At 44.3% G+C, this 134,378-nt stretch overlaps 1 protein-coding gene across 2 annotated transcripts; it reads right to left on the bottom strand.

The window, feature by feature from the left end:
- Positions 1-51,531: 51,531 nt before the first annotated feature.
- On the bottom strand, positions 51,532-110,703 carry HUNK (hormonally up-regulated Neu-associated kinase). Of its 2 annotated transcripts, none has more exons than XM_049835130.1 (10): positions 110,434-110,703; positions 90,686-90,978; positions 81,654-81,709; positions 76,005-76,140; positions 74,036-74,163; positions 68,351-68,486; positions 63,631-63,799; positions 62,436-62,519; positions 57,004-57,184; positions 51,532-54,647 (listed from the first exon to the last, which is right to left on the bottom strand). In XM_049835130.1, the coding sequence occupies exons 1-10, from the start codon at positions 110,701-110,703 to the stop codon at positions 54,001-54,003; spliced, it is 2,100 nt and encodes a 699-aa protein (XP_049691087.1). In that variant the 3' UTR covers positions 51,532-54,000. The 2 variants fall into 2 exon arrangements, with proteins under 2 accessions (XP_049691087.1, XP_049691088.1); XM_049835131.1 differs by having other exon boundaries at positions 57,004-57,067.
- Positions 110,704-134,378: the final 23,675 nt, after the last annotated feature.

Raw genomic sequence — 134,378 nt, 5'->3', positions numbered from 1 at the left:
GTATACCCCAGCTTTCAGAAAAGGATTTGTGGAAAGGCCATGTTAAAATAAAACCAGCAGATTCTTAGGTAATGCTTTCTGTCACCAAAAAGAAATAAACACAGAGCACATGCCTAAAATCAGAGTCAGAAAAAAGAGCCAAAGTGTTTTTAGATTGTCTGGGTTCCCAGCCTAAGTAAGGGAATGACTTTAATTAAATTTAGTCAAGACTCAGCCATTCTTTCTGTGGTTGACTTCAGTTGTACATCTCACATCTTTGAACAGCTCTTCTCAATTGCACACAGGCAGCTTTGTTTATAGTGTAGGGAAGGATCAAATGGTTTCTATTGGGGGGGAAGGGAGAGCAAAGGAAAGCATTTTTTTCTTAGTGATCCTTGCCTATAGAGGAAGCTTTATAACTTCACAAGAGAGGGTACAATATGCTCAGCATATGTCAGTCTTTCCTCCCAGTAAGAGAGATGAATCACCTGTTTTCTCTAGAAGGGAGATGTTTAAATCCTCTCTGTTCATTAGGAATAGGGAGCAGCTTTCTTATTATAATGCATATTAGTAATAATCCCAGCAAGAATAACAGCATATGCAGTTGAAGCTTCAGATTGGCCACCGATCCTGGCAGAAGGGATCTTGAGGAAAAGCCTGTTTTTCATGAATAATGCCAAGTACAGTGTTTGCAGGTCCAGTAATTCAACGCCCAGGGTAGGAATCCTGGTTCATTCTGCATGGGGTCACACTTCCTCCCCGAGGGCACTTACTATGTGGCTGGGAGCCCACTGCAGATTCTGGAAGAGGAACTGTGTCACCTCAGAGAAACAATTTGGCTCATAAACACATGAAATTAGGGCCCGGAGAGGAGTAAGACAGGCAGCACATCTTCCAGAGAAGTGGGTTTTAAAAAACACGTACAGCAAGACGTGTATGTGCGGACTTCAGTCCACCCCTGTTCAAGTAGGCATTTCAATACAGTGTAATAGCAACAATTTGTGGGCTTAAGTCCTTGCTAAAAGCCAAGTTTCTGTCAGAAACTCCCCAGAATAAGTGTGGTTTGCAGATCAGGCTGCAAAGTTAAGGAAAACATTGCTGCGTAACCTCAAGAAGGGCCATGGAGGCTCCACTGTAAATCTGATATTTGCAATTATTTCTGTGATGACAACACCCACCAGCCTTAGCTGGGACCTATTTGTGCTGGGGATGCTGCAAACAGGGGGTAAGAAGATGCTCCTTGCTCCAGAGAATTTGCAAGATAAGTGAAGGGCAGATGGAGCCCAAGGAAACCGTAATATCATGTCAACCTGAAATGATTTTTCTGGTGGATAGTTTGATTCTTTAGGCAATTTGTTGATTCTAACAAATTGCAAATATTTCAGAAGGCTACATACATCATTCTGTGGTACAGTCAGGATTTCCTCTAATCTTGTTTTACTGTTTGCTTTGAACCAACTTCTTTTAAAGTTGTCATACAACGGGGAACATAATTCTTCTCTTGCCTGGCAAGAGCAGAGAGAAGTACTACTTTGAAAAGGCCAAATGATTTAAACAGTTTTCACAATCAGCCTTTCTTAGTATATGAATTGATCAGTCACATGGGGGCAAATGTCCCACTTGTGCAGACAGTCATGCTTGCACTTAGGTGAAGGAGAACACATAACCAAGGGTGGGTCAGACCCCTCAGAGCATAGGTTTGTCATTCATTTTGGTGTGAACAAGAAATAAAAACTAACCAAAAAGCACCCTCTGTACTCATTATCAGAGTTTGCTTCTGATCATGGGGCAGGGCAAGAAGTGGGGAGTTGAGTGCAAAAGAGAAATTGTTGCTCTAAACTCAGATTGAACTGAAATAGTTCAACAAATGAAAATTAGTAAAGCATCCTGGGAATTAAAGTATGGAAGGATTTATCTGGGAAGCAAGTAGTTAGAGAAAACTTTAAAGAAAGACCCTTGACTTCTTTAAATTTGTGATTTAAAGTGCCTCTTATTGTCTCTAACCCTATGATCCCTGCAAGTAGAGATGGTTTGCTGGGGAAGAACCACATTTTACCAACCCTGTTCTGTGTATGCCTTCCCCAAACACCTGTGAACAGCCACCCCTGGCAAGGTGAGCTAGCAGAGAGCCTATACGTATGGACATACAGCTGCCCTTCTGCCCCATCCCAGAAATGTGAATGCTGTGGGTGTTGGGGCAGTACTTCTGATCACACTGCTTTCATGTATTAAAAGTCTATACACTTGCCCTGATAGCTTTTCTCTTGTTCATTTAATGATCAATTATTCAATGCCTAACTGTTGATTAGACTGAAAACCTTCCTCAACTCTCAAAGTATTTCACTGTACTTAGAAAAAAAGGAAAATAGACACCATTGGTCAATGAGCTCTTTAGAATCAAGCTCCTACTGATACATTTATAACCATCTGTAGCACATACTGTTCATGTCAGCAACTTCTTATAATATCTACTAATCATTTTAATCCTTTGTAAAATATGCAAGGGAGTATCATGTACATAATGTGTGACCTAGATTGTTAAAGTGTTAGGAACTATGTTTCAATAGCTCTAAGATCTTAGGAAATCCGTTTCCTACAAGCAGAAGAAAATAAATCTTTCCCCTGACTAGTACCATCCTGTACCTCTGCCTGTCACTGAAACGCTCCCTGTGCTGCCTTGGCCTGAATATTGTAGGTGGCAAATTTCTCGCAGCACCTTGAATCCTGCTTAAAGTTCTTCAGTGGTATAGAAATATTCCTTATTGATTTATGCAAAGTAAACATTCTAGCTTGTGTTAGAATAATTTGGAGGATTATTCTGGTTTTAAAAAATATTTCTTTTTGAAGTTGAAAAGTTTAATAGTAGCCCCAAGCACAACAGTTGCAGTAAAGCCTGAGGCTGAAACTGTACTGCCTTTGGATCTCAGATAGCCTATTTTATACACATGATGTTTTCCTTTCGCCAAGCTGGAGAGTTAATGTTATGCAAGTCTATTTTGGAATTAAATAAAACATTTTGCTTTTACAGCCTGACAGTTTATGGGCATTTATGTAAATGCATAGGCAGTACTTCAGATTAATACCTTTATTATCAACCCAGATATTTTAGCTTTGAAAAGTCATCTGGCTGAAAGAGCTGGAAGAATCTCTTTTGGTGAGGTCTCTCTGGTCGCTGACTAGACAGTATTTAAAGAAGTTGTGGTGCATTTTTCAGTGAGGACAGGATAACCTCACCCCTCTGACCTGTATTTGTTCCCTCCATAAAACAGACCCTAATGTTCAGGGCCCCGAACACTGCTAAGCACATAATGGCTGCTCTGTTTGCCTACAAAGTCAATGCCCTCTGCACTTCCAATTTGCACTTTATAAAGTGCTGCAGCACAGCGACTCATAAAACCCAGTTTTGGTGAAATTTGGGGTGGGAGGGGGGTAAGCCTCAAGCGCCATCAAGCTATTGCACTGGGGCCATGCCCTGGGGTTTGTTGCAGGGAAGTTGCTCCCCTGCGGAGGTGAGGACACCCGCTGGGCCCTGGGCATTGGGGCCGGCAGCATGCCAGGCTGTGGTGGGAAGCCTGGATGTCTGCACAGTTGCTTGCCTTGCCTGCTGTTTTGGGGGGGATGGTTTGGTCGGTGGTTTCTCCACCACGGTGCCTTCATGGGCAGGACATCAGATTTGGTCCTTTGTGCTGCCGCCTGTGTGGTGACTGCCGCTGCAGCCCACCCCTGTCATGGTGGCTGGGATGGCCCGAAGAGGCCTCCACTGCTGCGCTGTGGCACCTGAGCCTGGCTCCCTTCCTACTAGCCTCCCACTACTGCTGGCTCCATCCAACCCGAACATGCTGCCTTGAAACCAACATGTCTTGTTTTGTCCTCACCTGCAGGAAAACCCAGCTTTGCACCTGGGGTGGATGAGCTTCCCCAGGGGCTGTCCACCCCGTGCAGCCCCAGAGCCAAGCCAGCTCATCAGCCCCATGTTGGTTGCCTGTGGCCCCACTGCCACCCCAACCAGCTTTGAGCCCACGGTGGGCAAGCAGTGCCCACTGTGTGGGGAGGAGCAGGGAAAAGCCCCCTTGGCCCCCTTTCCCAGGGGGAGAAGGATGCGGGGCCAGCAAAGCCACCAGGCCCAGTCTGCCATTGCCTGTCACAGCGGAGGTTACCCGCTGCATTCGGGGAGGGGGACCAGCTTCACGGGCCTGCCCCTTTCTCTCCCCATGGCCAGGCACTCAGCCCCACAGTCTTGGGGGCAGGCACAGAGGAGAGGCAGTGCGGGGGCAAGGCCTTCAGAAGATGGTGCCTTGCCGGGTGCGTTCGTTGTGTGCTGCCTGTGTTCAGATCTTCTGCCTCCCTGAGCTGGAGTCAAGGTACAGCCAGACAGAGCGGCTGGAGAGGCAACTCCATGGTACCCAGGGCCGTGCAGCTGCCTGGCCCACACAGAGTGGTGACCAGCTCATTTCTACCCAGGCAGGGGCACACAACTCCCACAGTCCCTTCAAAGGTGCCCGGTGAGATGGAGGCATCGTTACACACTGCATTGTGTCCCTGAAAGACCTAATAAGAGCAACCAGCAATTACGTAGCTTCCTTGGGGCCGTTTGAAATGAAAAAGTTGGCTTATGCTAGCTGGATTCATAATAGATTGATTTTTTTGTTTAATGAAGCATTTGCATCTCCCCTGCCAGGGCTCTGGAGCCTGATCCAGACACCACCACCCCCACCCCCCCCCCATGTCGGCTTCCGCTCCCTGGGGAAGCCCCTTCCTGGCCGCCCACAGGGACACAGCAGCTGTCAGACTGCCACAGCACCGTGCCATGCACGGCTGGGCTCGCTGGGTGGGCAGAAAAGGATTTGGGGTCAAGAAGAATGTGACAATTCTCGGAAATGCCTCTGCTGAAGCTATCTCTATTTTCCAGGCACTGAACTCATGGACGAAAGGCTGGGAGCAGATCACTGCCGTGTCTGTGCCACAGTCAAAGGCGGCCTGTGTCTGATCTGCTACGACAGTGAATCCAGAGCCACTTTTACACTAACCTGCCAGTCAACTGGCCTTTCTGTTTCACAGAAAACCCTGAGTTTTCATTCCAGATCAGTAATCAACTTAAGAGTTTCGCAACTGTCAGGGAATTTAGGTTGCTTAAAGATCTTTCTCAAGATTAATTTTGAGTTTATCTATGTAGCACAGTCAACATGATTTCCATCTTTTATTACAAGGAGGAATCTCAGAGGTATTAATTTAACGCTGGGTTGTTTGTTTAAAAAGTCACAGTTCAACTTTTTTAGACTTCTTCGATCACATTTCTTCTTCATGCAAAATTCATGGCACAATATTTTAAAACTCTGCATTGTACCCAGGTGTGTGACTCTCTGCAAATGAAAGTTCATGTGTTTCAATGTATAGGTAGTATTTTTGTGTATGGAAAATCAACTGAATTCCCTACAGTTTCCAGATTTAACATCTATACTTACTATCTGTGGAGATAATACATTGGGAACAGAATATTCTGTAAAACAGAGTAGTACAGGGATGTGGTCTTAAGTCCTTAATCAGACAGAACTGCAGAGTCTGGCTCTAGGCAAGCAAAGAGTATAATACACAGAAACCACGTTCTCAAAAATGTGCAAGTAGTTCTACAGGAATTATCAGGATTTACTACATGCATTTGCTCAAGCTGATAAAGGGCTACATTTTCAAACCCGACTTTTAAGTGTCAAAATCTTTTGTGTCTACTAATTCACTTTGTATGTACACACCAACATTTTATAGTGTTGTAGTTTCTCCTGCCTGCTATAAATCTCTTTAGAAGGGATCAAGTTATACACACTGCGAATACACAAAGCATATTGAAATCTTGGCCCAGCTAAAATAAGTAGGAGTTTTGCCTTTGGCTTCTGTAAGTCCAAGATTTTACCCATGAAGTTTAAAGAACAAGAGGATTTCTCTAGGCTTAAAAATGTTTTTCTTCTCCTTACTGGCATTTAGAGTTATACTGAACTTTTGGATTTTTTTTTTTTTAAACATGATATTGCATTGCTTCAATAGAAAGAAAAGGCAGTGCTCTAAAGTGAAAGAGAACAGAGTGCCTAGTCTACTAATGAATTGTAATTATCCTTTTATTCAATAGAAATTGCATTTAGCCCTGAGCCTAATGGGTTGCTGATTCTGAGAAGAAGCAGGTTCTGGGCAAATTTTGTACATTAGTACATGCAGAGTGATACCTATGTGTATACACAGACGCATAAAAAATGGCTTTCTAGTACATATCAACTTATTCATCTGACTTTTAGAGCAGCAGAACAAAACTAAAATGAAAGTTATGGTAAATTAGCTTTCCCACAAATTCCTTTCAGTCTGCTCCTTGTGTATTTTTGTCCATTTTTCCCTGTTTTCCATGCAGATGACCAGACTTGAAAATTCTTTATGTCAGTCCTCACATTGGGAAGATCCTGAGATAAGTCCTCAGTCACTAGATTAGATGTCTTTGTCATCTGTGTACAGCTAAAAAACATTCAGGAAGATCGCTCAACATAACTAATTTCTATGTTATGCTCATCCTGAATTCCTGTTACATGTCTAATTAATTGTATTTACTCTAGGAATACGTCTTCAACAGAAATTCAATTGCATTATTACGTAATTACACTGTCTGCCTGGGTACAAAAGTCTCTGCCTCAAGTCAATCAGACTTGCAGATTGAATTAGCTAGCTTATCTCAGATGAGAGGCTAAACCAAGGTCATATCTAACTTCTGCTGAGCTCAGGAATCCACTGGGTTCACTGTGGTGGTAGAGGCAAGCTCACAAAGTGCTATTCGGTCTCCAGTTCCCTTTTACAGGCCCAGTTTCCCTGATGGGCCCAAGGGAAATGCAACTTCTCCCCTGTCACTAGAGAGCTAGTGTAGAGCCACCCAGCTCAGTGTGGGACCTTGTGGCTGTGCTCCTGGGGTCTGGTAAGACCCAGAAGAACCTCATGTGCTCATATTGTGTTGGAGAGACATAGCCACATGCCAGAGGAAGGCATGGCTTCATTTTGGGGAGTACTTAAAACAAATGGAGTCTTGGCTGGGTAAGACCTCTGCTGCTTACACCAGAGCTGAATCTGACCATTTGTGTTTCAGATGTCCACATTCCACTAAACCCTTTGTTCTGTCACTAAAAATCCCTTGTTGCCAATTCAGATAGGTGCACTGCAGTCATAGCCATATTCATTTTGTTGCTAGTCCATCGGTACCTGTTGTGCTAGACCAAAAGAAGTATTTCTAAGACTGTAAGTGGCCTCAGGAGTAATTTTTCTTGGAGGCAGTGGCACTACTGGCTCCTTTCAAAGAGAACTCTGTAGTCCTCATTCCTCGTAAAACTGTCTGAAAACATTACCAGGGAGGGATGATCTGGCTGGATTTTGGAGAATGTTTTTGTCTACTTCAGACACTTTGCAAGAGTGTTGGCAGGAAGGCCTTGCTGTGCCAGTGAAGATCAGTCCTTTTTCCTCCCTGTGGGAGAATGCTTTCTGTAACAGATAAGACACACATCACACATCAACAAAGTGGTGTGCCTCCTATTTTATTCACTTTGTCCTTGAATTAGCTCTCACAGAGAGGCTGCAACTACTTTAAAGGCTAGCCACTGCAGGACTGTGACTTCCCAAGGCTGCATGCTCTGAAATTGAAGGAACTATTCATTTGCTCGTGATCAGCCCAGCCTAAATGGGAACTTGATTACTTACTGAGTTCTTAAAATAACCTTCTATATTTGCATTCCCTTTGCCTGCAGAGATCATTTGGGCCAATATGCAGCACTGATTGGTTTTAAGTTTCCATTTTGTTTTTAAGAACAAGAGGTCTCACATGCCCCAAACTACCTCTTTCCTCTCCCTTCTTTCATTAAACCAACTGACAATTGACATGTTTAACTTTGTTAATTTTTTAAAAAATATCATAAAGTTCACAGGAGGTTTATATGTGAAAAGACTCTCCTTTCCTCAGAGATCCACCTGCACCAAAGCCATGTCAGAAACTTCCTGTAAGGAAGACATAACTAGAAGGGAGAGAGGAATTTTTCAATCACCCCTTCTGCATTAAAAGCAGCTTCACAGCTCTACTTGGCTCTGCCAGCTTGCTGAGCTGGACTCTGCAAGGTCGCAACTGTAATGGGCTTGAAACGACTTCCACAGGGCCATTTCTATAGGCATATAGAGCCAGATGCAGCTGTTATGTGGATGGAGAGCGGGGGGGCACTCAGGAGTTACGTGGCCGCTACCACATCACACAGCTGAAAGCGTATGTGTGGTAGCAGACATGGCTAATGGGATGGGACGGTTGGGCCCCCCTATTCAGCAAATCTCCCCCTGCTTGACTTTGTACACACCCTTTCTCTCCTGTGACTGTGTGTAGCAATGATCCACTGAACTGAGGATATGAGCCTGGATTTCATCCCTGTTCTGAACATTCTCTGATGTGTGGTTGCATCCTACCATGAGGCATTTATGCTGTGTGCAGGTTTGCTCCAGAGACTGTCAGAGTCAATGGGAGACTTTCTAGCAATGTCTATGAGGTTTTAATCAGCCACAGGGTGAAAAGCAGAACTTGTGACCCAAAGGTTCTGCAGTGCCATTGTCTCTGTTGGCAATGGCTATGGCAGCACAGAAAAACATACCTCGTTGCCTTACTCCAGTGGGTAACTCACTGCAGAACAGTGAAAGAGGAGGCCACAGCTTTGTGCAGGACATCTAAATGGTGCATTTTGTGCTTTGGCTGGGTCTTAAAGCACAGCCATGCCTGAAGTTTAATGCTGGTTTCTAGACAGCTAAGCAAAGGACAATTCCTTCCTCTGAATGACCTCCTCAGACTGGTATTTGAATCACACTGTAAAAAAAAATGCCAGTTAAAATTTGCAGAGGAAAATGAAAATAAAAGTGTGATGTAATGTATGTGCTCACTGGGCTTACTTCTCCTTGAGTTTTCATCACAGCCGTTGGCAGCTCAGTGCAACGCACAGCCTAGCAGGTCCTGGAGAGTCCGCATGCTGCACGTGCTATAGAAGCTAGCTTGGCGAAAGCAGTAGCACATAGAGACTATGATTTTCTTGGCTGCCCCTCCACTGTATTCAGCTCAACACCTGATTATGGTTGTTCTACCTTTAATGTGTTATTGTTTCACAATACTCCCTGTCACACCCTATTTTGGACCTCGATGTATAGGCTCTCTATGTAGCATCTGTGCTCCTCCAGCAGAGAGCACATGCTTAGTCTCCTCTGACTCACTCTCCAAGCCTCATTGCTTGTGAGCAGCAAATGAGGTGGAATCCCAGACTTCTTGGCCGGTTTAAAGGGGCGATGTCCTGCTAGGCAGCAGAATCCTAGCAACTTTGAGATGAAGCAACATGAAGCAAGATACATAGTGTGCTCTTAGCTGTGGCATGTGGTAACAGCTGATATCACCTTCCCCAGGATGGGATTTAGTCACCCACTCTGGGTACAAAGCACTTGGAGAAATCCACTGTAAACAGCCACGGAGGCTCAAAGATAATGAGAACATGGAGCTTTAATACTTGAATGAGGATATGTCCTTGTCTCTCCCATGGTAAAAAAGGGCAGGGCAGAGAGTCAGCTGGCCAGCTTCCCTCCAAGGTACAGGACTGTGGCAACTAGGGAAACCTAGAGGTGTTGAAGGCTCTGGTGGCAGCTACACAGCCCTTGTTGCCAGAAGAAAAGGAGAGAGAGTACTGTGGTGACCAGGAACAGCATGGTGCTGAAAGCTCTGATTTTAGGAAGGCCAGGGTCACCACAGGACTTAAAGGTCCCAGCTGCTTCAAATTGCGTCAGGCTGGAATTTAGCAAACAAATATGACAGAACAAAACATGCACATTTGCAAAGTATTAAGTGGTATGTATCTTCAGTGCAGGACTTGGCTTTGCTTTTACTTGCCATCACAGCTTTGTTTTATAGGGCTCTGAAGCATGGGTGTGGGTTGCTTTTGAGAGTCCAGCTTCCCTTGTGTTTGAAATGTTAAAAATCTTCCAGTCTGCAAGCAGCAGTCCCATTCCTCCAGTTCACGATGCATTCCTTTTTTCTTCATCGTTGTGTAGCTATACATCTGGCTAAGCAGAGGATAAATTTCCACATCAAGACTACGCAAAAGCCTGTCATTACATGCCTGTGGAGATGACACAAGTGCATCGTCGCTATCCCAACACAGTGGCAGTGCAAAAGCAGAGGGACAGTACTGTGGACAGGGGGACTGCTTAAAACACACAGAAAGGTATTTTCAGGGACTAGAAAGTTGAGATGTTTGAGATTCAGGCACTGTTGCATAAAAAAGAGCATGAGAAGAGCTAAAGACTGAGGCAAAAGATCCCGTTACTATTATTTCTAGTCATAGAGGAGCAGGTTTGCCTTGCTCCTACAGAAGCATGCTCAGATCCAGAGCAGAGGAAGGGACTTTGAGGACCCCAAGCAAGAAGCAATGTGGGAGGTGCAGCAAAGGAGATTTCCCTTGCAGGGCTCTGGCCAGGGCCTGCTGAAGCTAATACAAGGTTGTTTGCCCTGGACTTTGGTGGGAGTTTCAGTCACTGAATTGTTAGAAACTAGTGAAGTCTGGTTCAGCCTCAGGTGCTGGCTTTCAACTCACTGATGTTTTGTGGTGTTACCATCTCTTCTCCAGATCAGTTTCCAGGACTGCATTGCTGTTGCTGCTGAAAATGTTATTTTCCTCAAAATTAACAGCAGGGGTCAGAACGGATTTCTTAACATTCAAACCAAGATCCTCATTTAACTCGAGAAAACCCACCCATATAAAAAATCCCAGTTAATCTCATCTTTTCATACACGGAAAGATTTCAAACAAAACTAGTTATTATGGGTGTGAACCTGTTCCTTCATATTAGCTAGAGACAACATTGAGGCAATCTATTGTCTTTGATAGGTAGAAACTAAGTCAAAACTACCCAAAACCTGTTCTCCCTCCATCTGGGAGAACCCGTATGAGAAATCTGTTTAGACGTCTGAATGGTGCATCCCCAGCAATTTCTTTTTTCCGATGGGAGAACAATCCCAATTCAGATTGGAAATTCCTTATGCGAAGAGGAAGGAACTTAACAGGCTTGTTTTGAAAACCACAGCTTCTCTGTATTTCCCACTGCAGCTTGTAACCAGTTTACAACTGGAAAGGCTGAGAGCTAAAACCCAGGTAATTCAACAAGCAATTAAAAACAATTCCATGTGCTAAACGACTTGCAAAAGCGGGTTACTGTAGCTGCACTGAGTAGTGCATGTAGATTTTCATGCCCAGGGGGACATCACTGAGGTAATTGCCTTTCCATTTAGAATAAATATGTTTTATTCTTTGCTGCTTAACTTGGTGTTTTTAAAAGAACTATCGCCATTAGCGTGAGAAAAGAGACGCTGCTCTTCAGGCAAAAAAGCCTGAAAGTACTTGTTAAACGGAAATAGAACATCTGCCACTACATTAACTGTTTTGCAGCTGACTTTTTGTTGGGGTTTTTTTCCAGTCTAAGCAGAGTTCACCTGCGTAATTTCAGGACTCTGTGCACAATCCAGCATCTGCCAGTATTAGACTAAATATCTTATTTTTCATTCACCTAGCTCTGTTAAGCTCCTCTTCACAATTTTCCACCTAAATCATCATTCACAATCATGACTAACACTAAGTCATTTTTGTTGCTGCATATGTTGCCATTTTACAGTTTGTGGGGAGTTTTTAGTCATTCATAATATTGGTTTGATTTGAATTAAATCTTTGTGAATGTGCATGTTTAAGTAACCTCCTTCACATCCAATTATTGAAGGAACAAATTGAAAGAAATACCTATATGTTACCAGGCATCCCCTTCCAAAATGAAAACATATATACAAAGGGATGATGGGGTGCAGGGGGGGAAAAAGAAAGGTGAGTCTTGGATATCTCTAAAAGGGGAATAGCAGAAAGATGGAAAGCATTCAAAGAGAAGGCAGTGAAAAAACACCAGATGCAGCTTGACTTAGCACTGGGAATATACCAGCTAGAAAATCCTCTGGGGATATTTTTGATCTGAGAGTTGGCTGAAAGGAGCCTGAAAACTGTAAGCAAAGAAGTTGGCTTCTGCTGTAGGATTTCTACTGAGTTCAGTGCAAAGGGGTTTTGTCCATCTTTTGTAAACAGGTTTTTGTCACAGATGCCCAATTCCACCATCAGTTTCTCCTCCTAATAGAAACGGCCCTGATTGCAGCTGATGGCTTGGATCAGAAGGGCTAACGATATACTGAGCAAATTCTCATCTTGCTGTGGGAAATTTCATGGGCTTACTGAGGACAGGGCTGGAAGAGACCTCAAGAGGTCAATCTCACAGCTTAAATGCAAGATCAGTTGTACTTAACCCCTCCTGACAGATGTTACTTCAGCTTGTTCTCAAAAACTTTCCCTGCTGGAGCTTCCCCAGCTTCCCAAGGCAAGCTGGTCCAGAGCTTTGTCCAAAGCTCATTAGAAAGCTTTCCTCACAACGAACCTAAATCTTCCCTTGAGGCCATTAATTCTTCCTCTGTGCCCTTAGCCCATGAAAGAGCAGTTTATTCTTTCCTCTGTGCAGCTACCTTTTATGTATTTGGAGTTCCCTGACATCTTTCCCTTCATTTTTCTTTTCTTTAGCCTAAACATTTTCATTCTTCAACATTTCCTCACAGGTCTTGTTTCTTAGAAGAAATTTCAGCTCTCCTCTGAAATATTCTCCACCTCACACCCTGCTTGAAGAATTGTCCCTAAAACAAGAGAGACCAGACCAACCAACATCTTCACAACTAGACTTAACAGAGTGAAAAGTTTATTTTTGTTCATCTTACGCATGGCATTCCTGTCCGTACTGATACCGAAAAGCCAGTCGAAGAAACTCTCTAAGACTTGTTTTGGAGTTTTAGAAAGTAGGCATTCTTTATTGCAGCGCTGGATGCACAGGGGATAGTTCCACCTAGCGTGCATACCACAGCTTTAGCACAAACAGGTTATATAGAATAACTAATTGCATATTCATCAGATTAGTATACATATACATAAAAATTATTATAACTGATTATCATAGTACTGCCGACATCCGATCATGCGCAATGAAGGATCCATTTGAGTTGAAGGGCTGCTTTTACGACCACCGACCTATTTGAAGTTCTTGTTGGCTGTCCTTGAAGTCTTTATTCTTGTCCTTTGATCTTGAACCTTAACGCAGCTTCAATCACATGTGGTCAGTTTCAACATTGTTCTTATCTAGTGTACAGGAACATCTAGTCATAAGAGCAAAGAACTGCAAAACTTATGAGTAACTACCTCTACTAGTTAATTGCTTGGCTATGCTTTTGTCTATTGTTTCAATCATAGTGTTAGTATAAGATTTCTAATAATTATTTACCAAATCTCACTTTTACAGTCACCTAGCAGCAAACCAGTTTCCACGGCTGGTACAAAACATTAAAACCATCAAAATATTTAGACATACCATAGAGGATGTATGGAAATATGCTATCAGTACCTCTCACCATTGGGTGCTTTCTTCTCAGCAGTTTGTCACTGCTGATCCAAGTTCATCCTGTAATCATTAAACCACCCAACCTTTTTCTGCAAAACCACTCCGCAACCTGTTGTTCTGTCCCATATTTGTGTGGATGGTCCCTGTGGACACACAGACCAATATGTTTGCCCCTACTGGATTGCAAGTAACACTTTTCTGGACTGGTCCCCAGCCAGACAAGATTAATCTAAATTCCGTGCCAGTCCTTGAGATGGCTTACAGTCCTATACAGCTTCATAGTATCTGCGTAATTGTTAGGTGTCTTATCTATCTCATGCCATTAATGAAATTAGTGAATAGCATTGGCTCCAGGAGAGATCCCCAGGGAACCCAGCTCAGTACAGTCTCCCAGGTTGATAGTGAATGACTGAGAAATATTATCTCTTTATCTTCCCCTTCCTTCCTCTTTTTTAAAGCAGGTGACAAGGCCACTGTCTGAGTCCTGACCTGAAGTTAAGCTAACTGAACAGGACATGGGAAACTGCTCGAGAGGACATGAGAAATTGCCAGACCTGAGAGATAACAATGTGAGAAGCTGACAAAAGTTACAGATAGTAAGGGGTGGCTGGATTTTGCAGGTGGTTAAGGAGGTGTTAAGTGAGCAGTGGCCAGAAGTCACAGATAACTGGAGGGAAGCACTGGGGAATCTTTTGGGGAGTAAAATCTTGCAAGGCCAACAGAACATAGGTTACCATATCCAGGAACACCGTATAAAGACAATATTACCTAAGTACCAGTATCAGAAATATCAACTTTGGTACAGATGTAGCAAAACTGGGCCAAATGAAGAAAAAGTAGTTACAGGTGGGTTGCTTATTTGGAAAAAGCCTGGGGTGGGGAGGAGAAGGGAGAAACAAAGCACAGCAAAAAGAAGGATTAGTAGATGGGAAAAGGGAGAATAAGATACATGAATCACACAATCAGGATTGCATGCCAAGCAGTCCAGAGCTTGATTAGCGCTCATGCAGGGCGATGTACCAGACCTGTTGCCCTGATCATACCATACAAGCCCAGCCTGTCTCTGTCGTCAGGACAACTGGGAGAAGCAGGGCTGCTTTCCCTGGCAAATCTGGGGAATATCCAAAGACAGATCAAGGATCCTGGTGTCACCAGGTCCATGCCTGTGCCAAGTTTGATGGCATCACCATCTTTCCAACAACTTCTTAACACTCCTGCAGATCTTTTATTTTAAAAATTTATCAGTTACTTGAGCCTGTTTACAGCATGACTCTACAAATAGCTGTGTCAAAGTAGTAAGGGCATGGTGTGCTGATGCTCAGGGGTAGAAATAAGAGGCCAGGAAAGGCACCTATTTAAGGCAGTATTGTCACTAAAGCCTCCATCCCATCAAACCTTGGCCCAAGAATAAAAGAAAATGATTTTACACTATAGCCTTCTCCTAGCCAAGATTCAGACCCTTCTGAGTGAAAAGTTATGTGTTCCTGCCTTTCATTTCCTCTCTTGCCTTTTATTCAGACGTTTATTTATCATCCAAAACCAGAAACCTGGGGATTAACTTATTCCTTACAGTGTGCTTTTCTTCTTCCAGATCTTCTATATGACTAGAAGAGAATATTTGTCAGCTATTAGTTTGTCCCCATTCTATTTATATTTGCATTCTTTCTTTCTGTGATAGCTACTTCACTTCACCCTCTGACATTTTATTAGTCCAAAATGGGAAACTCAGGCCCCACTGACGTCAGAAGGAATTTAGCTATTGATTTCACTGAAAATGCAGTTTCAAACAGTGACCCGACAGACTGCAAAAATCTATGCCCAGGGTCTCTGCATGCAGGGGGGCTGTCACCCTCATCACACATCACTTTCATTTTCCTCTTATCCATCTCTAGATCCAGGTCAGAAATACTCATAAGAATCAGTAACAGACTGGAAAGATGTGAGCCTTGATATTAACTATCTGCTTATACTGTTTCTCTGATGTTGGCTTCAGTTTCCCATAACTGGGGGTCATGCTTTGCTGCCAAGTCACTGAGCAACTTCCTCTGTTTAAATAGAATATATAAGCCTTACTCTTTTCTAGAGTTCATGACTCTTTTGTAAAGTGTTTTATGATACAGTTGTTATAGAATCCACCATCAGAGTAACAGCTACAGACAAGGCTTCACTGTGGGCCTGGCTTCAAGCCCATTTAATTGAATGGAAGTTTTTCCATTGCTATCAGTGGATACATACATCAAACTGCACCACACATCCCACCGTAATAACAATGCTGCAGTGTTTTGAGAGACATGTCTAGTCACTGTTTTTCTAGGGAAAAATCAGAGATCATGAAGCTAACCCTGTGCAGAGGATCCACAAAAGGCTTGTGCACCTCTGAGGCCCTTAAAACACATTTTGAATGTGTTTTCATAGAGTCTTTGCACTGGTACTCAGCACAGGAACCGTGTTTAATCATCATGCGTGAATTCACACAAAAGGCCCAAACTTCTTTTCTTTCCCTCACATCCATCATTTTCAGAGACTCTGTTCGTGTCAGATTTAATATTGACTGTTCCATATTGAAAGGTGGAGCAACATGTGGAGTGTGATACATCCTTTTACCACAGTGTTAGCTCAGGTCAGCTCATTAAGTCATGGCCTTGTGGTAGTAGAGTAAAGCTGGGAAATGGACTCCAAAGGCCTCAAGACTGCAGGCATTTCTGCACTTCAGGGTAAGCACGAGGACATGTGCCCAGCATGTCTGTATCCTAAGTGCGACACAGCTTTAGCAGTTGCCTTTCTGCAGAGAAAACATTTCACTGTACTTCATGATGAAAGAAATACCGTATTTTTGCATGGCGTTGGTTTGCATATGTGCACCGTTTCCTTTGAGATTATGTTGGGTGGCATTTAACTCAGCAAGTGAAGCACCTACTGTGTAAAAGAGCATTTGGGAGATGGTGCCATTGGAGGCAATTAAAGAGAAGGCTAAATCAGCACATTGTATCATATTTAATGTTGTCACATTAAAATCACAGTACCTTGTGAGGGATGTTGGAATTCAGAGCAGCTTTTTGATGTCATATTTTTAAGTGTCACAGAATACATTTATTATTAGAGGAAGGCATAATCTTGGTCTTAGATACTTGAGATGACTTAGCTGTTGGGTGACTGGATGATTCAATAGTGTTCTTGTCCATGGAGTTTAAGCTGAACACCTAGAGGCACTCAGACAAATCTTGTACTGCACTGCAGAGATTGCATTTTACAGAAACAACCTTGGTACGTCCTCATACAAGCAGAGCTATTTTTCCCATTCCTTTCAGTTCAGATTCATCCTTTGCAGCCTGACTCCAAGAAGTGACCAATGCCAGATGCTGCAGAACAAGGAATGGACAATTTTAGAGCATGCTGGACAAGAGGAAAGCTTTTTCCCGGTATTAGTTTGAAGCACCAGTTGGCCTAACTTCTAAAGTATGTGGGGGAAGAAAAGGGGAGAGGCTGCACTTTCATAAATTACCCCTAATGTAGATCTGAAATGGCAATTTTTGTTTCCCATATGAATGCAGAGTTATTTTCTCTCCTATTAAAAATGATCATGAAAAAATCATTGTGAACCAAAGGTTTTAGGTCATTAAAAGGACAGAAAAATCTCTCTGGTGACAGTTAGGGGAAACTGGACTGCAGCTAATGGTGAACGATCAGTGCCCAGTTACCCTGGTCATCTGCTTTCCTAAAGCTTCCCTGAGTGCTTCTCATATGGGAGTATCTGGCTTTTCAGTGGTAAATGTTATTGCCTGGGCCTGAGGGAGTTTAGCAGATTAATTCAATTGCTTTATTTTATTGCTATGTTTCTGTTCTTAAAGCAAAACAGCCTGTATTTCAAAATCCCTTTGTAACGGATAAAAAATTAAAGAGAGTCCCTCGAAGTCTGTATTAACATGCCAATTCAATTACGATGTAATTAGCCAGAACTGTTACTTGTTGAAATCCTGTCAACAAAAATAACTTGCCCTTCCCCTTCATATTACTCCAGCGGCTCCATCTTCTTGTCAAGGATTTTGAAAGAGAGACCACCTTCCCCCTGCCCCTTTCAGACTGAAGGCAGGGAATGAAACACAGATGTGTTAACCTTTATAAACCAAGGAATGGTGGAAAATAGTGGGAAAAAGGACAAAGATGTCCTGACCAACCCACGGTTGCTCTTCCAGGGCAGGATGGGACCCTTGGGTGGGCTGGACCCCGCTTTACCTGTTGTAATGCTTCAGGCTGCTGCTGCCTTCCCTGATTTACGCCAGCCTGGACAGAAGGAGGCCCACTCCTGGCAAGCTTTATCTGCAATTCATTTAGAAAAGAGGCAGGTCCTCTCCTCTGACCTAATTGAAAACAGGCGGCCTCCTCCTAATTGTGCGCTCTAACCGGTTCATGTGCATTAATGGAGGAAATTGGAGAGGAACGGGGTTCTGAGTTGTCATTAATTTCCTGCACTCGAAGGTCCATGCATTGGGAATGCCAGCTGTTTATCTACATATATCATTTGCATTGTTCTGCTCCTCTATGTGGAAACTTGACCTCAGGTAAAATACAAGCATAGGGAAATTTTTTCTGCTCTAATTCTAGGCATGTATGTAGTATGTTTTTCCAAAAGGCACCTCATAACCTGTTTTGGTTTTGTTGATTTTTTAAAAATATAAAACCCTTGTAATGCCAAAAGATGACTGCAGAGTTAATATTGCTCAAAATTTTGCTCCTTTTCCTCAAAAGACCTTTTCCATGTTTGGTTCTGTCCACCTGCAAGGAACCCTGCAAGAAAGTGGTCTGTTTTGGTTAAAATATTGCAAAGCTGAAGCAGAAAGTGGCTGCTTGAGGGCACTGCTTTCCTCTGGGTAGGGTGGCCAGGGACACCTGGAGACCCAGCAATGCAGCGTGGGAAAGCCCTGCGGACAGGGCCAGTCTCTGCTGCAGCAGGGTCTTGAGATCTCGGGGGAAGCAGAACATCTTGCAGAGCCTGGAGAGCATCCGGCAAGTTATGAAAATCAGACGTTGGGAGCAGGAGAGGGCCTTGCCCCACCAGCCGCCACCCCTCATCTGGGGAAGGCGTCAGGCACCAGTAGCTGCCCAAACCTGGGGGTTAACGAGGGGGCTCTCGGCATCTCGCCATGTCCCAGGAAGCAAATATTTCAGTGCTGCTTCTGCCTTTGTATCTGTTGGTGGGGCCACGCCGCCCACTTCTGCCCACCGCCAAGAGCCTCTCAGGCCGGGGCTGTGCCGGCCCCATGGCAGCTGTCTCAGAAGAAGACTCCCTGATGTTTCTGGAAACCCCTTTAAGGAGATGAAGGCTTTATTGTCCTTGCAATGCGAAAATAGCGTCACAACTTCTCTGCTTTTCTCTTGTTCTCTTTTTACAAGAAATTTTGCTATACTGTTACTCCTCTTCTTGTTCATTCAAACTTGGGATGTTTGTACCCACTTGGATATGTATGTAAAATGCTGCTCTTCTTAATTTGTCCTATAGCTCCTTTAAAACTAACCCTCTCTCAACTTAAGCCTGTAAGGGGCCTTAAAAGTTGCTTTGTTTGAACTTGAACTCCACAGCATTGGATAACTGGCTCCATTCAGCCCAAAGCCTTCAGAAATTTCAGGACCGAGACAGTCCTGGTTCAGCCAGTCTGGATACGCTCGGGGTGGAGCCCAGCCCCAGCAGCTCCTGTGCACAGACCCGCATCACAGAGTCTGGTGTATGGGGTCCATACGGGGTCTGCACGTGTCCCTCCCAGCAACCTGCAGGCCCCCCTGCCACATTTCCTGGTTTTCCACCGTGGAAGGCACCAGAGCTGGGTGCAGCATATGGAGCTAAGCTGTGTTTGTTTATATACCTATGCAATAAAAACTGTGATTTGGCACCCAGCTGTGCCTTTATGATTTCCTCACGCTCCTAATGAGAAAGGCTTCCTTAACAGTGTGCTATTAATTGTTATCAAGGCTGAACGAAAAATAAATTCACAGCTTGTAGATAGGCTTTACATGCACCTGATTTAAAGAGATGACAACGTGTCTGGTACTTCAGACTTAACCTCACAGCTGGTTAAAGATACGCGGCTTTACGAAATTCCTCCTAGTCACTGCTAGTGCAGAAAAGAAGGAGAGGTTGGACTGGCAAGGAAAGTTTTCTGCCGTAACTCTAGCCTGAACTTGTATATGCTTATTTCTGTAAGTGAATATCCAGCAGAAAAGTTTATTTTTTCCAAAGTTATTTTTAAATAACTTTGGTCCAGACCTCTTCTATCTACAACTTAAAACCTTCAACAAATAGCCAAACAGGGTGAGGATGAGAAATCCTCTCTTCAGTCAGCAGGTTCAGGAGGTTTACATCCTACAAAGTCATATGTGCTCTGAATAGAGAGCTACATTAAAGTAATACAAAAACAGCAATAAAACTTCTAGACAGTATTTTAAGTTTGTGTTGTATTTTCAATGTTTCTATGTCTATACAGGTCTCAGTCCTGGGAACTCTCATTCAGTCAAATAACTTCCAGTTATTTGAAAGTCACCATAGGATTTGGAATCTTGATTGTATTTATCTGGTCATATATTGAATGGATGTGCTTAAGCAGAAATAGAAACTACTTTTAGTTGCAATCAGGTGACTGTACATACCAAAGTCACTGCAATATGCTAAGGAGTATGCTAATGTCCCCCAGCACATGCTGATGCAGTGACACCAAGATGAACTCTATCCCTGCCGAAACCAGGACACAAAGACAGAGAGAGATTTTTTTAGAGTGGGAGGTAAAACACAGAAGATGAAATTCAGAACTTCACTGAAGGCAACAGAAATTTGAAATCTAGCCTCTTGCCCAGTCTCACCCTGCCCCACCATGTAGCAGCTGGGCCCTGGGAACTGTGGCCCCTCTGAAGCTTTCTCCTGGCTCTCTGCCGTAAGTGGTGTGCACTGGGGCTCCCAGCTACATGGAAGTTCTGCTATAGTGATGGAGGATGTCTCACAGCTTCTCTCACAGCCTTTGCTGTAGTGTCTCATCTAGGATTTTATTCACCAAACAGAGCAGTTTTGCAATGGACGTACCAAGGTAGTCTTTTGGAAAATTGCTGCTTATCAGGTGGCATTTCTGGGAGCCAGCAAACCTGGGGGCCTCCTTTCAAGGTTGGCATGGACCACCAAAACAGGTGATGCTTTAATTATTACCTGTGCTCTTTCCAGGTGCGCTAATGCATGTGAAAAAGGGAACCTGACTTCACTGTTATGGTTAACTGCAGAGTTATTGATTGGAATTTTAAAGCTATTTGTCAGGCGGAGGTTTGGGGAACCAAAAGGGGCAAGAGATTTAAAGCAAGTCTGCTGGGTGCTGGCCAATCATGTAGATCAAGAATTGAAAGAAGTGGGTGGTCTTGGAAAAGAGCCAGTTGAAATAGGGCCAGAAGATGTGTCATCCTTGACTCCAGCACATTCATATTTTGGCTTTCTAGCAAGGGTTATTTCTTCTCTTCATTCTGCAGTTCAGCACAATCATCTCTCTCATTTTCTAAAATCTGTGGGATGACGTGTTCCACCCGCCAGGTGCAACACAGTTGACCAGAAAAATCACAGCAAATTACTAGAAAGAATAGGCCAAGAGCAGGCCCAAGAGAAAGTGTCACATCTGCTGAGTCGTCCACCTAAGAGAAAACTTGGCATTAGACTCTCAGAAAGGTGTGTAAAAGAATCTCGAAAATTACCAAATAAAGCAGCTTGACATCAGTGGGACCTGCCCACACACTGAGCTTTGAAACCTACCTTAAAATGTTTGTGGGACTGGTGTAAGGTGGGTGTGAGGTTTTGGTATCATTCCCTTAGCTGCCACCAAAGTTTTAAGCAGAGCAGCTTGACATTTTCCTAGCAGTAGGAGGGATTTTTTTTATTTAAAATGTTTATTTATTCTGCTTGTTTTCACATGGGTTGGGTAAGTGCATATAGGTTTGTAGCAGTTTTGAACTATTGCCAAAATCTGATTCCAGATGAGTTGAGCTGTGCCCTGCATCACCATGTTGGTACTGCAAGGCCTTTCCCAGGTCATGGAGTCTCAGGTGTGCCTCCCACTACTCAATTTTGCCCTGAGTTACAAACACATTTTAAAGATTTTAAATTATGGAGCCAGGCTAGGCAACACTGTGGTCCTCGTAAGCATGGTCACTTGCTCTGCCTTGCCTGACTTCACTTGCAAATCAGTTTCCCACCTCCGGGCCTACGATTAACTAACCAAAGGGGCAAGCATTTGGCTCTAACCTTGCCTTTATTCCATAAATGGTTTCATTCTTAAGATGTGTCCCCTTGAAAGCCTCAGTGTTTCATTTATGTTTGAGCATGGTGGAAATCTTTATTTGTTCCCATAATTGATGCCACTCCGGTTTCTTGTTACTTTACTACTGTCATATGATGAGGATTTCAGGGTAGACACATAGGTGAAATGTAGTGGTGATTTGGATTCCATATTATCCTTTGCAGGGAAACGTTGCACAGCATGTTAAAAGTTATCTTTATGTTTTTCAGAGGAGTGCAGCTACAGCTGTACCAGCTACAAATAGGCAGAGCTGTCAAAGGCAGTGGATTTGTGATTAAAGTGTAAATACAATTGAAAGGGAAAAATGTTCTTTTTTCCTTTTCAGTTCTTCAAATTCACCATTAAATGACAAGACTAGATACAGAGCATTTCAGAAGAGCTTACTGGATGTTGCTTAGGGCTAAGAAAATAAAAGTAGTTTTTCAGTACATCAGCCAAACAAAGCAAATCAGCTCAAAATCCCTCTGGAGTGAACTAAGTTACGAAAGATTTCACATTCATTTCTTCTGGGAGGAAAAAAAAATCAAAACCAAAAGAAGGCATTCTTTTCTGCACAAAATAACCCCTTCAACCTGAACAAAATGCTGATTTCTGGACTTACAGAAGAAAAGCAAACAAAAAGGAAAGCTAGGGCATTAAAAACTGCAGGAAGAAATGTCCCCTTTTCCTAACCATTTCAGGGCTGAAAAGACTCACTGGGATGTGGGTAAATTTTCCTTCCTCACTGGGATGTGGGTAAATTTTCCTTCCTCTGCTTGAGGAGCATTGACTCCCATCTCCCAACCTCCAGGCAGTTTTACGAATGTCTTCCCCAAATAAATATATTTCCAGCCCAGAGAGTTCTAAAGCCACTGATGATTCCAGAAAGACCAAGGCCACATTTTTTAATGAATATACTACTTGCCAATATATATACATGGCTCTACCCCAGTCTAGCACAGAGTCTTATAAATATCACTCATCAAATGTGTTAAATGTCTATTTTTAAGTTGCTTTAAACAGTGAAAGCAAGTCCAACCAAACTGGTGTCTGTGAAGTTGGGTTTAAAAAGTCTTTCTTTAACCACTGAGGGCTCTCAGTGGGACTGGAGTGGCCAGGTACAGGTAGAGACCTGGCCACCTCAGGAGCTCATCTGAAAGGGACCGAAGGGAGTCAAATGTCCTAAGGCCACAGAGTGTGCAGGCTTCCTCACCGCAGTGCGCTGGGAAAGCGAAAAAGCTTTCCCATTTTCTGTTTTTTTTGCTTGAGGTTTTCATTACACTTGTATAGATTGGAGAGTGAGAGGGAAAGCATTTGGTTGTCACTCTGCTCTGAACACCAAAATGTCTCCCTGTGGCACTGATTTTCAGACAAAACCATCCTGGAATCACTGCTGACGGGGTGGAGCAGTCGCTGCCCAGGCCTGAACCCAGGAACTGGTGCATTCAGCCATGTGGGGCTGGGGCTGGGCAGCACCCCAGGCACTGGGACAAAACCAAACACACCCTGCAACAGCAGCAGGGGATGACCTACCCAGAGAGGATCACTCCTCTTGGCTGCGCTGGCTGGCAAGTTGACCAAGGCAGTGAATCCTAAATGTTTTGCAATCTTTTTAAAAATCTTTTCCAGCATAACAGTGGCTATTTTCCATGTCTGACCATTTTTATACTCATAGTGAATCTTTCACCTCAGTCATACTTGTGGCATCGTGTACATTAATGGACAAGCTAGCTTTAACGCTGTGGGATCCTTGTCCAACGGTCTCTTGTTCTTCCGTGACTGAGAGCAACACTGTCAGGTCGGTGTGTCTTCCTCCAATGTCCTATGGCCTCTTTTCATGTATAGCACCGCGTGTCAGATGGAAGCAATAGGGACTGAAGCCAGGCTCTGCCCTCAGTGAGAACAGAACCAAGCACATGTGGAGGAACATAGGTTGGATGGTGGAAGTCTTCAATCTCCACATTCATGTGCCTTGGAGGACCTTCGTCTGCCACCTTGGAAGAGCAAGATGGAGCCATGGCTATGTCTACAAAGCAAGATATTCAGCCCCTGGTGGCACCCAGCAAACGCCAGCCAAAAAAAGGACCCAACATTTATGGGCTCCTAGATGCAAACCACAGACATAAACAGAATCTCTTTTAGCAGAAGAGAATGCAAAGACCAGTCTGTGTGAAAAGATAGTTTTAGCTATCAGCAGCTAAATTGGTATTTAAATGTTGCTGAGGTATTTATAGAGCTTCTGGAAAGGGATTTGAAAATATGCTATAATTAAGCATTTGAACTGGAATAATGTTATGATAAATGATCATATGGAGGTCCCAAACACCTTAAATAGTCACTCTGTGCTCCTAAAGCAGAATGTTACTGGCTCTGATCTTGATTTAATGTCCTCAAAAGGGGCTTTAAAAACAAACATGGGACAGAGAAGTCAAGCATCAAGTTTTTATTTCAGAATTCAAAAGCCTAATGAGGTAAGGAAGCTACCAAGAGAACTATAAAAAGGAAGGCAAAATGTTGAACAGTCAACAAACTTAAATAGGAGATGGTTGCAGATGTGCATGATATACAACACAGGGCAACTGCTAAACATTTTATTTAAATGTTAATCAAATCCTTTCAAAATAGAAGCAAGAAAAAAGGGATAATTCCTTTTCCTGTACTTCATCAGTTTGCAGTGGGAAAGCCCATCAGCTGTAAAGAGGCTGATGGCTGCAGGGTGCGTGCCTTCTGTTCTGGTAATAAGGTTTTGATGAGGAGTGTGCTTTTTGCCAGAATAATTGTATTACTATAGTCCCTAACACAGATGTAGCTGAACTGGCATAAAGGTATCTTTTACCACCAATACATCAGGCCTTAATGATGATTATAGGGTAGCCGTAAAATACATTTTCATCAACATAGCTTCAGTCATACTAAGGAGATCGTGCCAGCGTCCAGCCATCTCAGGCCTTAGCTAAACTGAGAGGGCTTTACTACCACATAGAAACCTTGCAAAAAGCAGCAAAGATCACTCTGTGAAAACACAGGATAAGAGCTATTTTATGGAAGTTTCTCCCAACTGCATTTGGGTCAACTGGTAAAATAGCTGAAATTTCTGGCACATGTCATGCCCTTGAAAATTTAAAAATGCAGAAAGCAAAGGCAGCCACACTTTTTCATGACAGATGATACGCCAGTGGTAACCTGGTGCATCTTAAAACAGCTTCAACTTTACGTAGATTCTCACATGCATGGTAGAAGCAATTTCTGCATTACATGGCTGTACAAAACAGCAATGTTAGCGAAAATACACCAGTCTGAAGTATGCTGGAGTTACCACTTAAGCCTTGGCCGTTTAGGAAATCCTTTCTATCATAGACATGTGTTAACTTTCAGAATGACTGGGCAAATTTTGGAAGAGCAAAGAATCCAAAATGCAACTGGCAATGGACAGTTAAATCTTTCACATTTTGACACATCCTTACTTGGCGTGGCTGCTCGTCAATGCTGAAGGAACTAGAACAATTTACATCTCCTAAGAGACTTCATAGACGTTCCTTCTTTACTGTACAACTATAAATAAAACAATCTTTTGACTTAAACTGGTTTTAGAGGTAGGATAGCTGGTAGAGCTTTTGGAGTCAAATGCAATAGTGGGAATGAATGCCATGGTGAGAATGCCAGTGAATTTTCCATGGACAGCCTTTTCTCTCGTCTTGTCTGCTGGCTTTTCTGAAAAATTCAAGACACTATTTTTTGAAGTGTCTGTCTAGTTACAGTTTTCCTCTCTCCATAGTGAAGGCTGGGGCTCAGGCGGGTTTTCCTGTCCTCCAAAGAGCCACTCAGAAAGAGCAAACAAATTGGGGAATCCAAACAATTCCATTAGCAAATTATGAGCAATCTGTCTTCCCTCAATACACATGCCAAAAAAATACCCTGACATCATCCTCATTCACCACACAAAATCTATAGCAAGTGCAAACACCCTTTTCCTTCCTTTCAGTTCAGCTTTAATTATGCAGAAACTAGCCCTAACTCGCCATAGGAGAGATGGTCTGTGTATATTCTCCTCTTCCTGTTCTTCTATAAATAAGCTGAGTTTTGCATCATTGTCTATTAAACCAACACTTTTCCTCAACCTCTATGACAGACAAACTAGACGGGATGTAGGATGTGATCATGGGGCGAGTCTGTGGTACTGTTTTTTACAGTAAGTCTCTAACTCTATAAGCAAAGTTTTGTTGACTTCGGTGAGCTGAATCCTGGCATGAAGTCTTGGGCTGAGCAAATGAGGATATCAAAGTGTGGATCCTAAAAAGACCTATACCTTAAGAATATTAACAATGCTGTAAGAGTATTAAATCTGAGTTCTCCTGACTTCTGTGTATAGAGTCAGTCTTTGGTTTAGCATTACATTCATGGCATTTTTATGCTGTCATTCAGATGCATAAACCAAACATGCCAACATGCACATGCAAATGCTAAGAGTATTTTAAGTTCCTCTAAGATTTTGGAAGCATAGGGGATAAAGCTAAATGGAACAATTATTTTAGCATAGTATTATATTCAGTAATGTCCTGAATAATTCCAGATGTGTCGTGTCTCAAAGAAGTGAAATCAATCAGTCAAAGGAATTGCTCCAGTGAAATTATGAACGTGTGTGTGGAAATCATAAGACATGAGGGCCTTTGACCACTTCTGTGATTTTTTAAGAGCTGCTGGAGGTTCTTTGTTTGGGGTGGGTTGTTCAGTTAGCATCCTGGCTTTGCTTAAACAGCGAGGAGACTTTCATATATGAATTAACATGTCTTTTTGCAAGAAGCTGACATGGCATATTTTCATTTCTCCTTAATATGTCTGTGTATATATATGTACATGTATGTATGTACATATATATCTATATCAAATAAATATATATATATGTCAAAATGAATTTCACTGTAAAATGCCTTCTTATACAGAGTCGTGACTAGGTTTCAGAGCCTGGCAGGGTCTTAATCCAATCTTCAGCACAGCAATGACGGGATATGACCTGAGCCGTGGCTCGAAGGAGCTCTGCAGTTCTTCCCCCGGTACAGAGGGACAAAATTAATGATTTGTGTTTCCTAATGGAATCAGTTAAAAGAGAGTTATGTCCAGCTGAGGCCCCCACCTCACCTCGGCTCTCTGATGGATGGAAAAGCTGTGAGCTTGGAAATGGTTTTGAGGTAGCTGCTGCTTTGCTGTTTCTTCTCTTTTCTTTCCCCAAAGCAAAACAGGGTCCAGGTCCACTGGAGGGCTACTCTTCCCTCCACCCCTGAAAGCTGCTGCACAAGTGGTAATTCACCCCAGACCACCTGACTGTGTATTGTCTCTGTGCAGCACCCATCCTCAGGGCACATGAATGCCTCCCTCCCTCCTCTTCCCTTGCATCCCTCCACATGATGGGGCCTTTATCCCACTCCTTGATCTCTGCAAGGGACACCAACCCACTCAACGATGCAGCCAAACACCAGCAATCTCTCAGCACTGCATCACCCCTTGCTCTTCTGCCCTGGTGCTTCATCGAGCGCCTCCCCCCTGAAGAAGCTTACAGCCCCCAGACGCTTGCTTTTTGGAGTTTGAAGTCTCTTTTTTGTGGAGCTGGGCTCACATCCTCAGCCTGAACAGGACAGTGTCTGAGGAGAGCTCGAGTCCAGGTTCAAAATGTCTAGCTCTTGTTTATGTACGGTAAAGGCAAGAGGATGATTGCATCTGTGGATGCAAATGCATTCAGACTCCAGGGAAATTCAGGGTTCAGACTTGCTGCTGGCCCCTTTTTCCTCCTGTGAGCTGAAGGGAAAACCACACGCCCCATGGAGCAGCTCTGGGTCTGGATCTTGCAGCTGGCCTTATTTATAACACACTTAGGAGTAACCAAATCCCATTCTGTGACTAAGATGATTGTGACGATAACAGGAACATGCTCCGCTTTTCCTGAGCAGTCAAGTTCATAGCTCCGTGTGTCATGCAGCAATACAGTTTATGGGCTGCACATTTGTTATCTTTGAGGGTAAGACTTCATAAATAATTTTAATAATTTAAATCAACAGAATCACGAGTTTTCCTTTCTAGAGTGAGTAGCTACTCCTTCAGATGGCAATAAACACTCTCTGCACAGTAGATCTTAGTAATTAGACAAAGGAGACCCTCAGAGCGTGTCACCAGTGTTGGGAAACTCCTCTTGGGTTTAACCACCAAGTTCTCAGTTTTATGGATAACCCTAATGTCAGGCATTAAAAATTAGCTGGTGAATGAAAGCTTCAACCAAGACTGGCTATAAGCATAATATGAAAAATAATATTAATCAGGACCATGTTCAGCTTCCTGCTGCTCTTGGTGGCTTCCCAGCAGGCCTGTTTAATGTCCTTACCTGCAGTGGGCACGGAGCAACTGGAGGGCAGTGAGCCGGCCACTGAAGTCAGCTGGAGCTTTCCTCCGGCCTTCGGTAGAGAAAGGCACTTGGGAATTCACCTGGACTTCTCAATAAAAAAACACAGAGCTACAGAAAGGACCTTGGTATAAAATGTTGAAGTGCTTTTGGTAAACAAGGGAGCATAATGCCACATTGCAAATTCAGCAGGTTTGCTCCGTGTACTTCTAGGGCTCTCTGAGGATAATGCCAACATGATCTTTTCGAAGTCATGCAATAGCCATGGGCAAATCTGAACTGCCAGCTTGCTGTAGGAAAGCTGGGGGAGCGCCTCACCAGCACTCACGCTCGCTTCCCCACTTCACATGTGAGAGCTGCCCAGCCAAGCTGGCCAGCCCTGTGCAACGTGCAGTGCAGCTCCAGGCCTGTACGCTGTGTCGTGGCTGTATCTCATGCTGCCAAAAGGCACGGGAAAGGGTCCAGCCGCCTCGCAAGCTCTCTTCCCTGCAAATTACCGCAGCGTGAGGTTCACGACGATGCAGCCAGGTGGACAGTATGTTGCTTCTCATTTTTGGAAGACGAGCAAAGGACTTGACTGACTTCCAGCTAGCGCTGCAGCACATAAATTATGTTAGTGTGTGGAGTATTTGGCAGGAGGAATCCCCCATGGGACGAGTACAAATGCACTGGCCCGAAGCCCCAGTATTTATCAGAACCAGAGGAGCCGTTCAGCACACGCAGGAGCGCCTGCAAGAACATCCTCGCTGGAGGAAGCTCAACCTCCAGCCCCGGTGGAGGGGCAGCCCGGAGGGGGGCTGGGGGGAGGCTAATCCTGCCTGATGGTTTCTAGAAAGACTTGTGCAATTGCAGTAGCCTTTAGTCACGGGGGATTATGGTGGACGGGAACAGCACGGGAATGCTACTTCAGCTGTTTAATAAGGAAGGAGATTTTGCTGTGCTTATAAAATTAATCAGAGTGTGTTTGTTTCTAGTTTCTGTAACACTGGTGGGGGAGCTGGGCTCCCGGGTGAGGAAACAGGGACTTAGTGGAATTGTGCTTGTATCTGCAGTGCTTGGGATGTTTTCTGAGCAAGAGTCATGTCCTGCCAGAAGGGGATAAGACGACAGGGAAAAGGCTGGTGGCAACTTTGGCAGTCACTGTACCATTCATCAGAGAGATAAGTGGATTTTAGATGCACTGAAAGCTTTCTCTGTATTACCCATCCTGCGACATAGCATCCTGTGCCAGTGAGATGATAACGAACAGCTTTGCGTATTCACTGCGTTAGATACCCTCACCTGGGGGTAACTTATCCATCCCCTTCAGTGACAAAGTTGGAAAAGTGGAAGCACGTAAGTGAATGAACAGAAGGGAAGGAAAAATGAAAAGCTGAAAGCCATCTCTCCCAACAAGATTTTCAATATACAAATCATGAAAAAATGTGAAATTGTTCTCTTTGTCCACCCAGGGAGCTCAGTGAGTAAGCCAGGACTGGGGGAGCAGGACTGGGCACAGGTGACCCGCAAGGCAGCATGAGATAGGCCTTGGGGGCTGCAGTGGGTCTCTTGTGGGCAGAGGTGTGCATGGGGGTCCTGAGTGAGGCTGCTCAGAGCCATCTGGGACATGATTATGGCTGAGTGGGTTTTTGTAGCAAGGAGAGTCAAAGGTGAGGAGACCAGGGAAGACAGATTGCAAACAGGCAACCTGGGCCTCCAAAGGGAGGTCTGCATGCCCAGGGAGGCTGAAGCACTCGGACTGGACCTGGGGATGGAGATGGACAGCACATCTTGTAGCTCAAGCACGTGCTACAGAAGTCCAAAGGCAGAGATTTTTCTGTCTTGTGCTTAGTCTCTGGTGGCACTGGGCATGCCTCCATGAAGGCTTCAGCAGCTGCCTCTTCACCAGCAGCCCAGGAAGCAGCATTGGCAGGTCGTGGGGTCAGTGGGGTAGCTGTGGTGGCCAGGGAAAGGCAGCCCACCTTTCCTTATGGCAAGGTCTGCTCCCATTGGGGTGCAGGGACCGACCTCTGCGTAGGCATGCTCTGCAGCTGCTTATTTTGATGTGACTGTCACCATCACCCTGTCTTCATGACAAGATTAAGTTGGTTTTAAGGCATTTTCAAAGCAGTAACCACAGGATATTTTTAACTGACTTGTGCTTGCAGGAAAAATATAGTCACTTTTATTTATATACAACCTGAAATTACTCAGCCCACGTTCATAGGGCATGTCAAGTGGGATGTGTAATGCCAACATGTCCTACAATCGTCATGACATAGCTATATATGGTGGAGCACCCATTTTGTATAAAAATGCCTGTGCTAAGCACAAAGTGAATGGCTTTTCCACACCTGATGCTTAGAGGAGGGGACACCATAAAATCAGCTGCTAAACAGGCTTCTGTCCATTTTGCTGCCATACCGTGCTGTCCAAAATAACACTCTCCCTCTGTGTGCAGCAGTTTAACATCCCCTTGTCATGAAGGTGATGCCTTGCACAACACAGAGGCCCTTCTGCATGGAGGCTTTGGGAAAGAAACTTTTAAGAGTGGTAACTATTAATAAACAGGGCTGCCTCTGGCCAGGCCCTGCTCATCTGCGCTGGGGTCATCTCAAAGTTTATCACTCTTGGTCCGGCTGTTGCTGGAAGTTGTTGTCCCCATTGGAAGGGTAACCAAGGAGGTGGTGTGCCATTGGGTCTGATGGCAAGCTGCATCATTGGTGGCCAAGGGGTGGCACACCACCCAGCCCACTACCCTTGTTCTGAGGGGTTTGGCAGGCAAACAGGGCTGTGAGCTGGGGCAGTAAATTAATTCAGCCTGGCTTACAGGAGCTCAGCCAGACACATCTCTGTGACTAGACCCCTTCACGGCAATTCATTCCTTATGCTTGTACAGGGAAACCCACTCTCGTGGGCCAGACTGGAAGAGCGGAGCCTCCGTAGGCTCAACAGGTAAGCACCTTGCAGACTGAGGTTCATCCTAGGACCACCTGGCACTCAGGCCATGTTCCTACTCAATGCCAACCATGCTGACTCTGCTGAGGTGGTTTATATCAGTCTTGGGTCTGGCCCTCAGTCTTTACACAAGTCTCCCGGTGATTTTAACCAGATCACGGCATGTGGCATGTGGCATGTGGCACATTGCAGGTTTCTCCATCGAGATTTCGCATTATCCACCGTTTCCAAATCAGGAAGGCTCTATCCAGTTTAATCATTCCATTGGCGCTGAGCTGCTCCACAGACAAAACTTCAAATTAATAGGAACTTGGCTTCTAAAAGTAGGACAGTGCAGTATCAGAACCTCCCGCCTTCATTTATGATTTAAAAAAACCAACCTAATGAATTGTAACAAGCCTTTGGAATTGCCATCCTTCTTCTTCCAAGGAAAAAGTTACCATCATAAATAACAAAAAAACACCCAACACAGAGGAATATTGCATGCTCTTGTCAAGTGCAGAATTAACAGAAGATATCATTATGCCTGTATTATACCTATCAAACTCAGGAAAACATGAGGATCTGAAACAGAAATAATAAACAGATAGGTGAAATCAGCCAGAGGCACATACAGACATGATGTACCATGGAGGCATTTTTCAGGCTTTGGTGACAGAAGACATTTGGATTCAGAAACATTTGCCGGGGGCCATCACTTGCTGGGAAAGCTGAGACCATAAGGCCTTTCAGTTCTCTTTCAAGGCAGCCTAGCGTGCGTATGGCCGTGCAAGGCTAACACAAGTTAATGAAACAAGTGGCAGCATTTTTTAATCCATGCAATCACTGAAATGATTTTTCTAGCGTATCCTTTGTTGCTCTACTATGGCTATGGACTCTTTTATACTAGGGTGGATCTGGACCAACTGCATCATCATTTATGAAGCCAGTACATTCAGCTGATCATAGGAATTTTTAGTGTATGAATTTCAGTTTAATAAATGAACATTGATTGATAAAGAAAAAAACCAAGGAGATGGGGAGGGAGAATGGCTCAGTCTTTTATCTGCTGTGAAGGTTATTGTGGGACAGCGGAGGAGCCATGAGTGCCGAGCTGTGTGACGTGACAGCCTGCAGAGCTTCTGACAAATGGGCTTTGACAAGAGGAATTGACAAAAACAAGAGCCAGTGCCTGAATTTTAAGCACTCTCTGCTTTTTTTTTCCCTTGCTTTCAGGAAGGCTGTTGTCAGACAGCTGTTTGATGCAAAGCAGACTGATACATTACACAGTCCCTGTGGGGATCTGAGGGAGATGAACGTATAATCTAGCCCACCCTCTGGCTGCCCATCTTCACCATGTCACAGGCAAGGTGCCTGATGGCCCATACCCAGCCTCCCACCTTGCTTCAGTGCTGGTGGGTCATCTCCCACCTCTGAGGGGCCCCTGAGGAGACCTACATGCACTGCATTAACAAACAGGCCCTGCCTGATTTCCCCATGGTACCTGAGGGGAAATTCCCTCTAAGCATCTGTAGAACTAATTTAGACTTTTCCTCCTAACCCCCACATAAATGCTCCTTTTTGCAGGGCCTGCAAAAAATAGACAAAACTTCTGGATGTGGAAAAGACACATTTATCACACTAACCAAACTTAACTCCTTGTTACACTGTCCTTCTCCATTTGTTTGCTGCAGGCTGCAGTATCCCTGGGAGAGGAACCATCTTCACTGTGGGTATTTGCACAGCACTTAGCATAAATTCCTTGCTGGTCCTTGATGAAGTCTTCCAGGCATTCCAGCTACCCACATAATATATTAAAGCAACAAGTGGCTCTCTCACAGGGCTTTAGCTGGGACAGGCATGCATTGTTCATTCCTCTAAAATCCTGTTCTCTTTGTTTCCTTCCAAGTATTTAAACAAACAGTATTTTCATTTCAGGGTCTTTAACTCTTTCCCGCACCTTGTGGGATCTTCCCAAAGAAAAGTGCCAGAATTCCCAAATACCAATGATCTTCGTTAGCACGTATGTGCATGTGGAGGACACACCCCCAGAGCTTCATCTGTGCCTCAAGAGCTCTGTAAAATCCTACCTCTGCCTCTGTTTGCCCAGCAGATACTTATCCCCTCTCCCTGTTTTCACAGCAGATGCAAGCAACGAGCTTGGGAGGTCATCAACACTTGTGGGCTATGCCAGCTTCAGGGTAGCCTTACACACATGGAGCTGCATAGAGGAAAAAAACTAGCCCTATCCTTTCAGTTCAGTGGTTTCACCTTAAAATAGAATTTATAGCTTTGCCGTGAGAAATTAGCAGCATAAAACTTCAGAGCCAGCTGGTGATTGATACACATTTCAGTCAAAATACTGGAAATGCAGGATGGGAAGGGATGGACTGGGCCAAGGTGCCCAGACCCTCAGTGGTATGGACAACCAAACCTTACCTGAGAGTTCAGAAAGGCAGGCAGAGAGTTTAACCCTCACGTGAGACTGTGCTTAGCATCTATGAAAAAAAATGAACATCAGGAGTTAAAGTTCCCAAAGCCATCACTGCAGTGTGCCACAGGGAGGACACAAGAGGGGTCAGGGAGAAAACCAAGCTTAGTTGGAGACACAAAGAAAGCCTGGAGGTGCAGTTGGTGAGAAAGGAAGGGAATTGTGGGCTGCAAAGAGAGCTCGGCTGTGTGGCATCTAGGCTGTGCCTGGAGGGCGTCGTACAAAGCCTGTCCATCAATTAGCGTTAGAGTTAGGGTAAGGTTTTGGGTTTAGAAAGGCTGACAGAAAAGACTGGACGTGCAAGTAGCACACGGATGGAAAGAGAAGTATGGGTTGACAAGAGAGGTTGGTGGTGAGATATTTTTAAACTTGGGCAAAGCCCTTGTCTAAGATCAGCTTGTTCGGCCTCCCTTCTGCTACACCCCATCCCTGCCTCTAGCCCTTTTGCAGGGCTCTTTGGCCCTGTCCCCTCTGACAGCTGATGGGAGAGCTCAGGGGCTCTCATGATCAGGGGGTCCCAGCATAGCACTGCTGCTAGGGACAAGCGTTTCTGGAGAGAGTGCTCGGGGAACCTTGCAAGAAGGTATTTTCCCAGCCGCAGCTTGAGAGATGGCCTCTTCCCCATCACACTCCCTGGGCTGTGTGGAGTGTGAGGTGCACTGATGTGCAACAAAAGTGGAGGCTTGAGAGTCAGGAGAGCTGCTGGGAGAAGTGACTGCTGTATCTCACCAAATTCATTGATTAAAATACTATGTCCTTAAGCCTTGCTGCCAGCATCCTCTCAATGGGGACAAGTCCCTGAAGCTTAGGGGAGAAAGAGAGGATGCGGCTCACCAGAGACACCACATCTGTTTGCAGCTGCTTTCTGCAGAACTTACTTACAGCTGTAGAGGAGCGGTACAAGGGATGTTTGAGTGCTAGCTTTACCCATCCATCTGGCATGTCCACCATTTGGAAGGAGTTCGTCATGTGCAGAGCCTCCAGGCTCCCCTGCAAGCCAGGCTCAAGCATAACATGAAGTCTAAGAGCAGAACTTACACTGTAAGTGCTGTGAGGCTGCCAGTAGGGTTTTCCTTAGCTGGCGTTACCCTGCTCCACCACTCCTAATATCCCTGCTTGCCCAGGGTGTGCATTCACCGAAAGAAGTGCCGGTTCACATTTTTTGGGGCTTTGGGGTTTTTTCCCCATGGAAAGGGAAAACAGTCCCAATCCAGTAAAGCACATGCTATGCTTAAATTCATGTCTATAACGTGTTTTGCTGGACGGGGGCTAATGTAGACATTTTCTTAGCTAGTCAGTGGCAGCCTTACATCAATTAGGAGGATATAGCGGTCCAGGAGGACCTATTTTACAGACACGCCCTGAGGTTTTAAATTGTCTTGGTCTTTTACATAATTTGAACAAAACCCACAAAGCTGCTGTATGGCCCCTATACTTCAGTTATTTCGGGGCTGTGTCCTCCTGTGCTGAAATACATGAGACTGAGGAAACTTGCCAAGACTCTGAGAGGTAGGAAAAACAGGAGAGAAGACTCATTAAAATGCTTAGCACCTACTGCGAATGCAATTTGTGTCTCTGTTGTATTGTAGAAAGACTAGCTAAATTTTCACAGTGGCAGTCAGATATAAATGAGGTGCGTCCCCATTTTACACATAAAGAAAAGAAAATAAACATTGTAAAAGCCCAGTTCTCATGCCTACGAGGGGCCCAGTACTTCTCTTAGAGATAGTAGGAGCTGCTGGGTTTGTGCCTTTGGAAGCACAATAGGAAACACCTGGTGGGATATACGTCCCGCCCAGACCCCCAAGGGAACGATGACTCAGAGTAAAACCTCTCATGTAGGCATCCCCACTGTGTTCCCACCCTGCTGTCCTCGCTAGACTACACCAGCTCATCAAGAAATTGCAGGCTGCTCCCTGTCATCATGGAAACTCTGTTCTTCAAGCGGAAATCAGAAATGCTATTTTCCTACAAACGCTAGAATTTAGGCTCGCTTGTGTTTCCCTCACGATCTCTAATGGGAAACAATGACAGAAAAAATTATGCCTGAGTCATGCCTTTACTGATTCATGTCTGAGGAGCCCCAGTATTGGGAAGAGCCATGCAGATAGTCAGGGAGAGCTGTTATTCAGTGGCTTTGAGGAACATTTGCATTTATCTTCACACAGCCTCTTGGCATTTTGCAGGCTGTGGTGCAGGTAAGCGTCTAAGACGAAGTCATGTGTGGGCAACGTAGAAGCCCTTCACCCTGAAGTCACACAGCTGCTCTCAGTGAGAAGCCCCTTGGATTTTTCCTGGCCAGAGTATCTGGCAGAAATGGCTGCTTAGCACAATTTGTTGTCATAAGCTGGCAAGCAAGCAAGGGCCAGTAAGATAGTTCCATCTTACATGAAGCTTTCAGGCCTATCATGTTTCTGCTCCCAAGCACAAGAGGACAGGAAAGTGTCGGGTGCATATGAGTCCTCGCCCTACATCCCAAGCAAAAGCAACCCTGTTCTTGGGGCAGCTCTAGAGCTTGGCAGATACCAGACCTGCCACCAGCAGATACCAACTCATGCATTGCAAAGAGAGGTTGGACCAGACTAGGGGCTCAGGGAGCCTGTGCCCCAGGCTGCTGCTGCAGGAGCAGCCCACCCAGGGCCACTGTAGGGCTCATAATGCAGTCCCATCCTATATTGCACACTGTGGTGAGTTAACCCTGGCTGGACACCAGGTGCCCACCAAAGCCATTCTGTCACTCCCCCTGCCTCAGCTGGACAGGGGAAAGAAAATATAACAAAGGGCTCATGGGTCGAGATAAGGACAGGGAGACATCACTCAACCAATTACTATCATGGGCAAAACAGACTCAACTTGGGGAAAATTAACCTAATTTATTGCCAATCAACCAGAGTAGGGTAATGAGAAATAAAACTAAATCTCAAAACACCTTCCCTCCACCCCTCCCTTCTTCCAGGGCACAACTTCACTCCTGGATTCTCTATCTACACCCCCCAGCGGCACAGGGAGGGGGGAACAGGGGTTGTGGTAAATTCATCACACCTTGTCTCTGCCGCTCCTTCCTCCTTGGGGGAGGACTCATCACACTCTTCCCCTGCTCTAGCGTGGGGTGCCACCCACAGGAGACAGTCCTCCACGAACTTCTCCAACGTGGGTCCTTCCCAGAGGCTGCAGTTCTTCACAAACTGCTCCAGCGTGGGTCCCTTCCACAGGCTGCAGTCCTTCAGGTACAGACTGCTCCAGCATGGGTCCCCCGCGGGGTCACAAGTCCTGCCAGAAAACCTGCTCCAGCGTGGGCTCCTCTCTCCATGGGGCCACAGGTCCTGCCAGGAGCCTGCTCCAGCACAGGCTTCCCATGGGGTCACAGCCTCCTTCTGGGAACCCACCTGCTCCGGCGTGGGGTCCTCCCTGGGCTGCAGGTGGAGATCTGCTCCACCGTGGACCTCCCTGGGCTGCAGGGGGACAGCCTGCCTCACCAGGGTCTTCATCACGGGCTGCAGGGGAATCTCTGCTCCGGTGCCTGGAGCATCTCCTCCCCCTCCTTCTTCACTGACCTCGGAGTCTGCAGCGTTGTTTCTTTTACATGTTCTCACCCCTCTCTCTGGCTGCTGTTTCTGTCTGCCCTGCAACTTTTTCTTCCTTCTTAAATCTGTTCTCCCAGAGGCATTACCACCATTGCTGATGGACTCAGCCTTGGCTGGTGGCAGGTCCGTCTTGGAGCTGGCTGGTATTGGCTCTTTTGACATAGGGGAAGCTTCCAGCAGCCTCTCACAGAAGCCAGCCCTGTAATCCCCCTGCTACCAAAACCTTGCCATGCAAACTCAATACACACACCTGCTATGTCCAGCCGGGCCCCATACTTCTTTCTTGTTCGCACAGCCCCAGAACAGCACAGCATGGCCCATGCATTTGCTCTGCCCTTCACAATCCCTGGTAAACTGTGCTGCAGGGCCAGGCTACCTTGTAATCTAAACAGGATGAGAAATACAAACAAGACAGGAGGATGTCCCCTCAGGAGAGAAGGACATGGTGGTGATTGATGAGGGCAGGGGGAAGGGATTGATAGCAAAGAAAGGTTTTATGGCAATCATTGGCCTAATAGAACTAAAATAGGACAATTTCTTATTCTGAAATCTGTCAGTGCTTCTTTGGGTGACCTTTGGCAAATCAATTCATCTCTGTCTGTGCCTCTGGTAAATGGGAATAATACAGCTTTGCTGTCTGGAGAATCTTTGGTAATTCTCAGATGAAAGATGCTTTATTGGTACCAGTATCATCCTTCATTGTCATTAGCATGATAGCAGATCTATCACCTAGCAACAGAGCAGCAACTCTCCCTGCTCTGGTTGTCCATGTATTTTTCTTGACTTTTGGCTCTCTAGCAGTCTGCTTTTCATTTAGACAGACTTTACAGCCTGTGTCTGTTCTTCTTCCCTTAGCATTGCCTGCTACAGACAAGCACAGCTGCTATGTCCCATGTCCCCCCTGTCCCCTTTCACTCCCCCCTTTTACCTCTTCTCGGGCCCTGCTGTACATGCAAGTGGTGAGTGAGTATCACCATCAGCTGACACAACAAACATTTGCTTCTCCTAGCTAAGGCACCTAAGCAGAAGTCTTGCACTTTAAAATATAAGTATAAACTTTATGTAACCCTTAAAATATAGTTATTTATCAGATTTGCATGAATTACAGGGGGGGAAATGGTAATCAGGAAATGTTCTAAAATTTTGCGGAAGCAACCATTTTCACAGATGTTCCAGGCAGCAGTTCTAAGGACAAAGATGCACGTACATAAATAACAGCAACCACTGAGGATCAGGAGTCCTGCCAAGTCCTGTGATGCTTTTAGATGTCTGATAGGAGCAGTCCTTCCACCCTCAAGTGGTACATAGACCAACCTAAACCACTAAAACCATTAGCATCAGCAACAAATTGGAGAGAGGATCAAAGGGAAAGACAAGGATAGAAAAAGTATTGTCTATCCTTATTCAAGAAGAGCCATTCCTAATACTTATTATTCATATAAGCTAGTATTTATATCATTATGTAAGGGAAGCAGTTTTAAAAAAAACACAACCAAAATCTCCAATGCTTGAGTCTGGGTCAGAACCTGAATCCAAGGTCAGATCTGTCAGTTCATTACTGTGGTGAGCCATTAAGTTACCTTACCTCCACTGAGTTCAGTGAAGCATCACCAACGTCCTTCAGCTGGGGATTTTGGCTAAAAATACTTTTAGTTATTTTGCTACTTTCTCTCTTTTTTTTTTGAAGTGCCCATCTCTCTGATTTGAGGGAGGATGATCCTGTAGCCTAAAACATGAAGACGCATCAGTTCTGCTTGTACTGCAAGATACTTCAGGGACTGGTATCCTACTGCCCTTTGGGGGGTGAGGGATTTGGTAGATTTGGCTTCTCTCCTTGGGAATGACTGCTATAAAACAGCACTCTCCCTGGGTCATCAGTCTGACACTTCACAGGAGGATAATGTGCCAGCGGGATGTTTATTGCCCAGTAAACCCCATGCTGTTCCCTTTGGTAGTTGCTGTAAGGCAGAGTGATTTCTGGCATTCAATGCATATGCAGCTCCTTTCTAGGGGAAGGGACAGGAGGGAGTCTGGATTTCAGATGTTTCTGGGTGCCAGTGCCGTGGAAGAAACCCCCCCCTTTCTGCCTCAGAAGACGGCTATCAGGAGGAGCACAGGTGTTCGCTCATGGAGCTGATGCATCCATCATCGTTAAGTTTCCTTTTAGAGAAAACTCTGTTAGGACCATTTCTTTTTTGAGTGAGTTTTTTTGTGTGTGTTGCTTTCTTAAATGTACTCTGGTCTCATGTGTGAAAAGAAATGATGGTTTTGGTGTCTTAGCTGGCTGTCAGGATCCATCTCCCCAACCTCAGCTTCCACCAGTCTCTGCAGGTTGCTGCTCATAGGAGCTGTTCTGAGTCCTGGCAACCATCTCCCCTTTCTCCACTCCCAAAGAAGTGAGAAAAAACCCCAACACTGGAAGACAAGTAAATGTGGAATAAACAAAAACTTTTTCCCTCTGCCCCTTCCCATTGCCCTCTGTTCAAGCATGGCAGCTTGGAAAGGCTCCTCACTGGAAGACAGGCTATTTTTGTACTGCTTATGCAGCAGCTCATTGAGGAGTAAAGGAGGAATACGGCCGGTTGAATGGGAGCCTGAGTGCACTTGACTCAACGTTGCTAAAGCAGCAGATTTTACTAGAAGCTGCAACTTCTCCAAAGATATATGCAGAGGTACTTAGTTGCCTCCCTCAGTCAGGAGAGATAGGCCAGCTCCTTCCCAGGGCAAAGGCAGACCATTCCGTTGTGCTCCTCCATCGCTGACTCAGAGCAGGAGCCTGCCTCTCCCCATTGACTGGGAAGGAAGCTTCACTGCCCGGCTTAATGAGCTTAGTGCAGCGCAGGAGTGCCTTAGCGCAGGAGTTATGAATGTCTCCTGCGGCCTGCGCTGTCAGCATCAGCACATGCATCTGAGTTACTGGGCCTGATGAGCAACAGGGAAGGCATTAGTTAGATTTGATCTTATCTCCCTTTCCACGGCTGTCAGAAGCGTGGCTTGCTCTCACTGGAAAAAACACCTCCCTAGGATGCGTTTTATAGCCCCACAGCTACTTGCTCCCCAAGGAATAGCTTATACAATAAATGCAGACTAGGGAGAAATGTGGAGAAGTTGTGCACGAGGATTTTTAGAACCTGAATTTAAAAAAAGTAGAAAAAGAAAGGATTTTTAGAACCTGAATTAAAAAAAAGTAGAAAAAGAAAAGCCCGTGGTGCTTGCTGGGGAATTGAGAAGGATTGAGATGACAAACTTAACAGCCAGTTGGAAGTAGCTGGTTGCATTTTAAAGGGGAAGGGAGGGGAGCATCACTGCATGACAAAAAGACTAGTTGCATGAGCAGAGAAAGTAATTCAGCTAAGCCTCCCGTGGATCAGTCCCACGGCTGGGGCTGTGGAGCCCGTGGAGGACATGGGCTTTGACTGAAGCTTTCCCACAGCTGTGGTGGTCACAGCAGCTACATCCTTTTGTGTGAGCTGCATGCAACCTGAAGCCCATCTTCTGTGGGGAGACAAGCAACGGGTCCCTCCTCTACCTCCCTGTGTATTTTCATGAAACTTGTAGGAACAATATGATATCTGCAACTGCTGCATTCCTGTGAACTGCAGCTGAGCTTGGCCAACAGTGTAGAAATCACCAGGAAAGACAGACATACACACTGAGGAACAGAAAACAAATACTGTTGCAAGCCTGCCTGCTCCCACTCACTTTGTTTGTGAATCAGGTAACAGACACTTGCTCATGAGTTGTATATTCACGTACAACAATATTAATGTATAGTAAAAATGCATGAATAGATGACTGTAACCCTCAGTTTACATCACTAGTTACTAAAAAATATTGTATAGTCAGTAGCTCTTTAAAACTCTGAAGGCACAGCAGCCACTCCAATGCATCAATTACTTTTTCTTTCAAAGATGAAAAAAACCCCGCACATAGCCCTATCGTGTTTCCAGGTCAGTACCTGGGCCTAAGCAGTGCTGTCACCATGGTGCTGCCTGGGACTTGATACCGAGAATGACAAGGGTAATTGCCAGCAGCTTGCTTTTCTTGTCTCTAATCACCTGAGCACAAAATACAAACCACAATGGTTTTAAGAAACTGACTTTTAAGATTTCATTTAACATGCCTGAAAGGATTTGAGGTAAGGATGCTCAGTGTAAAATGCTTGTAAAAATTGTTTCCAAGATGTCAGCATCCCTTTAAATAGGCTGAGTCTGATCTTCTATAATTGCCATATAATCCCACCCTTGTAACATGGGATGCACAGGTAACTAATGGGTTTTCTAATCTGGCTGTGGGCTAGGGATTTGGTGTCTTCATTCAAAGAGGATTGCAGGTAACTGAATAAAGATGAGACAGGACTCTCTGAAGATGACACTGTCCATGCAAGCTGCTCTCTTGGCAATCACAATTTGAGAAGCAGAAAATATCCAGAGAGAAGGATGGGTGGGAAAGAGGAGCAGTTGCCTGAGTACACAGATGCTAGGCTCTCCCAGAATGCATCTGCAAAGACAGAAAAAGTGGAGGATATTTGTTTTATGACAACCTTTCTTCCTTGTAATGTTTGACCATCCTTAAATCATTCTCATAAGAAGTTTGCCCAAGTATTGCATAGAACAGGCGGTGAGTGGGCTCAGGTGGATGTCACATCCCCGTTTCCTGGAAGGATCGTTCAGCACACGCGTCAGTGAACACTGCAAGGATTTTCATCCTCCAGTGCTGTCAGCCTGTGCCTTCTCAACACTTATGCATTTGGATCAGGTGTGGTAGGTGCGAAAGTCTCATCTTCCATGAAATCACTCGTCTGGGCTACAGGGGGGATGCTCCGTCTCTACCTCAGCCCCACTCTGCTGCCTGAATACCTTCCACAGACCTGGAGAGACTGAGGAGCAGCAGCGGTTACACAGAGCAGGTCTGCTGAATCAAATGTGTCTCTTCCCAGTAAATTACAAGCAAGGAGGCCTTCTGCTTCTGCATCCGATTTCCCCTGCCAAGTCTCAATGCCCTGCCTCTGAAGGTACAATTAATCACTATGGAGACTGTTGCAAAGTCACCAATTTGGGCTTAGTGTTTCAGCTAAGCACTAAGCAACAGGTGCTGGGGGGCTTTTTGGAAGGAGCCTTTTTTTTTTTTCACACTGGTGTGCAGTGCCTGAAGGCAAAGAGAGGTCTTTCCCTCCCAGCTAACAGTAAGTGCACAGGCCAGGTGCTTAGGTGGGACTTCCCAAAGCAGAAGAGTCCATATGACGTGGATCAGGCCCCTGTCACTGGTGGAGGTGGTGGGAGTCAGGGCTCGTTCATCAGAGGAACAGCAGGATTCAGATTCATTTGAAGGGTCTTTCATTCTTCATGCTAATGGAGGGTTTTAACCTCATGGAAAACTCTGCACTGTGTGTAAAGCCTTGCAATGTCTCGCTCAGGGAGTCATCTCAGAAGGCAGAGAGATAGTGGAAGCTGCAGGTACGCAGGGTCCCAAGGTAGGTCTATGGGGGTGAATGCAGGCAGACCTCAAGTTTCCATGCCAGGGCTCCCAGTCGTGTCTGGACCAGAGGCCAGACAGCCATAATAGCCCAGGAACACAAAACCTGCCGAGTGAAACTGTGCCTTTCAGCAGCTACACCATGTCTGGGTGTGCAGCTCCTGGGGAGCGACATGTCCTCCCTGGTTCTGGCACGCAATCTGAAATGCAAAAAACCTGGGGTGGGGGCAGGGAAGGGACCATTTAGCTGTCATTTACAGACATAGTAAGTGTGTTACACACTCTAATCTCAGCCCTAGGCCATCTGCAAGCCCAGCTACTCACTCAGAGGCTGGAGCACAAGCATCTCTCATCACTCTACCTATGGCTGCGGGCGTGAGTGGTGCGGTGGTCAGACGCTGCTCTGCCAAGCCCTGCACGAACACGTCTTGGACCTGAGACTAGCACATACTTTAGACATGTGAGTCCTTTCCTGGTGCCTCGGCACAGGCAAACTGGGGGACTGCACTCAGCTGTAGGTAGTTTAAAGTGTCCTTCTGGAGAGCAGACCTAAATATGTCATCTTTTCCATTTGGAAAAGAGAGCGCAGCTCTGTGAAAAAAAGAAAATTCGGAGCATCCGTGGGATTTGCCAGATTAGAGACAAACTGCACTAAAGCACTGGCAGCTCCTTGCTGAATTTGCACAGATGGCTCTGCCCCATCCCTGCCCCCTCAGCAAGACAGCATGACATCGGACCCAGAGGAGAAGGGGAACAACAACCGTGGCTAACAACTGCACGGATTTATGCATTGAATGCTCTGCGCATTTCAGCAGCCTTGGAGGAGCTGAATCTACAACCTGACAGGCACTCTGTGAACAGCAGTGATGAATAACTGCATCCAGAGGCACCCCAGGATAGCAAGGCAAGCATTTTTTAACCAGGTGCTGCTGATGCAAAGCCATCAGCGCTACTCCATGCAAAACTCTCAGCACAGTTGAAGGTTCACATCCTCATTCAGTCACCGGGAAAGGACAGACGGGTCACATCCAGATGCATCTGTGGATGAAATATTTAAATGAAATGCTGTGAAAGGGGCCCTTGGGGCATGGTAATATATTGTCCTTGTAATGCACGAGACAACTCGCCCTATACTGGGGGTCTGCTTTGCCCCCATTCCCTCACTGTAGACCCTGAATAATTGCCCCTCTTCCCTTTCCCTGTGGTTTCTTGACAGGACAGACACACTGAAATACATGTCCACAGTGCAGTTTTGGCTATAAGAGGTACTGAATACCTCCCAAATGAAGTGTGACAGAGCTTACCCGCTCCTGCTTGCATCCAGAGGCACCTAAGCCCTTAGGGACACACATGTCTACATGTGATTTACAGCAGCTCTGCAACTGCTCTGCCTGGGCTAGGCCTGAGCCAGTCTCCAGGCAGTCCTGCCTAGTGGGGACCTGCTGTTTCAGTTCCCTGTTTAGCCTTCAGATGTTGCACCAGCCCCCAAAACTGCAATGGAGATACTCAACCTGAACTGAGCATTGTGGAGCAAGTTCTGAAAGGTTTGCTGGCTCAGCAGAGAAACCCAAAACACAGCTGCTGCAAAGGATAAGGCATGCTTTTAAAAGCATCAGCTCCAGCTATTTTCCAAGATCAGGAAGAGGAAAGCTTAGAACTAGTTTCAGTTTTGGGAAAAGTACCAGATGCATTCTCATTTTATCTAAATCTGTGTTCTCAGACTTGGGCCATATGTCACTGGTGTTTTGGTAGTCCCAGAAGACCACGGGTTTTTTGCCTTGTTACATGTCCCTTGAAAATAAAGGAGTTATGCACTCATCAAAACTGGCCTAACAGAGGTCTGGGACAGCAAGAGCCACTGGTGAGGCAGGAATTGTCTTTCTTTAATGCTGCAATAAACCCCTGTGGTTTCCTCTATCTCTGTGCAGTTTCTACTCATTTTTAAAACATTTATTTTCTGAGGTTGCACTGCTTCATTATGAGGAATAAATAAATAAACTATAATTATTTAGCCCTATTTCTGCACATGAAATTCTCTTAGCTACAGAGCATCATCCAGGACACGTTGTTTTGGCAGCTTTATATTCCTAAACACTTTCATCAATGTCTTTTTACCTGCAGCTTTGCACCCAGCCGTCTAGCCTAGCTGCAGCATAGCCTCTGCTAGAGTCTTGAGGCTGCAGAAATTTTAACAGCAGATTAAAACCATTCAGAGTCACGTGCAAGAGATTCGGGCCAGAAGTGTTGGTGACCTGTTACAGTTATCACTGCACGCTGACGGAGCATGGCCCCATTCCTGGCAACTGCAATGATACCTTTGCACAAGCTTGCCATGTCCTCCTCTGCCCACGCAGGAAAAACAGAGATTCTTCTGCCTCTGGGGCTGTGGACATGAAAAGTTGAGCAGGTTTTGCTATGAAGGCTGAGGCAGACCTATTGTTGAAGCCAGCACGTGCAGATTGATGCTCTTTCACATCTGAAATTTGCCTTCACATATAAATGAAGAGATAGGCCTTTGATTTCTGTTTATGAGCCGTCGGGAAAGGTCCTGCCTGGGAGCAGAGCACCTGAGGGTGCAGTTCTGCAGGACCTTGGACTGGTCACAGGGGCTGTCCTGGCCAGTCGGGTGACGGTCACCCCCACACCATCCATGTGCTCCTGTCCCCTCGCTGATGCAAGACAGCATGTGGGCTCAGGGGAAAACCTCCCCAGCAAGTAAGTTCAGCAGGGTCACCTCCTGAAGTTGCTCCTTGTGAAGTGTCAGAAAACCAGCCCCAGGGTGGGAGAGGCCAGAAACAGGTCAGCTGAGCTGGAGGAGGGTGGTGGGCACGAGAAGAAAGGGATATATGGTCCTGCTGCAGCCTTGGTTTTGCAAGGTTCGAGCTGCGGGACAGCTGCCCCTCATCTACTTTTTGTCTTCCCTCTGCCTGCCCTCTGGTTTCATCTGTCTGAGTTAATGATTAGTGTGTTGACTCTTGGAGAAAGCAAAACATGGCTGTCTTTGCTGAGGTGATTTCTGCCATGCCATTGCTGCATGTAACCATGAACATAGTCGTGGGACTTCCCCGTGACCACCAGTATGTAGCAAAGTACAGACTAAAGTTAGATTTCCCCACTTAACATACAAAATAAGCCCCAGTGAAGGACCTCTACCCTGCTCTGTGCTAATAAAGCAAGCATCCAGCAGTGCTTTCAGAGCCACAGATTTTATCCCAAGGTCATTTGTGCTCAGCTGTAAAAGAAATCTTTCCTCCTTCCCCTTCAGGATGCGGGTCTCTGAGGGAGGTGTCACTTATTAACTTTTCCTTTGACGTTTCCTGGGCTCCATTTGCCTCCAATTCCCCCGAGGCAGCACCGATCAGCTCCACGTCCCAGTTAAGCTCTGCTGAGCTCCTCGCATGCCCCATGCATACCCCGGCCAGCCGCCATGCACCACACGCTGCTCTTGACATCAGCTGGCAGCAGCACCTTCCCACCGAGGAGATAGATACCCTCCTTTGCGCATCCCAAGTCATCCCAACATTGGTGGCCTAAGTTGCTGCTGTGTTTTATTCCCATTAAACCTGCCAATCGCACTCGCTGAAGCGTATCACACGTCTCACCTCGCTTGTGGGCTCAAGTCAGTCACTGGGAGGAGGAAACCCTCTATGGGTAAGGCATGAGGTGCACGGAGGGAAGAAGAAGCCCCATGCAGCTCTCATTAACTGCTCCACAGGAATGATGTGGTTTGGCACCCTCTCCCAAGGCTGAGCTGCAAGCCCAGGGCTGGGCAGGGGGGGAATGGGAACTAACTGCCCCATGGAAGCTGCCGAAAAGCATGCAGGAAACCTGCATGCTCCGAGAACTATTTTAGCTGTGGCAAAGAGCGGGAGAGTCCCATCGGGCAGTTGCCCCCCTGGGCTCCTGCCATCAGCCCACTCCCCCCGGCTGGGTCTCCTCCATCTTCCCCCTTGAACCTCAGCTGGTTCCCAGAGCCGACACCTGAAGGACCCAGCCCAAAGGCCACCTTCTTCTGCAGTGACCGCCTGCTGAGCGGCAGGACAGAGGCTTGTTCTCTTTCCCTTCTCTCCTCTTCAAACGTGCTTGACGAAACAGCTGTGTGCATTAAAATGTTAGCTGCAACACCCACTATGCCGTTGTTTTCATAAATAAAGGCTGGTTTTGTAACTTGCAATTTTGTCATGTGGTTAAGTAACTAAATAAGGTTTGCATTGTGTGTCGCTGTTAAGAAGGTAAGCCTTAAACCCATCAGTAAAAAGCCTGAAGTTTTTATCAATAGCCCTGGGGTTCAAAGTAAAATCTAATTAATCCATAAACCATCACAAATTGGTGGCCTCTGGAGGGACTGGAGAGTTAAGCACTGATTTAAGACATTTTCTGTTGCGATAGCTAACTCCTCCATTTAGAAGGCATGCTGTCAAAAAGGACTTTTTCATCCCTCTAAAACTGTTTTGCACTAACATTTTACCTAATTGTTCTTCAGGAAGTGATAATCAATAAATGTGAGAGAGGAACTTTTGCTGGGGGAGTTACAGCCAGTGCCCTGAATAAAATGTTAGGGCAGAAGATCCTCCCAGTTTTACAGACGTCGTTGTGGGAGCAGCTCAGAACACCCGGCATTTGTTTTCAAGAGTGAACCCTTAGAATTTGTTGTGCTGCATGTTTGCCAAGCCTTCGAAGAACTAGTTTTACAAGGTCAGGTTGGAGGATGGCCTTGTGTATGCCTGGGAAGATGTGGCTAAAGACAGTCACGAATATGTGTAAGGAACGTTTTTACCTTTAACCGTTCTGAGGACTGGCAAACATCCCAGCTGAGCCAGATATGCACCCCTGTATTAGTAATATTGGCTGTATGCTGTTAGCTCTTTCTAGATCTTTGTTGAAACATATATGTTTGATCCTTTTGTGAAATAAACAGAACCTTGTACAGATAGCTTGAGTGCTTAATTCAGTCACCGCACTTCATCTCTGGAGAGGCTTCTGCTCCGCCTTACCTTCAAGGGTGGCTTCCCATTTCCCCACTCCCAAACTGCAATGGTGACCTTTTGCAGGATGAGCTCCAAGGCCTGCGGAAGCTACTTGGAGGACTTCCCACCGATGCTGTTGGGTCCTGATCACACACAGCAAGATCATGTCAGAAACTTGTCTCATCCCTCAAAACCTTCAGCAGCTCCATATCCCACCTCCAGCTTTCACTTAGCTGTTGGGGGGGAGGGGGGGAGTAGCTTTGCCACCTGCCCCCGAAAATCCTTTGCTCCTGCTCCTGCAGTGCCAGGATCTTCAGGGCAAGGTCTTTGGGGAATCCAGCTGCTAAAACAACCCAGCCTCCTCTCAAAAATCTGCCCACTGCCATTTTTCAAAGACTTACAGTCTGGTCCAATGTGGGTGGCTCTGCCGGGGAAGGACAGACCACTTTCCAGCACAAAGGCCACCCACAGGCGCTTTGAAGGCTTTCTGGGGAAGGGTTTGTACTCAGAGAGCTGCTCAAAGACAAGCTGGAAGAACTTGTGAACCTGGCAATTGCAAATCTGCATTCCCTCCCCCCAGCCAATGCCCTGTCCTCAGAAGTGACAGAAACACTTTAGCTGAATTAAAAAAGTGTTTTAAAAGTGGAGCCCGGCAACAGGCACCGAAAACCCCATGTAATTTCCAATGGCTAATGCGTTGGTGTGGAAGGCTGAGAGATCTCAGTGTCAGGCCTGCCCGATAGCCTGGAACGTGGACGTGAGCTTTGCTGCACGAGCACCCAAGTGATTTCTGCTATCAGGTAAATGCCTCACAGATTGGATATCAGTACCTGTTGGATACCCCCTGCAATAACACTCAGGACCTGGGATGAAAAAGACATTTCTGTCACGGATCCCAGATCAGTCTGTTCATCCATCCATCAGCCTCCTGAACAATGTCTGAGCCTTCCTGGCTGCTTTCAAGCAAAGGAGGTCTCCAAAATCTGAATTTTTCACATATTTTATGAGGATTGGTGAGCAGGTAGAGGAAACTCAGATCAGCTCAGTGGGGTGTACAGGAAACATGGGTCCAAGTCCACACACGGGCAAGTCAGAAACAAATTGTCTGGGGGCAGGTAGAGTTGGGAGGAAAAAAACCCATTTTATCTAACAGTCATCCCTATGCTATAAGCACAGGACAATACTTCTGTTTCCTTCTGTGAAATAGAAGGAGGGAAGCTATTTTGAAATAAAGCCTCTGGTGGCCTTTCTTTTCTTTGTTTTAGATTGAGTCTGTCTTTTCTGGTTGTAGGAGATACAAAGAATTGGGGGATTTTTACATTTGGGTAGAAGAGTGCTATTCATACAAACAATAAATATATTTCTTTATGATCTGTATCTCAAAAATGCAGTAGTCCTGTTTTTAGATATTAACCAAAATTTTAAAACGAGTTTAGCACTTCACCCTTAATCAATCAACCTCTTCTTATTTCTTCTCTCTCGGGCTTTTCAGTGCCCTGGCATCAGCAGGCAGACGGTAGATATGCTCAGGTGAACTCCAAACCCTACTCTAGGCTCTGTCCTGATGCCCTTTGTTTCTAACAACAGCTAATTGCCCGTACCTCAGTAACAGAAAGCATCATATTACAGGCTTCTTTTGATATCAAACATTGAAGAGACTCAAAATGATTTTGCCTCTCATCCCCCTAAATATATCTGCAAGCCATCTTTGTGAAAGATGATTACAGGCAATGCAAACATGCCCCGGGAAACACATGAATCAATGCTCAAGCAGCTCCCTTGATGGAAAACCTGCTGCAAATAGGACACTTGCTCACTTCTGAGGGAGCACGTTTCCCTCAATGAGAAGGGATGACATAAAGTCTAACCCTCTCCTGGTATTTCCCAATGCTATTCCTGCTTGAGACCGCCTCCAATGCAAACAAGTCTTATAACCAGGATGCAGGGAGCTTGCTGAAAGACCGTAGGAATCACACCTATTCATGAATTTGCCACATGGCTGTATTTCTGCACGTGAGTGATTTGTAGCTCTCAGTCCACAGAGCTATGATAACTTTTTAATAGGAAAAACAGGCCCTGGTGCTGTACCCAGCAGTTTTGTTATGCTCTAGGGAAGCTAAATGGAGGAGGAAATAAAAGAGAAAATTGACCATTTGTGACCACCAAGTATTAAAGAAGCAGGGAAGAGGCGGGCAAAATCCAAACTACTGCACACAGCAATAGCATCCCTGAAATTTCTGCTCATTTCTTGATAAGCAAGGCCCTTACGAGCTTGGGGTGCTTCAAACAGTAAAGTTTAAAGCTGAATTACAAATGAGCAAATAAAGGGGCAGCTTCCTCTTGGGTGGGAGGTTTCCCTCACACCAGGTGCCGAGGGGCTGTATCTGTGCCACCCTACAACTCCCTTACCACAAGCAGAAGCCCTTGACCCAGCAACGCGCCGAGAGTTTACCTGCCAGCCTCATGCTCTGCCATTGACACACAGCCTGCCCGGCAGGCTGTACTGACCGTTGAGTCTTTTTTCCCCCTCCCTTCCCTTCTTCCATACATTAACCACAGCCGCATTGCTGGCCTGGGCAGAGTTGTGCTGGCTGTCTCCAGGGAGTCGCTGCCAAACCATCTTACTGGTGCACTGGAGACATAAAAGTCTCCTGCAAACCCGGCCCTACCTTTTTGTAGCTACCCACTAAGGGATTTTGTTGCAAAGATCGAGTGATGTCAAGTGCAAAAGTACAAAAGTAACTGTTATTTAGTTTTAGCATTTGTAAACCTCAATACTCAGGAATTTAGATATTTATCAGCCCATTTACAGGAGAAGTAAGAAGACCAACACCTGTAGCAACAGATGCTGATTTGTGTTCTTTGTCTTGCTGAATAACTTCGACACCTATTTTTCCAGGCAGAAGAACCTGAACAAAATCACCTTTATCACGATGGATCCCAAACTGCTGTCCAGTGACCAGTTAGTTTGCAAAACCCTCTTTAAGTGCTTCACAGCTGCTCCACTGACTCCATTGGGTTCTGCACGGAAACAGCACCTCAGAAAGGCCCCATAAAGCCGTGGTGCTTCCGTCTTGCATCCAAAGCTCAGCAGTGCTCTTTTCCCCAATGCATGACCAGAAGTGTAAGTCATATTTTCAGATCTTTCAAACAGATTCATTATGGGCTCAGTGCCAAGCCTATTGCAAACACCATAAAAAGACCTCAGCTGATTTTGGAGGTCTTCGGATCAGTTGTTCTAGGAAACAGATTTGTACGAAGGCAGGAGGAGGAAGAAACAGTACTTACAAGAACGGTGGGATCAACACAACAAAAATGCTCCAACTGAAGCTGCAACACTGATTGCCAGTTTGCATGGCTGTGCTAAGCTTAGCAAAGGTAGGACTGGTCCCTACAATCTGAGTTTAACTCCAGAGGTGCAGAAAGCTGGTCAGCAAATGCTTTTGTTTATAGCGCTGTGACTTCCTATGGCTGTTTAAAAGCTGGGTTCTCATCTGAACTCGTATCTGGGTACAGCTACGTGTTGCTGAGGAGCAATTCATTCCCATCATTTTGGACCTCTGTTTTAAGGTGGGAAGAACTGGAGACACCTGTCAGGCTTCACCAGTGACAAACAGAGCTTGGATAATGACCAGAGACTAGATGCACAACTTGCAGAGGGCTAATATTAAGCAAGGGAATCCCACCTTGTGCCTTTTAGCTCACTCAGGGTTTATAGGCAAGTCAGCAGCCAGATTCAAAGGGATAGTCTTTGATGGGGGAACATAAAGGTGCTGGTCATCCTCTTGTCACCTCACCATTTTGCTGGTTGTTTTTGTACTTAGATTATTCTTGCTACATAGTGACCTGACAAACAAAGTCAGAAGTCCATCGTAATCTTGTTCAAAAAGTACATATATTTAATAATGATAACAAATACAATTTTTTTCCCCTGGAATTTCCACTACTGTATTTCAGTAAGTCCCTTCTATGGTCACTGCAGTTTGACTGTACATAGCTACTGTCTAAGCTGGATACATATGGTTATGTTTTAGCAGTGTAGTACTCAAATATTCTCTATAAATATAATAAAAGATTTAACATTTCTGTTTTCATTCTGATTCTTACACATATTTACTGGATTTTCACAAAAAATACATGTCTCTTTCCTGCCTCCCCCAACCTTTTACTGGGTTCCAAATAAACCTGAGTTTGTAATTCAAGTCAGTATCTGCCATCTGTTCAGGTACGCAAGTCCGACGCACACAAAAGATGGGATTTCAGTGGTCCCTGCTCACTAGCTTTGCAGCACAAACATCTTCTTAGCATGAAGAAAAAGAAAATGCTTTGATGTTTTTAAACAAAAGGAAGAGCTAAAACGGACCCCTGGGATGCACAGGTGCTCTGCACAAACAAAAGACGACATTTTTCAATCTGAAAATGAGTAACATTATTTCAGAGCTGTCTTTCTTATACTGGGATTTTTACGTATATTATTTTGCAGGTAGCTTAACTACCCCAGAGGCGGGTGTCCTCACTACACTGAAGAGTCCAAGATGTGTATGGACTCCCCCGTACCGAACTGATGGGCGGCTTCAGTGCAAAGGTGAAGGTCCCATCTGCAGGGATGAGAAGGGCGCTCTGGGCATTCACACTCTGCTCATTTTGCCAGCGAGCATTCCAATATTGAACAGTCCAGTCACCTGTTCTGTCAGTATTTGGATTAATGTCCAATTTTTTTCTTGCAGATTTTGGTGTAAGGCCTGAGCTATGCTGAGAATCTGGAGCATGCACTCAACTATGGGCTCTGCTGGAGACCTTCTCCCCTGCCTCTGCTGGCCCTCCTCCCCCATCCCTGTGTATCTCTCTCATGCAACTAGAAGGAAAGCTTCTCAAACAGGGGTAATTCTCAGCATTTGCACAGACACAAAACCAATGGGGCCACAAAATTGTTTGCAAAAGTATTGATGAAAACAGGACTCAGATTCCTACCAATGGTCTCAATGCAAAATCCCTATCTTCCAACAACAACTCCAAGAAGATGACGATGCCTCTGCTGCCTGGGTTTTGAAATGACATTAAGTGGGTGGGCAGCAGTGGGCCTTACGCGGGCCAGGGCTGCCTGCTTGGGAACCAGACTGGAACAAGCTTTGTTGAGACATCCTGTACACACAAACATATACGCAAGCGCGGTACAGACGAAAGAAAAGAGTAGTCTTTGGCTAAACCTTCTGATTTATAGGAAATGGTTTGAAGACAAAAACAGAACCAAAAAAATGTTGCCAACCTCTCAGGTGTATCATTTACTTAGAAAAACAAGACCAGTATGCAGAACATGGTGCATTTTAAGAAAGTTAATCTTCATTGCTCATAACAATACCAAATTTTTGGTAACCACTGCATTACCAATCTTGCAGTATAAAACGGCATTGGTACAGGTTCATGTGTCCTTTATTAGTCTTTTTAGTTCACTGCAGTCTCTCAGAAAAGCCTTCAGGTGTGTCCAGTGCTGCCTTGCTGTAACAGGGGCTAACAGTCCTGCACACAGGTGTACCATGGAGCTAGTATGGCTGCAAAAATCAGAGGTGACTGGATTGTTTAAACACAGCATGTTGCAATCTGGATTGTTGTTGAAGCATCTGCTTGCAGACCCACCATATGAAAAGAACAGGCATCTAGTGATCTAGTGTGGTGAATTTCCACATGATGAAATTTGTTTTTAAATAGTCATGTTTCTTCCGAGTGACATCCTTAAATCATCATTTTCTCTAGGAAAAAGATGATTCCGCTATCAGCTACTTTATGTAATTAACAGTAAAATCTGCTTTGACTTCCAATACTCCCACTTTTTCGGAATGTTTAGATCACTTGTGTCTTTATTCAAGCTTCTACCAACTTCATCTTCTTGGCAGTGCTTGTTAGCAAGTTGACTTTGGACATAGTACCTTGAGTTTGTCCACTTGTCTAGCCATGTGAACAACGCCTGTAGCAGTACCATGTACTGTGTGGCACAGGCAGATGGAGCGTGGACAGCCTTACCACAGATCCTGGATGGGACCAGCATTCATAGCACCACGCAGGTTACCTCGATGAATCAAACCATTAATGTTTGCTGTTCTTCCAATCAACCTTACTACAGTTCTAGATGAGAGCAGTGAAAATACATATTCATGTAGCTCTTTCGAGACATGTTTTACTGTACAGTTAGATGCCAAATGTTACTATTTAACAGCACAAGCAGAGCCCTTTTCTTTCAGCTTCAATATGTAGGACAATGCCTTCCTTAGAAGCAGACCTCTGATGTTCTATGTTGGACCACTGTGGTGTATTACGTAGTGACAGCAACATGCCTGTGGCTTTCCCTTCTTGTTAAAAGTAAAAAAGGTTAGGTCCCAGAGAACAGCAGTGCAAATCCCAGGATGTCAGACTAACACTGGCCGCTGACAGCATCTGCTGCATTGAAGGAAATCTGCGTGGGGCTCATCTGCTGCAGCTGAGGCATCCTCGCTTCCAGCGGCTTGTCGCTCGCCGACTGCATTGTCTGGTTCCTCTTCCGCAGCATCTGTCCGATCCCCATCATGGGGAATCTGCCTCTGCTTTTAACACAGTTGGGGCTACCCAAGGGGTTGTTGGAAACCAGCTGAGTAGGGGACACTGATTCTTCCTTTGCCGGATACGCTTTTTCTTCATATGTGAAAGAGACCTGGGTGGGGTGGATGGGGGACGTACTCCCTGGCTGAAAAAGCGGAGACAGTGTCCTTTCACTTGAGCTTTTGTAAGGGAAATTCATTGGCGAGCCTAAAATCCTGTACTGATGAGAGGGGGAAACCTGGTCTATTTGGTCCTCTCTGTCAACCGACTCGAAGGAGTGCACAATATTCAGGATGAGAGGAGAGTCCTTTGCCCGGCCCCCGATTCGGGCCGGCTCCTGCTGCGGAGACTCCTGCCTCTTGAGGAGCCGAGGGGTTCTGGGGGGCGGCTGCTGGACTTCGAGGTACTCCAGGGAGCTGGAAGTGACGCAGCCCGTCTTGGTTGCCAGGGGTTCGTGGAAGGGGCTTACCGCACTGCTGGAGTCTGCAAAGCAATCAGAAAAGGAACCAGAAGAGCAGATTGTATTTAATAGCACTGCCTTCTCTGCCTTACGGCAGACAGCGTCCAACATCACCTTTAACAATTTTAGGAGAGTGTGGCAAATGCACTAGCTAGAACAAATAGTCTTAGGGATATACTCAGAACCTAATTCCCTGACTCTCATTTGATACTTACGTTGTTGTTTCATGGGTAATTTATCTGCCACTTTCCTCAAAGGCAAGAAGAGTGCTTAAACTGAGTAAGACAAGGACATGAAATGGAAAACCACAGATGTCTTCAGCTGTTTGTATTAATTATATCCTCTAAGGCCATGTCTGAGAGATCTCGCATTTCTCCTTTCTTAGTGCAACTTTGCATGGTTTTAACTGGGTCTGTGTACTGTATTCACTGACTTACCTAGAGACACAGGGGACAACAGTGAGTTAATCCCTAATGTCTTTACTTGCATTTTGGAACAAAATCTGTTCTTGGTTTCACACATGTAAATATGGAGTAGCTGCACTGGCCAGATTCAGGCCGTTACAGTTTGAACAGATTTGCTGCGTCGACTTCAGTGAGAATCTTCTCCCAGCAAGGACTGAATATAAATGGAACAATCTTTGTAGGATTTGGCCCAGTAAAACAAAACAGCTCATGGAGAAGATCTGCTCGGTTTCTACAGGATGCTGGCACTCGTTTTTGCCAAGCTAGTCACAAGAAAACATGCTTTGCTGCCTTTATGGAAAGCTATCCAAGGAGCCTGCTTTGCTAGGTTTCTCCTAACTGAAAGAATAGTGGACTGGCAGTTAATCACTGTCCATGAGTTCCCTCAGTCTCAAACCATCTAAAAGGGGTATAAAATGATTTAGGTCTGCCAGCCCTCAGGTCACAACCACAAATCTCACATGTATTTCTTTTGAAAGTGATGGTCTTGGCAGGGTTTGAGACCTGAATGGATGTATGGGATGAAATCACTCACATTAAGAGTTGTTTGGGAAAAGCAGACCAGGTTTAATCTGACTAGTTTCTTCCCCAAACTGGTCAAAATTATTTGACCACTTCATTTAGGAAGTGTCAAAACATGGTTTCCATAAGCAGGGAAATGCTTTAGTTGAGATATGAGTGATTTTCAGGTTTCAGTTCAAAAAAGCAGGGAGACACATAAAGAGGAAAAAAAATGAACTACGTTCACTTCCTCCTGTGCCTCCCCCGCAAAAGGAATGACAAAATCTGAACAAAATGAGCCTTTTTTAATGTTTTTTTATATTTTTCACAAAAAGTACGTCCCATTTCTGACCAGCTCTGCGGACTACTGCTACCTTGCAGCAGAGGTGCCTGTGCTGCCAGACAAATACCACTTTGACATTTTTTTAGGTATAAAACATCAAATGATAAATCATCAAATCACAAGAAAGAGCAAAAAACCACCATAAGCCACCACTCTAAATAACTCCCTGACACCATATTAAACATTCTACATCACCGTATTTCCCCCCACTGCTCTGTAATGACCTCCCCTCACTTAGTTCCTTCATTTAACAGCTGGCTACGTCACCTTCCTGCTCCTCAATGTCTCCCATCCACATCTTCACTACCAACACCCCATTTTCCCCGCTGACTCCTCTTTCCCTCCACTCCTTTCTTCCACCTCCTTTTGCGAGCAGCTCTCAGCCCTTCCTCCCGGGCTGCTTCCTACCCTGCGTGATTAATGCTCTGCTCTCCTCTAGCTGTCTCGTCTTTTCCCTTCTCTGTTAATGCTTTCCCCTCTCCTTTTGCTGCCTGAAATTTGCTGGGGTTGGCAGTCCCACCTGCATTTCCTCTTGGCTGCCTATTTCCCCTTCCTTCACCATCAGCTGCCGCGCACTGCTTCTCCCAGGGATGCCACTGTTACCGGCACTCTCCTCAGGGTCAGGGATTTCTTCCCGTGCTGCCCTTTAGTACCCCTTAGCAATACTGGTAGGAAGAAGCTTGTGTACCGGCTTTGGTTTGTCAGTGATCTGGGGTGGGTGTTGATGCTTTCAAAGCACCAGTATGAAGAGCAGATGATTTTGTATAAGTATGTATAAATAGTGAAAGAAAGCTTTTTTTTTAAAACACTGTGGGAATTCTGTCAAATAAAAGAGAAGGAGAAGGAGGATTCATGACTGCTGAACATCGTCATGGTTTCCTCAGGATGTTTCCTTCAATGTTGGGCTACGTTAACCAGTCCTCTTTCACATACCACCTCCAGAGCAGACAAGTGAATGCAAGCACACGACTAGTTACTAACAAACACACAACAAGACGCTCTCACTAACACACGCGTGCCCACGCATGCACATGCACACAGGGACACACCACTGGTATTTCTCCCACTGACCTTTCTCCGGACCTGCAGTCTTGGTGACTTTCCGGTCCTTCAGCAGAGCCTTGGTGTTCTGTATCTGTGAGATAAGACAGGAAGAAGGCTGTCTATATGAAACTGGACTTTTCTCAGTTTTCTTTGGGAGCTGACGGTGAAGAATCTCCCCTTTCTTTTCTTGTTCTTTGAGTTTTTTGTCCTTTAAGTTGTAAAACAAACAAGAACAATTTGGTTTACTTAAGGGAAATTTAAATGACCCCCAGACTTATAAGCACAGCACTTACTGAAGCCAACTTAAAAACTATACATTTACAAGGAACTTATTCTGGCTACTCAAGATAACTAAATCTTTCATGTCTCATTTTCCTCTGATCTGTTTGACATGATTTCATGGCTCCCATCTGCTCTGAGACTCATACAGTGTGAAAGTTGGTTTTGGAAAATTAAAGGAAAGCTTTCTCTTCAGAGGCCATTTGTCCTAGGACACCTCATTGGAGCAAGCAGATGAAGGTTCCTGCTACTTCATACCTGAAATTTGCCTCCCCATTTAAACACTGAAAAAAAGGTCTTTGATTTCTCTTTATTGCACTTCCTCTGACATTTGAAAAGGTGAGCTGCAAAGCTTTAAAGACATTTAAACTCTTTGAGTCATTTATCTTCTGTCCAAAACAGATCAGGAGGAATACGGCCCTTGCTTTTACAGCATCTCTGCAACTGCACAAGACATGGAGGGGGAGAAAATTACCGACCCAACCTTTCACTGAACCCGAACTCCTTTTCGTTACGGGGAAGGCAGCTGAAGGTGGGATTGCAAGCGCATACATCCTAAAAGATAGGTTTGATCTTCAGTGATGACAGAGGGAAAACAGAAGTTGGGAATGGGATCTGAAGAGGAATCCAATTTTTAAAGCACTGTTTTACAGTGAAAATTAATTTTATCTTTTTTCAACATGAATCACTAGATTCTGCAAGCTGCATAACACTCTTTACCTGCCACTGATTACAGGGGGAGCTAAAAGTCTTATTTCACTTCTAAAAACCAGGCATCAGATAGATCTGTGGCCCACATTTTGCCATTCCTCAAAGACTTCAAGAATCTCTCACCTTTCTGGAACAAATCTGTGTGGTCTGGTTTTAGATGTCAATCTCAAAAAAGTGGGGCTTTTGTTCTGGTTGCTTTGGGGTTGTTTCTTTAGAGGGGCTTCTACGTCACATTCTTTGTGTGACTGTAATTCTCATTTAAGCAATGTGTTTCACTGAGTCTTATTGAAAAGTCACTGTAACTACAAGTCGTTTTTTAAAAATGCGGGGAAATTCCTTCACCCAGTCATGTGCTGAGGCCTGTATTTTGTCTGATAATTATGCACTGCCAAAGGGCTGGCTCTCTTGATGATTTTCTATCGAAAGTTCATTGACATGAAGTCTATCGAAACCTTCAAATGCAAAGTAACATGCATCATGCGAGAGAGGGAAAGAAAGATGCAGAAGACAACTTGGGTTCTGTTGGGCCACTACACAGCTCTGGAAACGTATTAAGACACCTAAGAGGAAAATAACTGGATTGCACTTGTTATGATCATTCCCAGCTCAGACAGAGTTCAGCCCCCCACATAGAGGGTGTCTGGGCATTGCTGGGGTCAATAACCTTTGAGTTTTCAGAAGTTACGGAGTCAGAAGGAAGAGCTTCAGTGAATCATGAATTGGGGTTTTTAGTTTTATTACAGAAGTGGTTAGGTGACTTGGGAGAGTGAGAACCGGAGACCTTCTGAGTTCCTCGTTGTCTTCACATCTGTCTCCCTTCACACATGTGTTTTTTGTCTCCAGCCTCCCCTCCATCTGTCCCTTACCCCCTCCAATTTCTTTCCCTTTAGCTAGCTAAAGCTGGCTAATCCTTCCACGGAAACAAACCAATGCATTATGGAGCCATCATCACTTTGCTTGCATGATATCTCTTCGTCCACCTGACGTCTTTCCCCTTGCCTTTAGAGGCTGTAAACACCTCTGTCACTGAGCATTTATTCCTCCCTGCCTGTGCTGTGCTTGGAACAAAACAATGTCTGATCAGTCCCAGGCACTATCTGGGCGACCACAGTCACTACTGATGATGATGAAGTAATAAAACCAGTAATAACAACAATAGCAATAATAATAATAACACCACTGTGTGAATAACACCCTGCGACAATAGAGTCAGTGGGAGCTGTACAGTTAATTTTGAGCCTACCACACTATTTTTCCTTTCAGGGCTCTCAAACTCTGCTGCGAAGTTCAGTAAAGACTGGGCTCTACTGAATATCTTTTTTTAAAGGTACTTGTGAGGATGAGACCAAGTGGTGACTGTATTAAGCCTAAAGGAGACTATCAAGATTGTTAGCGGCTTTCTGCTATTTTGGATAGGTGAAGAAAGAATTTGCATGTCAGTTGCTGCAGCATCTGTCAGAATGCAGGACGTTTCAATGCTGCAATATTTTTAGCCTAATGGTACAAGAGCCAAGCTGCAGCTCCTCACCCGCCAAGTGCCCCTGACTTTGCCTTCACACTGCTATGTTTTCTAAGCAGCAGTAATACAGTCATACCATACAATTAAAAGCACTCACAAAAAGAAAATTCACATATCTGGTGTTAGCAATTGATTAGTTTACCCTGGGTGAACGTTGTAAATAGTCTTGTAAGTATTTTTAAAACTTACTAACGTTATTTCTCTTAGGTGATGGTTGTGAGAGGGGAAACGACCAAAATCCTAAACTCAGAAGGTGCCACATTACTATTATATTTTAAAAGGAAAGGAAGATTTCCTTCAGGGGAGTTATAAAAGTTCGCTCTTCACTGTACCATGCACAGCTATGTAATGGCATGCTGTCGCACAATGCAGGAGTTGTACCGGTATGTTATACTTGAATAGGTTTGGCATTACATCATCCTCTGCTATTTCCTGTCCTGACCTCGACCCGAAAATCTACCCTTAGTCCCAGCAACGGATCTGAAAGGAAGATAAAGGGTATTTGCCTTGGCCATGTCTGAAATGGTGATAGGACAATGACACAAGTTCTTAAAAGTTGCAAATTTCCTGAGTCTGAGCCCACCAGCTACCCTGCGGGAGGCAGGTATCCCCAGCACTGGTCCCCTGGATTTGCTGGAGGCTCGGCCGCTCGTCACCTGAGGCCTCTCCAAGAAAAAGAGAGCTGGAGAGAGACAGACTGCTGCCTCCTTCCTCCCTGTGCTGCCCAGCTGCCCCGAGCACCAAAATGAAATCAGCCTGCAAAACAGCCTGGTTACTTAGCACCGACAGCAGCTCTCAGCACCCTCAGCCCTGGCGCACTGATCCCACCACCCCAGGTTCGGAAACCTAATGGAGAAGAGGGGCTGGGCACGACCGCCGCCTGTGTGCCCTGCTGCCTGCCCCAGCAGGCAGCCCCTCGATCGAGGCAAAGTCCTTATTTCACATTGCTGGAGCGAGGTGGAAGAAATTCAGTCAGCTGCTGAAACCGAAGCTGACCAGCTCTCCTCTCCCTGCTATTCCCATGGCAACACACGGCTACGCTCTCTGTGCAGTGTCTGCCTCGGGACCAGTGCCTCCTAGCTCCCCTCTGGAAATGGGGGATAAGAAGGCTCTACGTGCAGTTCATGAACATGCCTAAGATTGTGAAATCTGTATCCCTGGGTCCAAGTGGTACCCGCTGATCCCAGTGGCACAAGCTAGACGCTACCAGGGCTATGTTCCCATCCATATGAAGGCATTTTAGGAGAGATGTCTGCCAGTTATAAAGGGCAGTAGCACCCCAGGGTCTGTATTCACCCACGTGTGCTGCTGCGACTGTCCTGGTACAGTAAGTGTAACGCAATCCCCTTGTGTGAATACAGCTAAAGCACTATAAACCATGCTTTATACTCAGCGATGCCCATGCAGAACAAGAATATACTGTATTATTGTTGCAGCATCTGCACTGTGATTGCATCGAGGCAACTATTTCAAGAAAGAAATGACACCCCCTCATCCTCTAAATAGCTCCACTGGGACCAGCTCCGAGTGCAGGAGAGGCTTTGGAGGGAGCCTTTATCCCTGCAAACCAAACTGGGGTCATACAGTGGCACTACCGTTAGTTTTCAATTATCCTTACAGAAGTCAAACACCAGTTCCCCTCTAGGGGCGTGGGGATTTCAGGACCACCACCAAACCAGACCATGCATTTCTCTCGGCTACGTGCAGGTACACGGGCAGGCCTTGCTGCAGGCTCCCCTGCACAGGGTAGATACACAGAAGCTGTAAGCTGGATGGCAGGCAGAGCACGCCCATGGCTCTCTGTCGCTGCACACAGAAGTGACACCAGCAGCTGGAAGAAGCTGGCCCAGAGAGCATCAGGATGCACCATGCGACATCTGCAGTGTTCACCTCCAGGTACCTGCCTGTGTTTCCAGAGGAAGGCTGCCCTGCAACAGCTTGAAATAAGCTGTCAAAGAGCATTTTGAAATATTATATTCATTGAGTCTACCCACTGCTGATACATTTTAAGTAAGGTGGGTTTTGATTTATGTAAGAAAAGAATTATAAGTACTTTGCCCTGCTATTTCCATCTGGCTTGCTGTTCAGCTTGTCTTGCAAGCAGTCTTTAAAATAAACAAAACCAGCCATGATACAAAACTGCCCTGCGATTAGACCATCAGTCCAGCGCTGAAGAGTAGCTTTTGAAATAGGTAGACTCTTCGAGAATACTGCTCTTTGTCTTGGTAGGTAAGACTTGCACAGCTCATATTACTCCCGTAATTTTAGTGCTTCGCAAAGAATCAGCTGGGGAAGAAAAACTCCAGCTATGGGAAGACTCCTATTATCTCATATGTATTCTTTTAATATAGACTACCTTCTCTATTTGCAGGCAAAAAGACTGGAGACTGACAGAGCAAAAGATAACCTGGTTAAATCTTTTCTCTGGCCAAGGGAAGTTCCCTCATGATGCGGTGGGCTAGTTCTGCATCACTTCTCCTAACCTGAGCAGAGTTTTGTGCTAATACAGTTTCATTGTTTCTGGTAGTCAAGCCAGCGTTGGCCCAGGACACCAGGAATGCCAGGTGACCAGGGACGGTCACCCTGGCTGTCGCTCAGCTCTCTGCCCTACATCACCAAGGTCTTGAGACTCAAGGCAACACAACTTCTTACAACACCAGCAACTTGCACCCCAGAATGAAACTACAGAGCCCCCTGAAGAAGTTTGCATTATTTTGCTAAACAGAGCGTTTAGAACTTTTATTTTCTTCATAAAAGTCACCTTTACACTTCCACCCTAGGGGGTTGCTATTTGTTCCTTTGAAAAGAAATTGAAGGAATTACTTGTCCTGCACAGAGAAGATCACAGGCCTTTTTTTTTCTGCACAGGTCCAGAAATCCATCGCCTTAATCACATTCACCAGGGATCCTCAAATTCAGTCTGCTTTCAAAGTACCTTAATGAGCTTTACCTCATAGGAGTCTTTATTTGCCTTGTATTTTTCTATCTGGTATAGTTGGTTCTTGTGGCAAATATTGTCCTGGCCTTCAGACTTCTGTGGAGAGAGAAACACAGAAAAGTAAAGTATGTAAGATAATTAGAGAAAACTAACATTCAACTACTGCTTAATGGACCATATCCACTCTTGGCATTCAGTGGAGGTGTGTCCACTTACAGAGATGGTGAATTTGGGCCATTACATTTTAAATATCATTGATGGCATCATCATTAGAACAAGCTTGCTAAAAGAACCGAGAAAAGAAAAAAAAAACTAAGAAGCTGTTGTCAGATAGGAGGGCCATTGGGGATAATTTCTCTAAGAAGCAAACACATTAAGAAGAAAATTCCATACAGCCCACCCTCCTGCCCATGCAGTCTGTAGGACCCTACAGACCTTCAACTAGTTAAGACTGCTCGCCAGACCACAGGCAGCTGAGTGGAGAGGCCAAGGGAAGAGAGTGTGCAGCTTGTCTTTGTGCGCTGTGCCCATCCTAGCACTCCAGCAAGTACCACGCAAAACGTGGCCTGAGAGTTCCGCTCCTTAGGATGTACAAGGAAGGATGACATGTGGCAGCAGACTCCTGCCCTAGAGAAAGCTGCTGTGCAAACCCACCAGCAGTGTTTCTGACCCCCAAGCCATACTCAGGGGCCAGGAAGGGCAGCAGGAGATTAGGAGACTTTATATTCATGTTATTTCTCATGTAAAACTTTCAGCTAAGTTTTCACTTAAAAACTAAATAAAATCTTAACAGCTCTTAAGCTTCATCTTGATTTCCTGAATCAAATTACATTGTGTTATTGATATTTCAAGTGGCAGAATTATCTCAACATACAGACACAGTACACACAAGTAAGGCTCTTCATGGCAACAGTTTGCATTCTATAGGGTAACTGCCTAGCCAGAAGGAATCTCCTACGGAAACAGGGACTTGTGAGACATAAAGCCTGTCAGCAATGCTCTCTGCAACCTGGGGAATTCTTATCTGAAATAATGTTATTAGTTTGCAAGGAATACCTTCCCTTCACGGTTACTGTTACAAAATTATAAAAAAAACCACCCTCGCGTAAAGCCTTGAGATCAAATGCCAGCAAGCTGGGAAACTTTCAGCACTTTTTTTATTCCCCTCACCCACTTGTCCAAAGAATTGGCATCAAGCAGTACTTACCCTAAGGCTTGCCAAGTAGCGCTCCAGCTTCTTATTAAGTAGAAAGTAGATGGCAAGTGTGTGACTTGCCCTGTTTGAGAGCACAGTGTTGATGACATCGCTGTTCTTGTAGCCGAGCTTCTCGGTCATATGGAGCAGCACGCTTTGGCTAAGGTCCTCAAGGTGAATCCTGTACAGAGAGAGAGGCAGAGCATGATGTTCGTACCATTCTGCCAGCAGCAGAGTCTTGCCAGCCACAGGGGATGTGTCAGAGTGTAAAGAAAAGGCCTGAAAGGCTCAGTAACATTGGAGCGATTAGCTCTCTCCTCCCGTGAGCAGGCATGAAAAGGGCAGACTATTTGGGAACCACAGGCACCGCATGAAGCCATGATAGCAGAACGAACAGCAGTCTCCCCACCATGTCCTACCCTCATGTGAAATGGCACCGTGATGCTCAGGATGCCGCCATTTGTTACCCTACAGCTGACTAGTGAAGACCGTCAAGATCATCTGCCTGGCTTTCAAGGAAAAGAAGTAAAATCCAACTCAGGTAGCTACTTTTGGCTTTCTGAAATGACCCCTTCCTTGTAAATCAAACACCACTGCATTCAGCTTTGCTCCTTACCTGTTGCACAATATTCATGCACTAAGTAGCTAGGGAATTTCATGCCAAAGAAAGGGGATGTACAGGGAGGGTTATTACAGCAGCTCTCAAAATGGTAAAACTGCTGCTATACTCCTGTCAGTTAAAAGCACAATTACAATACATGTTTATGTATGTGCTCTTCTCTAAAGTCTGTAACAGACTCAGCCAAGGCGAGAAATGGGAGTACAGCAGCCTTGTGGAAATGGCAAAGCATCTTCTCAGTCTAAGTTAAAACCAGATTTTCCACAGAACTCTGCTCCTAATTAGACCTCTAAATGTGCTGGCCAGCTTCCTAGATGTACCCGTCAACTCCCATCCATCTCCAAAGAAATGCTGGGTTTCACTGGTTTCTAAAGAATATTCCTTGCTCCTAATAGCTGGCTAAGGCAACTTAGGGGAGTGTGGGTTGTGGGCTTTTTACAACCTGCCTTCCCCCTTCAAAAGCACCTTTCTCCACCTTTCCCACTCTTGCCCTGCTGTCCCCCTGTCCTGTGCATCTGTGATGCAAGGAATGCCCGAACAGCAGTCTGGGTCTGATGTAGAGGACTTAGACAAGATGTAAAACACAGTGTGGAAAATCTCAAATAATTCTTCTCCTTTATTCACCGTGCTTACTAACATTTGTTCTGCAGCTAAGGAATGCTTGGGGTTGGGTTTTTTTTAAAGTTTTTTAAGTTCAAAAGCAAAACTTATCTTGGCCATTGCACGTTAAAGCATCTGGACAGCAAAAGAAATTCAAGCAATTGCTACTTGAAGCAAAATGGGAAAATTTTGCTTGCCTTCAGGGAATTTCGTTAATAAAAGCAAGCTCATAAAAAGCCTGGGAGAATGTTCTCCTGAAAATGCAGTTTCTGATGTTCTTCCACCTAATATCCATGCTCTCCCCTTTCCTACCATGTTCCCATCTTGGGAACAACAGGTGTTACCCCCCAAATGGTGGAAAAGCAGTGCAAGAATGTAACACAGCCTCTTTCTTGTGTTGACTAAGAGAGGAAGTGATTCTCTGCAAATTCAGTAGTGCGTTTTTCTGAACTATTTCAACACATCTTACCCACATCTGCACACTAACAAAAACTTGGGAGACACTCTGTTGAAGCTGACTCTAGTGGTACTTTCTGAGGCAAGCTCAACAGGAGACAGGCCATGTCTTTAAATATTTCAAACCTTATAGAGTATTTTCCCTATAAGGCTCCAGTATGACAAAGTCTAGGTGGGTCAAGCTTGGGACATCAACTAATTAACTAAAGAAATATTATCCAAAAAATGAAGTGAAAGAAAGAATCTGTATGGCTTTTATCCTTTACAGCTTCACATAAAGTCTATGTTCAGATAGAAGGAGTATCCACTTTTTTTTTGTTTTCAGACCAAATGATGAGAAAAGCAGTGCAATGAGAGAGAAAGAAAGAAAGAAAGGAACTGGGGTTTTTTTATAGCAAAGCATTGCATTCCACATTGATGTCCCCTTTAAAAATGCTTATAATAGGAAAGGATTATTATCATCACCGTATTCACATATTTGCATGAGCAAACATATGCCCCCTCTATAGTTCGGCACTGCGTTTTCTTCTGTTCTTCCATTTGATTTGCTTCCCTTTAGGAGGGAATGATTAATGGGCACTCCATAAATAGAGCGCATTGCACAGCTATTCTATCTAATAGAGGCCAGCCCCTTCTGTAAGTCACCTACCTAGGTGCACCAATGAGCAAACTCTAGAAGGGATGCTTCCACCACAACCTGACTAGAGCCTGACAACTGCAAGGAATTAAAAAATAGAGGCATGAAAATGTACCTATAAATGCAAAAGAATTGTGAAAGCACATTCAAGCGTATTTCTGTCTTTTTTCCTCTTTTCTGCAGATAAGACACACACAGCAAGAGAATTAAATTACCCATACAGCTCTCAGTTACACTTACATTCACTTAACAGATGCCACATTTAGTAGATTGATTAGACTCATTATGACAGTGATTTCATTAGCTTAACGACTCATTCAGTTTACACTTGTTTTCCCTTTCTTTACCATACAATGTTCAAATGTACCATACTTCAGTACGGTCCAATGCACCATAGGAACTCAGATTTCCTTTTGTTGGACAGCATACTATGCAAATTAACTCAACTGCCCTTAAATTTGGGGCAGTAATGTTGAGATAATGGGTCTGCCTGCTCTCATTCTTATTACTTGCAAAATAATTGTTCATTCATAGGGGCCATCTTTATATTCTGTCCACGTCGGTCTGGCGATTGCAGGCAGCTGGCCTCACATTTGCCCTCCCTGTTTCAGTGGATGGCTCTAGTGATACCTCCAGGCATCCAAGCTGCTCAACATCCATCCAACCGTATTTTGAGAGCAGGAGACCTGTTATTCTCCTCAGGTCAGAGAACGGCATATTCACAGTGATTCTCCACGATGCAGTACTTGAAAGTTAAGACCCTACCTATGGAAGGGAAATGCTTGCCGCTAAATTAGGGCACCTCTGTTCCCTGTCAATGCAAAGAGAAAGGGAGGTGACTCAGGTAGGAGCCCAGACTGTGCAGGCTGTGACCCGCAGGCCAGTCAACAGCAACGTCAGAGGGAAAGGTCTCCAAAAATTCCTAAAGGCTTTCCTGAGATTCAGGGCTCAAACTGATTTCCTGTGCCCAGGTCTAAGCATGATCAAGCAGCGGCAGCGCTCACCACCTGCTTCAGCAGTAAGAGAGAGGTGCTGCAGGTGCCTCTCGGCCCCACGGGGGTTGGATCCACAGCTCTGAAACATACCCTGTTCACCTGGCTAGCGGTGGAGCAGGGGGGAAAACAGGTGGGAGGCACTCTTACCAGCAAAGCTGTGACCTGGGCTGAATGCTGAAGGCTGGCTGTATGTATGGCTTGAGCATTCCTATGGGACCGAGTTCTTCAGGGCACCGACACAAAAAGATGGCCTGGCTGGTGAACACCAAATCATTTCTGGGTGGAGGACAGTGGTTCAGACGTTCAGACAAAAGTAAGTTATCACGTCCCTAGGCACACGCTACATCTGGTATCTGGCAACTGAATAAACTGTAGGGGGGAAGTTAGGATCTCCACTTTGGGACTCTCCTCTTAGCAAGTTGGGACAGAAATTTTGGGGCACTATCAAATTTTAAGCACCAAAATTAGGCTTTAAGCTGCTGTCTCTGCCTCAGTGTTACTTCGGATCTTGACCTGCAAGCTAGTAACTCCTCCAGTGAATCCTCTGCAGGTACTAGATAGCGTATGAGACACAGCTGGAGGGCTTTGATACAGGAAGGAGGTTTTATCTGATCAAATATAGATATATATTTCTAAGTGAGTTGCCTGAGGCTCCATTTACGGTCACTGCAGAGGAACTCGGATCTCCTGAGCACAAAGTCATCCTACTGCAGAATCAAAAAGAAGTCAGATTAATCATTCTGTAAAAAGTGCCCTTATTTCTCTCCATTGACTGTAAGGGGAGCCCAGACTGGCTGGCTCATGTGTCAGCTCTACACTGCAGATGTTTAAAGTCAAGCAAGATTATATCTAACCAAAGTGGACCACAAGTATCTGTTTTTCCCTAGATGGATGTTTGACTGGCCATGAGATTTGTTCTCTGCATTTAGTCATGCATTTAGCACCGTGCAGGTATTCAAGATCAACATCCAACAAAGCCAGATCATTTAACTCTGACCTTTCCCACTACAGTTTGCGTATTTACTTAATCCACAGAACCTCATGTATGTATCACAAATAGGCATAGCCTCTACTGCAAAAGTAGCTTAGCTTTTACTGACAAACAAGAAAATCAGAACTACCTGTCACACATACCCATTCCAAGGTCTGGAGCAAATTAATCACATGATCTGCACCCCAGACCACCCTGCAAATAATGCACTGTATGGCAGCTTTTAATTTAAGGTATTGTTTTTGACCATCTCAAGCAACACACATTCAGTGGCCAATCCTAACAACTTTTAGGATGGAGTCACAAAAGCAATCCCAGAAAATGCACTGGGATGCTGTCACACAAATGGAACTGAAACACCAGAGCCGTTCACATTTTAACATACATAATGTATACAGACCCTGACAGGCTTTCTCCCCTCTTTTGCACAGTACCTGTTTGGATATGTGACATTAGGTGGTGCTCTTCCAGGGTAATTCTCATTAAGCCATCGATTTGCAAGTGCCTGCTGGATGTTTGGTCTCTTTGCAGGATCTGGCTCTAGTAGAGATCGTAGAAAGTTTATGGCCGCTGTGAAGAAATCAAGCAAAAAACCCAACAGCTATGTCATCTGCTTTATGACTTAACACAGTAGTTGAGTTACTACAGGTGTGTAGCCTGACCAAGAGTATACTAAAAAGGAATGTTTTCCTTATGGTATGCTCTAATGTCCTTGAGAAAAAGGAAAAACTGATAAGGCATTAGTAAGTGAAAGAAACATGATTTATAATCACAATGATTTATAGAGTCATAAAGGAGAGGAGAAAAAGTGCCTTTTGTTTCAGAGCCTGTTTAAAGTTTCTGAGCAGGTTAGCCAAAATTTAATTTTTGTATGAGGACAAGAGGCCTGAGTAAGGTCAGAGGCAAATCACTCAATCTGTGTTTAAAGTAGAAAGAGATGGACTGGGGGTGAGTGGAGAGGAGGGGAGGGATGCAGAGCTGGGCGGGAAGACATGGAGAATTGGGCTCCCTTTGACATTATAAGGACAAATTCTCTCCTGGCTTCTATCCAACCTACAATCAGTTGCAGGAGGGTTTAGCCAAATTAAAAGAGTACAGTAAATTAACAGGCTTCATTCTGTTTTCAGATACTGAACCTTCAATTTTCAGTGACATTCAATCATCCTTTGGGATTTTCTTGCAAAAACTCTCTAAAGTACTTTTCTGATATTTTTAAGTCATGTGCTTCTTTCATGTTTAGGAGCAATGAAATCAAGTGATTTGCTTAAAGACTCACAAGAAGTGTCTATCTGAGCTGAAAATAAATTCTGTTTTAACTAGCTCTGGTCTTTATTCCTCAAATTATCAAAGTTAGATTCCGTTTATCGGCTACAAGATAGTAAAGAGTTAACTATGTCCTCTACAATTTCCTGCATGAAAGATAAAGAAACCTAATTCTGGGTAAACCAAGATCAGAATGATTTTGTAGAGGAGACACAGTCAAGTGAGACGATGCTAGATGAGTCCTGAATGAAGTCAACAGCAAGCAAGAGGCAGAAGTGATGGCTGTGGCAGTTTTCTCCCGGTCAGATGGACAGGACCTTGGGGGCTTTTTTCCACCTTCTTCCACAGCAGATCTGCAGTTCCCCTCCTACGCTCTCCTGAGCGTGTCGTGTCTACTCATCTCCTTACTAGCGGAGGTGCCCTGGGCAGTGGCAGCACAGGACCACTGTGGCACGGGACGTTGTCCTCTGGGATGTGCCTTCTGAGTAAGCTGCAGTACAGCCTTGCCAACACAGCTACTTCAGCTCAGCACAGGCAAACCAAAGCCCTCGATGTCTTGTGTTACAAAGTAGATCGAATGGGATGTGCTAATGCCTCAATGCTGGAAAACTGCGGAACTATGAGCCAGTCTTCCCATTCAGGTTTACAGGCATTTGATCCCACCGTCACAGCACGCTCACTCGGCACCATGCCATCCCCTACTCTAAAGCAGAGCAGCCATGACATGTCTTCTCCACCAGCAATACAGCAGAACCCTCATGAATCCCTGTTCCCACATGCAGTTTAAGGAGAATAATATGCCTGCTCATGAGGCCACAATGTCCTCATCTAAAAAAGGCATAAACGTTAACCTAGGCACAGCACCTCTGCCCTTCACTGGTTCTCCTCTGTGAGAATGCTGCCCTCCTCCGTGTTTGCCTGGCTGGCTTCCCGAGCATTTTCATCTCCCCAAGCCCACCCAAATCACCCCTCACCTGCAGTATGGGACAGGATCTCTGGGCTGATGCATCAGGGCAAGACAGTGGACGGGGAAGGGAGGGTTTCTCCTCAAATAAATCAGAGTTAGACCCAATAGGTGCCAACTCCTAACAGCCTGGGTAACCTTGGCATTCAACATCCTGCAGAAATCAGGTATCAGCTGGAGAGGGCCCTGAAAGGCTACCCGTTTCAAAACCGGCCTACTATCAAGAAGCTTGTATGTGGAAGAGAGAGAGTTACCATTATGTATTTACCGGTTCAGCTAGGCATCAGCTGCATTTTTTCTAAGTCCTTTCCTCACAAATTGTTGACGTATGGGAGATACTTTACTTAAATCTTTCCCAACATTTTTGTTATTTTCCTACCACAGCAATATTGCAGAAGCAGCAGGAAAAGCCTACATCCAAGTTCATAAGCCTGCTGGAAGCTGATGCTACAGCTGCTCTCCGCATGCCCCCAGCGCCCTCCCATCACGCCTCTCGGGCACGGAACCCCCTCATTATGGCAAACAACAAACCCCTTGTTCTTCCATTTCACCTTCTCTCTCTCCAGTACTTTCACCATCTCTGTGTTAGAAACCACATGTATCCCATGGGTTCAAAGCAAAATAAATAACCCCTCCCCAAACCAACACCCTCCCCCTCCATCACCACCACCCTCAGTCCACAAATCAGCTAATGTCTCCTTAAAAATCTTATTTATTTTCCCCCTTGGCAAAAGTCAGACTAATTAAATGAGGCTTGTGAAGCACCACAGGGGTAAACAGATCCAGATCAGGAAAAACTAATTCTGGAGAGAACATCCCCCCTGGGACGCTCCCTGGCCGGCCAGACCTGGGCAACATGGAGGAGATGAGTAACAGCACTTTGGCTGACTTCAGCTCTCAGGTGGTACAAGGAGGAGAGAAGCCTTTTCCAGTTAGCTGCACGGCTGTGGGACAGCAAAATGAGTCCCCCAGGGAGCAAACACAAAGTTGCCCCACCAATTTTTGGACCCACTGTGTATGAAGCCATTTTTCCTGCTGCACCAAGTAGGCTGGCGAACAACGGGCACTGTGAAACACCCTGCTAGGGCCTCGTTACGTGAAGCCTCGTTTATGACGAGCTTGAGGACAGCACTAATCTGATTAGCCAGTGACCTGCACTTGGTGAAATTTTGTTCCCATGGTGTAATTTTGGGGCAAACTTTGCTCTTTTGACAAATGAGAGACCAGCATAATGAGAAACGACATTTCTCTCTTAACTTGCTTGAACGTACCGAGGTCAGTGATGACCAGAAACAGAGTGCGCTTCAGGTGGGGATTTCAAGATCTCTGCTGTCTTCATGTTCCTTGTCATGAATGAAACCAACTTAGTGTCTTGTTCACACTGTCAGGGTATGCCTGGTTATAGGTATACAGGTATTGCTTACAAAACTGGCCAGAGAAAATGCAATGAGGTCATTTCACAAGCCATGAGCGAGCTCCACCTAATAAAATCCTTCCTCCAAAGTACAGGCATGGATAGACGATGCCTTTTCTTCTCGTCTCTACTTCATTTCTCTGTTCCAGAAGGAAGACCATGAGCATACAGAAGCAGTAAATTGAGGAATAAATGAAAGTGTGCAGGGTGAATACCAACTTCCTGAGCAACTGAACTCTGCTCACCTAAAATCAATAATCAGATAGCTGTGTTGTTTAAGAAGCTTAACAAAAAACAGTTTCCCAAATGAGAAAATTAAACACTAACTCCAAATTTTCCCTGTTGCTACACACTTGCTTTGGGTGCTGATGGTCACCCAACATTTTAACTAACACAAATAAAATATACTCTTACTTAGTGATAAGACTGGCTTCTTTTACGATGGGACTGTCTGTTCAGTAACTGTGAAATTCAATATTGAAAGACAACGTACTGAACAAGCAAAACAGACTCCTGCAAAAAATCTTTATGTGAATTTACAGAAGAAGAAAGCCTGATTAAAGAAAAAGATCCATAAACCTAAGAAGTTAACAAACACAACAATTCGCAGAGCAGAGGAGTTTCTACCTACTGACCCAAAGCCTAACCGTGGCCAGAACAAATGTCATCTTAAATCACAGTTTGCCATGTCAGTGAACGCATGAGGCTGCTGACTTAGATCAAGAACCGATGCGTACCTTTGTTCACAGTGAGTAAAGGTTAACACGTTTAAATCTATTCCATTAATTTGCCATCATCTCTGAAAGTTCAAGCTGCTATAGCTCTCACAAGACAAACAAAATACCATTTTCACTGGAGACCATACTGTCAGTGAGCTACAAATACTACAGAGACGCATTTGTCAGAAAATTTGATCTCCCCTATAAAATGGTAGGATGAATGAAACAGTAAAATGAAATCTGTCAAAAGTACTGTTATCTTTTTTGATACCAAGGTCTGGTCTTCTACAGGCCTTTTGCGGGTGATTCAGCATTTAATACATGAGTTGTCCCAGGGAAGTCAGTGAAATCTCCCACTTAAAGACAATTGAAAGAAAACAACAATTAGGGAAACAGTCCATTGGTTCAAAGACACTACACAGCCATCATATAACTGCTCTTTATTGGTAAAAGCCTCACTCTGGAAGGTAAGTTTGGTAAATTTTTTGCCAAACTTGGAAAATGTTTACTATGATGTGCAAGACCCTGAATTCAAGAGTAACTTTGCAATTGATGCAGGATTTGGCATCTAGATCAGTACAGCATGAAGCAGTCAGTATAATCTTTCTTTTAATTTACTCAGTGGGGCTTTAGACCGTGTGCTAGAACATTAAAATAGCCATTTTGTGCAACTGAATCCTAACAGGAAGTCTCCAGAATGGAAATACCAAACAGTATAATTGCGTCAAATGACAGCAAGACTTGCAGCATCCCAGCTCACTTGTAAAACTACCACTTTACAACATGCCAGCAGCATGAACTGCTGGCAGGGAAAGTGTACTTCGTACAGATGCTGAGTGAACAAGGAACAACATACTCTGCTTGATCCACGGATAACCTGTGTGAGAAAACCTTTAACCACCTACTTCTTCTGTATGCAGGTAAATTTGTACTTGGAGAATTCATCTTATGACACAACTTCCAAGGGCTTTTTCTTATACCCCATAACAATGGTTGCCATCCTTAGTGTACCGAGTGAAAATGTATGTGCTGTTACCCTTTTTCTATTTGCAATCTTTTAATTTTATTGACTGTCCCTTGTAAACGGGCTGCCAGATAAGGAGAACAGAAGCTCTCCATGAACAAGTTTAGCACACAAAAATAAAACCCAACTACAAAACAGAGTTTGTTCCAAATGCTGACAACGGTCTTGCTATAAGCTGAAAAATGATTCTGTTGCCTAGTGACATGGCTTTGAAGCAGGAATTAATATTTCTAATACTAATACATCAACATTTTCTGAACACACAAAGGTTATCAAAGGTCACTGTCCCAATATAACCTTCTGTGTGCATGTCATTATTCCACAATAAATGTGAGGAGGTCATTCAAGGTAGCTTATCAATCGACCCTAGTCATAATGCCCAGGAATCTGTTATTCCAAAATAATGTGTACATGCACCCATACCCTATGCTACAATCATCTGAACGTGCAAAACTGGCCAACTACTCTATAAAAGCAATTTCACAGAATTTCACAGGTTTCTTCTCCTCTCATATTCAGCACAACTTGACACTTCTCCAGCTTACATACAGAAGTCAAAGCAAAAGGAGTTATACTACAGCAACTGCTGGAGATCTTTTGGATGCTAAAATGAAAAAAAAGAGTATTTTTCACAATTAGCATGCCATGGCGGTAGCATAACTCACAGTCCAGAATTCCACACAATGGTTCTGACCAACTAGATCTGAACAGGTCCCAGCACGCCCCCTTGATTACCTGTAGAGAGCTGGGTGGGAAAAGGGTTCATTTCTTTGTCCACCATTTTCTGGTATAAAGCTCTCAAGCTGAACGGCTCCACAGTAAAAGGTAATGTTCCAGTCAACATTGCGTACATGTTTACCCCACTAAAAGAAAACATAGAGAAAATGAAACCAAAATGATCAGGAACAAGGAAAAACTTAGGCTTACGTTTTAGTGACTGTACTTCCTCTTTAATGTCTGACAGCTATTAAAAAAAAACCCTCAAAAGCTCTCTCTTCTGTTGCATACAATGATTTGGGCAAGAATTCCCAGAGGTTTGCTCATGGAGGGTCACACAATGTGTAGGACACAAGCTGGGAGCTACAGAACTGAGCTCAGCTCTTGGGCAACTCCTCGGCTAAATGCCACGCCACAATTAAGTTTGTCCTCAGGCTGCATAAACATGCTGCTTTTGGAGGCCTTGTCCTGGTGCTGCCCTGGGTGTGGAATGACTGCCTGCACCAATGGGGACATCGCAGGTCATGGTTCAGCACCCAAAGGTGACCTCCGTGGCCTCTGGTACAGCCCAAAAGTCAGGTGTGAACAATTACAAGTAAGAAAACTTCCTGCTTGTTTATGCCCAGCAAAGTCAGTGATGAAGAGTGGGTTGGGCATTCTTGTTCTTTTTCCTCTTAAAAAGGCTTTAAATTCAATTTGAGTGGAATTCCTCCCTTTTGGAAATTTGTTTCCCCAGTCTGCTGAATACATGTATGTGAACAGAAAGAAACTAAACCGGTGTGCTATCACAAACTTTGACAGCACCATTTGTTCAGCTATGAGGAAGGGTAGGAGTTAACCATATTTTCTTTATTTAAAAAAAAAAAAAAAGCAGGACATTATTATTGGAGAAGTTTAAATGGTTTACAAGAACGACTGTGCTCTGATTGCCTGTGTTCCTCAGGGCTGGTACTCTCAACCTTGATGTGGACAGATGGCCCACTGCTGGAGTGAAAAATTCAGTAGCCATACAATGATTTAGATATGGGTCTCCTTGGAGGACAGACTGCAAATTAGGCTTCAGCAGGGGAAGTTCTAAACAGCCTTGAGGAGCAGCAGGGTATCCACCGTATAAAACCAAGAGAAGAACGTGACCCAGGTCCTAGTCTCACGTATAAACTATGGCCAGTCTTTCTTAGCACTAGTAGTACTTACACTGTACTTCACAATTTCCAAGCACTCCAAATACTTCAACTTGGGAATTGTCATAATTCTGTTATTTCATTGACATTTATTCAGGTGTTATTATCCCCACTTGGTAAGGGAAAATCTGTTGATACTAAAACAAAACTGAAACTCAACTGACTTCAGCTAATTCCTCTCCAGGACTGATAAGGATAACCGACATCATGTCCATGGCCAACAGGAGGGTAGTGCGAGTTGCACAGTCTAAAACAGTACTGCAGACAAATTTATTTACTCCAAAACATCTTTCTGGCTTCCTCTACCTCTGGCACTGGGGACTTCTGTCTGTTCTTTTGCCTGAACAGTAGTAAGCTCACAAAGGCTCACAAGTGTTCTGGCCATTTTTATTCCCCCTTTAATGACCGTGCTTTCAAAGTGATGACCTGACGATTTCACATTTCTTGTTGGACTTGACTGTGGATAGTGCACGGAGCCCATGCGAGTGCTTGAGGATCCTTTGGGAAAAAATAAAAAAGCTGTTGGTCCTCTTGTGCCAGAGCCATGTCTTCTACTAAGTCTGAACATCACTGATCAACAGCTGTGCTTTACTGTGATCTCGCCATGCTATATGTTCTAGTGACCTATATACAGGTATGTAAAGATCTATTTTGAAACATGGTATCTGCGCAATTTAGTTCACAGAGCCATATTAATTAAACAGATTTTCTTGCTCAGAGTAGCCGAACACATGAATAACATTTCTCATTTGAGCAACGGGTAACGATGACAGTAATAACTATTATAAACTAGAGAAGTAACTCACATGGACCAAACGTCTATTTTGGGCCCATATTTTTTCCTTGCCAGAAGTTCAGGGGCTGCATATGCTGGGCTCCCACACTGGGTGCTGAATGGATCAGAATAACCCAAGATGCCTGCACAGTTGCTCAATCCAAAGTCTGTGAAAGGCACAGAGACAGAGTTATGAAAGAGAGAGATACAGTAAAACCACGCTAGAACACAAGGAAAAAAAAAGCAGCACATTTTTTTCCAAAATCTATGCAATGAACTGCCTAAGAAAAAAAAATCATTTACATGCAAAAATTTTATATTTGTTTCTCTGATGTGCTAAATAACTAGAGACTTCCACAAACAATAACAAAGTCTTAGAACATGCACAATTATCAATTTCATACACAAAACAACTACATTTCACTGGGAACTGGGCGGCAACAACTGGAGTTGAGCATGTCCCAGGCACTACGTGATGTGCATGGGGCAGAAAGACACCTCAGGCTGTCATGGATTCCATACTGCTCCAGTATGTTATATAAAGGCTAAGTTTAAGTGGGACTTCTTCAACATTTTCCTCTAAATCGTGTAAATGAGCCATCAGATTCAAGGCAGGAGGGGGTGGGGGGTGTTGCTTTCTGGGACTACCGTGGCGATGCACAAATGCACAGGGTTGCAGAGTCAGCATTTCAGCTCTGAAATAACCCAGGGAGATCTTGGAGCAAGAAGGGGAATGTGTTGATTTGGCTCTCTCCTCCTCAGCTTCTGCCTTGAATTATTGTATTTCTGGCCCCTGGGTGTATCTGACACTCTTTTGCCGGCAATAATAAGGTACTGGCAAAGGCTGGCACCACGAACTGATCGCAAGAGGCAGCCTCTCCGCACCAAAGGAGTTTGCAGTTTCCCAAGTGCTCTCAGGCAACTCAAGCCCAGGCTGGCGCCGAGAAGGGTGTTCCTGCAATCTCTCCCTTGTCTGCTCCAGTGCTGGTATGGCTGCAGGCTGAGCTGCGTTTAAGAAAGGATCTTAACAATTAAACCACTAAGCAAGGAAAGAAATGCAGACAGTCACACCAGCAGCAGAAGAGGCTGAGGGCAACGTGCAAGCCCACCCTGTCTAGTGGTAGCCCATGCTTGGCTTGGGAGAAAGCAATTATGAAACTACAGCCTGACAGACAAGATGAGAAGGTGAGGAGAGGTTGCAAAGGGTCTTGAAAGTGAAGTCAAACAACTTGATGTGATAAAGGGAAGAAGCAAGACAAGCTTGCAAGGAGGATGATGACATGGGCAAAGCTGACAGGCTGGGAGAACAGCCTGTGCTGCAGGGCAACATATCCAGGAGCAGCGGATCTAGAGAGGTCACAAAGATGTTTGTATTTATTAATAACTTGTTATTGATGACAGCTGCAACAACAAAAATACTGCTAAGAACAATGACATCTGGTTTGCTCCTTTTTTTTTATCTAGTCTTCTTAAAAATTCCCAGAATGCATGCATGTTTAAAAGGAAAACTGTCTTATACATAAATGAGGCAGTCAGGAGAAGCAGACTGCTGAATCCTCTTCCTATAGACTTGTGTCTTGCATCCATGTGTCTTGTAAAACAGCATATTTCTGGGTGTGCTACCCACCTGCCTGGATGAGCTAAAAGCATCACACCTTGCAGGCCAAATATAGCATGCAACTGTTGAGCCCATGCAATATTCTCTCTCCACAGCCATTAATTTGGGTCTCTCTCCCTTATCTGCCTACTTATTTGCATAACACTTGAAGTAATGGCCTGTCCTTTAGCTTTTACCCCACCTTAAATTTTGGTGAAATCAGACAGGAGTTCCTCAAGGTATTAGAAGCATCGTGACAGGGCAGTCACATAAGCCTGGTTCCCTTACAAAACCAGGAAAAAAATAATAATGCTTACAAAAAAATAGAATTATAAAGATGACTATGTGAGCCAGAGTGCCCAACTGACTGTACGGGGCTTTCCACTCAACTGGCTGCATCTCTGAGAGCAAGACAAGCACAAGAGAGACAAGAAGCACCATATTCAACATCCAAAGAAGCTGAAAGGGGGTTTGCTGGAGAACACTGTCAAAACTGAATGAGGATCAAGACAATTTCCTTGCCTCTGATGGAAAACAATTGTCTCTGGACACTGCTTAATCATCTCTGCTAGATACGTATTATCCCTGGGGCTTATACAAATAATTCTGAGGATCCATTTACTTAATTAACCTATTTATTAGCTATACCCCGAGATGAGTTATGTCAATGGCAAAATACTTTTTAAAACTCCTAGAAATAATATCTCCACACAGTATTATTCATGGTCTTTACCCTACTGTGTCATACCACCTCAAAATTACTTGACTGTAATATAATGCTTTACAAACAAAATATATTAGGGTTACATTCTGTGATAGTGTAAATCAGTATCCTTTTATCACTATCAATGGAGGTATATTCTAGCGGAGGTTTTAATTATCTTATTTGCTTAAACTATAAACATCTTATTCATGTTTTTCAGCTCATTCATTTAATCTAGGCAGGTATAGCCTTTTTTTTTCTAGTGCCTGTTGAAATGCAGAATGTGTGCAAACACATGCATATTGGGGACAGGGGTTTTATCGCAAAAGAAATGGGAATATTGTTATTAACGTTGTGGCAGCACATTGTGATCACAGTGTCATTTTTATTAAGGATGCACTGCTGATCTTGATAAGAACGGCATTACCACCAGCACTGATAATTTCACTGCCATTTCTGCCGCTGTCTTGGGCTTCCTTTCAATAAGCTGAGCTAATTACAGAATTCAGATCAAAGGCCACACTTGGTTTTCCAAAGTAAATATTATGACATGGAAACTCCACCACCCCCACTGTTCGTACTATCGAAGTATCGCATTACGCTACTACTCTTTAACGCCTCCAGGAAATCAACATTAAGCTATGGATATATGGCTATCTCCAAAGCTGTGACAGTTGGAAATAACAAAAGCCTTAGCACAAAGCTCGTGGACCAGTTTGACCAGCAGAGCTCCACAGAGCTCGGCAGAGCTACGTATCGGCAGGGGCCTTTGGGTGCCACAGGTCCTTGAGCAGGACGCCAAGGACTTTGCATGGCTTGTGAGTGGCTTTTCAAAGCATCTTTATCAGACGCCTACCACCGTGGGCTGGCAGGTGAAGAGAAGTGAATTATTTCCAGCATTTCCAATCCTGATGTCCTTGAGATTTAACAGACAGCTACGAAAAAGTCCACATAACACAGCAAAGGGAATTTTTCTAATAATACTACCTAAGAACATATTATAAACCACCTTAGCACATGCCTAAAAAGAGTAACAAAAGCAAGGTGTCATTAAGCAGCTGGGTGAAGAAAGGGGCTCAAGGGATTCAGTTCTTGCTGAAATGCATGAACAAGCAGGGACTTGCAATGCCACTTCCTCGTATGTTTTTAATCTTCATTTCACCTTTTCTTTTTCCTTTATGGTGGGTTTTCTTCATTTCACAGTTATATTACAAGAGCAACATTTTTTATTAGGTACTAGTGTTTGCTGCTGCACAAGACACAGAGACCAAACTCCCACCCCAAAGCAGTTAACGTGAGCTGGTTTTGTAGCTTAGAGTCTCATCTCCTAAGCGTCGAAAGCAGCATGTAATTCCTCAAAACATGCTCTTTGCTATTGAAGAGCCTTCTTGGTCACGACTATGCAATGATGCAACTGATCCATCACATTTCTAGAAAGACAGGCTACGTAAAATATTGTACTAAGCACTGAATAAACTGAGTGAAGGAACCGGCAGGGAGGAGGAAGAGGAGTAAATCATTTGGTCTATGCCACCAGCCACAGACGGGTGCTGGAAAATTTTCCTTGTCCTGTGAAACCGTGGTGGCAACAGAAAGCTGCACAGCAGCTGAAGCACTACTTCTGCTACCACCTGGAAAAGAGGTGTTGGTGAGGAAAGGTTGCCCAGGGACCCGAGGCTGGTTTCTGCAGCCCCTGCTCCAGCTTTCCCCACAAGCGCAGCAGACAGAGCATTAAGAACAGAGGCACTGCTTCTTCAGGGTGAAAAAACAGAGATCACCAGCATCACTAGCGAGATATGGCATGAGCTGACTGTGATATTAAATCTGTTTTTACTTACAGCAAAATTACTACTAATAAAGCAACCTTTATTTTTCTACAATATACCCAGTTGGACAGTGGGATTTAATTGCTTTGTTTTAAAATACATACTGTGAACAATCTGCTTTGCTTAAAACATCAGGCTGCAGACCTGAGGACAATTTATTTCAACACTAGTAAGGCTATGGAAGATCAAACTGTCTCTTTTCTCTGTTCTTCCCACACCACCCACTGCGAGGAGACCCTTCCATACAACCGAAGCAAATGAAACTGCAGGAACAGTTCTGAAGTATTTTTTTGGCATGTGAATTTTAATTGTACACATATCATCCGATTAGGTCTGGGTTTGGATGTCGAGTTCACATACTGTTGTGTAATCAAACACCCAATAACGGGGAAGTTATAGAAATTCTTTAAATCTATCAGATGTTCATATAGCACTGTTGCACACCATCTGGTCTCACTTATCCGGCTAAATCAAGATAATGGGTGGTATCCATCATTACTGATGAATGATTCATGGTAACATATCGGTATCCTCTTGACCCATAGCTGAGGTAATGCAGAGTTCTCTTTTGCTGTTATTTTCCCAGAGCTGGTTGATTCGCTACAGAGTGATGACTAAAAGTCAGAGTAATATTTCCAAAGACTGAATTCCCTAAGTAAATTTTGAATATTTCAGATTTCATTAAGCATCACCCTCTTGTTTGTTTGGAGATGCATGTGCTTTATATGTTACATTGAGTGTCCATTTGACCTGAATGTTAAGTGGTTTTCATCACTTTTCAGATCATGAAACCTTTTGAAGAAAGAAAGTCAGTGGAGTTTTTAAGTCTGCAACCACAGACACTGCTGTTGGCAAAAGTGTAGGCATGGAGATAAATATAAACAGATGTTTGGGGTTTTTTTTGTGAAGGGAATATTTTCTTTTCAATGCCCACATTAACATTAATGGGAGTTACGCAAAGGCAGTGAGAGACTATACCCACCGATGATTAATCTAAAATGTCTGCACAACTTGAATGAATCAAGCGCTCTGTGCAACTGATACCCAAATACAATCAAGACTATTGCTGATCTTTTTTATTTTTTAAGAGCCCTCTAAACCAATTTTGCATTGGGTGCTGGAAGCAAATTTAATGAATATAAATATAGGACCAAATTTTGCCAGCTGCTAAAAATGTGTGCAACTCCCACTGACTTCAGTGGAAGCATATGCATATGGGGGCAGAATCCAACCCTTAGTAAATATGAAATTATCAAGATAATAAAATAAATTACTTCTGTGGTGTCAATTCTTTAATTCTTTACAAAGTTCCCAATTTGAATATGAAAGCTGTTGGTTAAAAGATGTAGGATTATTCCCATACCCAGTTAAAGCTGAATTATTTGGAACATTTTTTTCACAAGATGCTCTCAGGAACAGCTTGATTGCTATCTATACTCTCTCAGCTCCTCTCTGCAGCAACATTAGCAGTTGTCACATGGAGGATTATGAAGTCTCAAAAACTCTATAAAACTACCAGTTTTAATTACTGGAATTGCCAAACTGGTTTCATACCGATAAGCTTGATATTGTTGTCTTCATCTAGCAACAGATTTTCTATCTTCAAGTCTCTGAAAGAAATAAAATATTTTGAGTGAGCCTCCAAAACAATGAAGCAGCTTCCCATCACTCTCATCAGTGTATTTACAAGATTCATATATAACAACAACAAATATAATGAAAGCAGCACACACAGTTCCACATTCAAAGCAGAAAGCCCCATGCATTGTCTCCTCTACAAAATTACCAATGCTTTCACACAGAGTTTCACACCTATTCTTCAGGCACAAAATGACTTTATAAACATTTGTCAGTACATCCTGTAATTAATCAGGTTCTTCAGATTTCTCACATACTTAAAAGTTTGCAGAAATCTTATACACTGGAAACATTTCAGATATATGGTTTTGGAATTAGAGGTCACTTTCTCATTACTCTTCACAACCAAAGGCTCTTCACTGGCCACTGCTGAAGGATACACCATCTTCTGCAGAGATCTGTCAAGTCAAATGTCTGTCTGCAAGGGAGACCAGACTCAACCTTCCCTGGGGATGAAGCATCGAAACTCCTTATAGAGGTGGTCGGCATTGGTACTCCCATATTGTAGAGGTGAAAACTGAGGCTGAGGGATTGAAATTACTTGCTCAATGCCATCCCAAATGCCAGTAACAAAGCCAAGAGAAGAAGCCACACAGGTTTTCTGAGTGCCATGTTAGCGCTTTCTCCACCATGCCGCCCTGCCTGACCCCACAGATCCACTGCACAGATCAGGCCCTGGACCAGTTTTGGGAGAGAGAGGATAAAATGAAAGCAGTCCCCTTCTACAAGACAGCCAACCATTCTTCACATATCTACGTCAGCACATCGTTCACTTTACATGTGCCCTTCCATCACTCAAGAACATGGTTGTGCTTTCCTAAGCCATGTTCTACATAAGAAAAATATCCCAGAGATCACACACACATACAAAACCATCCCAAAAGCCCAAACTGTACAGACTAAGCATTAAGTATAATATGAACAAATCATTTAGGTTGCTAAACAACTTGTCCATGACTTCTAGCAGTTGCTGTGTCTTTATCACAAGAATTTTTCCCCCATCCAAACATAAAATATTTCTAACAATCAGCATGCTGGGATATCAATAGCTCAGACAGGCAGTGATGCTTCTCCCAGCACTCTTTGGAAAAATCTGGATAATAAAGCCATCAGCTATAATTATGGGAAGGCAGTGACATCCACAGTATTTTGCCTTTGTAAGGCAAAGGAAGTAATGAAGGATGCCTCTATTACTGATGAAGATATAAGGCTTAATAAAATAAGACAAGTAAACCAACCAAACCAGACAAAGTACTTCCACAAGAAAGGATCTGGGAAAGAAAGAAAAATAGCTGTGACCAACTCCAAGCCTTTTTTAAAACGTTCCTCTCCATTTCATTTTATGCTCACGCTGTGTATCAAGTAAACCTGAGGCAGAAGAGTACTTGCAGGTAGGATGCCACTCACTTCATCAATATGACCATAAGGATCTTCTCCAAACAGATGTTTCTACTCCCCAGTGAGCATTTCTTGCAGATTTTCCTTGCTTCGTGTGTGAAAAGAAGCAGAGGAAATACTGTATAAATCTACCAAAAGAGAGTATTTTGCAAATTTCAGGTATTCAGGGGCAATATCCAGGCTTTCCTATGGCATCCAGCCAAACATTTCCTGAGGAGAGGACTGCCTTCTGCACCAGCCCTCTTTTCTCAGAGAAGCAACGGAACTCAGTCAATAAAGCACCAGCCTGAGAGACAGGAGGAGGGGATTACGTTCCCTCCTCTGGCAACAACCCAGTATGTTAACTTGAGGAAAACAGCCACGTTAAAAGTGACGGCTAATTTCAAATACTGTGGCAGAGATGTAACCACATTTGGCCATGTCTTGACCAAGACACAGCCTACAAAGAGCTCACTCTCCAGCCCTGCTCCCACTCCAAGGGTGAGCACCAGCTCCGGGCTGTGCATGCCATCAGCCCGGCTAGCATCCATGGCATCCCCCTCCTCATCCGCAGGAGACTCCACATGCCGTGACGGCACTGCAGACCCACCACCCCCATGTCCTCCAAAAGCAGCTTCCCTCATAGGGCAACCGCTGCCGCTGAGAAATAGCTTGCTACAAGGAGGACATGCCCTGCCAGATGGATCCGGATCAACTCGACTTCCCTTTACTGCCAAAAAAGGACTTATTTCTTCACGTCTTTATTGCTTGCAGGTGGAGGTTTTCACAGACAGGGCCATTAGCCTCTAGAAAGATATCAGGGCCGGGAATTTAACAGGGGAGACTGCCAAAAAAAACAGTATGGGAAAGAGGAAAAAGACAAAAAACCCACCCCCAAACCAAAACTAAACTGAAATCAACAGAAGCACATAGAGCTTCGGGTCATACACTGCAGTGCTTAGTACAACGTCCCAAAGGAAGGAGAAAGACCATTTGGAAGCTCTGAGTATATTAAACATTAGCTAAGAAGAGGTAAGACTTTTAAAAATAAAGGCAAGGGAATGGAAAGATGAAAGCTCTAAGGCTGAGGAGAAAAGACACAGAGGCAATTAGAATAATAAATAAGTGATGAGAGGGGTAAACATAAACACAAGAAAAGATATTTAAAAGGATTCAAGGTTAAAAAAATAAAACTAAAGGTAAATATTACAGGGCATTTTAAAGCTATCAGAGGGAAAAAAAAATTAAATATACCCTCAGTATAGAATGCAATCAGACCTGGTTAAAGATGTTTACCTATATGTCTATTCTCAGCAGATTTGCTGGCAAGTGGTAACTGATCTAATAGTTGATATGCACCACATTTTTGTCAACCCATATCAATACGAAAGCACTTTTCTTCGGTGTGACGCTGCAAGCTAGGACAACAAGTTTTTACTCCTTGATACAACCTAACGAGAAGATTCCACACGAACCAGCCTTAGAAATGCGAAGCAAAAGCCATACGAAACCAAACAAAAAATCCCCAGACTAAGCCATACTTGGAGAGCTGCTGCTACGCAGATGTGGACCCATGGGTGGGCACCGGGCAGGACCCCCAGGCAGCCTGATCCCCTGCAGCAGGCTGGCAGCAGGGCATAGAGATGGCAGGTACCCGCAGCCAGGACAGCAGAAGTGCAAATAGAGGCTGCGTGTCTGGACAAGATCCGTAGCCATCAGGACAGAAGGGTTATTCAGTGAGTACTTTCGGTAACTTTAACAACGCACCAGATTATCCACTATTTCTTTCTGACAAAAAGTGCAGTGGTACAAGCCAATTACATATCTGCCTTAGGCTCATCGTGCAGACAGAACCGATTTCCCCAAACTTCTTAAATGCTTTATTACGTCAGTTCTGTCCAATTCAAACTGTAATTATTTTTTACAAAGAGAGGCTTATCTGAGTTGCTGCTTTGTTTGAATGTTGACATTAATTCATTGCAATGGAAAAAGTAGCACCATTGCACCCAAAAGTGTTAGGGAACCCTGAATTTCATGCACTATATTATAAATGGTTTAACAAATAAAAGTAAACATACCACCTTATTTATTTTAGTCAGTGGAGGTTTTTGCATGTTTTTAATAGCTGCATACTGCAAGGGAGAATGCGAGTTAGAAGCTACAACACACACAGCAATTGAAGTCCTTGCTGAAGTCATTGGAGGACCCAGAGCACTGAACATCAGGTACACATGCTGGTCCCTGCAGACTCAAAGGTCCTCATAGTTTCACACATGGCTTGCGCTTCTTGGTGGGTTCCTAGAGCTGGACACAGCTGCTTTGTGACTAGAAGGGCTGGGCAAGCACTCCTTTATGCCAGCAGCATGTGCCACGCTGCATGTGATTGAGGCGGGGAGAAGAAACCCAGTTGCTGGAGACCTTCAGTTTCCCTCCTTGAAGTAAATCTGATCTTGTTCCTCACTGTCGCAAAAAAAATGGGACTAAAGGATTTATTTTTTTTTTCCCCTTAAGCATATTTTCGGCATTCATTGCTGAAAAACTTCAAAATACCCTCAGTAATTAAATATTAAAGAAAAAATAAAAATTACCTTTTCCTGAGGGGTTAGTTCCATGATGCTGAGAGTGCCTAACTATGGTACGAGTCAGTCAAATCTATGACTAATGACGACACTCAAGAAAGACCAAGCTGCACTACCACAATGTGGAGAATCAGCATATATTTATGCCTTGTCAGCTTACGAAGCTAGCAGCATACAGTCAGCGTTCCCCGTATTTGAAAATACGCCTTCTTCATCAGATGGTTTGTTTGGGAGTTTGTTCTGCTGTTGATGGGGCTGATATGTCTCTGGCTTTGCTCAGACCTTCACAGACCACTTTGGAAATCCCAATTCCAGCCAGTGACTCTACCGAGCAAGACGTGAGCCTGCTTCCCTGAGTGAGCTACCCCAGGCTTCAGCTGTCAGCTCAGTGTGCTTTTGAAAGAAGCTTATTCAGTGCCATTGCAGGCATCAGACAGCAAAATTGAAGTTTTTGCATTTCACACTTTATTTCTTGTCTGGGGGAGGAGGGATGAGAAGGAAGGTTTTACCAGCAAGCAGCTGCAAAGCAGCAGCGGTTGCTGCTGTCTCCTGCATCTTATTTTTAATCAGTACAGCACCATGAAAAATCGCTCCCTAACTCCCACCCCCCAAGCCCACTTTCTAGCCCTATGCAAGAGCAGGAGGTGAGCTGGAAAGGTTGCAGAGATTTGAGTCCATCATCACATCAATATACATTTCACAGGCTTTGTTATCAAAATACTACTTATTGAGCCTGATTCTTCTATCAGTCACAATGTCACTGAATTCAATGCGGTTGCCTCTGTAAAAGAGGAATTCAGTCTATTGTCTTCACTAAAATGATGTTTACTTTGTTTACAGCAGAGTACTCCAAAAGAGAATGCCCAAAGGTAATTTTGAAGTCTGACATAAAATAGAAAGACAAACCAGCTTTGCACTTCAAAAGGAGACTTTGTTCTGTAGTGCAGAATCTGTCATAAATATTGCATCAGCAACCAGACTACTGGCACTTAAAATTAATAGGATGGAAATTATCAAAGCCAACACGTAAAAGTAGCAGGTACCAAAGCAGGAATCCTGTAGCACCCTGAGCAACTTGATTGTATGGCACCAACTTAGTCTGCTAGGGAAAGAGATCATGGAAAAATATATAAATCCCGCTCAAAACCTCAGGGTTTTTGTGTGTCTTTCAAACTCCTGATCTGCTTTTAATTACAAAATGGCAGTGGAAGGTACGAATATGTTGCCACGAAGACAGAAAAAGGGGAATACAGAAAACTATCTTTGCTACCAATACATTATTAAATTCTTTTCTTTGACATCCTGACAGTAATTGCACTGAATGGGATTGAATTTTGTTAAAATTACTTTAAAAGGGTTGTTGAGAATTTCCTGTGGGATGCAGTGGCAAGCACCGAGGCTTTCACTTCATTTTCTCTGTTGTCCTTACAGTCCCAAGGGGCTTATTGTTCATCCTACTTTTTGACAGCATGAAGGCCTATGTAAACACCCTCTGAAAAGAGAAAGCTTCACCAGATACTGCCATTTGGGTTTGTTTTCCTGTCAGAGGGAAAGATAAATATTCCTACCTGATTCACAGCTGAGCTTGTCACAAGTATATTTTTAGCAACCAACCAGCTCTACTGATAGAAGGAATGAAACACAAATGATTACATGAAATTATAAATAGCTTAGCAGCTTTTTTTTTTTTTTTTTTTTTTTTTGTTGTTGTTTTTTTAGTGAGCAGCCAAGGAGTTCTGAGCCCTGGACACCCCTCACTGAAGATGTAGCTCCTGCTACTCAGGAACTTGGAGTCTTCATCCATCATAGCAGATGAAATATTTATAATTTAAAATACATCTATACAGTCAAAGATGAGTTTTGGGTTTTTTCACCTCTCTAAATAAAATAAGGTTTCTTGAAGTATTTAAATTTTAGGCTGTTCACACATCAATGCCTCTTAACAGAAGCATTTCCATTGAGTTCTGGGTCCCAGCTCTTGTCCAAAGATCAGAGTGCTTTTCTGCCATGCCAGGTCTTGATTGTAAGTAATGAAGCTTACCAAGTAATATTCATCAAATAATGTAAGCAAATTTCATGCAACTTATTTCATCTGGCTTTTTTTTCATCCCGAGTTATAGAACAGGGCAAGTCATCTATATTATTCCCTGAATAATGCAGACAAAACAAATGATTTTTTTGTAATAAAATAGTCAGCGAACACTTTTCAATGTCCTGCCCCATTCAATGTGAATGATGAAAGCATTTGGAGAGAGGCAAACAGTAGACCGCTTTCTGGCCTAGGATGCCATGTTTTGTTTCACACGCAGTGCATGCGAACACCCACAGATCACCATGTAGATGAAAGTGCTGTTATTTTTATCTGCTTTAAAAATAACAACAATAACAACAACAGAACATTGTCATTTCATCCAGGGTGAGAACGAATCAGACTTCTGCACTATTTTTTCCCCCTCTTCAGTTGCCGATTGAGTAGTCTGTTTCTAGAGTTGCCATGGCCAAAAGCCCAAGATGCTGAAGGACAACTCCTGGGGTAACTATTATTCTTTCTCCCTCTCTTGCTCCCAGAGAGCCAGAAGAATAAATCTGGATCACACCACCAGTGTTTTTCCTGCATCTCTACACTGCTCTACGTACTTTTTTTTGCAGAATAAGTCAAGACATTGAGTGGTTAAGCTAGAGAAAATACTTGCAGATACACTGCTTGTGATTCTGTCAAATTTTATCAGTTTAAGCAGAACCGGACCTGCTCATTACCCAGACAGAAGACTCCCAAGAACAAGCTCTGTGCCATGCTGTGATTTGAGAAATAGAGTGGATAGAGTATGCTGCCTTTGGGGTAAGGATTAATCCAATGCCACAGGGCTGGACAGACAGAGCTCAGCTGCCAGATGCAGCAGAGCATGTCAGTATTTCCAGGGCTGCTTCCTCTCTCTGCTCACAAAGGTCCCTCACGCCTCAGTCTCTGTGAGCCGTGCTTATGTTCACAGAGACAGCAGAGAGAAAGAAGGGGTGAGGGCCAAAACTGCTGCGAGTGTGCAGCATCCAAACAGCAACTCGGGCTCCTCAGGCTCATGTCCTCTCTGGACTGCAAAGCCTTGCCTTCTTGCCACCACAGTAGCCTGTTGATTCTAGCTTGTACCTAGTGGACAAGATATTTTTGTACAAAATATGGGTTTGAATCCTCTCTGAAAAAGAAGGGAATCAAAGCCAAGCCTACCAACACCCCGTAAGCACTTCAGCCGCTACACAGAGGGTAAATTTTTCAGGGAGAGGAACTGCTGCTGCTGAACTCAATACTGCTGTTAAAAGCTAAACATGTTCATCTGTTCTTGCCGGGTTTCCCTCTGCCCATCTCAGAAACCTTGACCTTTTTCCTTCCTCTCTCTCTGTACATACTGGATATCAATTGATCCCTTAAAGCAACGAGTAGACTTCATCTTTGTCCGTGCTCCAAACTGTGGGGTTAATAATTTAAGGAGGTCAGCAGTTTAGCTGCTGATAGAGAACCTGCAGAACAGACCTGGTGGCTGCTCAAATATTTGTTGGCAATACCAGAAATTTAGCTTAAGATGAGACCTCAGTACACCCGAGGTTGTATGTGCACATAGCACATATCCCTAATGGATCACAGGGAACACGCAGAGAGCCTCAAACAAAAAAAGCAGTTTTCAGAGCGCATGGAGTTCCACCAAGACAGATGCACCCAATGGCGTTGCACAGTGGTAGGCAGCTCAGCCCACAGCTGGGCACAGCTGGAGGAGCTGGCTGTGGGCTGCCTTCAGGCAGTTTGCCAGCTGCCTGCACAGCAGCCCTGTGGACAGGTATGTACAACAGCTCTCCATCTTCTACAGATTGAGTGCAGCCAAGGAAATTAAGACCCAGATCCTCAAAACTATTCAGGCGTCTAGCTCCTAAGACGTGCCTATATAACCTAAGAGGATGGGGCCTACACAGCTTGCTCAGCGTCATTTGGGAAGTATGTGGGAGTCCAGACTTAACACCAGTTGGCCCAAAACTAGAACGTGGAGTCTACTTCTTAGACAATACCCTATAAATACACCTAAGAACAGAAGAGGAGACATACCAAAGGTCCACCCAGCCCACTGTCCTCCTGTCTCCATAGCAGCCAAAAGCACATAAGTGGAGAAAGGTCCAGGGACAGGCAATCTTGTGTGATACCTCCACCTGCACTCTCCCAGCCTCTACCGCTTGCTGCTCAGGGACTTCAGGCAGAGGTAGCTACTCCTTATTCAGACTCCCTCTGCAGACTCCTCTCTGATGAACTTGTCCCATTTCCCCTGGAGCCCAGGTACACTTTTAACTGTAGCATATTCTTGCTTATAAACCGATTGAGCAAAGGTCCTAAACAAAGAAAGGGACATATTGCAACAGCTCTGGATCTCTCCTGAGAAGACACTGTTAGATGAACGGAACAGTTGCATACTCTGCATTGTACTTCACCGTCTTCAAACTTGTGAGGTCGTGTTGAGGCAATACAACAAACTGAAAGAGCAGAGAAGCAGAAAGGGACTTCTGTGGTCCCATTCAGGCTTCGTCCCAGCTGTGTCACTGCGAGGCTTTGGGCAAATCAGTTCGTCTCCCTATACCGCTGTATAGTAAAAAAAAAAAAACAGACACAACCACCTCCTCAAAGAAATAGTGAAATGATTCATCGGTTAATGTTGGTACAGAGATTTGAAAAGGCAAAATAGTGCTTGCCTACTTTTCCAAAGCACAGGCTTATCTTTAAGGACATGGAGTCAGCATGGTTCCCCTATGCTCACCTGAAGCTACACACTTACTTAAGGCTTTCTGCAGATACTTTCTAATGGGTAAAATATGAGCACCTAAACAATGTAACGAAGATTAGCCAAAAAAGCAGTTAGGAATATGTTTTCGTAACAAAGTCTCCTTACTATACAAATAAATGCCAGAATACCACTTAGAAGCTCTGAGATAAAATTTATCAGAGAGGGTTTTTAAGATTACCTGTGAACTACTCCTGCCCGGTGAAGATGTTCAACTGCCAGGATAAGCTGCCGGATGTATTTGCGTGCTTCATGCTCCTCAAGTCTTTTTTTCTCATAGATCTTGTGCATCAAGTTGCCACCAGGGCACAGCTCCATGACAAGGTAGTAGCTGTTTTCAGTTTCCAGTATATCCAGCAGCTGAGCAATATTTGGGTGGCGGATCATTTGCTGGATCTGCCCTTCCCGTCGCAGATTCTTAGTGACATAGGTGTCCTTTTTGGCTCTTTTCTTGTCAATTACTTTCACTGCCACCTAATGAAAAAACAGAGGAGAGGGGGTTGTTAGTAGTCACACCAATGATTTATTGCCTTAACCTTGTATAAACAACCTCAAAAAAAAAAAAAAAAAAAAATCAAAAGAATGTCAGTCTCAACTGATACACCATGGTTTCAGGCACAGCTGCCCAGGTCAGAGGAATAGCTGTCTTTCTAAACCCACTGACAATTTCTTTCTTTATTCCCTTGTACGATGACAGACAAAAGTTATTGCAAGGAAATGGGTAACAAAGGAGAAGAGACGATCTCATTAACCATACCCAAAAACTTAGCACACTTCATGCTGGGCATTTATTTTATCTGTTTTCCCAGAAACGCTTCAGGCTTGTGTTCACAAGCTTTAGGTGTCATTTTTGGCTTTTCCTGGCTTGGATATATGACTTGAGATGATAAGCTTCCGTGACAAGTTTCTTAAACTATAGACAAGTGTTAGTTTTGCATGATTAAACAGAATAAAAACATACTATGAAAACCAAAATAATTTTGGTACCACTCTCTTGGCACATTTCTTTTTCATCTTTGAAAACGTACATGAAAGATGATCCCCTTGTGACTTCTAGAACCGAGCAACTCTGCAAAATCCAAGAAGGCAAAACTTTTTTTAATGCAAGTTCTCAGTGGCACACCTGCTTGCAGCTGTCCAAAGCAACTGAAGCCCATCATGAAAGTACATAGTAAAACTAAGGAGACTGTACCACAATCTATGACACAGCACATGCTAGCGGCTATCCAAGTGCTTTTCCTCTCATTGCTGGTGCAGAACACCACATGAGAACAAAAGGATGGGAACGACTAGGATATCGTTCCGTTCTATGCCTAAAGAATCTGGTTCCTTTTATTGTTTTAATGGATTCACTAAATAGCCGCAATAAAAGTATCTGCCTTTTTCTACCTCAAATTTATAGACACTTACTTATTTATTGAGATTTCTTATTTAGATTGGGTGCTGCAGACTTCCAGGTCACCTGCACCAGACAAAGATTTAACAGCTTGTGCCAGGCTGAGCAACAAAAGGCACTGCAAAATCCTCCTCCCGGGCTCATTTCTTCAGATCTCTGCCACATAGGAAGTCCTTCACGCACCTGGACCCCGCAGCTCGCCCATCATTACCCAAGTGACAGCTGCTTGTTTGTCAGGATGAGAGGGAGGGAAACACGGTGCTTGGTATTGCTGTGTGACACTGAATTTTACATGATGCGAAAGAGTCTTGTTTGCATGGGTACAGGTCCGACAAAACACACACAAAATGCCACATCTGCCCCCCACCCCCCCAGACAGAGGCACAAAGAAGCTGCATCCGCACCTTTGCTGTCTGCCTTGATTTGGCCTTGGAGGATCTCCTGCACTACCTTACTCCTACAATGAGAAGGAATAACAAATGTGGGGAAAACCTCAGAGTTTTATTTACCCTAGACTTAATACCCAGACAACAGCACAAGCTCAAGAGCCTTCCGTCCATCTCCAGCTCGTACAACATCCCTCCTCACGGCCGACAAACTAACTACTCACAGCAAACTCACTTTCAGCCAGGGCCAACTACATCGTGACAACCCACAGCACTGCGGGCTGATGGGCTTCGCCAACAGGGAGACAAACTTATTCAAAACATATCTGGCCGCCTTCCTAGATTGAGAAAGTGCCAAGCACACATCAAGCACATGACAGCTTCCAGTCTGACTAGCCGCACCTCTATTTTTTCTGCAAGCAAAGGAAAAATTAAATTAGGGAACATTTTGGTTTTCCTTTAAAGAACAAAAGCCACAAAAAATATGGTCTGGAAATATGACAACAAAAATAGATCCATACCATTTGACATGAATGCCTTGAATCAAAGTCAAGTTTTATCAGCAGAGGAATTGAAGAATAAAACTACAGGAGTTGGGGCTTCATAGTCTGTCCTAAGAGCCAGAAGTCAGTATCGCTGAGTATGTTATTAGCTGCATACATTTCTGCTGCTAAAAGAGCATTCTGATGAAATACAGTTGATAAAGAGATAAGGCTGAACACCACACACGAGACAGCTGCCTGGGTGAAGCCCAGCAACATCAGGACCATAAACACCTGGAAGCTACATTCCTGACTAGTCACATTAAAGAAAGATCATTTAGTGGTAAGATAAAACAGCAGGTAAATCAGAGCTTAACTTGACCATTTTTTAAGGCCTCAGGTGATTCACCAAGGAAACAGTCTTAAATTAGTACGTTCCTCCATCTAACGAGATAGAACTGAGAACACAGAGGCTTGCATGGATTATGTAGACAGCAAACCACAGAAGTTATTCTGGTGAGGACAAACAAATTCATGGGTTACAGAAACACGAGATGCCAGATCGTTTGCTGGCAGCACAATACAATCTCTGAAAAAAAGAAAAAAAAAAAAAAAAAAAGTGCTGATATTTTCCACAGCTGCAGGATACAAAACATGGGAGTATTACAGTACGGAGCAGTAATCTGTTACTCATTTCAGTAAGTCATCCACAATTAATTGGCCAAAAAAAAGCACGTTACTACACATGTGTGTATCTGCTGCCCAAGCTGAGCATGGCTGTGGAGACAGGGGCAACCACCTGAACCCAGGAGACAGAGCCAACTATGTGACTACTTGATGACTTTTTCACTACCACAAAGATTTAGCTTTCTGTGCCTTATGGACAAATTTTGTCCCCGATTTTGACAGATACTTGGTCAGGCACCCTACCTATCCCAGCAGACAAGCAAAGCTGCTTTCTGAGCCACCCTTGACTCCAAGCTACCGTTCCCCCTTTAAGGCCCCTTGCATCAGGTCTGAGAGATCCACCAGCAGAGCTGACAAAGGTGGAAACAACAGTTATATTTTGGCAACAGCTTTGCACCGGGGAAAGAGAAGAGTAGAACACCAGGTAAGGCTATGGCAGGCTTGCATCTTCGACACCAGGCAGGAAACTAGCTTTGGTGTGATACTGCTTGCTCCTGGGACAGATATGCATGGGACCTCATGACCTCTCCTAGGTCTGTGCTGCAGCACAGGGCACCCCAGAAATACCTCAGACAGATGCCCCCCCCCCCCCCCGCCTTCCATCTCAGGGACTATTCAAAAGTCAGGGTCTTTAGAGAAACCTCTATATATCTAAAGCAAATATTGTAGTTGACCCAAACACACAAGCAGCCTATCAATTTTCATATCGATGTTCTCCATAATAGCTTCTAGTTTTTGCTCCTCCTGGGTCTTCTTCCTTACTACTCCTTTCACATATTCTCCTGTCCTCCCCGTCAATGTCCTTTCCCTTGCACTGCAGTTCTTTTTGCTTTTGCTTTCTTGTAGGACCACTTTGCTTTCCTAAATGAAATGCATCCCATGGTACAATGGTTGTGCAAAGGGGTCAGCACTCTCAGGCAGAGCTCCAGTGGGGTTTTTTCAGTTGTTTGGGTTTCTTGGATTTTCCTCTGATTTACAATTTCCTTTGAAGCATATACAGGAAACCTAGGGATCAAACTCTGCACTCAGTTACTCCAGGGTTGACTTACTAAAAAATATCCCTGATCTTGAGTTCATCCAGCGTTAGACCAAGGTAAGTGAAGACCGAATGTGCCCCAACACATTTAATACACACAGCTTCCCATACAGTGTAGATGAGTGTGCCTACACCTGAAAATTTCATTCATGCAGAAGGAAAAAACATTCAGTAGAGAAAATACTGTAGATGTTAGATAACCATAAAATAAACACATTCGAGCCTTCATAGCCTACTCAAGACATGGCAATTATTCAGTTTTGCTCTCCCAAGTTTCAAGTAGGGGCTCTTTGTCTCTGCATCATGCCTATCTCCTGACTTAAATTCTTGGCCAATACTGGCACGGAAGTAAGAAAATAAATGATAAAGCAAGTAATTACTCCGAATATGTAGCAACAGTGGCTCTTGACATTCAACACTTTGCTTTTGGCTAAACCTTTGCTATGTAAATAAATAAATGGTTTAGGTTATTCTGTATTATGAGATACAAAGATGAGTAATAGGCCATATTTTTGGTTCCCAAGTCCTAGAATTACACTGTTGGAATGAATTACTTTCCTGAAGTTTATGGTGTGACACATCATATGAGCAATTGCTGCTTCTCTTGATCGTTGCACTAAAATAGTTCAGGTTGGGCTAAAGCGTACTGAAGCGGAGGTGAGGGGGAAGTGCAACCACCACTCTTCTCCACAGATCCTTGGAGAAGACGGTGACACGGCTTACAGAACCAAGCAGCTAAAGCACCATCAGCAAATACAGGCACGTGTCACCACCCAAACAAAGGCACACGTTTGACACACACGGGTGGAGGATTTTTGCCAGCTAGTGTTTTAGGAGGGTTTGTGAATCTGCAAGAGGGAGGCGGGGGGGTGGAGCTGACTGGCACCAAACTGCACAAAAACAGTCACAGCAAGGTGCTGAGAAAAAGCAAGAGACAGTTTAAAGGACTAAATCTTGCCTGGAGAAATCCGGGAGACAGGGCCTCAGTTGCTATATTGCTGCTGCATCCAGAGAAAACACATTTTGCATCCTCTTTGTAAACAGTCATGCCTTGACATATGAAATTGCAACAAAGCATGGAAGGTGGCTCTCACACATCCCAAGCATGCCCCAGCGCAGCGTCCATATGTCCATGCAAGAGGCACATTTCGTGTCGGGCAGCTCCCCAGATCTGTGCCTCGACAGCACACTGAGCCCGTGGAGCCGGTGATGGGTCTGCTGCGCCAGGCAGGAGGAACCTCCAGGTGCTCAGTGTGCAGAAGTCAAAGTCATCTTTTCACCCTCCCTTTCTGCTGGCTATTTATAACCCCACCAGTGACACTTGGAAAAATCACGGGTCAAGAAGTAGTGCCTTTGTTAGCGAGGGAAAGATGTTTGCTTACCCAGCGGACATGCAAAGGTCTATTTAGATCATAGCCCGACTGCTCTGCAGCAGTGTCATTTTGCCAGACTGCAGCTCAGTCTTACTGAGAGATTTTTTTTCTTTGGACCAACCCTCCATAAATACTCCTTGGTGTTGGAAGTCTGCTTTGAAAACTCGTATTTTTCAGCTTCTGTTGTGCTTCAATAAGAAATTCAAGGCATTGTATGCCTGCAGTGTACTGCTGATGGGAAACCAAAGGTTAGATACCAGGATGAAGCTGAACACAGAAACATAATAATATTGGGGGGGAGGGGGAATCCAAGCCTGCTGTAAAACCTGTTTTCAACTACATACAAAACTGATGGAAGGCAGTCAGGTTTCTGGGGGTTTTTGGGTGGTTGTTCCCCCCCATCCCAAAGCTGCAAAGAGCTTTATTCAAGCCATGCTTTTACAGTAAAAATTTCTATCCCTCTACCTAGCTTTCCCGGGTGAATCTCAAACTTCAAAGACATATCACGATCCCACCAGAATAAAAACCAAGTAACAACCATATGACCAGCAGTGACTTCAGTCACACAATATGTTAGCACTCAGGGAACCCAGGTCTGAGTTGAGCCTTGGGTTTCTTGCTTGCCAGATCGATGTCTTTGCACAGGCTGTCTCTTGGCAGAAGGATGCACCTCAATGGCAGCAAGCCTTCCTGTTTGCCAGAAAACGGGTTTTCTCAATGGCCTGTTTGCTGAGTCAAAGTCAAGAGGTCTTGAACAATACTCATGTCAGACACTTGCAATAATATCTAGAACAGTTTCATAGCACTGGCCCCAACTTGGCAAATAATGTTATAACATGTTTAACTTCACAGAGAACAGAAGATTGCATGTGACCTTGCAAAATCAGGGTATGACATTTTGAGGACTTTGAGTTTTCCCCACTTACCCACACACTTGAATTGTTTCCTTCTGCAAATTCTCTCCTAACTTTAAATAAGAGGAAGGCAGTTCCTGCAGACCTCTGCCAAACAGAGCTCCAGCTGAATTGAGAGGAAACTGGTTTGAATAAGAATCCAGCAAGCACTGTGGGATTTGGCCAGGAGACCAACATAGCACAAGAGCAGCAACTTCAACTATCGGAGGGGCTATTCAACTACTGGACGGACAACCCCCCCTGCCTTTTTTTTTTTTTTTTTTTTTTTTTTTTCCTTCTTTCCCCCACTCTTTTTTTGCCAGAGTCTACTCCTGGCAGACCTGCTGGAGATGATGCCAAGCCAGGCAGCAGGGCTGACTCTCAGCACCATCCTGGACCATGGGCCGTGAAAGGCTTAGTGCACCCTGACCATTCAGATGAAGTTCAGAGCCGCAGGCTACGGGGTGCAGCTGGGGGACAGTCAATGGGACAGCCGGAGACTTGGACTTCTGCATCTAAACCCACAAACCTTTAGTGCCTGGTTTAAGTTTAGCTAGGAGAATGAGACAAAGAGCCAGACCAGGTAGATATTTTACAGCCATCGTTAGTGCAAACCCATCTCCAGCTCTTTTTGAAGTGCCCAAGAAGGCTCATGCAATGAATTAATCTTCTTTTCTTTCTTCCTTTCAGCGATAGCTGTCTGGCATGACTTGTAGCTTGCTTTGTATTTACCACTGTTCTCACCACAAAAATCTGAGCTTAAGTTTTCAAAACCGACTGGTGATTTTGGGTGGCCAATTCAAATCATATTAAACAGACCTAACTTTGAAGCCTGCACAGTTGTCAGCACAGTCCTGAAAGCAATCCCTTCAAGGGTATCTCAGTTTGGGCAACCAACCAGCTTTTCACAACTGAATTCAAGGATTAGAAAATGCCTACTTCATTCATTGGGTAGAGTTTATTCTTTCTTTTAGCAGTTACAGCTTAGCAAATTTTACAGTACAGCAAAGGAATAATTTTTTTATATAGCAAGTTCTAGTATCTTAAGAAATAAAGCATTAAAGAAAAGGATTATCCAAGCAAATGCATACCAGAAATCAATAAACTGCACACCTTCAGGAAGGACCACACATGTCCCACTCAGGACAGACAGAAATCACAGCTCTTCCGTTAGGACTGTCAGACACAGATGAGTCTAGACACCATCACACAAACGCAAACTTACCTTTCACCATGGAACTAAACACAACAAAACTGTAAGAAAGGTAACATGCTTGATGTTAGGCTTTTGCCAAATTACCTTGCAGCCCATACCACCCAATTCAGAAAACCTGTCTGAAGAGGCTCCCAAGGGTGGCATTTTTGGTGGGACTCCCTTCAGCTATCCTGCTTGGCTTCCCAGTCCCCTAACAAATGTTAGCATCTATTCACTTTTCAAAAACTGCTTTCAAAGAAAACCACAGAGCATTTCTGAAAGTATCACAAGAAGGTAACCGCTTGTTAATCATTCTGCTTACAGCTTAGCCATTCACTCCAAGGAAGCCAGCAATCGTCCAAACCCACAGCAATCTGTAAAGGCAGACTCTTCCACAAGAGTAAGGCCTGTCCCATTTATCAAGGATAGAAAAGGACAACCATTCAGTGATGGCCATCTGATACCTTTTGTATTTGCCCTGTATGCTTGCTACAAATGCAACAGGGGGGACAGAGGTCGAGTTAAACACGTGCACGCAGGTGCACATATATGCACTGTGAAAAGGCTGCTCAGTAGCTCTACTATTAGAGATGCATTGAGGTTTTACATTAAACAAGCAGTATCATCTCTTTGCTTCATATTTGAGTGGTGATGTTTGGTCTTCGATACTTTTTGTATCTGCTCTTTGTAGGACAGCTGAATATAGCTTTTCTTCTGTATTTGCTCTGACATTAGTAAAATCAGCAATCAAAAGAGGTAGAGAGAAGTCACTTCTGTCAAAGTATTCTCTTCTCTTCTGAGTCTCTGGCAGCATAAGCCAAGAGTTTTGAGCTTAGCAATACATAAAACCAGCTGCTGTAGAGACGAGCACAGGATAAATGTCTCAGTAGGCAGGAGGCCACTCTCTCTGTTGGCAGACCAGATACAGTTAGGAAAGCTTGAAATCAGCCCCTGAAGAAATATAAACTCTTCTAAATAAGAAAGTAGTTCCAAGTATGTTCACTCGTATATTTCAAATTCAAGGTAGCTTGAACAGAAAGAATCAAATCGCCAGGGGAAGAAAAGAAAATCTTACCATTACCTACAACCCAAAGACAACAGTATCCAGCAATGCAGAAAAGGATTCAGGAGTACTTTAGATAAGCGAATGAAAATAAGCCCCCTTGATGCCACGGCCAACTTAAATATAATCCCTAAAAGCATAAGCAGCATGTATTTGTTAAAATAAGAAAAGTATTAATTACAGCTGTCCAAGGCACTGGGGACTATTATTAGATTACTATATCCAGTTCTGGTGCCAGTAATTAAAAAATTATTATTAAAATGATTAAAAATTTGGAAAGAGTTCTGAAAAGCACTTCAGGAACAGTCTGAGGTCCAAGAACTGTTTATTGTAGTAACTGACTGAAGCTCAAAATATTTAATTAGGAGAATGTTACGCACTGACTTGATGATTTTCTACAAGTACCTACATGAGGAAAAGATTTCTGATAATAGAAAGCTCTTAAATCTAATAAAATAAAAATTAACTTCCCAAAAGGTAAATTGGGCAAACTCAGGCTATAAACATGATCCGTGTTTCTTTAGGTGCGGTGAAGTACTGATAGAAACATCTTATCTTACAGAGATGAACGTAGATCTTGAATTTCCCCCCCCTCTCTTAAAAGTATGCAATAGCTCAACAAAACATTGATACAGATACTCCTGAAAAGAATACTGGGGCTTGTCTTCTAGTCAGGCTGTATGAATCCTGTGATCCCTTTGGGCTTCAGTGCCTGTACATATGCGAAGAGTCTCTCATCCCTGCAGAGAGTGGCGGGGGACAAGGCGCGACACAGAAGATGGGGGTTGATCTAGGCAAGACGCTCTGGGAGCCGTCAGCAGTCACATCAAGGGATGTAAATTTTGCAAGCTCTTTCTGACATCCTTGCTGGAGCTCCCCAGCGCAGAAGACACGAAGTGTCACGAGGAGTCATGCAAACATTGCTGCTGCTGCAGACAGCCCAACTCACCCACGGCTCTGCTGCTGACTGTATCGGCACAGTCAAATTAGTGTTTCCATGGGGAGACAGGGTTTTGATGTGTTGAGGCACTGGTGTTTGTAAGGTTATACTACGGGGTTGCTCCAACTATGCTAAGAGCAAGGGCAGACCACACAAAAGTTTTAAGACTGTCAATATTACAAAGCTGCGCGCACAGACTCCTCAGGGCTTCCTCACGTTCTACCTTAGTGCCCTTCCACATGGTACGGCATCCCCCATATTTCTGCAGCTCTTCTTCCCTTTTCTTCTTACTTCAGTCAGGAAGGAAGGAAACAGAGTGGAGGCAATTACTGACTTAACACACAACTAACGCCTTGTCTGATGTGGTCCATTTCCACAGAGCAGCTCACCTTCACTGGAGGAGAGCCGCCCTCGGCCATATTTCTCTTCAACGTGCTTTTTACTTCACATCATATTTATGGGTAACTTCAAGCCATACTTCACGGGCAACTATAGCTATCCACTCCTGGGCATGCTTCTGCACCACTGTTTCCATAAAGCCAGCTGGCCCCTTCCCTCTCATCTTCTGCTTCACTCCCTTTTCAAATGACTGAGACAGACAGACATACTCCTACCTGCTAGCAACTCTGCCACCTGAAATAGCCAGGCTTTCAGAGCACGGGGACCAGCAGGAGATGGTTTTGAGGCAAGGAGGATGCCATAATTCTGCCCGTGCCCAGCCGCTCTGAACAGAAACCCCCACGAACTACATTTTTCCTTGGTGCTATATGTCCAAAGCAGCAGAATTTGTACAACACATGGATGCCACAGCGTCAGAGCACAGCCTGGGAAGCAGGAACCCGTGTGGCTACAGCACAGCCCCATCAATGGGAAGGAACGCATGGCTTGTCTTGAGTGGGTCATAGAAGGGATCTATCTCCCTTCTGGCAGAAGGAAACCAATTCCAGTGACCTTTCACTGCTCTCCTAGTCAACTAATTAACAGGGTAGCCATAACTGCACCCCCCAAGGGAGAGAAGCACATTTTTACCTCCCTGGCCTCTAAAGATATTTACACAAGTCAAGAGAAATTACAGAGACTGATGGAAGTAGTGGTGGCATAAAGCCAGACACGGAGATACATGAGGATGCACTAAAGAAGTTCCAAAAGAAATCCTTACGAGCTTGTCAAAAACGGCCTCCGGGCCGGAGACACCCCCTGCAAGGAGAAAGCGCGTCTCTGAATGCCTGGGACAGCTGGGTTTGCCTTGCCATTGACAGGTGAAATATTCATCAAGTATCACTTTCCAAGCATTAGCTGTTTTTCAGAAAAGGGCTTTCTGACTCCCATTCATAAGGTAAGACTGACATGCTGAAACACCACCCAGCACTTAACGAGAAAACTCTTTGAGCTCAAGGTATGACGAGCTAGCGGAAAAGACATTTTTCAGGGCCTGTCATACAAGCGCACGGGAAGCCTGACGTGCAGTCACTGCGGCAGATGGAAAACCCATTCAGACCAGCAAGGTCCTTATTTCACATCGACGGGAGTGGATGGCCACTCACAGCCCCTCACGGAGGAAGCCAACCTGACAACTGCTGCGAAACAGAGGTCCTCTCCACCCAGGCCCGGCCTGAAAAGCCTGTCAGGACGAGAAGCAGCCACCAGAGCTGAGGCACGGCAAGGCACAGCTGATGCCTCGGGCCGCAAGCGAAGCGCGCCCAATCCAGCTGTTTCTGATAAACCGTAACTTGCCTTCCTAATGCTGAAAACTCCTGCCACAGTGAGATGGATGAAGATCTCGGGTTACGTGTGGGGAAGCAAAAGGAGAGGAGCAATACCAAATGACGTTCCTTCAACGCCGATCCCTGCAGGAGAAACCTGGTGGCTCATGCCACTTCCCATTTTCCTGATCATGGACTCGTAACGTGTTTCAGATTAAACAGTCCCTGTTTCACATTTTAGTGATCAAATGCATAACCGGACTTACGGAAGACTAAGTGTCCCTGACTTAAAGCACTTTAATACCGATATAGCTTTACGGCTTTAAGGAAATAAAAAAAAACAAACAAACAACAAACCACACAAAACCCCATGAGCCACTGCTTTTGAGGCTCAGGTAATACCCTCCTTTGTAGTGATTTAAAACACAGCAGATAAAATATTTACAATTGTTGGGAGCCAAGAAAAAGGTGTCTCCAATAAAGTTTTTATATATAAATAATATGTTCTCTCCCTTAGCTCGATGGACATTATTCACAGAAAAGAAATTTATTCTGTTAAAAAAAATGTTTCCATGACAATCTTCCACAACAGGCAGAGAGCAAAGGAACTTTATTATATATAACTTATCTTTTTTTAGTTCTCTTTGTTGCAATGATTTTTCTCATAGCACTAGTAGCACTGCAACTGAGAAGAGCCCTGGTGGGCCTAGCATTAAAGGTGTTGGACCTAGAGCTCAGCAGCAGTGCAATAGCAGAGCAAAGCATTGACAGAAAAGGAAAATTCGGTCAGGGCAGCACCAGCTTTCTGTTCATTTTTTTTGCAACTGTTCTCCCTGGAGGACCACAGTAAATCCTCCCAGGCTCTTTCCATGAGGATGAGGTTTGATCCTGCTCCCTGCAAGCACCAATGCTAAGTGGAGGTCAACACACAGGTTTTGCAGGGATTCACCTTATCAGCTTCGAAACAGGTACCTCCGTCCTAGCGTGGGGAGGGCCCCAGAGCTGTGCTTGTGATGGTGGCTTCTCTCTTACTCCAGTAAAGCTTACTGGAAAGACCTAGCCTGTTCTCTTCATCAGCACGACCTCCGTCACGACATTGGCACTGCTAGATTCGCACCTTCCAGGAGATCAGCCACCAGACAACCCATCAGAGAATCACAGCAGAAGTAGTTTCACAGAGCCACAGAATCAAAAGGTTCAGGTTTTTGGTTCTTCAGCTTATCTGAAAATAACAGCTAAGCCAATCTGGGGCTGAAGTAATGCAAAGTGTGGCTACGTGGCAAGCAGAAGAGTACTCGAGATGGTCTGAATCTAGCCAGTACTGGCTTGCTTTGGTTTGGTTGTATCCCATGCTGCTAGGCGAGCACCAACACAGCAATCCACCTAATTCTTCTGGCTGGTATCTACCCAATCATCCCAACTTTAGACAGTTTTAGATGCTTCTCCATAACCTTGAAGAGTAGCGTAGTCAGCATGTAAACTCTCAGCTAATTTTATATTATTGTTCAGTTCAGTTTATATTATTGTTCATACAACACAACAGCTTAGACTGTTACAATTCATTTGCCAGAAGATTTGTCGCACCATCTCATGACTGCTTTCCTTCTGGGGTTATATCCTTGTGAAGAGTAAGTGCTGCCCATTAATAACCTCCATTTTCCTGACTGCAGGCAAACAAATAACTCATGAGGGCAAAGATGCCTAATGTGTCACATCCACTGAAATATATCAAGCTACGGTAGCATTCTCCAGCTCACTGGTATAAAAGGAGATATGGCAACTGCAAGATGTAGAAAGCAAGAGGTGTTTTAATTACCAAGACATTTAAGGTAACACATGCCTACAAAAACAGGCACACAGCTTTACGCATCATTAAGTATGTTAAAAATATAAAACTTTGAAGAACAAATACAAGGATCCAGATGTGAGCATCACATAAGAACTACACCTGGTGTCAATTCAACCTAAACAATCGGCTTCCCTCAATCCTGCATATGCCACTAAAAGTATAACAGTCTATACGAAAAGCAGCACATTGCTGACATGCACTGTTAGTGACGTCCTTAAAACTGCTGAATGTAAACTTGAAAGCAGATTATCTCAAGAGGATAAGCACCTGCCACATATGTGCATGAATTCAGCTCATTGCAGAACAAGTTGCAAGCTACAGCTGAAAAATATTAAAGCAATCTTCCTGGAAGACAGACTGCATTAATGAACAGGCTGTTAAAAGCCTATTCCCACTTATGCCAAGTATGCAACATAGAAAAGGGTTAGAGGGAACAGCGTGGCTTTATAACAAGTGCCTGATGCAACTGGTTGTTCTCCAGGTGAACAAACTGTTAGCAGGTAATCATATAGCAAACCGAGCAGGTAGGTGCACATCAGCAGTTTCTGATTAAGGCATTTATTCTGCCTTATGCTCAAATTCTTGCATGCTCCATAACACTTATCAGGGAATGCTATGCTGACACAGCAACTTATCTTCTGGTCCTACTTCCAGCCAAGTTCTCACTGATGCCACTGCAACCATGACACTGTCCTTCAAATAATTTTCTGAAGTATCATCTGTCAACAAAACCGTATGTTTAGTAGCTTCAATACAAATTATGCATCTGCACACATACACACAAGCCTCTGTAGAAAAATTAGTGTCAATGCTGTGAAAAAAAAAAACACTTAAAAGCAAGGAAATGTAAAAAATCAGGCTGCAGAAACACCCTCATTTCATTCCCTTGGTGCATATAATTAAGAACAGCATATCATCGAGATACAACAGGTGGCAGCTGTTAATAAGAGTGAACAGCATCCTAGGAGAAAGCCACTGTGCAGATTTGCAGTAAGCACTTTTGAAAATAACTTTTTTCTGGATAGAGAAAAAAATTAAAAATATGTAGAGAAACAGGTAAGAAGAGAACTACTAATTAAATACTTACAGTGAGAGAACAAACACATCTAGGAAACTGGTATACAAGTATCACTGGAGGACAAACATAAAATTTTCAAATATATATATTTCAAATATATATACTTTTCAAAAGTTTCAAATTAAGATCCTGTGGCTTTACCCTCTGAGCCACTGAAATAAATGAAAACATTCGAAGTTTCACAGTTTTACCCACAACCTCATGATATTTGGGGGACAAAAACGGAAAGGATTGTACTGAAAGACCAGTGACCACCTTAAAAACTCAACTTTTGTTTGCAATGAAGTAACTTGCTGGCCTATTTAGTGGGCAAGACGGTTTTGCAAGTGCAAGTGACCCACACAGACACAGTCATGATCCCCAAACCTCAGAAATTAGACAAAGGTAAAGATCCTAGAACTATATATGAGCATATACCAAATTTCCCAGGTTTTAAAAGCCAGTACTACTACTTGGATGACCCTGGATCTTGAGATGCAGACAAGATTGACAATGGCAAGTCCTGGCACAGAAGCCCTCAATAGGAAGCCTCCATCAGTGTTGGTTTCCCTGATGAAGAGCAGCGATGTCGCAGGGGGAGACACAGTTACCAAGGGCATTAACGGGGCAATATCTCACCTGCCAACACACCCAAAGGCCTCTGGCCACCAAGCCTCCAGTCCCTGGAGTCTATGGTGGAAGACACAGGGGAAAGGTGAATTTACTCAAGGCAAAATTAATACTGTGACATGTGAAAGTGTATATAGCATCATTAGCCCCTGCTGTTGTCTACGGGAACCACTTCTGTCCATATTTACCTGCATCCACCTGCCTATATTCTCTTAAACAGACAGAAATTGTGTGAAATGAGGCACTCCAGCCTTTGCTTCAGGTAAGAGGTCCTGACGGGCTCAGATGAGAGCTGTCTCCTCCGTCCTACCCAAGAAGAGGACAGAGGGGTCTGCAGTAGGAGGGGGCTTGCAACGGGAAAGGTGGGGCACAGGGCCAGGGACTGATGCCACCGCAATACGGACTTCTCCATACTCTCACGTAAACGCTGCTTAAACTGACAGCCGGTGCCTAGTCACAGGAAGCATTTTAGGAGACGGCTGCCTCAGCTGGTGTAGAGCAGGCACATAACTTGCACGACCTGCATCTCACACAGACTCCATGGCAGGCAGCCCCAGCCCCAAGTCGCTCCACACCTACCGAAAAGGCTGGGAGCTGCACCGTTCCCCCTGTGTTCATCGAAAAGCGCTTCAGAAGGCGAAGGCAGGGCATGGAGTTCGCAGAGAAACACTCCTGCTATGCCAGTGTATAATTTCGCATAATACACGCAGTGCAATGTGCCCCTAGCAGGCAACAGCCGTGCAGGTGCCCTTTGGAAACACTTCGCTCCTCCGAGGAGGGCCTGCCAGAGCAAAAGACGCATTTCCAGCTCTCTGCAGGGAGGCTGCTCTGCCCACCTACCCACCCCAGCACCTCCTGGGTGCCCAAATACATCTCTTCTCTTATTTTTTTTTACCTCTTTAATACAGAAATACATCCTGAACACGAACTCTTCTGTGAAAAGGCCACTTTTAATATTAATTGCTTTGCCTCCATAGAAGAAACTGGTAAATTATATTTTTAGCTGCTGCTTCCCACTGTTGCAGAAAGCCACTTGACTAACTGCAACTAAAAATGTACCTTTTCGAGCTTAACAATAGTGCTAAAGGAAATGATAAACAAATCTTTTGGTGGATGAGAAATCAAATGATTCAATTTGCCTCAATGACTTTTTTGTAGTGCTAAAGGTTATACCTAAAAGTAGGTAAATGTAATCCCAGTTCAAGTTTGTTTGTAAGAACTTTGGCTCAATATATTGTCAATACACTGTCACTCCGCAATGCTATATGGCGTTATTCAGACATTTCATCAGGGTCCACAGCAGATAACACAGTCTATTAGGTCTATTAACAGAGCCTCATACCACCCTCACCGCAGTGATGGCAACATAATCTCAGCTGTCTAAAAATGCAAAAAATCATTATCTTGCAATGTCTGCCTTTGCCCGATTCCCGTTGCCCAGCAATTGACCCTTCAGAGCCCCAAGCAGAAGGCTTGAAACAATCCAAGAGTATATTGTGCACAGGCTCGCAAAGTTAGCTGAATACAGCTAACTCAGCAGGGTTTCAGAGCCACAATTTAAAGCTAAATTGGCTTGCTCTTCATAGAGGAACTATGTTTCCTTAGGATTAGCAATAAAGACTGCCTGAGCTGATCTGACGAATCAGCCTTTTACCCAAAAATGTCAGATTATAGGCTGCGATAATTTTATTCAACAGCAATGGAAAGAATAATCTGTTCGACATTCTCCTGCGCTCAGCTAAAATACACTTAATTGCATCAGGCACTACCAAACATTTTTCAAGCCCAGAAAATAATAACATGCCTGACACTATGGCAACATAAACCGCAAGAAGTACCATAAAAGATTTGATTTAAAGTTCAATGCTAAAGACATTCACAGGGAAGGTTTAAAAAATCTCACCTTAGCTCACCCTCTCGTGCTTAGGCGCCAGTAGGGGCTGCTGATTCCTGTCCCACACAGGTCACTCAAAAGGCATTGTCTATCAAGCTGTCCTCGAAGCAGCTGGTAAAATAACTAGAGTTTGGCCCACAATATATAAGATCTCATGCTCTCTTGAAGACCTCTCTAGCTTCTAGCAATTTCAGGGTGAGGTAATGGCAGACTTTTGGCATCCATTCTGTATTGCCTTGATTCTGTACAACGCATTGTGTCAGTGCGATGGATCTGAGCCTAGCTGGGGACTCGTTAATCCACAGATTTCATTTCTAAACACACAATTTTCTGAAACAATAATGCGCATTAACTCCTCTGGAGTTGCTGAAGTCTGGTGCAAATCAAAACCTGTTTGGTCCCCCCTTACTGAAGTTAGATGTTTCAGTGACCATAAGGGCCCAGGCTCTGCCAAAACAGCTACCAGACATTAGTAGCAAGACTTCTACTTTACACTATCATGGCAATTTTATTGAAATTTAAGCAATGCCCTTGCTCAACAACAGCTTTACAAGACAAAAATCAGATGTATTTTGAAAGCAAAAAAAAAAATAAAATTGACATGCAGGCACTAATGCTGGAATAATAGGGTCATAAAACATCAGCTTAGAAAAATGCAGCAATTACACTGATCCAGTGAGCTGTCCACGGGAGACAGCTTTGTTTCCACATTTTGTTTCGCTGAACTCCGCTTGTGAGCGTATTAAGTGTACACTGCTGCAGATTAACTTTTCTTCTGCAAGCGTGCGGACTAGAAGACTATACACGTCCAATTCCTGGCTCACACCACGGACGGAGGGACAGCATCAGGCCCTTACGGAGCTATCTTCTCTTCCAGCCTCTGGAGAAGCATGGTGTTGCTCTTGGGGGGATTTTCTCCCCGAGACAAGGCAAGTTTAGGGATGGAGGTGGGTAGGGAGGGACAACAGGAGGTAACTGCCACATGCGGCTACTGATGCCATGTCTCAGACAGCTCCATTAACTCCAGCCTGACTTTGGCCGTCTGATGTCTGGAGAAGGAGGTCTGTGAGGTCTGAGCATCGGTGTCACCCAGGCCCAGATGTGGCACTGCTGTACCTAACTCTCCAGCACCTGGTCTGCTGTTCACTGAGATTTCTCAGAAGGCACAAATATAGCTTAATCAATGGATCTGGCCCTTCATGTATCAGAATGCTTTTGCAGAAGTACTTCGCCATGGGCATAAACCATTTCTTATGTAAAATGTCCTCTTCCCACAGAACCTCCTCCCATGACCTGCTGCCGCTGGTCCCCACTCTCACGTGGCCTCGCACTTTCACTCCCAGTCCCATTCCCACCCTTGCCAGCCTCAGCCTCCTCTCCGACACAGCCTTGCACTCCAAAAGAAAGGAGTCTGGGTAAGCAGATGTTTTTCTTCTCCTCCTCATATCACAGGCAGAGCTCAGTCACCCATGGTGGGCTCCATGTAGGCAGAGCTGCCAGCAGCTGTGAGGCAGAGCCAGTTTGGGCACGTTTCAGCTGCCTTTGGCTGGAGGCCATGCGAAAGCTTGGCAGAGGAATATGCCCAGAAGAGCTGAGTGTCCATCAGCTCTCTACTCGGGGTGAAATTCTCCCATGGGGTCACGCGTGGGACGGAAAGCATTCACCCCTCCGGTTAGAGGGAGGAACCTCAACTGAGATAGGACCTCACCTGAAGCAAATAATTAATTACTCCTATCTCCTATCCATTAACTCAAATGGCTTATCCATAAATACCTGGAATTAAATAGGTGGATTTTCTGGGAAGATGGACCTTTGATTAGTCAATTTGAAACTATGCAACTGATCTTTCACCAGCTGAAGTTGAAAGCAAGAGCTTCCTTTGATCCCATGGTACAAGATCAGGTAAGACAGAGCTCAGAGATCATCATGCCTGTCCACAAAGGCAGACACGGCAGCTCAGCAGGAAGGAAGCGTGATTCTCCTAGAGTTTCTGCTTGTCACTTTGTCACAGTGCAAGTTATTCAAAACATGGGGGGGGGGGGGGGGGGAAAGCAGCAGGCCTGGGAGCTGAGACAGAGGGGCGTGTGGTGTATCTTTTTATTTTTTCCCCTCTTAACAGACTGAGATAAATGTAGCAATCCAAAAAGGTGGAGGTGGGAAGGACGTGTGTGTGCATGTGCCTTTTTATCAACTGGAGGATCATTGGATGTATCTGTTACCAAGGAGAAGCACATGCTTGGTAACAGAAGAGAGCAAAATTATTTTTTTTTGCATTCCTATATGATAACAATCACTAACCTTATCATTTTTCTCATGACGAAATTCAGAGCCCTATATTAAATTTCACTCCGTGACAAATTTACTGGAATGAAAAAAAAAAAAGAAAAAAATTATATCCAAGAGTGCAGGAATGCAAGCTACCAAGATGCAATCTTAACAGCAGCACACTTCCAGTGCTGCTGGAGCTGGAGGAAATTACACTCTGCTTAGCCCCACTGGTCCAAGGAGCTCTCGGTAACAATGAGGCATCCTGCTTTGGGTAGCCCTCTGTTAAGCACCTGATAAAACAGAGGCAGAAGTCAGATAGCTCCAACAACTCTTCATCGGGGGGCCCTAGCAGGCTTCTCCTTGCTCTGTTTACCGCCCAGCCAAGCCCCTATTAGTCTTTATAAGGTTGTGACATACCCTGATTAATGGCTAAAAGCCTCCACTGAAGGGTTCTGGATAATAAACAAAAAGCAGAGAGACCCACCACGGACTTTTCTTCCCAGCACCCTAGGAAAAAAACCCCAAAACATCCAGGGTGCAGCTCGCATCTTTTGCCGCGCCGCGATATCAACAACTTCTAATCGCTGAACTGTACCCCCTCCTGCAGGCACACGCAGCATCTCCCATCGCTTTGATAAGCAAGAAGTACCTGCATGTACCTACACGTGAAATGTCACGGCACACAGTGGTGACTGCTCATCCGCAATACAAGTCTCACCATTGAAAACACATTGCTGACCAAAAAAATAAGCAAACAAATAGAAGAGAAAAAAAAAGAGACAGGTCGAGGCGACCGAAGTATTTCAAGAGGAAAGCAACATTACAGCCACGGAAATCTCAGTACGCGAGGGAGAAGCGCCGTTTCCACGCCCGCAGCGTGCGGCAGCGCGGCGGGGAAGTTGGGAGGGAGCCCCGCGCCCCCCGGCTCGGCACCCCCCCGCGGGGGGGGGTTCCCCCCCGGGGGGCTCATCCTCCCGGCCGGCCGAGACCCAGCACACTCATCTCACACACCGCCGCCCCCCACTCCCCCCCCCCCCCCCCGAGGGGCGCCCGGCGGCCCCGGCCCGGGCGCGGTACCTTCTCTCCGGTGAGCACATGCAGCCCCTCCCGGACCTTGGCGAAGGAGCCCTCTCCCAGCTTCCTGCCGATCAGGTAGTTGCCGACCCGCTTGGTGTGCTGGAAGTCGCGGAGCCGCTCCCGCGGCGCCGCCGCCGCCGCGCTCAGCCAGGCGGCCAGGAAACTGCCCTCCGCGCCCGCCGCCGCCTTCCGCGCCTCCCCGCCGCCGCCGCCGCTGCCCGCCACCGCCGGCGGCTCGCTCAGGAGCCCGTCGCCCGCCGCCGCCGGCATGCCCGGCCCTGCAACTGCCGCTGCCGCTGCCCCTGCCGCGCCGCCTGCCCCCGGCCCGCGGGGCGGTCACCGGGCGGGCAGGAAAGTTGCTCGGGGGAGAGCGCCGCCGGCCAGGCTGGGGCGGAGGGGCCGGGGGGCGGAGCGGGGCTGGCGGGGGGCCGGGGCTGGGGCGAGCCGGCGGCGCGGTGCCCCGGGCTGCCGCCCCTCATTGGATCCGGCGCCTCCCCTCCTCCTCCTCCTCCTCCTCCTCCTCCTCCTCCTCCTCCTCCCGCCCGCCGCTGCTCTCTCTGCCCCGCGCCGGCTGCGGCTGCAGGCGTGAGGCTGCCGCGCCGAGCGGGGAGGAGGGAACCGGGGGAGGGGAGGAGGGACCGGCGGAGGGAGGGGGAAAGGGCTCATTCAGTTTGAATTTGCGGTAATTTAATCCGCTCGCACGCGGCGGGAGCAGATGCGACCCAAGCCCGGCAGCCTGGGTGTTTGCAAATCCGGCTGGCCCCTTCTTCCCCTCCCCTCGCCCCGGCACCCCAAACCGGGGGTGGCAGCGCAACCCCTCTCTGGGCTTGCACCAGGGGACCCGGCTGCCGGGCAGCGCCGTGACTCTGTCTGCCTGTGGCTCTGCTTTATTGCTGCCCGAGAGTATCTTTTTGTGCCGCTTTTCCCCACCTTCCTTCCCGAGCGCGCCTGAGCCCTCCTCGCTCCCGCGGCGGGGAAACGCGCTACCGCGACGCGATCGCTGCTGCTCCGGCGGGCTCCGGTCCCGCTCCCCGCCTCGTTCACCACCCGCTTCTCCATCTTACGCCTCCCGGCCCTCTGCGCTCCTCTGCCTGCGGCGCCTCCTCCTCCTCTTTTGCAGCGCGGGGGTCCTGGCCGAGCACCCCCCCTCTCCCCGCAGCCTGCATCCCCCGAACGCTCTCCGGGGCTTGGTGGACCGGGAGAAAGGAGGCGACCCGGGCGGCCATCTGCCGCAGGCTGCTGCGTCCAGGGGACTGTCGTTTCCCTACCCATCTTCCCCGCCTCGCGGAGAGGGAGAAGAAGCGGGTTTATTGCCATTTTCACTGCCCAGCCCCCCTCCACCTAGCTGGAGGCTGCACTGGCAAACGGGAGGGAGAGGGAGAGCAGGGACGGGGGATGAGACAGAGCTGGCAGAGCTACCCTGCTGTGAGCTTCTGATGGTCAGTGATGCTAGCAACCTTCGGCTCGTGCTGTGGACGATCTAATAAAACAGTTAATTCATCAAAATGCTTCACGGCATGGAGGATTTTTAACTTAAGACCTGTCTTTAGCATGGTATCAGCAAGGAAGTCATCAAGGACCCCTGTTTACACTTAGGCTTAATCTACGTTTTCAAGTTTTGCCCGCGTGGTTGTGTTAGTTAATGCTTTGAAAAAAAGAAATCACGCACACCCTAACAGATGCGAGCTATGTCAGCAAAACCTCCCATTAAGATGCAGCTGTACCTGGTAAAAACCAGTTTCGAGCTTTGCTGCAATCACACTCCCGCCCCATGTGAAGCTGTTTTTCCCACCAGAGGGCTGGCGAGCACAGCTCTCCCCGCGCACACGCTGCCACCTCTTTTTAAACTCTTCTTTTACTCCTTAAAAATGTCAAGCCAATTTTACACCACGCTGCTGTCCATTGGCCTTTGCTTCTGTCTCGACTCCGCTTCTATCACTTTGCTGGGAGAACTGTACCCCTCTGGCCCCTTCCTCTGGAGCAGTCCAGCTGAATCACTAACCGGATTTGGGCTGGCATGGGTGTTGATTAGCCACGTCCTCCTTCCACACCACCTTGCTTTGGTAAAACTTCCTAATTTAAGCCAGAGCTGAGCAATGTCATGATTTTACCGTGCCGACCATAACGGATAACAATTTGTAGTCTCCCCTGTGTCGGTCCAGGCTTCCCAAGCCATAGTTAATCAGATTAAAACATACCCAGGTCTGGCTTTAGGCAAAAGGTGGGCAGCTGCCCAGGGAGGCCTGGAGGCAAGGAGCTCTGGGCTGGCTGTGCGGGACGAGGCACCGCTGCCGGAGGTGCTGAGCCCTGCCACCTCCTGATGACCCCACGGCTGGGGCTCATGAGGGTGCAGCTGGGGTACGAGCCTTCTCCACGCACCATGCAAGCAGCAAGCTAAGCACTCTTTGTCAGCCCTCTTGGCCCAGTCATGTCGGGAGTCGTGCCAGTCTCTTCCCCCACTTAGGAGCAGTCCTTATCCAGACCCCTTCTCTTTCCTTGCAGGGGTAAGAAAGCATCTAGTCTGCTGGGAAAAGAAGAAGAGAAGATGGAGGGAGCAGGTGCCCCTGCTGCGTGGAGCTGGTGGCTGATAGCTGTGTGGGATGAAGGCCCTTACTGCAAGGCAGAATATGGGGAAAGAGAACTGGGGAAGCAGACTCGCACTCCCGATTTTTGGAGCTCAGCTGGCCACCTTCCACTATCTGACTTTGGGTTCCCTGAAACTTTTACTGACCCCTCCAAAATGTATTCCCAATGGCTAAATACAGCACGGTTCTAGTGCTGAGAACCCTGGAGCTGGCTCCACACCACCACACTCAATGAAATATATGTTTTCAGATGAAAATTCAAACAAAACAGAAATCCAGCACTGTCACTGTAGGCAGAAACTGGAGAAGGCAAAGCTCCAAAGCCAATAAATAACATTTTGGGTTTAAAATATACACTCATCCCATGCTCTGGATACATTTGCAAATATTACAGCACACAGGCACCTAAAACAAAAGTCTGCACATTCTCTGACCTACCACTGTCCTGGGAGCAGTTTGGTCCCCTGTGGGAAGGTGTAGGGACACAGGACCACGACACGCTGTTTGAACTGATGGCTGCTGTGCTGAAGGTGTGCTCCTCGTGGCTGGGGTGCACTTTGACATGACACAACCCTAACAGCAGAACTGGTTCTGCCCTCGTTCTCCCCCCCCCCCCCCCCCAGTGCAATGCTCTGGCAGCATGTTTTTGCTGCTGTGCTATAAACAGGGTTGGTGAGGTGATCCAGGCTTTTTAAAAGTGCCCAGAAGTTTAAGACAAAACTCCTCTACTGACCTGACCACCAGAGAAATAGAAGTGAAAGTGCACAGTGAGGCAGTGCAGGTAACCTTGTACCACACTCTGCCATGCCAATGTCATCCTCAGACAAAAAGAAGGTCTGTTATCAGACCTTCGTCACCCTTCTGAATCAACAGGGATTGATAAATCTGGTTCCCAACAAAGCTGAATTGTCCAGGAGAGAACTTCATTGGTGCTTCCTAAATCAAAGCCGGAAGTGGGAAGGTGCCAGGAGCATCCCTCTGTTTGCGGGGAAGGTGACCCAATCCTTGCGCGGGTCAGGACAGCGGCAAGGCGAGATTGTTCAGTGGTGAGTCTGGGTCTACATCACAGACCTCTCTGGTCGGCATGATATATGTGAGGTTTATAACAACATTGTTGTATGGGGAAAAAAAAAGGAAAAAGCTGTACTGAAGACAGTTACATTGGAGGAATAAAAAGTACCAATTGCTTGCTAGTTGTGGAGAGGCTATATTCTATACTATTTAAAGATATTACTATGCTAAGAGGGTTTGCAACTATATTTGCTATATAGCTGTTCTTGTAATGGACCGATACATGTTTCAGACAGACAATGCAAGAATTCCCAAGTGTCTCCTATGCAGAGAATTTGAACAAGGAAATAGGAAACATGGCTGCCCAAGAAAATGCTGGAAGACACGCCTGGATGCAGCTTCTGGCTAATCCGTATATACGCAGCGATGGAGCACAGAGGAAAGGCGTAGCCCTGTTTGAACAGTGACAGCATGCCCTTGGGCAGGAAGAGCTGTAAGGTAAAGAATGCATTAGCTAGCAGCAGGAGACCAGCTCATAGTTTAAACGGCAGTAAGCGCTACGCAGCAAGAGATGCTTAACGTGCACAGGCCTGCATCCTCCGCTCCCTGGCTTTAGAGCTCGGCTCAGCCACCCCATGCCGGCCTCAGCATCTGTAAGAATGGATTCCCGAAAAGGGATGCACATCAGGGTTAGTAAACCCTTACTGGCATCGGAGAGGTGAGCTGAGACCACGTGCCTTCATCCTCTGCTTCCCTGCTGGTGTCACCTGGGGAAGGGGGAACCACACACACTGCAAAACAAACCGGACCCTTCCCTTGCCCAAAGGAATATGCTTTCGGACAGACAGACAGAGGTATGTGCTTTTGTTTAGGCTCACGGCTCCCACTCAGCTAACAGAAACATGGTTTTGGCCACTGTGATGATTAAACAGATGTTGACAGTATGTTTTTCAGTCAAACACCTGAAAATCAACTTCTTTTAAAAATAAAAGTGGCAAGAAATGGCCATTGCAGCAAACATTAGGAGAGCTCTGAAAGAACCCAGTGAATATTTTTTTTTTAATTGACTCAACTTGAGGACTTAATGAGTTAACAGTATCCTTTTAAAGAGGCAAGACTGCTGCCTTCTCACGATTTCTATCCTGTCCAGCTGTGCCCATCAGGGTGCAGTCTGGATGGAAAGGGGATCAAAGGCTGCATTCATTTCTGTCCATGCTTTAATTTAAATTTAACTCCAGTGTGCTTTATTTTGAACTGCAGTCTTTCTAGGTAATGACATTTTCTGATTAACTGTTGAAATTACTGATGAATTAAAGGCAGTGTCTGTTTTCAGGTTGCAAAAGCTGTAATAACAAGCTACTAAAAATAACTTAGAGCTTGATTTAAACCCATGAAAGCAAAGAAATTCAGAGTTACCCTGACGGTATTGTCCTTTGCCATCTTCAACATTTTAAAATATCGTAGTAAAATGTATTATTGGCTTGCAGACTGGGAGTTTTGCAGCCACGAGAAAGACTTGAGGCACCTGGGACCAGTCCCCAGTGTCAAGGTCTACCTGGGCTGAATCCTTCAAGGGGTCAAACACTACAGCCGAATTCCCAGGCTGCAGTACCATGTCCAAGGAGGATGTGGCTGAGGACAGAACTGGAAAACTCTGGTCCAGAACCAGAACATGGCACTGCAAAGGATACATTTGTGAGCCTGAGAGCCTGTCAGCAAGATGTTTTGCCTTACCGTGCTGTTGCCTCTTCTGGTGCAGCTGGTGGTGGCAGCTTTCCAAGCACTTCTCGTGGAAGCACGGGGCTGTCGCCTGGGATGCTCGAATTTTCCTTACACCTCACCTGCGTATGTGATTCACGCTAATTGCTCTCACTTGTCCTTCTGAAGAGATCTGAGGTCCTTGAGTGAAGGAATGATGAAATCTCAGCTCTTTTCAATAGTATGATGGTAAATGAGGAAGCAGGTAAACTCATAATTATGCTGCACAAGAGCAACGAGTAAATTCTGTTCTGGTCAAATTAAAAGTGGGTAATTTACCATTTACCTGCCACATCACCAGGCCTTTTGATGTCAGTGGTTAACTGCTGACTTCAGTCAGGTTGTAGGAGAAACCCTGACTTAGTACTGATGTCTGAGGTTAAAAAAAAAGTCAAGTCATCTTGTTATTGCTTACTCTCCCTTTGGTATTTTGTTCTGCTTTAAAATAACTTGGGGTTTTTGTGGTTTGTTTTTCTTTTTTTTTTTTTTTTTTTTTTGACAGCTGTCTAGTTTTATAATATTTGGGCTTCAGATATTACAGGGATATTAATTTAAACCAGTTGCCTTTATTACACTTTTTGAAGTAAGAATGTATTCTTATTTGTTCTTAAAGAATTTATAAGACGTGTTTTTTTAGTGTTTAAATCCCTGTCTGAGTTCAGACTGACAAGAACCTAAGTTTACTGGCACTTCCACAATAACAGATGATGTACCCTGTACAACAAGGGTGCCCTTTCTCCCCTATCGTGCAACATGGATAGCAGTGAAGAAGACAACTCTTTCAGTATGACAGTGATGACCAGCTGATAATGTTATGACTTAATGTGCCTGCATATGGGTATGCAGATACCATTCAGCTGACAGTGACAGTGGTATTTCTAAACGCATGTAGTCTTGTAATCATAGGGAATGAATATACTTCACCTTTCAATGGCTGCAGGAAGAGGACTTCATGAGCTTAAAAATCGTATTTGAAAAATATTGAACAAATTTTGTCCTAAAAAATATTCAGAATATATATATGCAAAAGTACCTAAGTAAGCATTGAAACTATTTGATGAGTTGTATAGAAATATGTTGGCAATGGGGCTATCTGTCACAGTCTCTTCGAGCACCAAAAGCTCTACTTTTCCTGTGCTCCCACCAAAATCTCCAGTATGCTCTCTGCCCTGCCGTTTCTGTAATATAGTTCTCTGCAGCCAACATAAAAATTGAGAGCGTCCAATGACTTGGAGATATCATAAACCAAATTGAATTTAATATCAAAGTAAACAGCAGGGGTGTGCTGTATTGATGTTGTTACTCTTTTTCACATTTCATTAATTAAGAAGTTCAATTTTTGAATTTAAACCACTGTGAAACCCTCCTTGTAGTGAGTGCATGGTGTCATAAAATTTAGGACCTTGAATTTAAGTTTCATTTACATATGGGAGAACACAAGAGTATTGTATAATTATGCCCATGTGAAATACTTCATATTTGCAAAAACCTTTAGATATCAGTAATGGATGACACATAAAGAAAAAGGAAATCAAGACTTTTTTGAATATCTGGGATTAGTGTTTCATGCAGAAAGTATAAGTATTACAAATTCTGACAAAGCCCCTTCAGTGGACTTCTTGGGTCACTCCATGGTGTCATGCTGGCACACTGTCATTGTACTCTAAGAGTGATTTAAATGCATAACAAGAATGAAGATGAGTGTGTATTTGAAACACAGCTTTACATTCCAGCAGGGACTGATGCTAGTCCAAACAATCATGCCAATGTCATGCCAGACAACATTCAAGCAGGTAACCTGCCACAATGGAAATTCAGAATAAAGATGCCCTCAAGTAGTGTTCCTTCCAGCTGCTACCTGACAACCTGGGGGCCTTCCTTTAAGGTACGTGAAGACTGCTGCACAGAGGTGTACAGCAGGAGCGGACATGCAGCGTGCAGTGAGCAGCACTGTGTCAAATACCTGCTTACAGTTCAGCTCAGGCCGGCTTCAGCTTGAGTTACCTGGATGTTACGTAGAGGAGCTCTGCACATCTCAGCTCTGCCCCAGGCTTCCATGGTTCTTAACAAATGCAGAGTAACAGCTCCTCTCCATACTGTCAATAAACAGCTTTCCATAGGCTCATAAAATACTAGATATGTAGCCTGTTAACTTGGGTAACACTTCACCCATGAAAAATATAAAAGGAATGTTACCTCTTCTTGATTGTATAGTGTGTCAAGGAAAAACAATAAAAAAGTTCAGCCAGCCATCATTCTGACCGTTGCACACAAATCCCATCATAAAACTGCTACAAATACAAATTGTGTTAGTATATTTAGTGTTAATTAGAATTTGGGAATCCTTATACATTTAATCAGATCTTGAATTGAATGCAGTCCTCTGTACTAAGCTACAAAAATTCAACTTGGTGCTTTGCAACTGAAAGCATTAGTTTTCCAAGTGTCTTCCTTTGCATACGGATAGACTTGCTGCATGATTATTGCAAATCTCATTTGCAAATCATGGTTAACTTGCTGCAGTCATGTCTCTGTATGCAATTTCCCTAACTATTGAAACCACATCAAAAATTCAGAGCTGGGAAATCCAATTATCAGGTGCACAATTTTTTACAGGTGAATACTTTGGCATACATTCAGGACCTGGCATAGCCCTGAAACATTTCCAAAGTTATATTAGCTTAATCATAAATGAATTAAATAATAAATTATGAACCCTGTTTGTGTGATTTTACCTAATGGGACTTCGTATCCGAAATATCTAACAATTCACAATTAGCATAAAAATCTATACAGGAGTATTCTTAACTCACAAAAAGAAAGGGGTGCACAGTGTTCTGCAAACATGAAAATAAGTATGGGACCAATTCCCAGTTTCTTTATTCATAAGATTCATGTTTTAATAGGACAGGTCATGCAAGTAAAAAGGCAGAGATCTGGCTCTTGATCCTTGCTTCTAGAGCTTTGCAAACACTGAAAGACTGAAGCAGGTGTAGAGGATGAGCGGTGGAAGCAGAAACAACCTACGGAAGGATGTGATGCTGCTGCAGAGGAAGCAGGCGGCCATGCTGAGCATAGGTGAACGGAGGGGTGACTTGGAGAAACGCATCCGATTTCAAGTGGAAACAGATGATTATGCAGAGTCAGAGCTTTTCAGCTGGAACATAGTACGATCCCTTTGTGATCTAGGGTACTTTCTAACAGGTTTTTGACATCTGCTTCCCACCAGGCTTTATACCTATGGCAAAAGCCTCTGTGAGTTAATTAGTACCTGTTTACTCTACCACCCTCCATTTAGTCCATAGATATTTCAACCAACAGGTATCTCAGCTTGATGCCAGACTTACAATTTTTTCCTTTGCATGCTTAAAAGGAGGACTGACTGGACTGAATTCAAAAAAGAAGAGAAATGTGTTTCTTTGTTACCTTGAAATTCTTTTGGTGTTAATAAGGGCTTCCTCTTACATGGGCTTCTTCTATTTAATGATTCAGTGTTGGTTTAATCCTGAGCATATAATATGTGCCAGGCTATTGTCATGGAGGTAGTTGGGATATACTTTCTTTGCAGGATGAAGAATGGACAGCCTGGGAGAGATCACCTTCTCGCCTAAGCGTGAAGAACCCTCATAGCACAGTTACCAAAATCTGAGGTGTTTATTTATTTCAATAAATTTATTTATTGTAAAATGCCTGTAAGGTAAAATGATTTTGTTTAATGTCCCTATAAAAGTCTGGACACATATACATTGTTTAAAAAACCAGATACATACCAGGCTGGCCACTGTTCATCTCCTGCACACTCCCCCAGGACAAGTTAACTGTGAGCCTCCCAGCCAGACCCTCAGGCAAAAATTTGAGAAAACAGATGGGCCTTACATTGTGCCCTGAAGGTCAATGGATGCTGGCTCTGCTAGGCCACTGGGAGAAGTAAATTCCTGAGCTGAGGATGTTTCACAAAGAAAGCAGAGCTTACACTCTCCAGATGTTCAAATTCAGGGTGTGTCAGCAAAAACTCTCTGGCTGGTCTCAGCTGTCAAGATAGCACTTAGAGGAGGACAAGAGGAAATTCTTGGGCAGCCGCAGTCCAAGCTACACCGTTTCACTGGTCCAAACTGGTGGTGTTGGATTCACATCATCGGAATCGACACAGGAACCGATGCCTGGAAACAAACACAGTATGCAGGGACTGTGTATTTTGTAAGGAACCTCTCTCTCGATAGCGTAGCTCATACGTGATATTCTTGTGTAATTATTTTGTAAATTACCTGAAAATTTCCTGCGGTATGAATTTTTTTTTTTCTGGACAACTATATTGTTTTGGCTTTCGTTCCAAAAGCTTGGGGACACACTGTGCCAAGCCTTCCTTCCAAGGCTGATTTGCCTCCCACCTGTGTTTTAGTCCACAACCAAATCTCTCAATGTTGCACGGTTCCCTTTCCACACAGCTACACATCGCCCTCAAATCCTGGTTTCTGGCTTGGGCATCTGCGACTGCGATGCCGTGGCAGCAAGCAGCAGCTCCTCTGGAAGCCGCTCCCAACTCCCTCACAAGGAACTTGGCCAAAACCAGCCTATCTGAATGATGCTTCCTGCATGCTCAAAGGAATGTTTGCTCTCATTTATTTTCTGGTTCTCCCCAGGTTATTTCTTCTTTCTTGCTTATTTTTCAGTCTCAGAAGTATTAGCAACAAGCCCAAGTCTGCTATCATGTTGATTCAAAGAACACAAACCAGTAGGAGCTCTGGGACAACTGATGGTTTAGACCATTTGCTCATGTCTCTAATTTTCCCCTCAACAGAAAAACAAAACAAAACAAAACAGAGATGTTGGTGAATTAGTCTTTCCCACGAGATTTTCTTGCCCTTTCTCTCACTGGTGTCCTCAGTAGAGAGGCAGGTTACTTGCCCCCAGCTCCCAGTTTGGCTGCTGCTGCGGCCACTCAGGCTCTGGTCCTGCTGATGCCAGGGGAGGATTTGCTTCAAACGCTTAGGGAGAGAGGATAGGAGCTGGCCAGTGTCAGCAGAAGTTGCACAGACTGTTAAAGTGGCTGGCAAACTACCAAGAAACAGCAGTTTCTTCAAGAGCGGCCTGCCTGGCAGCCGGTTCAGCAGGACATGGTGCTCAGCAGCGGGCACTGCACAATGCTCCCCTGCTACAGCTATGGTGTCTGGATAAAGCGTCCAAAATGCCCTAGATCTGGCACCACCACCAGATGCGTCTTTTCAAACCCCTCAACAGCGGGCAGCTGGCTCCACCACCAGACGGGGGCTGCCCAAAACATCTTCATAGTCCTGGGCACCCCTGCCGCAGGCCTGAACTCCTGAACTTCGAGTGTACTGAGATGAAACTCCCGAACCTCAAGGGTACTGAGATAACAGTTTTGGAGAGGGTTTTGCTTGGCTCCAGCCTTGTCTCCACATGAAGATCCTGAAGCTGCAGAGGGCTGGCTTTTGCATTCCTACCCCATTCCTCAGCCAGCTCACCTGCAGAGCCGACGCTGAAGCAGCCCTCACTCTGATGCTAATCTGAGCATCTAAAAATCATTACTCACGCCTCAAAAAAATCATGAAGCTGGCTTGAAAATAAGTCTTAGCTTTTTTTGTCTTTCTGTTCTGGTTTATGTTTTTTTTAGGTTAGTATCATTTAGACTAGCTCTGAGCATATGTGATCTCTCAAACATTTCTTTTCATAGGTAATCCGTGCCCAAATGAGCACTCTTGTTTAACAAAATCAGACTAGTCCTAGTGAGGAAGTTTTACAAATTAAGCCCTAAATATGTGTGGAATGACCAAACCCATTTTGGGTACAGAAAGTGCTACTTACAAATTTTCTGCAGAGAGCTTCCAGTCAACACATCGTTGTAAATCCTTCAGTGGAAAACTGGAAGCTAGTTCCCGCTGGGTCCAAATAAAGATTTTACATTTTTTACTGGTAGACTTTCTAGAGAAATAGAGGAAAAAAACCACAGAGAAAAAAAAAATAGTTCTGGGCTTTTATATTTACATGATTACAGAATCACTCAAAGATGTGTTTGAATATGTCAGGATATCAGGTTGATTATTACAAAACCCAGTAGGTTATTCATTTCTGCACCTGTTTCATTAGCAAACACATACTTTCTCCCTTCAATCAGCACTGATTTATCCACCTGGCTGATGAACACTAAGTATCATGAAATATTTGGCAGGGAAGAGGAATTACTCATGAAAACTTTGGCTTTGATATCACTTTCAGACCCTGCTACTCCCTGTCTGCTCTTAACTTAAACGGACGAAAGAGATAATGTGACTCAGGCACTAGGTGGGTATTTCTGCCTATCAAAAATAACATCTTAGTCCATTTAAAACAAGGCCCATAAATGCATACACAAAGGAAAAATAAGAAGGAGTAAAGAAAAAAGCTGCTAAATGATCAGAGTATTTTGCACTCCTGTAACTCCATCTGAAAAACTGCATCTGGTTCTGTTCATAATTCAAGGAGTAAGTTGGTAAACTGAAGAAAGTTCAGAAAAGAGCTATGAGAGTGAAGAAAGACCTAAGTAATACACTTTACAGTGGAACAACTTGGTCCTTTTAAGCCCAGCAAAGGGAGAGGTGATTGCTCATAGTCTGTAGGTCTAAGTATGAACACAGGCTCACAGACAAAGCTATAATGAGATCCAGTGTTTGGGAGCTGAATCTAGACAAATTCAAGCTATAAAATAAGACACATATTTTTAACAGTGAGGGTAATTAACCACCACAGCAACCCAGTGAGGCATTATGGCAAAGTCTCCTGCTTTGGAATTCTTTAAATCAAAATCAGATGTTTTTCTAAAAGACATCATATTTCAAACAGGAAGAAGCCTGATGCTGTGTGTCAAACAGGAAGGCGGGCTAGAGCATCGCAGTAGCCCATCTGGCATTACAAACCATAAACTAGAATTATTGTTTTGTAATGAACCAGATTCTCCGTGGAGAATCGAAAGTTTCTCCATTGGAGTTGGAAGTTACATTGCTGCAACAGGGAGAGTGGAAAGGTGAAGCAAAGCATCATTTATAAAGAGAGACACTATCTTTCATTCAATCAACTGATATAGTTTGATCAGCTTTCACTAGCTTATCTGGAGTTTTTTCCAGCTATATCCATTAATCTAATAAAATATTTTATCTCCTGACAAACCCAGCTTCATTTATTGTGGAAGGTGATTGAAGGACTAGTCACAAGCTTGTCATTAGGAAAAGCGAAGGGAGAGAGAAGCAGACTTACAATGAAAATGAGAAGAAGCTGCAAAACATGGAAAGGTGAAGGACAAATGGAACAAAGTTGTGTTTATGTGATGAATCCAGGGATATATTTAAATACCTAGTGATTATGTACACAGACAAAATGCAGAAATTCTTGGTTTACTCATTACAAAAGTGCTGAGCTCTAGAGTGAGTGTGTAATTTGGCACAAAATATTAGAAAAGTGACAATGGCTCAATTGCTTCACCTACCTTTCAATTAGCGGTATCTATCTCATTTATGGAAAAGAAGAGATCGAACCTCTGATGACCTTGTGCCCTTCTTCTCTTTACTTATATATATTTTGTATGGCACTGGGAGGGTCCTGGCAAATTGGCTACTCACCCTCTTGGTCATGGAATTGAAATTTCACAAATCCTTCAATGTAGTGACTTCTGCAAAACAAACCATCAGAGCATGGAAAAGTGTTAGCTGAGTGGGCAGCAAAGAGATAAATGATTTACAAAGACAGAACTATGGATGGCTCTGTTCAACATAAGACAGATCCTATTTTTCCAAGGCAGACCATTCCCATACTTGCGTTACACTGTGTAAAATTCCTAACCCTTCAGAATGGAGACTACCACTGCTTAAAACTGCTGCTCTGGTACAAGCCATCAGTAACAAGCTTGATTTTGCAGGAATGTTCAGTTGCAGGACTTGGGGCACTTCCAGCTGCTTCCTGGCCCCTGAAGGAGCGGAGTTGGGGCAAGAAAAGCGAGTGTGATGAGTGTCCAGTCATACTTCTCATCCTCAGCTTGCTTCTGATGCCAATAATGCTGCAAGCCCCTCACATAAATAGCAGTGTTTTACTGTCCCAGACAGTCCAAGTGGGTATGAAAAACCAATCAACTGACTGACAGACAGTGAAGATTATGTAGCAAGAAGATTGTAATGAAATACCTAGTTAAGTGCACTGCGGCATTCTGAATCACTTACAGTTATAAGTACTCCTTTAGTCTGTCCCCTAAAATACAATAATACAGGATAAGAAATGACAGATGAAAACCCCAGATCTTTATCTTGAAACAAATAGAATAAGCAGTTTTAAGTGGATCAAAGCCATACATAAATATATTTAAAGCATAATATTAAAAATGAGTCCATTCTTACAAAAGTTTATTTTTAGAAGTAAGCCTATTGATATAACAGGATGGTTTTTATATATAAGGATTACTACTTGAGGGATTTAAAGGTTTTGACTCTCAATAGCCAAGGTTTTACCCTATCGGTTAAGCAATAACAAGAAATACAAATACGTCATCCCATGACAGATTAAAGCCAGGTTTCTCAAAAACCCCAAAATGTGTACTAAAAGCACAATTACATGAGCTTCATTTTCTTAGTACTCTAAATAAAGTGTTAACAAACTTCACGGTCTAAGCATAATGCACATATCTTCATTGTACATGCCAAACATATTTAATTTCCAGTTGGTTGATTTCCAAATAGTGTAATATCAAAAATACAGAACAGTTCAAACAATCTTTCCAAAGTGTCAGAAATAATTACTTCTGAAGTAGTCTCAGTCACTACATTCGAGTAAAATATTTCCAACTATACCTGTATGCTTATGACAAGATATTTTTTCAGAATCCACTATAAACTTACTTATATTTTTACAACATATCTTGTATTTGTGGATATAGATTAATTACAGGAGAACAGAATAAAGTAATGAATGTATCAGAAAATACCTTCACAATGTATGTTTCTCATCACACATAAATCTCCAGGCATGTAAACATTAGTAAAATTAAACACATGCATAGATAGGCGCAGGACAAGGATCACGCTAATGAAGGCACTGAGGCTGCAGCTAACTTATCAGTAGAGACCTTGCAAATGTATTAAAATTAAAAGACAGAATTATCAATTTATTCTGGTTTAACTTTAGGATAACATGTTTAACGTATTATGCTTCTATTTATATACCCACTTACATGGTACATCGATGGAAAACAATGCACTGATCTCAAATAAATAATTCACTTCAGCTAATACATTAAGAACACATTCTCCTCACAGAAACCCCTTAGTGGTACAAATGGAACCTCTAGAAGTACAAAGGGTATTGAGAATGGTCTGAAAAAAGATGCCACAAGCCAGAGCCCACTTGGAAGTGCCAGGCAAAACACTTTGCTCATGGAGGTGTGCGGCAGTGCCGGGGAGGGAAGGTAGCTGGCCCACAGGGCACTCAGTGGTGCCCGTCCCTACAATGCCAACCAGTGCTTTCCAACAACACTGTTCTGGTTTGGAAAAAAAATACCAACACAAAAACAAACAAAAAATCCCCCTGCTATGAAAGAGACTTTTCAGAGGCAGGTACAGCCATCAGGTGCTAAATTGTCATTGACAGTAAATAGGAATCAACTGCCTAAGTGCTACTTCTACCTCTGAAAATCCACCCTGAGGATTGTGCTACCACTCAAAGGATGGCCAGAGAGTTTAACCTTTCCCAGGAAAGGTTTCCTTATATGCCACAAAAATACACTTAGTTTTCACAAGCGTTTGAATTGTCCACCTACTGTCTCAAAGATAATTTTTTTTTATGAGGCCTTCTAACTTTCAGTTGTGTATAAGGGCTTGTTGCACAAACCTTTGGCCACATTCTTATTTTCTATCCTTGAGTGTTTTTATGTTTTCAGTAAGTGAGGATGACCTCACGGCATTCATGTCCCGTTTCTGTCAATATTCAATTCTTACATGCTACCCAATACCAAACAACATAGAGTAATTCACTTCCAGCAATACCAGAGGCAAGAGGTAGGCAAAGAGGAGAAGGCTGGTTGCAAATGGTCTCATCACCAACTACAGCTGGCACTAATTCCTGCATATTAATATCATCCGAAGAAAGGGTCAGGCAAATTGCTGTTGGTGGTTGGTCGCATAGCAACAGCAGAGCAAGTGCAGAAACCCAAATATTGTCAGACTATAGAGCCATGGCAGCTCTCAGAAGGCAAGATAGTACAAATATATATTGAGTCTGCAGAGCAACAGGACAAAATAGAGGAACACTGCTCTGCTTAACAGGAAATTAAAAAAGAAAATACTGAAAAACCCAAATGACTTCTCTCCTTCCATGAGATGCAGGAAGGTTTGGGGCTAAACACCATGTGCACCCAAAACCATGGGATGAATCGGGCTGCACCCAGCCAGGAGAGTGATGGAGGGACTCTGCAGCTGCTCTCCCACTTCCACACTGCACATGGAGCTGCTGGTGGTATTAGCAGGTGGGTGGCATTGGGACCTCTGACAAGGGTCCCTCCTCTGGATGCCCATCTCGCTTTCCCATGCACAAACCTGGGCACAGATGCTTGGACATCTAGTTCCTGTGGACTTCTGTGGGGGACAGTCTTCTGAGTGCTTTCGCAGCTTTGGGAAATGCTTTTGCATTTCTAAGTCTCTGTTGCTTTCTGACGAGAGCTTTGAGACTGCCCTCGAAAGTGAAGTTTGCCAACCCCGTGAATAGCAAGCACAGCGGAAGGACATCCTCCAATGTTTCTAGCACCCTGCAGGAATTATCATGTTTGAGAGCTTAATGTGCTACCACTCAGGCCCGGGATGGCTGCCTGTAGTACCTCCACAAAGTAACCAAGGATCACTCTACATTCACAGTAGGATTTCAAGAGTGTTCTTCAACTATTTTAGGAGCTTCAGCAACCAGAAAACCACCTCCCTAACTAGAACCTTCTGGTTGTCCCAGTGAAGTACATAGGCTGAATTTCCCCCTCAGACATGGTGACAGGACACCTAGGTGTGCTATGTGACAGACTGGAAGGAATTTATGCTGACGCCAAACAGTCTACTGCTTTTCTGCAGAAAAATACAGGTCTTCCATCTGCAGACCTGATTGATGAGCACCCAGCAGGAGCAAGCGCTAACTTCACATGCACACCACAGGATTTTTTTTTTGTGCGTGTAAGTTAAAACAACCTACATCTGCTTTGTAGGAGGCTATACAATTAGCTGAAAATTTCACCTCAATAGTATATTGCTATTTTGATAGACTTAATTTGAGTTAATGGGTTCAGAAGCTGGTTTTCTCTACCCAATTAAATGTAAACATATCTCATGACATATTAAGCAGAGTCAAATACAAACTGATACATGTTGATGTTTCATGTCCTCTTGTTTTGCAATGGACTGTGTAAAATCCTTTACTTGCTTCATAATTGCTAAGCCACCTGGGACCTCGAAGCGAGCAATGACTTCTCCTGAGGGGCACCATCGCCCACGTCCGACAGAAGGGGTGCCACAGCCAAGTGGCTGAGCAGCAGCACAAGGATGCTGTAGGATGACTACAAAAAGATACCAGGTCTCACAACTCTCAGCAGCAACACAAGGATGCTGTAAGACAGCTACAAAAAGAAGCCGGGTCTCCCAACTCTCACAGTATATTATATCCAGATCTCACTTAACATGCAACTCAGGCTCTTAAAACACCGCTCTCTTGGTATTTCTGGGTTTTTTTTAGAGTAGCATGTGAAACAACATAACCATCACATAACTTGTTTTCTCTCTTTACGCAGGGGAAGATTCACACACATAGAGTAATGTTATCTTGGCGGGGTCTGTTTTGCTAATTATTTATATTTGAAATGACTGTATTTCTTCTTTCCTGACCCCCCCCCAGTGAATTTTGCAAATGAAGCATGTAACAGCTTGGCTAACAGTTCATGGTTAAAGAAGGCATGGTGTTACCCGTGCATTTAGTAGCGGGTACGCTTACACTGCCAAGAGCTGCTTGAAGCCTGACGCGTGCAGTCAGACAGTGCAAAACAGCAGCAGCAGGCTTACATCTCACTGCCAAGCACCTACAGCCACCCAGTAAAAGACGTACTCAGACCTGGTTTACACACACACACAAAAAAAAAAAAAAAAAAAAAAAAAAAAAAAAGAGAGAGAGAGGAAAAAAATAGAAAGCATGCAGTCTGGATAACGACTGTGCCTCATTCTAGCTAAGACCCTGTTCTGGACCATCGGCAAGCCAGGACTCCAGCACTTCGACCACAGCCTCCTCACGGCCGGTTCGGATGCAGCCAGCCAGCCCACCCCTAGTGCTCCTTGCAGCCCTTCCTGCTTTCACAGCTCATAGTCTTTTATCTCCTGCCAGTGGTCAAGTATTTGATGTTGGCATACAATTAGACACCAGAGATATTTTCTAACTGCTTTCCCTTCCCAGACTGTTGATTGCAGTCTTCAGACTTCACAAGGCCCAGGAGCCCTTTGGATTGTTTAGGGGCTTAGCACTTGGATGTGGATCTTCAAAGACTGGGCTGGGGTTTGATATGGCTTAATTTGGTCTTGAATCACAAAAACTACCACCAGAGCCAGGGGAGGAACTGTTTGTTAGTGGCCATGGTGCAGCATGCATGTGTGGGGGTATATATATATATATATATTTATATATTTGATTTTCTTACCAAAAGACATTTGATGAGAACATGAAACAGGTTTTCAGGTTGTTCTCACACTTAGTTTTCTGACTGAAACAGGACTCACAGGCTGGGGAAGTTTGGATGCCAGCCAGCACTCTCCACTAAAATGCTTACTGCTTTTATGGAGAGCAAAGCAAAAGGTCTGGAAGTGGATCCTGAAAATAAATCAGTGGTAAAAAATGGTAATGGGAAGAAGGCTGCAGGTAATGGCAGGTGAAAGGGACAGAAGGTCATGAGGGGTTAGCGACTGTGTCTCTTGGTGTAATGAACCAACAACATCATCAAGCCCCTGGCAAACCCTGGTAAAAGGTTTATTCAAAGAGCAGGACTAGAGGGAGGCTGGATCCTGACCCTGTGAGAGTGCCACATGCACAAGGCCAGGGATTTTAGGCAGCACTACCCCATGCACAGCAGGCCAGACAAACCACTCCAGTTTCTGCTCCAATTTAGATGGGCCCTGTGATCTGCACAAAAATATGCTGACAGCCTTGGGAAACTGCCTAGATGAATTGCAGCCACTTTATATCCTTCCCCCACAATCTCTTACCTACAAGTTCAGAGCTCCATCCCTTCAAACTTGGCTACACAGAAGAGCTGTATTGTTTTAACAAGACTAGTTAAGAGCAATGTCCCTGACGTTTGACAAAGTTATACTGGGTTAAAAAGGTTCATGTTGGGATGGCTTATGACAAATGGGTATGGGAAGTTAGTTACGCTGAAGAACAGCACAACTCAGTTTCCATGGATATAAATACCATAATCTGGGGAGGAAGGGCAAGTAGAAGTACAAAAACCATAGGTGATAAAGCTATTTCAGTAGAAAATCATCTTTAGACCAGGCCTTAGTGTGTAGCACAAAATCTCAGCTGGAATAAAAAAAAAAAAAAAAAAGAGCTAGAAATTGCTTTTAGATTATTCTCCTTAAAAAAACGCAAACCAAACCAAAAAAAACCCAACCACAACACACAGGATTTTTGTTTGATGGTTGCCTTCTGAATTCAGGGGCATATGAGATCCTTATTACTGATTAAGGAAATAAAGAGCTTCTATGTGGAGTAACAAGTTCCTGGACTTTGTTCTTGAATCTGTGCCCCTCATGTGCTATGAGATCAAAGTGATCTTTTATCCCGTGAGTTATCATTTGCCCAAGATATTTACTGCCATTCCACAAACACAATTTCAGCAAAGATAAACTGTATTAGCCTCATTTACCCTTTCTTAGTGCGTACATAAGTGCCATCTTCTGGCCATAACAGGGACTGTAAGAGAAGTGGTACACCACCCCCCCCCCCCCCCCCCCCCCCCAAAAAAAAACAAACCCACAAACCAAAACCAGCTTTAAATCTAAGGAGTAAAGTCTGTGAAGAATTATTTGCTCTAGACATAGTAGTGGACAAAGAACAAGTGCCTACAGATTTAGTGTGAAGAAATTTAATCTGGAAGGCGATAGCTTCTTCCTAAAGTTCAGAGCCATCACATTTGCAAACATCCTTCTAATGTTGGTAGAGTGGGGAAGGACAGACATAGAGCTCTGCTTTTAGGTGCATCTTAATCAGATAATGTCATTCGCCTCAGTTGGAAGCAGCTGCAGCCAGTGGCCCAGAAAGCCCTTCTTAACCTGTGCTCCCAAGATCAACATGCTGAAACCTGAAAAGCTAAACTATCGCCACAAATGAGGATTGTGCCACTGGTACTTCAAAAGTACCAAGGGAAAGTGTTCAAATCCCTCTTAGGGCACTTTAGCAGAATTCCAGAGAACCTGATATTCATCACCCCTGTACTGTGGTGTTGGGCTGCAGCAGCAGTACAGAACTCTGCTGAAAATATGCACTGGAATCACGTAATCTCAGCAATCTGTCCGCGTATCTCCCATGAAGACTGAGACAACTACTTATTGCCACATTTTATAAACTTAGGCCTAAGAATTGCTGTCTCTTGCACAGGTTTTCTTTCTCTTCCCACAAGTATAATCTGACTAGAAATTTCTACCAGTATATTGCAAAACCAAAAATGCTTAAAAATTAATTAGTTACATATTCCTTCTTAGTCTTAAATACTTCATGGTTACATCCCATAGTAAATCAAGTATCACTGATAGTACCCAGAATTTTATTGCACCCCATGACACTTAGCTGCCTTAAAAATCCCACTTTCTGAAGTAGTGACTACACAATGACTACATGAACATCTTGATGTTAAAGAAAAAAAAATAAATCTAACTTTCTCATCAACATGAGGAAGAAACACCAAAAAAGACAACTTCCAAAAGCTAGAAAGCAAATAATTACAAAACATGTCTACTGTTCTTGGTGACTTTTAAGTCTCACTCATTATGGGGGAGGAAAAAAGGACTGAACGTGTTTTTTGAATGCCTAACCTAGACAATATAAAACAAGGCACTTTAAGGCGGGTTGAACAGAATGGGTTACTGTAAACACAGATTATACAATATACTGCAAACAGATAATACACAAATAGAAATCACTTCAAAATCCAGAAGCCCCTTTGCCCTAGATAATATGGGGAGGGAAGGAGAGAGGCTAAAAGGAACAGTAGGGAGTTTGTTATTGTTCCTGCACAAGATGTTTGGCACAAACTCTTTTGAGATCTGAAGTAAGCTTGATGGGTTTTATGATAATCACGAAGGACAAAGCCCCCAGTGCTTCCAACCTACTGATGCCAGTAGGAGGTCAAGTAGAGAGTAGAGGAGCCAACCAAGTACAAAGTACAGAGCAAAGGAACTGAGGCCTGCAATAACGTATCATCCGAACCCACTGAAACCTGTGGGAGCTTTATGTCAGTGAAATTCGGAAGCACAGAACTTAAACAAGGACATCAGGGTTTAGGACTATTATTTAGAACTGATTTTGCAAAATAGATACCAGTGCTGGAAAAGGTGAATGTTCCCAGGCTTTACTCACAAGAAACACAGTAAGCTGAAAGCTGGTTTCACACAGACAGCATTTTCTGCTTCTGTTGACTGTGTAAGCTGTTTTGTTTTCTCCTAAATAAACAAACACAGAAAAGAAGAAATAAAATTTCTATCCAGTTGGACACAGTGTTTTTGCTTCTTCTCACCTCACTTATGGAAGGGGTGGGAAAAATCCCTTTGAAGTCAAATTTCATGGAATCAAAAATTAAATACATTGTTTTAAAATACCTAACAAGAAAGGGGGCAAAGAACTAGGACCACAGAGTTACCAGAAGGAGACAGAGGTTGTACAAGTGATGAACAGTTTCACATTTCTAAACTTTTTATTGCTATTGGCTTACACACATGCCCAGAAATTGACTCAAACTCAGAAAGGTGGCTGCCTTAGAATTGTGGGATTTTTTCTCAAATAAATGATTTACTAAAAATGTCATTTGTGATTCTTAATTAAAAAGACACCTTGCTTCCTATTGTGCAGGTTTTCTAAAGCACTGAATAATTAATTTTAATGTGACTACCTGAATACATTTGTTACAGTTGTTCTTATAAACCCCATAATGTGCTAGAAAATTAACCATTACATATAACGTACATTTCTGTATGTGTTTCCTTGCTCTGTGTCCTAAATTCCATATGTTCATATCATCTCTTCAGCCACAGTTAAACACTGAGTTTTTCAAAAGAATTAATTACTCTTTATTTAATGACTGTTAGCTCTCAGCAGTCTCTGTGCCTCTGATGGACAGCAGGAACCGCAGCACCAGAGTATTACCAGAGAAGGAAGTAATTTCTGACATACTTTGATCTTCTGTCTTGCACATACAATAAAAACTTGTCTAGTCTCATAATCTTGCCAGCCTCCACATCAGACCAGAAGTTGTTGGTGAGATAACGATGGAGGAGCAAAGTGGGAAGTCTGTTCTCACGTGTCCACCCGCAAAAGCAAGTCTCGATTGCACAGAAAACCTACCTGGCAGTTTGTCTTCCACCAAGTTAATACTCTATCCCATAAGCTTTCAAGTGCAAAACCTCCGTTTACTTAATAAGGAGTTGCACAGAGATCTTGCAAAGTGAGCTCATTATTATCTTGTTGTATGATTTGGAATCTCTGTAAATACTGGGGTAATATTCAAGATCCTCTGGAGGCAGGGGATTAGTGGGCAGTCCCATTTCCATACTGTTATCCAAGATATTTTGTTAAAAGGCAGAGGCTTCCTCCTGTCTGGAAAATATTAAAATAAATGGTTATACTAAGCATCAGATATAGACAAGCCACACCCTCAGTGGTTAGATATCCATCAAGAGCAGTTTTAGATATTGTCTCATCAGCAGCAACACTAAGGCCAAGTCTACAGTAGTAACATTATGGCGGAGCATTAAAATCTAAATGCTCACAACAGACAAAATCCATAAATTCCCCCTGCTCCAACTTGCCAAAATAAGCTCAAAAGTAACCCCCTGGCCAGAAAGAATTATTTTACACCACGCTCAAATATTGGTATTCATTTGAGAATACAAGAGAAAGCTCCACATGTAGAATATCTTAAGTGCAAACATCAGATGCAGCTGCCTGCATCAGAAGGCTGCCTGCAGAATCACCTTGTTTCACTTTGGTCACTTGTATCACTCCAACAGTGCAAAGGCAGAGAGACAACCTCTAAGGTGACCAGCTGTTAAACTTTACAAGGTCTTCTAGGTTAGAACCCAGGACCTTAAACTATACCTGTGTACTCATGGTGGAACTTAAATTGAAAGCTAGCTCTGTACAAAGCTTCTGCACACTGCTTCACTCCATTAAGCAGGCAGGCAAAAACACTCCCTGTCCTACAAAGTTTCCAAAAGCACAGGTCCACTACAGTCTACCTTGTCAGTAATACATGAGTTTACAAACAGTAGAAGAACAGCTCCGCATCCATTTAACTCTGCAAGTACAGAGTCACAGTGCCACGCCTACGAGTTTAATCTTTCCACAGTACAAACAGCGAGGGAAAGACAAACTCTTCCCTCAAAGACCTATTGATTTCAGGGATCTGATTTTAGCATGGCCTGTATTTGATGCCAACATTTAGAGAATGGTAAGTAAATACCTCCCTGTGATGTGAGATAGAGCTACCCACAGTGCTAATCACATTGCAAATACTTATAAATCATGGTAAACATATACAGTATTATTTTAATAAAGAATATAAAGCCACAGCAATATATTGAACATTGCAGGAAAAACAGTTTTGCTTTCTGCAGAACATGGGATTCCAGGAAATTCTAGTTTAAAAAAAAAAAAAAAAAAAAGGTGGCTCCATAGGTTAAATTACAGCAGTAAATAAAGAAAGTGATAATGTGCAAGTGATAACTAATCCTTATCGAATGAATTAGAGAAGCACTAGTAGGCCAACACAGATAATCAAAGGACAGGGAATATGACATTTTTATGGATGATTGTTGTCAGCCATTTTCTTTGTCAATAATGATGCACAATGCCAATAATAATTTAGGAGACTGAGCAAAATTTAGGATTCTTAACATCTTCAAAGATCAAGACTTAATGTTACTGCAAGAAAAAAAAAAAGAGACATATGATTATGTAAAACTTAAGTGCTTAAGCTAATGAAATACAAGTTTAACTGAATTTGTTATGTATAAAATGACAAGGACTATACTTAATTCAAAAACATTTCAGATTTCAACAAGCTTGAATAAGACTTGCACATGTATTTCATCAGTTTGTACAAAGACAAAAAGAATCATTACATCACGTAACCATAATTTGTTCTCAACAGCAATTTCCATACATTGGTGTGGACATTTAATGCCCATCTGTCAGAAACCAAAGTAAGCAAGCTGAACAAACTAAACTTGTGCACCAACACAAGTCAAAACTGTTGAACATAAGACATATGGAATAATATGGATCAATATTTTAAAATATGTGTTATATGAACAATAAAGAATGATA

This window comes from Accipiter gentilis, chromosome 32 (assembly GCF_929443795.1).
Source record: "Accipiter gentilis chromosome 32, bAccGen1.1, whole genome shotgun sequence".
NCBI lineage: Eukaryota > Metazoa > Chordata > Aves > Accipitriformes > Accipitridae > Astur > Astur gentilis.
This window is presented reverse-complemented; position numbering and strand designations above follow the sequence as displayed.

What these genes read in the sequence shown, in the direction of transcription:
- HUNK (XM_049835130.1), bottom strand. Translation starts at nt 110,703, where the DNA reads ATGCCGGCGGCGGCGGGCGACGGGCTCCTGAGCGAGCCGCCGGCGGTG. An exon ending in AATGTCACATATCCAAACAG is followed by an intron (nt 63,800 to 68,350) that starts GTACTGTGCAAA and finishes CTCTCTGTACAG; the next exon opens with GATTCACCTTGAGGACCTTA. An exon ending in CAAATAAAGACTCCTATGAG is followed by an intron (nt 57,185 to 62,435) that starts GTAAAGCTCATT and finishes TACAACTTAAAG; the next exon opens with GACAAAAAACTCAAAGAACA.